The following is a 139,681-nucleotide window of genomic DNA, read 5'->3' as shown; positions in this document are numbered from 1 at the left end:
CCCTCCTAGGACTCGCTCTGGGAGAGGCAGGACAGAGGGCGAGAGCCTCCCTCCGTGCGCGGCCTGGACTCACAACTCACGGCCTGGAATCCCTTGTGCACAGAGAGAGATGCAGGCACGTTCCCAGAAAGGGCAGTGGAAACCCCAGTGATGTCCGTGCAGGGGATGGAGAGGACCCGGCATGAGGGAAAGGGCAGCGTCTCCCTCTCACGCCCCCTCCCTACCCCGCCCCTGTCTACTTTTCCCAGCGCTTCCTCTCTCTCTCTCTCTCTCTCTCTCTCTCTCACACACACCTACACACACACACACACCCATACACATATATATACAACTTCTGGCTCTAAAGACAGATGGTCACCCCAAAATAAAGAAGCGAAACAAAGAAACCAAAGTGTCCCCCATGCGGCTTTCAAACCGACACACCTTGTCCCTCACTGCCAACCTTCCGAGGTGATGTTGGTGCCATGGGTGCTCCCACGGGCCAGGCAAGGAGCAAGTGCTTCACATGCCTGTCTCGCTGGTCCTCCCCATACCCAGGTACCCATGGCCACTGCAGCCTGTGCTCCTGTTGGGGGGTGAATTTTAACGAGGTGCCCCCTTGGGCTAAGGGATTAGAACAAAGGTGCTGCTGGGAGGGCACAGTGAGCAGAGGCGTCTTTGTGACTCAAAAGAGACATCGCTGGGCTGCCCTGGTGGCGCAGTGGTTGCGAGTCCGCCTGCCGAGGCAGGGGACGCGGGTTTGTGCCCCGGTCCGGGAAGATCCCACATGCCGCGGAGCGGCTGGGCCCGTGAGCCTGCGCGTCTGGAGCCTGTGCTCCGCAACGGGAGAGGCCACAACAGTGAGAGGCCTGCGTGCCGCAAAAAAAAAAAAAAAAAAAAAAAAAGACATCTCATTCAGCCCATTGGCCAGAGCCTTAAGCAGCGGCCTGGCTTCGTGGAAGCTGTTACTCCCTCCACCTTCCCAGAGGGATGAGGTGGAAGGGGACCCTTGCTGAGGTCACAGCTAGTCACTTACCAGATGTGGGATTTGAACCAAGGTCTCCAAAGCCAAGGCCCACGCAAACTTTACTCTTCAGCTTCCAAACGTGCACGCACGCCTGTGTGCATAGAACCAGATGTGCGTTGACAGTGTGCGAGCTGGACGGTGCCTGGGGCATGCCGAGGGACACGTGACACTTTCTTGAGGGGTCTCCCCATCTCAGAAGAAACGTCTCTACCTTCAAGGGAGCTCCTGTCAGAGAAGGAGGCAGAGCTGTGCCCCCTGAACCTCTGGAATGAGGAGGGAGATGTAGCCCACCACAAAGAGTCCAGTCTGATGCAGAACACATGGGCTGTCCTCAGGGAGTCAAGTCGGAGGGGGGAGACATGGCCTGTCCTCAGGGAGTCCAGTCTGAGGTGGGAGACATGGCATGTCCTCAGGGAGTCCAGTCTGAAGGGAAACACATGGCATGTCCCCAGGGAGTCCAGTCTGATTGAGGAGACATGGCATGTCCTCAGGGAGTCAAGTCTGAGGGGGGACTCATGGCCTGTCCTCAGGGAGTCCAGTCTGAGGCAGGAGACATGGCATATCCTAATGGTGTCCAGTCTGAGGCGGGACTCACAGCCTGTCCTCGGGGAGTCCAGTCTGATTGAGGAGACATGGCCTGTCCTCAGAGAGTCCAGTCTGAAGGGAAGCACATGGCATGTCCCCAGGGAGTCCAGTCTGATTGAGGAAACATGGCCTGTCCTCAGGGAGTCCAGTCTGAGGGGGGACTCACGGCCTGTCCTCAGGGAGTCCAGTCTGAGGGGGGACTCACGGCCTGTCCTCAGGGAGTCCAGTCTGAAGGGGGACTCACGGCCTGTCCTCAGGGAGTCCAGTCTGAGGCAGAACACATGGCCTGTCCTCGGGGAGTCCAGTCTGAGGGCACAGCATGGGGTCTGGACATATTCTGGCCACATTCAACAGAGACATGGAGCCCTTTTCTGGGGCTCTCCATTCTGAAGAGGGAGACAAGAAAAACAGAGGCAAGAAGCTCTGGCAGATCAATTCTGCCCTTCACCCTCCAATCAGGCCGTGGACATGGGGCCCCCGGTCCTCCTGCCTGTGCGCCAGGATGAGCCCTGGGGCCGCAGGGGGAGAGCCAGGCGGGCAGGGAGGTGGGAGCAGGGACAGGCTTTCACTCAGCTGCCACAGCTCCCCGGGGAACACTTTACAACTTCACCTATTCCGAGTCGCTTGCTTGAAGGAGCGTTCAAAGCAATTCCAGGACTATATTTCATTGTCACATTTATTTGCTGGGGTGTCAGTCAGGCCCGGAAGAGGGCTGCCCTGCTGTTCCTCGTTCTTTGTTACACACACACAGAGGCACACACCTCCTGAGCACAAACTCACAGTCAGGTACACCTCGAGACACACAGAAGACACCCACAAACACACAATCAGTCACATGTCATGGTCACACAGACTTGGGGTCCACGGATCAGGGCTACACTGAACAATCCCAGGACACACCGTTCATGTCACTGTTGCTCATATGCGGTCATTTATACGCACACAGCAAGGCACACAGGTTAGTGTCCTTGGTGCACACTGGCCTGCGCGCACGCACACACACACACACACACACACACACACAAGCACACCCTCAGTCACACACAGACACCCAGAGAGCCAAAGAACTCAGGCCAAGGGTACCACAACCGGGCCCTTTCTAGGCAGGTGGACGGGAGACACACCACACTCCCCGTCTTCTGGAGCCCCCAGACCAGGAGACATGGAGGGGGAGAAGAGCCCGCCTCCTTTCCCCATGAGCTGTGAGAGCTGGGAAGGCCCTGCTACACACACACCACACCCCACCACCACCACCACACACACACACACACACACACACACGCACACGCACACACACGCACACGCACACGCACACGCACACAGCGGGAACCTCTTCAGCTGCCAGGTTGAAGCCCAACCATTATCACTAATTACCACACTTGAGGGGAAAGGGATTTAATTAACTCTCTGCTGGGGCTCGAAAGGGAGCCAGGGCCCAGGGCAGGCTTGCTGAGCCTAGGCCTCTCCCTCACGTGGCTTTTCAGGTGTAGGGAAGAGTCTCCGGTGAGGGAGTGGAGGGGGTCACATGTCTGGACACCTGAATATATACTGACATCTATCAGACACACTCAGATGTGCACATGTCTGGTATACACAGACATACTTGGAAGTATCCCGACATACGTGTGACCCCACACTTAGAAAGAGATGACAGATAGATAGACAGGTAGATAATGAATGGATGGCTGGCAGGATAGATAGTAGATGAAGAGAGAGACAATAGATGGATGGATGGTGGATGGATAGATAATAGATGGGTGGGTGGGGGAGGGGAAGGGGGAGGGAAAGAGATGAGTGGGTGGGTGGGTGGTGGAGGGATGGATGAATGAACAGGTACAGTTACACACAATCAGGTACACAAGGAACACACAGAGCCATGTCTAGACACTGTCCTACACCGGGACCATCACTCACATACTCACCAGGTACACGGTCTCTCCCTCTCCCTCTTCCCTTTCTCTTTCCAATGAAAGGAGGCTTTATAGCTCAGGGCTGAGAAGTGCATTTGGGTGGCTCTGCCATTTTCTAGGTACGTGCATGTGAACAAGTTTCTTCAGCTCTCTGGGCCTATTCTTCCTCATCTATCAGATGTGTCGGTGTGAGGAATAAAGAAGATGAAAAGTCCTTAGAATACACGAAAAGTGCTTGGAAGAGTACCTAGTACGTAGGAAAGGCTCAATACACCCTAGCTATTAGCGCTGAAGTGGGTATTTCTCCTGCAGGGAACAATCTGAGGGCTCCAGAAATATCCAGAACAGGCCCGTGTCCCCAGGGAAAGAAGTCGAGCGCCTTCCTCTCCCCTCCTTCCCCAGGAGGGCCCCCCACATACACACCCAGGAGACCAAGTCTTGGACGGAGTCCCAGGGGCAGGAGGGAGATCCCCTGCGGGTCCCGTGGGGCGGCCATCAGGCAGAGGATCCGCACGTGCCCAGATGGGCTGGACCAGGCCCGCGCGATCAGTCAAGGAGAACCAGCCTCCAGGGCCTCGGAGCCCCTGGCCCCAAACAATGATATATATTTCCAATTTTCTCGGAGATTATATTTTTCTTCCTTCAGATGTTCATCTTGTGCTTTTTGACCAGGATAAACTGAAACATAATAGAATCCAGATGGGAGAGAGGTAGTCATTCGTCCTGCCTGCACAGACCGCGGTGCCAACATCAGCCCCCGACCCCACCCCTGGGGGCCGCTAGGGACCGAGAGGTCAGGCCAGAGCAAGACGGGGGATCGGCTGGGGGCGGCTTGCAGGCCCAGGGACACTGCGGCCGCCGGTCGCCTCCTCACAGCCTGGGGCATGAAAGAGCCAGGGTATGGAACTGGGACACTATAGTGTGACCTTAACTAACTCACTCACCTCTTAGAGACTCATTTTCCTCATCTGCAAAATGGGGACAATAATTCCTCATTTGCTACCCAAAGAGAGGCTGGGACATTTAAATGAGTTGCACATGGAAGGGTTTCATGCTACCCCCACCCACATAGGTAGCATCTGCAACCCGAAGGACCCTGGTTTCTCCCACCCACACTCCCAGGGCTCTGGGCCCCAGGGCTGGGTCTAACAAATGGGCCCCCTTATCTCTTCTGCAATTTGCTCTGTCAAGTCTCCCCGATGCTGGCGCATCCCACCCCTGGGACCCTCAACCTCCACTGGACAGATTTCCATAACTCCGGCACCTTGTCTAGCTTAGACAGACTGCCAAGATGGTCCCTCTTTTTCTGAAAGAACATCAAGGAAGGCAAAACCACAGACTTGAGAGTCTCTGTTAGTGCCCGCTCCTTTGGGAAGTCCTTCCCAGTGTGTAACTTGAATCCACTTTGCTGCAGTATAATTGCTTACTCTTATCATGGTGTCAGTAGGATCAAAGCCTGGTTGACCAAGGTCTGTCATTTTCCGCCAAACAAAATCTTTCTTTTCCAAAGTTCCATTCATGGTAACGAGGTTGACTAATGAATAAAAAAGACACTGGAGTTGGGAGTTCAAGTACTAACTCTGACACTTACTGGCTGTGTGACCTTGGACAAGTTACCTAACTTCTCTGAGCCCTGATCTCCATAGGGCTCAGAATCGTGCCTTGCCTGCCTCCAAGGCTGCTGTAAGGAGATGTGGAAGCCCTGGGTAAACGAAAATAATCCCCATAAATGTGAGGGATGCTGGCTCCCGGGGACTTGGTCCCTCCTCCCCTACACCCCAACTCCATCCTCCCTGCCAAGGTTGAGACTTCATCTCCCCGGAGCAGGAGGGAGGTGATTTGAAGGAGAGAAGCAGAGCTGCTCCCTCTCTGCCCAGAGTAATTGGTGGTAATCCCGCAGCCAGCCTATCTCCTCACTTCCAGCTGCAGGGAAGCTGTGGCCTCATCATCCGTCATTAACCGAGGCGCTTCTGGCGGCTCAATTGTAGAACATGATTTTAATAACCCTGGCAGGAGAGGATCATTTTTCTCTTGTCACTTAACTCCAATTCTGTTGGAGAGAGACAGAGACACGAAAAGAGAGAAAGACAAGCTAACTGAGCAGCAGAGACAGAGTAAAAGGAAGAACTAAGAGCAGAAGGTCGGGAGGGAGAGGCATCCAGAGAGCTGAGAAGAGGAACGCAGTCGGGGAGAGGGAGAGGGACGGGCAGGGAGAAGCAAGTGGGGAAGCAGCACACTGGGAGAGCACCCTTTCTGCCCTGCGGTCCCCATGGCTGCTCCCTCGCCTGACCCCCACTCTTTGCACCCACAGAAGTCATGGGGTGGTCAGGATAAGACACCCCCAACCAGGCAGGCCCGGACTGCTCTCTTGGGCTCTCCCTTCGTGCTCAGCTTAGGGCTTCACGTGGATGGACAAAGTGCCCCAGGGTTGGGGTGGAGGAAGATGCAAGGAGGGTCCTAGATTTGGGCTTCTTTGCCTAAGATCAGTAATTCCTCCAGGACATGGCTACAGTCCAGTGCAAGAACACAGGATTGGGTCAGACAGATGCCAGGCTGCAGGCCCAGCTCAGCCACTTGCTAGTTGAGTGCCCTTTCCTGACCTTGATGTTCTCATCTATACAATGGGTACAGGCTTCACACAGCTGTGTGATGAATACATGAGCTGATGTGTGTGCCGCACCCCATGTAGTGCACAGCACATAGAAATAGGTGGGAAATGAAGCCCAGGTCACAGAGAACAGACAGCCTGGGCAACCAAGAGGCCTTTCAGGATAGCAAGGAGCTGGAGCAAGGGGCATGCCATGAACTTGTGTTCAGACTTCAAAGGGGCTGACTCTGCCAGCCCTAGGAGACGTTCCACTCCACCAGAAACCACCAGCAGAGGCAGGAAGAGAGCCACAAAGGGGCCTTGGCAGGATTCATGGGACCGTCCTGGGCTGCAGCCCTGCCCCCAGCAAAGAGGAGAATTACAAAGCCACATGAGGTGGGTAAAGCTGGGGATATGGTGCCACCTGCTGGCCATTATGGGAAAGACACAAGAGACGCACTGGAGAGAGGAGAGGGGCTTCTGCAGCCCTCCGGGGCACCAGCTTTGGAGGCCTGACACAGACTGGGTCCCTGGGTTCTTCTTCCTGCCTCGGGGCCCACCCAGATCTCCTGGCAGGCTGAGGAGAAGGTGATGACCAAGGCACAGCGCTCCAGGTTGGGCGCTACAGCAGAGGCAGCTCCGACGTCTAAATGGCACATTTCCCTCCAAGCCCCAGCAGCTGGGCCCAGCCCTAGGAAAGGAACATTCTTCAAGTTTGCAAGGCTTTGCTGTGGACTTGGATCTCAGGGAAGAGGGAATCCAGTTCCCGCCTTGGGGGAGCCACCGTCTCGTTGGTGTGAAGTGGCTGAAAGCAGAACCTGCAGTGGCGTGGGCTTGGGAGGCAGGCTAGACAGGGACGCACGAGCCAAGGTCTGCAGGTGAGGAAGATCCTGGGGAGCTTGGGGTGCAGCTGGGAGCTCTGGAAGTGAGGGGAACCCCATCACGACTCTCATTAACATGGTGAGACTCATTTCCTCCAAGGACCAGACCAGTGGACAGGCTTATTCCCAGCTCTGCCCAGCGACTGTAAATGTCATCCCCTCTCTGGGCCTCTGTTTCCCAATCTGTGAAATGGGACGAGGAGGGGGCATCCAGGTCTGTATCCTGAGCTTAGGGCTCACAGCCCAACGGTGCCACTTCTGATTTCTGCTTTCTCATGTCCAGGAGGAAGCCGTGCTGTTATGAGACCTGCTGGTAATTCCTCTTTCCCAGGAATGGCAGGCAAGCCCGGCAGTGAACTCCGAAGCTGGGCAGGAAGAGGGGGCACCAATGTCCATCAGACCAGTGTTTGAGCGAGGGCAGGAGGAAGTGACCAGCATATCCTCAGGCCAGGAAGCAGAGGCTCACAGCTGTCAGACCAGCAGGTCTGGTCTCTGTGACCGAGGAGCCTGGGTCAGGGTGTCCCAGGACCCTGGAGAGCTTCCAGGACCGGCCTGATGGACAGGCCTGTGGCCTGCTGAGGCCTCTGTCCTTGGGCTAGGACTTGAGTGGAAGACCTTGCCCTTAGCAAACTAGGGCCCCAGAGCTCCCAGGACTCCCTCCCACCCTCCCACCTGGTGTGGGGCTCCTCTGGGCACCCCAACATGCCCGCTGACTCCAGGGATCTGGCAGCCTGAAAGAGGGCAGGAGGCAGCCACCACGGCCCCACTGACCTCCGGCAGAGCCTGCTCTTTCCTTACCTCTCCCTGGATGCCTTCTCTGAACAAGGGCATGGTCTGCTATGTGGGGACTTGCCCTCAGAAAGCCCCCATAAGGTGTGGCCGGTCGCACCACGCTTGGGATCATCGTTATTTCCTCCACCCATTGGAAAGAAAATGTGTCCTGTGTCACATGTCCCTGGTCACATCCAATCAGTGTCCAAGCCCTCTTAATTCCCCTCCTTGGGGGACTCAGCCTATGGCACCTGACGCGTGCTCCTCCTGTGACTGCGTGTCTGGCCCAGTAAGATCGCCCAGTAGCTGCCCTCAAAGGCAATGACTATCTTTCCACCTTTCTACATACCTGCTCTCGCAGATCCATCCCCTTCACCCTCACCTCCACATATCTCGGAAACACCGCTGAACAAGCTGTTGGTGCGGCCACCAAAGACCAGACCCAGGACAAGATGAGGGGTGTGACTCTGGGTGGAACCTCCATCAGTAGGACTCCCCCCGCACAGAAAGAGAGAGAGAGACCCAGTCACAAAGTGCAGTTCACTCCCAGGGCCCACCCTCCCCTCTGCCCCACCCAGCAGGAGCTCTGGACTCTTCTCTTCCCCCTCCTCTCCCCTTCCTCCCCAACCCCAGAGGTCAGCCCCCTGACCTGGGATTCCTCTTCTCTTCCATGCCTGGAAACAGCCCTTGTCTTTATTCTCCTATGCTTGTCTTCAGAATTCTATGCACTTATTTTACAGATGTAATAGCTGAGGCCCAGAGAGAGCTACAACTAGTCGTGGACCCCCTGGTTCATTAGCTAAAGAGCTGGGGTCCCCCGGACACTTGCACAGCCCCAAAGGCTTTATCCACCAGGTGAGACAAGGTGACCGCCTCCTGTTCCTTCAAATTCCCTCCTCCCTTGCCCTCTGCTGGTCAGCTCTCCCTTGGTTTCCCCCACCTCCCCAGCTGCTACTGCTCTGTCTCCTTCACAGACTTTTCCCTGGGTCTTGCCCAGGGATCGTGGAGCCACACTCTGCTCCTCTCTCTCCCATTGATTCCATCCACTTCCTTCCCTTCAGCCCCTCCCTCTGGGCAAAGGGTCCCCAAAGCTCAACTCCAGTTCTTTACTCTCCCTGACCTTGGGTCGTTCCTGAAGTCACCTCTTCCTGACCTTGAGGTTGTTAGTAGTAACCAACACTAGCTTATGTCTGAGCTCAGTCCTCCCCGGGGCTCAGATGCATCTGAGGGTTCCCAAGGGGAGAGGGAGGGGGCAGCCACCCTGAGACACGTGCGTGGAGCAGAATGAACCTGGGCTGCAGGAGAGAGGGGCCTCTGGGGGGTGTCATGCTGAGCCTGCCAGTCCCCAGGTCTGTCCCAGGGACTCACATCGGAGCTGAGAGCAGCCGCAAGGGTTACTAACAGCGCAACTTTCTCCAGGATTTCTGTGATATGCGTGGACAGAAGCAGCCTGGCTTTAGCACCCATGCAACAAGGTGTGACCCAGACCCAGGGCGAGAGCCAGGCTCCTTACTTCTTCAAGGAGCTCAATATAACTTTGATGCCTTGAAGTCTGCAGGAAGGTTGATGCCACTCTGGCTTTGGGGAGTGTCCAGGGGAAGCACCCATGGCACGGCAGGCATAGGTGCCCCTCAGAGGGCCCTGGCAGCTGTGAGCAATGAGGCGGTCTCAGGCCACCTCACAGATGGTGGACATCGAGGGGGTGGGGAGCAGAAGCAGGATCCAGAGGACACAGTGGAGGCCACAAGGTAACTCGCGTTAGTTGGCTCTTTTATGAACACCATGCAAACTCCCCTGGAGGCTTCCAGAAATAACTGGACAAGAACTGCAGGCTTCCAGAAATCCCGGTGAACAGATGGGAATAGAAGTCAGCCAAGGACGGGTCGTGTCTATTCAAGTGACTCCACTGATACCTTCCCAGGCTGGTGAGGCCTTGAAGGAGACTCTACACAAAGTTCCCAGCCACCGCCAACATCATGAGTCCCTTAAAACCAAATCATTCTTTCCATGAGGCTCTTGTCTCTTTGTCCAGCCACCCAGGCTCAGTGCTATTTTCAAAACAGCTCACATGTGGATGGACCTAGAGACTGTCATACAGAGCGAAGTAAGTCAGGAAGAGAAAAACAAATACCGTATATTAACGCATATATGTGGAATCTGAAAAAAAAAACTGGTATAGATGATCTTATTTACAAAGCAGAAATAGAGACAGACGTAGAGAACAAAAGTATGGATACCAAAGGGGAAGTGGGGTGGTGAATTGGGAGATTGGGATTGACATATATACCCTATTGATACTATGTATGAAATAAATAAGTACAGAACCCGTGTGCTACAACTACTGAAGCCCGCACGCCTAGAGCCCATACTCTGCAACAAGAGAAGCCACCGCAATGATAAGCCCGCGCACTGCAACGAAGAGTAGCCCCCGCTCATCGCAACTAGAGAAAGCCCGCGTGCAGCAACGAAGACCCAATGCAGCCAGAAATAAAAATGAATTAAATAAATAAATTTATTTTTTTTTAAATAGATAACTAATGAGAACCTACTGTACAGCACAGGGAACTCTACTCCAATGCTCTGTGGTGACCTAAATGGGAAGGAAATCAAAAAAAGAGGGGATATATGTATACGTATAGCTGTTTCACTTTGCTGTACAGTAGACACTAACACAACATTGTAAAGCAACTATACTGCAATAAAAATTTTAAAAAAACACAGCTCACATGTATTGAACATTTACTCTGGGGCAGACCCCATGTTACGGAGTTTACAGGAATGGTGTTCATTAATCTTTATGGTGACCTTTTAAAGTAGATACAATGAAGATCCTTATTCACAGCTGAGGAAATTCAGAAAAGTTATGTAATTTGTACCAGAGTCCTGAGCAAGTGATAAGGAGAGCTAAGGTTTGTATGGAAGCAGTCTGGTTCCAGAACCCCCACTCCTCACCAGCATCCTACACGGCTCCATTGATGGCCAATTCTTCCCCTGCCCCCCCACATCCTCTTGCTGTTGTTGCTACTGCTGCTGTCATAGTTTTGAAACTCACGTGTGTCTCATCTTTTTCCCAAAAGGACATGAGATGGCTTTATAACAGGAAAGATTAATTCACTCAACAGATTCATATTCCTCAAGAAAGAAAAACAACAACAACAATAATGATCTTAAGGGTTGTCATAGGTGCTGTGATTGATCCTGAAATTTGGTTTTGAGCTTCCTGGCAGCCAGGGCAAAAAACGAAACACTGAGTTCCGACACTCTTATTATCGGAAAGGAGGAAGCAGATCAGTTCCTCCACAGGGACAGATATTTCCAGGAAGTAATTCGAAAGAGGCTTCTCATATGGGGCCTCATGTCAGGGACATGATGTGACATAATAAAAACGCAATCTTCTAAACCATGCAAGAGCAGACGGAGGACTTTTAGTATGAAGAGAGAGGGCATCATGCAATTTTGGAAACCACAGACTTAGGGGCTCCAGCATGTGGATTGACTGTAGGCTAGAGCTCAGAAAAGCTAGAATTTCCCCCCACGTGTCTCAGCTATTGTTGGGTTTTGTCTTTTGAGAACTGAAAGCTGCATTTGATTTTCTGAAAGGTCCCAAAGTACTATGGGGTGAGGGTGGGGCAGAGCCACAGGCTATGAAAACCAGAGATGCCCAAGAAGGGTAGTTCTTCTCTGAAAGTTGAGGCTTCAGGCACATATTCATTTATCAGATACTTATTGTGTCCTTTTTGTGCCAGGTTTTGCTCTTGGTGGAGTGAGAACCAGTGAAATAAATATGCAAGTTTCCTAACCTCAAGGAATTCAATCATTAACGGGAAAAAAAAATTTCCTTTTAATACCTACTATATGTCAAACACTGAGATGGGTGCTTTGCATATAGCATCTCATTTAATATTTCTAACAAACCTATACAATAAGTATTATTATTGCCAAGCCCAAAGTACTGGACTCCACACGGTGGCACATGCCCAAACAAGGAGGCCAAAGACCCATCAGCCTCTGCATGTCCAAAAGACCTCATCTGGTTAAAGGAACTTCCTTATTGCGAGCACTGATGGAGAGCGCCACATCAACAACATTAGATGATGTCTTCATATATAAAAATGCTCCAAATCAACAAGTAATTTCAGGCATGAGAAATTTCAGGATGGGAAAAAGGGCCTCTGTTCAATGAAACAAACATTTATGGACCAACTTCTCCAAGCCAGGACTTGTACCAAGCAGTGTGAATACCCAAACAGTGAGAAGCCATCCCTGACCTCCAGAAGCACCCCCAGTCTAGTGGAGAAGGAGATATACAAACAGTAACTTTCAACATGATCTGACGAATGCTAAGAGTGAGGTAAGCCCAGGGGTTTGGGGAAGACAGTGGAGTCTTCCCTGGAGGACAGAAGAGTCCTCCAACCTGGAACAGGATCAGGGAAGGCTTCTGGAAGAAGGCAGCACATGAGATGCATCTTATAGGATGAGTAAGGTGTATCCAGGTGGGAAAAAACAGTGGTGGGGAGAAAGGGAATTTCAGTCAGTAGAAAGAGCTTGAGCTAAGGCAAGAAAATAGGCAAATAACATGGAAAAGGGCTCAGAGTGAGAGGGTAGGAGCCACAGAGAAGTTAGTAGAGCATGCAGTTTGAGGCTAGAAGCCATGAAGATGAGATTGGAAAGACTTGAGGAGCTTGGTCTTTATCCTGAGGGCAGTGGGGATAGCTGGAAGGTTTTAACCAGGGAAGCGACTTGATCATATTTTTGCTCTGGGAACTACTCTCTAGCCTCAATACAGAGGAGGGTTTAATAACCTGGAGACAGGAAGAACATGCAAGTCATAGAGAGAGAGTAGGGAGTTGCACGAAAAGGAGAAAACCTCTTCCGGCACCATTGTGGATATTGGGTCCTCGCACTACATATAACCAGCTCCTTGAACGAAAGTGGCTTTTAAAGCATTGCTAGGCTGTTTACTGAATCACAGTGCTGTACACCTAAAACTAACACGACATTATAAATCAACTACACTTCAATAAAATGAAAAAAAAATTTTTTAAGCATTGCTAGGCGTGTGGGAACAAGGAACTGCTCTAAGCCCACCAGCGCCAACAGCAGAGAAATAGAAAAAAAACCTGAGTTTTTCCCATCTGGATGGGAAGGGAGCTGTAAGAAAACAAAGGAGTGAGAGCAAATTCTACTGTCAGGAGACCAAGACTGGGATAGATTCAAAACGGGGGCCATTGCCTCAACATTAGCCCAGGACCTTCAACAGAGGCTAAAGTGATCCCAGGTCAGCGGTGTCCCTTGACCCCAGAAAAAAGGAAAAATCCTCTCTGGAGGACAGCATCCTCAACTTAGATACTCAGAATTCCCAAGGAATATACATATAAACACACAATTAAAAAAAAATCAAATACACAAGGTGGGAGTGAGCAGAAAAGGCAAACCATAGATTTGGATCCCTAAGGATGTCAGAAATTGTCATTGTTATAGTGAAATAATATAGTGAAATATATGAAATAAGGGATTAAAATTTTCAGAGAAATAAAGATGAAATTATAAGAGTAATTAAGTAAGAAGAGACAATTTTTAAAAATGACGAGTCAGATCTGGAAAAGAACAAAATGGAACTTCTAGAAATATAAATGATAACTGTTGAAACAGAAAACTCAGCAAATGAGTTCAACAGCATATTAGACACGACCAAAGAGACAAAGAGTGAGCTAGAAGGTAGATCTGAAGAAATTACACAGATTTCAGCACAAAGACATGCAAATGGAAAATCTAAAAGAGACTGAAAAGTTATGGTGGATTGAGTGAAAGTCTCAGAGAGAAAAGGGGAGGTGAGGCAATATTTGAAGAGACGATGGCTGAGAAGTTTCCAGAACTGATGAAAGTCATGACTTCACAGATATGGAGAGCATAACATATATCTAACAAGCTCAATAAAAAGAAATCCACATCTAGGCACAGTGTGTTGAAACTGCATTAACGCCAAAGACAAAGATCTTAAAAGCAGCTATGTAGAAAAGACGTACCACCTACAAAGGAAGGATAATTAGGCAACACACCTCAACAGCAACCGTGAAAATCAGAAGACAGGGAATAGCTTCAAAGCACTGAGAGAAAATAACTGTCAACCTAGAATTGTGACCTTAGAAAAACTATCTTTCAAGGCTGAGGGTGAAATGGAGATTTTTTTTTACAGATAAGCAAAAAGAGTTTGCCATCAACAAGTTTTTACTAAAGGAACCTCTGAAGGATGTGCTATAAGAAAAAGAGAAATTATCCTAGAAGGAAACTCTGTGTGGAAGAAAGAATGGTGGGTAAAGAAACAGATAAACATGTAGATAAGTCTACAGAGACATGGTATAAAATAATGACAACATAAGGGAAAGGAGAGGAAAGAACCAAAATACTGCACAGAAATAGTATGTAAACCCTTCGCAGGAGATCAAAGTTGAGGGTTCAAAGCTCTTTGTAAGGTTTGGAAAGAGGTTTAGAAATACTAATAATCTTAGACTTCATTAGGTATGTGGGATAGAATTTCAAAAGCAACCACTAGAAATATGGTAGAGTGTATAAATTCCAAATCAATAAAGAGCGTAGAAAAGGATAGAATAAGACAATAAGCAAACTCAATCAATCCAAAGTGGGGAGAAGCAAGAAAGGAAGGGGAGAAAGCATAGGGGAAATAATAGGATAAGTAAGAAAACAAAAGTAAGTCCAAAGATATCAATAATCACAATAAACTTTAAAGGATTAAATGTGCCATTTAAAAGACAAAGTGTTAGACTGGATTTTAATTCAGCTCTTTGCTGTTTACGGTGACACATCTAAAACATAAGGAGATGGGTTGAAAGACCATACAAACACTAATCAAAAGAAAGCTGGGACAGCTCCACTAAAATCAGAAGAAGAAAACAAACTTAAGATGACAAACCTTATTAGGGATAGAAAAGGTCAGTACATAAAGATTAAAAGTTCACTCTTCCTGGAAGACACAGCAATTCTAAATCTGCATGTACCTAATAAAATACCCTCAAAAAATAGAAAGCAAAATTGACAGAACTGCAGGGCAAAATAGAAAACCCCACTATCATGGGGGTAGATTTGAATACTCACCTCTCCATTATTGGTAGGTCACATACATATTACTGGTAAGTCAAAGAGGATTTGAGCAATATAACAAGTGGGGTTTAATGGAAGTTTACGGAACTCTGCATCCAACTACACTTCTCAAGCACAAATTTTTAAAAATTATTTTAACTGGCCACGTACTAGGTTATAGAGCAAGTCTCAATTCCAAAGAATCAACAACACACAGATCACGTTTTCTAAGTGCAATGCCTTTAAATTAGAATTCAATAACTAACTAATCTGTGGGTTCATTCTTTGGCACACTGTGAAAATACTGTTTCCAAACAAATTACTTAGTAATTACAAAGGGGGGAATATATTTCAACATGGAGCAATCTGATCCTCGCTATTCTAACCAAGTGATCAAATTTGGCATCAGCAACGGTGAGACACACGGACCTTTTATGACCTTCTATTGACCCTTTAAGCCTTGTGTTGTTATCCAATATGAGGTAGCAAACAGCTCCTGTGACATAGTCTTGCTTCCAATGATTAAACCAAATTCAATCAGGCCTCTATATCTAATGTTGGGTTTACGGAAAAACAATACTGTATGTAAACAAATTAAAAGCTATCAAGAAGAACAAATCAGGGACTTCTCTGGTGGCACAGTGGATAAGACTCCGCGTTCCCAATGCAGTGGGCCCCGGGTTCGATCCCTGCTCAGGGAACGAGATCCCACATGCCTGCTGCAACTAAGAGTTCGCATGCCACAACTAAGGAGCCCGTGAGCCCCAACTAAGGAGGCTGCAAGCCGCAACTAAGGAGCCTGCCTCCTGCAACTAAGGAGCCTGCCTGCCACAACTAAGAGACCCAGCGCAACCAAATAAATAAATAAATAAATGAGAGAAACCTAGTTCTCAAAAAAAAGAACAAGTCAGACAAATCCCAAATGTGAGACACCTGTAACATACCTGGCCTGGATTCTTCAAAAAGATCAGTGTTAGAATAACAAAAAGGTGGGAGGGGCTGTTGTTTAATCGGTTAAAAGTGATTAAATGCCATAAAAAACACGTGGAATTCACTAACCTTGATAGGACCTTGGATCAGTAACAGAGACAGGAAGAGAGGGGGTGGGGAGAGAAGAGGGGAAGGAGGGGAAAATAGCCATAAAAGACATTCTTGGGACAATTGGGGATTTTTGTATATGGACTGAATATTAAATTATACATGGCTTAAAAAAAATTACACATACCTAAAAAAAAAGAATTCAATAAGAAACAAAAATTTTTAATCCCCATTAATTTGGAAATTTTAAAGTTTTCTTCTAAGTGTAATAATTCAAAAGTCAAAGAAGAAATCATAATGGAAATTTTAAAACACTTAGAACAGAATGTTAGTGAAAACAGTGCCTATCAAAATTGTGGGACAGAGCCAAAGAAATATTTCTAGTAAAATGGAGATTCTTGAAAGTTTCTGTTAGAAAAGATGAAAAGACAAAATATTAATGGACTAAACACCCAACTTAAGAAGTTATAAAAAGAATATAGAATAAACCCAAAGAAAACAAAACCCCCAAAAAAGTAATGATAAAGCTAAGAAGAAAAACTAATTAAATCAAAGTAAAGAAAATAGAATTAGTGCAAAGCAAAGCAAAAAAAATAAAAACTTGGTATCTTGAAAAGACTAATAAAGAGACAAATCTCGGGATTTCCCTGGTGGTGCAGTGGTTAAGAATCCGCCTGCTAATGCAGGGGATATGGGATCCATCCCTGGTCCGGGAAGATCCCACATGCCGTGGAACAACTAAGCCTGACAGCCACAACTACTGAGCCCGCATACCACAACTACTGAAGCCCGCGCCTAGAGCCCATGCTCCGGAACAGAGAAGCCACCGCAATAAGAAGCCCGTGCACCACAACGAAGAGTAGTCCCTGCTCGCCGGAGCTAGAGAGAGCCCGCGTGTAGCAATGAAGACCCAGTGCAGCCAAAAAATATAAAAAGAAAAAGAAATTTAAAAAGAAGAAGACAAATCTCTGGCAATATTGATCAATAATAAAAGACAGAGGCCACCAAAATTTTGTACTAAAAAAATTTTAAGGAACATATTACAAATCCAGAAGAGATTAGAAAGACAGAAAGTGAACATTATGAACAACTCTGTATCAGGAAACAGATCATTCCAACTTATACAAACTCTTACAGAGAACTGAAGAAGACAGAGCACTTCCCAGCTCATTCTATGGAGACAGTAGAGCCTTGAGTCCAAAACCTAACAAGGAGGGTATGGGAAAGGAATTCACTCAAGAGCACAGATGCAAAAAAATCCTTAAAAAGGGTATAACAACCTAAATCTAGCAGTGCATAAAAATCATAATATATTATAGCCAATTTGAGTTTACCCTAGAATTGCAAATATATTTAATATTATAAATCTATAAATGTTATTCATCACATTAACAAATTAATCAAGAAAAACTACATTATCTTTTCAATAGATGCAGTAGGAAACATTGGATATGATAAGTTATTCATGATTTTTAAAAACTCTTAAACTAGGGCTATAAGGGAGACTTCTTTTTTTCCAGTTTTATTAAAAAATAATTGACATACATCACTGTATAAGTTTAAGGCATACAGCATGACAGTTTAATTTACATATAATGTGAAATAATTACCACAATAGGTTCAGATAATTTTATCTTCTCATATAGATACAATAAAAAGAAAAGTAAGAGGGCCTTCCCTGGTGGCGCAGTAGTTGAGAGTCCGCCTGCCGATGCAGGGGATACGGGTTCGTACCCCGGTCCGCGAAGATCCCACATGCCGCGGAGCGGCTGGGTCCGTGAGCCATGGCCGCTGAGCCTGCGCGTCTGGAGCCTGTGCTCCGCAACGGGAGAGGCCACAACAGTGAGAGGCCCACGTAACACAAAGAAAAAAAGAAAATTTTTCTTCTTGTGATAAGAATTCTTAGTGTTTATTCTCAACAACTTTCCTATGTATTTCCTATATATATAGCTACAGTCATCATGTGTTGTACATTACACCCCTAGTACTTATTTACCTTATAACTAGAAGTTTGTACCTTTTGACTGTCTTCCTCCATTTCCCCTGGAAATTTTTTAAATAATAAAGGTTATCTACCCAAAACCTTTAGAAAACTTTATTCTTAATGGGAAACATTACTATTTCCTTTAAAATAACAAATAAGACAAAGACGCTCACTATCACTGCTTCTCTTCAAAGCCAAACTGGTAGTCCTAGCCAGTGTAGTAAGACAAGAAAATGAAATAAAACACATAAAGATCAGAAGGAAAGAAATGTGTATTATGCACATATTACATGTTTATTTACAAAGAAAACCCAAAAATCTACAAATGACGTGTTAGAAAAAGAGGTTTTTAGCAACACCGTTGCTAAATTTTTAAACAATGTATAACATTGTTTACTAAAGGCAGAATCTTTATGACCTCAGAACAAGACAGGCTTTCTTCAATAAGGTAAAAAGCAAGAACCACAATAGAAAATATTCATAAATTCAATTACATTAAAATTAAGAAATTTCATCCATCAAGACATCACAAAGAAAATGAAAAGACAAGCCACCAACTGGGGGAAATTATTTGCAGCACACACAGCTGACAACCCAGTTAAAAACATGAGCAAAAGACATGAACAGGCATTTCTCAGAAGTGTACCATGGAAGACTAATCAACGTATGAAAAGAAGATCAACCTTATTAATAATCAGTAAAATGCAAATTAAGACAACATGAACTACAATTTTACACCATGCTGGCAAAAATGAAGAAGTCTGACACCACCAAGCGCTGGTAAGGATCTGGATCAACAGGAACCTTTACACTCGGCTGGTGGGAACATAACTTAGTACAAGCACGTTGGAAAACAAGATTGTGCCAATTGTAAGTTTGAACATTTATATATCCTACTTGCCCAGCAATTCTTCTAAAGAAACTCATGAACTTATGCCACAAGAGAGATATATAAGAATATCCCTAGTAGGAAAAAAATGGAAACTACCTTAACATCTAATAAGAAATGGGTAAAACTAATTTTTGGTATAGCTACATAGTAAAAAAATGAAAACGCTTCAATCACCCATAGCAACATGGCAGAAACATAATGTTGAGAGAAAAAAATCAAGTTGCAGAAGACTGCATTCAGTATGATAGCATTGTTATAAAGTTCAAAAACAATCAAATCAAATAATATATTGTTTATAGAAACATACGTATGTGATAACTGTATTTTTAAATAGAAAGGAAATAATAGAAACAAAGCTCAAGATAATGGTTACCTCTGGGGGCTGAGGAGACAGGAAGGTAGAATAGGAAGAAATTTACAAGCGGATGAAAAGACATGGGTGATGTCCTAGATCTGTGCAGTAATATAGTAACCATATCCAATCTGTGCAGTAATACGGTAACCATAAACCACACGTGGTTATTTTGATTTGTATTTAAATTAATTAAAATTAAATAAAATTTAAAATTCAGTTCCTCCAGTCATGCCAGCCAAATGTCAAATGCTAAACAGCCACACGTGGCCAGTGGCTACTCTACTGGACAGCACAGATTTACAGAACATTTCCATCAACATAGAAAGTTCTACTGGACACCTCTGTTCTAGACCAGAGTTTGGCAGACTTTTTTGTAAAGGGCCAGATGGTAAACTTTTTGGCTTTGCAGAACATAGGGCTCTATCACAGCTACTCAACTCTGCCGTTGTACCTCAAAGGCAGCCACAGACTATATGTAAATAAGTGGATGTGACTGTGAGCCACTAAATCCTTATTTACCAAAACAGGCTGGACCAAATGGGGTTTGTTGCCCCCTGTTCTAGACCCCTGTTCTAGTTGGGTGATTGACTGGTGGATGATTATTTTATTATTACATAATTTTCAAGCATTCTTACATATCAAATATTACATGATATATTTTAAAGGACATATCTAGGGACAATTGGTGAAATCTGAATAAGAGCTGTAGATTAGATAATATTATTGTAACAATGTTATTTTCCTGATTTTCATCATCATACTGTGACCAGGCAAGAGAATATCCTTGTTTTTACGAAATACACAGTGGGACGTACTTATGGGTAATGCAGGATCATGTGCCATTTACTCTCAAATGGTTCAGGAAAAAAATCGCATGTGTATATGCATGTATATATCAAAATACCACAGATCAGGTAGCTGAAACAATAGAAATTTATTTTCTCATAGTTGTAGAGGCTGGAAGTCTAAGATCAAGGTTTTGGCAGAGTTGGTTCCTTCTGGGGCCTCTCCCCTAGTCTTGCAGATGGCCGCCTTCTCCCTGTGTCCTCACATGGTCGTTTCACTGTATGTGAGCATCCCTGGTGTCTCTTCTTCTTCTTATAAGGACGCCAGTCATATTGGTTTAGGGCCCTCTAATAGTGGCCTCATATTAACTCAATCACCTCTTTAAAGCCCCTAATCTCCAAATACAGTCACTCTCTGCTAGGGGTTGAAACTTCAAGACATGAATTTTGGGGGACACAATTCAGCCCATAATAGATAGCTAGATAGATGACAAATTTGGTAAAATGTTAAGGGGATGAAGGGGAGACAGAAGTTTTCTGTACTATTCTTGCAACTCTTCTACAAGCCTGAAATGATCTCAAAATTAAGAACTTAAAAACACATGCATATATAATTATATATACTACCAATAAGGCTAAAAGTTACAATTACAATTTTGCAATGATATATATGTTATTCTTCAATTAAAATTTTACTTTAAAAAATCCATTGGGGCTTCCCTGGCAGCGCAGTGGTTAAGAGTACGCCTGCCAATGCAGGAGACACGGGTTCGAGCCCTGGTCCGGGAAGATCCTACATGCCATGGAGCAACTAAGCCCGTGCGCCACAACTACTGAGCCTGCGCTCTAAAGCCCGCAGGCCGCAACTACTGAGCCCGTGTGCCACAACTACTGAAGCCTGTGCACCTAGAGCCCATGCTCCGCAACAAGAGAAGCCACCAGAGTGAGAAGCCTGCACACTGCAACGAAGAGTAGCCCCCGCTCGCCACAACTAGAGAAAGCCCACGCGCAGCAACAAAGACCCAACACAGCCAAAAATAATAAATAAATTTATGAAAACTTTAATTAATTAAAAATCCGTTAAGTCAAAAGGAATAGGAGGCTAATGTTGGCAAATCCAGCAGCGCAGCTGAGTCAGGAGAGGACTGGGAAGAATCTGGTGATCAGAAGGTTGTGGGTGATCTGGAGACAGGCGTTCCTATGGGGTGATGGGGTAGAAGCCGGGTTCAGCTGGGCAGTAAGGAAGTGGAAATAGCAAATGCTAACAACTCTTTACGATCATTTGGCTGTGAATGGCAGGAGAAAGATAGGGTAGTACCAAAAAGGAAATTATGTTGAAGGAATGGAAGAAACTGGATCATGGTGCAGTGCTGCTGGCAGAGCCATGCAGCAAGAAAAGCCCAGAAGCAGCATAGCGCAGACATAGTGGGCATGCGTACAGGATCTGGAGTCAAGCTTCCAGGGCTCAGAACCAGATCGTAGCTCTGTCATTTGCCAGCTGTCTCTCAGTTTTCCCATCTTTGGTATGGGTGATAGTGATAACAGACTCTACCCCATAGAACAGCCATAAAGATTGGATACGTTAATGAATGCAGTGTTTAAAGCAGAGCACAGCGCCCAGGAAGCACTCAGCAGAGGAAGTTACGGTAGTTATTATTAGTACAAAAGCAGGGGGAGAAATGGTGGTGATCGCTGCGGAAGTGAAAGGAACGTGGAAGAAGGGTGGAAGGAGAAGTTGGTTTTGGACCATGGGAGAGATTCCTCATTTTGGAAAAGGCCAGGATAGGCATGTTTGGGGGTCAGAAAATCAAAGTTAGACTCTCTTGGGCTTCCCTGGTGGCGCGGTGGTTGGGAGTCCGCCTGCCGATGCAGGGGACACGGGTTCGTGCCCCGGTCCGGGAGGATCCCACGTGCCGCGGAGCGGCTGGGCCCGTGAGCCATGGCCGCTGAGCCTCTGCGTCCGGAGCCTGTGCTCCGCAACGGGAGAGGCCACAACAGTGAGAGGCCCGCATACCGCAAAAAAAAAAAAAACAAACAAAGTTAGACTCTCTTACTGACCAGTTGAGAATTGGTGGGGGAAACTCTTGCAAAGGGACCAAAAGCATCGAAGGGAGAGTTTGGGGACAGAGGACAAGAACAGAGCTTGAGGGATGGTTGAGGGCCCAGGAGAAACTGGAGCCAGGACCAGGCTCCTGCCTGATCTTCCATGAGCGTCTTCCCAGGCCCGCCACCAGGACAGGGCAGGCTGGGGAGGGGGAGACAGCCAATGACAGCACGACCCATGAGGTTCTTCTGACCAGGGAGCAGGGAGGACAGGGCTGCAAAGGCACAGAGGGTACAGGTCGGAGAGTCATCAGTGAGTTATTGCTGGGCTGCTGAGAGAGAAGGAAAGGAAGAAAGGCGAGGAGGAGGCTGACGGATGAGGACACGGAGGAACCAAGACCTGGAGGTCTCTCTGTGCTCAGAGTGCAGGAGCTACGGGGGCGTGGTGAGAGCTAGATGGAGCGAGAGCTGTGGGTAAAGAGACAGGTGACGGAGTGTGAGGTTTTAGAGGTTGAGCAGTTCCAGGTGACACTGAGGTCCATGGTGTGACCACAGCATTGGTGGCTAAAAGGGAAAAGCCACGAGGTGACTGGTCAAGGAACTGAAGAACCCAGGTGTGGGTGCATCACCCATGTGGCTGATAAGGCGCCCCCAGGTGGTGGCAGGGTGGCCGTGGAGAGGAAGACCATGAGGCAGGCACCCAGGTCACGAGTGAGTGGAGGTCAGTAGAAGAGAGGAACGGGGAAAGGTAGAGGGTGAAACAGCTCCACGGGCAAGGGCTTCAAATGAGGGCCCAGGAGCCACATCTGGATGCAACCCTGGGATCAAGAGGAAATCCCACCATATTCCTGGCCCCTGTCGTACCTGGAGCTTGGGAGAAGGAGCTGCCTCCTTTCGTAAGTGTGGGAGGGATGGGAGGCGGGCAGAGGTTCTGTGAAGAGTCTAAGGGGGTGGAAGTTTTGCTTCTACAAAAAATATTTGCTGGATTGATGAGCGGGTGGGCAGATGGGTGAATGAATGGGTGGGTGTTATGGATAGACGGTGGGTGAATGGATGAGGGGGTGGATAAATGAGTGAGCGGATGGATAGATGGATGGATGGATGGATGGACCAGTGAGTGAGAGGATGAATGGAAAGGAGAGTGAGATGGTGGGACGTGCGTGGTGGTGGCAGGGGGATGTGAATAAATAAGTGAATGAATTGAATGACATGGACGTTCCAGGAAACATAGCAGAACAGCCTGGGAGGTCAGAGAGGTGACAGAGCTAATAGGCCAGGCCTTGCCCCAGGAGTCTACACCACTCATTAGAACAGCTATAACCACAGGAGGTTGCAAAAACCACCATCCCTCTACTCCCTGGGGGCCCCCAGCCCAAAGGCTCACCCGGGAACAAAAGCCCCTGAGTCTAGACTGGAGAGACAGAGGACACAGGACTAAGGGGACAGACTGGCTACATCTGATGACACCTCTTCCCTCTCAGGATCCAGGCCAGGTGCCTCAGGAAGCAGCAGAAGAATGCAGACCCTAGGTTCTCATCACAGAAGTTATAGACCTGCCTTCACCTCTCTCTTGCCTTAACCATGTTATTTGACTTCTCCTGGCTACTCCTCCTGGCAAGATTTTGAGGAAAAATGTCCCTGTCTTCTCCCTTCCACCTGCCCACCCCAATGCATGGGGACATGAACCAGCTGCCTGGATCCAGCTACCTCATTTAAGGAAGCCCACGATCAGGCAGAAGCTGGCCCTGTCTGGGGACTCTCTGCCAGCCACAGGGTTGCAGAACAGATAGGTTTCCTCCAAGCCAAGATAAGCATCTGAGCTTTATCTCACCTCAGCCTCTGATTCCACCACCACCACCAGGACCATACCCCCCACCCAGACACACCATGGCAGGCTAAGGCCGGGAGAGCAGAGATAAGGCCCTCCTGGCCAGCAGACCACAAGCGGCAGATGGGGCCGGGGAGGGAGGGGGGGGGTCTTCCCTTTTGCCCACCCGAAGCTAGAATTCTGCTTCCTTCCCTAGAAGCAGGCCCTCCAGGAGAGCATCTGGACAGCCATCCCAGCCTCGTGGCAGGTTGGGGCCCTGCATATGGCCCTCCGGCATTCAGCATTGATTATGTCCTAATTGATTTATCTCTCACTTGGGGCACCCATCAAAGGCAGAAAATCCTGCCAATCTGAACACCAGGGAAGCAGGAGCGTGCAGTATGGGCTGCCACTGGGTGGAAAAGCCTCTTCCAGATCCCTTGGCAGGTAAACTGATGGCCACTGGTGATCCCTCCGGCCTGAAGACCCAGTCCAACATCCAAACTGCTCAGCACCCTTTCACAGACACCTCCTCCATGCCAGGCCCATGCTGGATACTGGGGTCACAGATCCAGTCCTGGGCTTCACAGAGCACCTGGGAACCCGGATGAGCAGCACCTAACCCAGCCTGGGAAATCCAGGGAGGCTTCACAGAGGAGGTGACATTTCAGCTGGCTTTTAAAGGATGAAAGGGATTTCTTCAGACACAAAAGTAAGGGAGATGGGCATTCTGATCAGAGAGAAGAGTGTTGGAAAGCCCTGGAGCCTCAAAAAAGCAGCACATGACTGGACAGTGATGGTAAATGGAATGGCTGGGGTTTCAGGCCCCTAAGGGGAGGAGGAGGCTGGGAAAAGGAGTATGAAGAGATGAGGCTCCAGCATCGGGGAGGATTAGGGGCTGGCGACGAAGGGACTCAAAGGCCATGAGGATGACTTGGAACTTTATCCCATGGGCAGCGAGGAACCAATGGAGGGTTTTCAGTTGGTCGGTGACATGCTGGGACTTGTGTTTTGGAAGAAGCCCTCCAGATGAGTATAAAAAGGCAGGGAGACCGGGAGGAGGTCGTTGCCATCATTCTGAAGAGTAATGATGGTGGTCTGACTCCTGCCATGGCAGTGAGGTGGGAGAGAAGGGGCAGAACCCACAGGAAAGGGTGACAGGCCAGATGTGGGGCATAAGAAGCAGGGAGGAGTCCAGGCCAAGTCCAGGTTTCCGGATGCCTGGACAGAAAAGCAGGTTTTCAGGAGAAAAAGTGGAGGAGCTCATGTGGGGGCATGTTTAGTTGGGGCATCTGCGGAGTATCAGGGGGACATGGGGGTCTGAGAGGCAGGACCGTGAGATGCTGCCCGAGGTGGTGCAGAGTCAATGTCATCTCCGGGTCTAGGATGCAGCCCTAACCCCACCACCATCTCCCACCATTCCCAGGCGTGTGCTACCTCTTCCTACCTCTTTTTTTTTTTTTTTTTTTTTTTTGCGGTACACGGGCCTCTCACTGTTGTGGCCTCTCCCGTTGTGGAGCACAGGCTCCGGACACGCAGGCTCAGGGGCCATGGCTCACGGGCCCAGCCGCTCCGCGGCATGTGGGATCTTCCCGGACCAAGGCACAAACCCGTGTCCCCTGCAGCGGCAGGCAGACTCTCAACCACTGCGACACCAGGGAAGCCCTTCCTACATCTTTAACAGCCTTCAACACACTCTTCCCATTCCAGCCTCCATGCCTTTGTTCTTGCTGTTCCGCTGCCCTGAATACCCTTCCCTCCTCTGTACAAATCCCACTCATCCCTTAAGTTCCAGCTGGAGTTCCACTACAACCCAGGGGCTGGAGCAAAGATCCAGGGTCAGAGGTGGGGTGGGGGTCGAAAGAGAGGTAGTGAGTGTGGCAGAAAATGCAGAGACCTGATTTAGAGCCCAGCTCTGCAGAGAGCTGGCTGTGTGACATGGGGCTGGTCACTTTCCCTCTCTGGGCCTCAGCTTCCTAACCTTTCAGAGGAGAATAAGGAAAGGTCCTTGTCCTCAGGGAGCTCAGAGTCTAGAAAGGGCCATAAGGGAAAACATGACCTGTGAATTTTGAGGTCTATCAAATGCCCAGAGTATGCAAATGAGGGAAAAGTTTATGGAGAAAGACTTAGTGGCATTTTCTCTCAGCCTTGAAGCATGGGTAGAATTTCAACAAGCAGAGATGGAGGTGGAGGAGGGAACTCCAGGAAGGGAGGACAGCCCGAGCCAAGCCTGGGAGGCAGAGAGTTCAGGGTGTGTTCAAGAAAGAATGAGTGTCCAGATTCTGGTTCCTTCTGAGTCAACAGCTCAGGCGCTTTTTGTAAGCGGGCAGCCCAAGCTGGGCAGCCTCCAGTAAACACCTGTTTGCACAATCGAGGTCACACACGGGGGCGTGTTTGCACAATGACCTGTTTGCACAATCTCAGCCGACTGCTGTATTCCAGCCAAACCAGCCCCAGGCAGATGAGCAGAGCCTCCGCTTCTGGACACTCACCCTGGCTGGTCCACCTGGCCTCTGCCTGCAGAAACTGAAACCACCCAACCCGCAGTAGGGCTGCCGAGCATGGGGTTCCCCACCACTGCAGAACTCCCTGACTGGGGTTTCCAGCCCCCAGAGGCCACCCAGTCTGAGGGAGGAGGGGGCGGGGCAGGAGAGCTGGAGGAGGAAGTATCCACCAAGCAGACACTAGGTGAGAGGGAGGGGTTGACTTCACAGCTGTCTCGTGCTTTCCAGCTCACCAGAGTAAACATTTATTGAGCATTTACTGTGAGCCTGGCTCTGGTCCATGAGCCTCACACACATTAGTTCACTGATTTCTCTCAAGGATCCCCTGAAGTAAATACTAACATTATCCTCATTTTAAAGATGATGAAACGGAGGCTCAGAGAGGTCAAACAACTTGCCCAGGGCCACATGGCATTAAGTGGGAAGTCGAAGCAGTCTACTCCTCACCCTCTGCTCTTAGCCTCTCTATCTGCTAATGCTTCTTACCTAAGGAAAGTTTCTCCTTAAATCTAATTTTCATTTCAGCTGTGGCAGCTCCATTGCCTGGTGCAGGTCCTCAGTGGAGAATGGAGCAACAGTAGAGCCTTGCTCTGACATACTGAACTCTGCAGAGCAGAAAGAAAGTAAGGAATTTTCTTGAACACCTACCACGTGCTTGTTACCATGCTAGGCTCCGTACCTCCCATAGCTCATTTAAGCCTCACAAAACCCCTGGAAGGAGTTATTACCCCTGTGGCAGATAAGGAAACTGAGGCTTGGAGAGGGTAAACAGCTTCTCCAAAGTCCGCAGTCCAATAGATCTGCACTGAGAATTCTGGGTGCCCTGTGCTGAGGCTGCAGGCAGAGAAGAGAACGTGGTTTCTGCCCTCAAGGAGTGCACAGTCTAATGAAGGAAGCAGACAGCCAACAGCCGCTGTAGCATTACAGCATCACCAAGGAGGGAAGGCACCCGACCCAGCCCGGAGAGATGCTCAGGGCAGGCAAGGTGCCCAAGCAGCAGCAGAGCCAGAACTTGGCCAGCTGGAGGTGACGGGGGCTCAGCCCCGGAGGGAGGCAGCAATGTGTCCAGGTGAGGGCTGGGGACACCTGACCCAGAGATGAGATGAATTTCTGAGCTCTTGATAAGCCTGAGCTCCATCAAGGCAGAAGCTAGGGCTGCTTTTGCTCACCATCATGCCCCTGCCACCTACTTGAGGAACGAGTTTTCTGAATGATGAACAAAAGGCCCATTCTCCTTCATTAGGAACTGACTGGATGTGACAGTGGGGGGGAGGGGCGTGAAGAATGACTCCTGGGTCCCTGGGTTGGGGGACTTGGGGGTGACATAATTTACCAAGATGAGGTTTGCAGGGCTTCCCTGGTGGCGCAGTGGTTGAGAGTCCGCCTGCTGATGCAGGGGACACGGGTTCGTGTCCCAGTCTGGGAGGATCCCACATGCCGCGGAGCAGCTAGGCCCTTGAGCCATGGCCACTGAGCCTGCGCGTCCGGAGCCTGTGCTCCGCAACGGGAGAGGCCACAACAGTGAGAGCCCGCGTACCTCAAAAAAAAAAAAAAAAAAAAAGATGAGGTTTGCAGGGATTGGGGACAGGTTTGGTGACGTGGGGGGAAGATGCATCCATTCAATCGTTCACTCAACGAATATTATGTATTGAGGGCTCCCTATGTGACAGTGTTGAAGACCCTGGAGATAAAATTGGTTTTGTTTTTGTTTTTTAATTTTATTTATTTATTTATTTATTGGCTGCATTGGGTCTTCGTTGCTGCGCGCGGGCTTTCTCTAGTTGCGGTGAGCGGGAGCTACTCTTCTTTGCGGTGTGCGGGCTTCCCATTGCAGTGGCTTCTCTTGTTGTGGAGCATGGGTTCTAGGCACACAGGCTCAGTAGTTGTGGCACATGGGCTTAGTTGCTCCGTGGCATGTGGGATCTTCCTGGACCAGGGCTCGAACCCGTGTCCCCTGCATTAGCAGGCGGATTCTTAACCACTGCGCCACCAGGGAAGTCCCTGGAGATAAAGTTCTAAACAAAACAGACTAAAACACTTGCCCTCATGGAGTTTCCATTCTAGTGGGAGGTGGGGCTGGGGGCAGCCAGTGTCAGATGGTGAAAAGGGTAATATTAGGGGGGAAGAGAGCTAGAGAGTGAGGGGTGGATGCAATTTTTTTAAAGGGTGGTCAGAGAAGGCCTCAATGAGAAAGTGACACTTGAGCAAAAAACCCAAAGAAGGGGAGGGAGTGACCCATAGAGTGATTTGGGGGAAAAGAGTCCGGGCAGAAGAAACAGCAAGTGCAAAGGCCCAGAGGCAGGAGGGAGCCTAACAAGTCCAAGAAATAACAAGGACAACAGAGTGGCTAGAGCAGAGCAGCAAGGGGGAGAATAATCACAGGAGAGGGGCCAGGGAGGGAACGGGCCCCGGGTTCAGTAGGGCTTTGTAGGTCATTGAAAGGGCTTTGACTTTGAGTGAGATGAGAGCCCTTGGGAGTTTGGGGCAGAGGATGACATGAATTGACTTCTGTTTGATCAGTACCACACTGGCTGCTGAAGGAACAACAGACAGGTCGGGGGGATGAGGATGAATGGAAGTGGGAGACCAGGGAGGGGGCCACTGCAACGAATCAGGTAAGAGAAAGGATGGCTTAGAGCTGGCTGGTACTGGTTTAAGTGATATTTATATTCTCCAATTTTTCATCAGGAAAATATCCAAACATATGGCCAAGTTGAACTTTACAGTGAATACCTATCTACCCAGGATTCTAGTTATATTTTGAAAGAAGAGTCAGTGGGATTTGTTGAGCATGTGAGCCTTCTGGGACACCTCCGGGAGGTTGCTACAGACAGTTGGATATTTCGTACTGGAACGAGAAGTGGAGCCCAGGTCTGCCCCATCACAACAGACTCAGAAACCCACTTTTTCTAAAAAGGATCATATGTTATAGACACTCTGCTAGTCTGTTGGTACCTAATCTTTATTGCATCATAAACCCAATAAACTGTGAACAGTCTGAACCCTCTTTAGGAAAATGCACAGAAAATTATTTGTAAACAATTGCAGAGGAATTGTGAAAGACATAAAATGTAGTCTGTTTCACTCAATGAAAAAATATTCAGTTTGGCAGAATCACTGTGAGTTAACGTTACTAATCTCTAGTGAGCTGTGAAGACCAGAGCCTCACAGGCAATCCCCTGCCTTGTCCCCAGAGTCCGCATTCCTCTGTCTGTGTGGCCTTTGGGCAACAGTAAGGAACATGCCATGCAGAGGGAGTGGGGAGGAAGGTACTGTGTTACAGAATTCCCTGTAACCTGGAGGACGCCCCTCTGAATATTGGGAGGATCAGGGCCCCAAGGCTAGTGCTAAAAAGAGGCTTAGGGCCGAGCGAGCCTTCGAACCAGGGTCTGTCTCCAAGTGATGCTCCCCCAGGGCAGGGGGGTGCGGGGGCATGGGAATGGCACCCAAGCGGGTTGGAGCCTGGGCCCTGCCAGCTTCAGAGCTTTGAGGTCAGGAAATCCGGAGGCAGAGGAGGGGGACAACGTTGCCACATCCCTCTGCCCCTTTAAGACCCCCGAGGCAGGAAGGCTGCCCGGGCCCCACCAGCTTCCCTCCTAGGCTCCTTCCTGGGAGGAAGGGGCTGCCCATGCCAGCTTCAACAATGCAAGGGCGGGAAGGAGGCTGGGCAGGTGTTGCAATCCGCAGCCCCTGCGCCTGTCAGAGGCCGAGCCATTAACGACAGGGCTGGGGAGAACAGCCGGGCTGTGGCTGTTTTCAGGAACTTGCCTTGAAGAGGAGAGCAGAGACCAGGGAGGCCAGGCGGGCGCCCAGCCGCAGGCTCCAACGTGAGTAGGGGAGCCCCAGGGAGGGCTGGGTCTTGGGCTCGAGGGGACCCTGGAGTCCCAGTTATGCTCCCCCCACCTCTGTCAAGGGCGTGCATATGCAGGGGGCCTGGGAGCAGAGCTCCTGCCTTTAGGATTTGTCCCTTGGTATCAAGAGCCCTGGACACTGAGTTACTTTTCCCAGGGTGCCCCTACTTTTATTTGCATTGGGGAAGTCACAGACAAATATCTCTTTGAGGACACTGTTCTGGGCTCAGGAAAGGGCTGGACTCAGCGAAGGGCATACTCATTGTCCCTCTCCCCGTCTCTCTCTCAGAACCTGTGTCTTACCTGCTCCCGGTCTCCATCCCTGTCTATTTCACTCTCCATCTCTCTTTCCTCCTCAGCCCCTCTCTGGCTTGCCATGCCTCTGAGCTTCTGTCTGTCTCAGAGTCTCTCTGTGCTTCTGTTTTTGTCTCTCACGGTTCCCTTTGTCTCTTGAATCTTAAAATCTCGAGTATCTCTTGCTTCTCGGCCTCTGAGTGCCTCGGTCTCTGTGTATCAGCATTCTTGTCTCCGGCTCTTTTCTCTCTCCTGCCTCAGTCTTTATCTCTGTGAGTCTCTCTCCATCGTTTTGGTCTGTGTATCTCACTTTCCTACTTTTTCCGCCCGTCTCCCTCTGTCTGAACCACATCTGGGAAGTCCTCTCCCTTTGTTCATTGCCAGCCTCCTCCTCCCCCCAACCCTCTTCCCATGGAAAGAATCCACGTGAAGGGGAGTAGAAAGGACAGGCGAGAGAGGGGTGTGAACTGGAGAAGGCTGAATGTGATGGGAGGGAAAGGAGAGGAAAGCAGAAAGGAGTGGGGGGTGATGCAGTGACCCCAGGGGCCAGCGTGGTGTGCTGGGACTCAGAGAGAGGCCAGAGAGTGAGCCAAGATGGCTGGAGCAAGAGGGGAGACTGGGGGGCCAAGGAGCAGGGGACTCAGAAATGGGGCTTTGGAACGTGCAGTGTGACACGGACAAAAGCAAGGTGGCAGTCCTAGGAGGCTGTGACCACGCAGCCTGTAAGCAGGGCAGGGAGGCACTAAACCATGCTGATTCCACAAGGCGGTGTCCCGCTTTATGGCATGTGAAAATAACATGGTTATTAAGTGCTTCCTCTTTGCAGGCTCCATATTAAGTGCTTTTATCAGGGACCATCTCATTTCATCCTCACCACAACCCTGAGAAGTGAGTGCTATTGTTATCCCTCTTTCACAGATGGGGTTACTGAGGCTCAGAAAAGTGAAGTAACTTGTCCAAGGTCACCAAGCTGGTAAGTGGCAGAGCCGGGGTTCAGACCAGGTGGTCTGACTCAGTGCTGGGCCCCCAGAGAGTGAGACCATGCTCTACCTGGCCCCAGATCCCCCTCAGCTGGGTAGGGAGCACCCAGGGCTGCCGTGGGGGACCAGGGACCGATGCCAAATGTGCCAACCCTTGGCAACCCTGGGAGAGGATGCCTGGGCCCCTGGGGGTTTGAGGTTGCATTGCCCACTCTGGACAGGAGCCAATGGAGAGGGATGAAGTGGTAATTCGCTGGGCAGGAGGGCTGGGATATGATCAAAAATACATGGAGATGGGCACCAGTGTCCCAAAATCTGGGCCAAGGAGGCTAAATCTTCCCCAACAAGTGTGCATGGTGGATAATCATACTGGCATGCTGTAAGAAGAAAGTTGCCAACCACTGATTGGTAGACTGGGGTGCTCTGAACAGTTGTGCAGGTTTCTCACTGCACAAAGCTGCCCAGCAAGCGGAGGTTGAAATTCAGCCTGTTCTCTAGTTGCCAGGTCCTAGTGTGGGGCTGCATTCATCCAGAGGAAGGGGCGCTTTTTTCTTGATTTGCAAAAAGGTGACTTATGGGCTAGCATTCACCTGGTGTCCTGATACTGCAACACATAAGGACAGACCAGGGGTTTAAGTAAGACCCAGGCAGGCAGGAATAGCCTTGGGTATCTGGGCATTTCTTATTCCCACCTCTGTCTTGGAGGGAGAGAAAAGGGAGAGGAGTTTAATTCTTTCTGAGCACAGGGGATCAGCTGAGACACCACGTACATGTATGTGTTCATGTATGTACAGGCTGGTGATTCCCACTGACCTGCCACCAAGAGCATCAATTAGTGCTGGAGGATCAGGTGTCTGGCCCCGAGACCCCAGTGGGAGCAGAGTGGAAAGGCTGGAAGCCCACCCCAGCGGTAGAAACCCATGCATACTTCCTGAGACTAATGAACTAATTAGAGGGAACTAATGCTCCCTCCATCTGGGCACTGTCGCCATGACCACAGGATGCCTGGCCCCAGAAGGCCTCCAGAGGTCTGTGCCCAGAATTGGGGGTATCCTCCAGCCCACCTTCCCTTTAGCCATCTCTGCGGCAGCCAGCTTCCCAAGGTGTAACCTGTCCTCAGCTACTCTGTGGAGTTGTCCCTTTCTGCCAGGGAGCGTCTCTGATATTCACCAGCGTCAGAGGAAAGGACTTTGAGCATGGCTCACCCAGGAGAACCTGCCTGGTACTCATGCATGTGCAACATGGACATGCCAGAGAATTAATACACCAAGGGACAGCCCTTGACCAACGGGGGGCAGGAACTGGTGAATAAATGTTCCCATTCTCTCAGCCAGCCAAGGGATGAATTGTCCCTTGGGTGGACAGTTCTTGAGGCGTGTTCTACATGGCTCCTTGGAAGGTTCCAGCAGGACTGAGCCCCAGTTGTCCATAAATGTGACGGCTTGATGACGAACCCTTGTGTTGGCTTTCCCTCCTTACCCATTTCATTCTCCCCACTCCCTCACTCTGCTCCTGGAACCTTCCCAAAAGAAACTCCCTGCATGCAAGCCTTCATCTCAGCCTCTGCTTTGTGGGGGAAACCCAGCTAAGACAGAACGGAAGTGGAGAAGAATACTGTTCCCTGCGGCTCCTTTCCCTGCTCTCTCCTGGAAGGCAAATAGAATAATCACAGTGGCTGTCACTTACAGAGTCGTCTCCTATGTGCCAGGCCCTGCGTGAAGCCCTTGACTTGTATCATTTTGGGTCCTCCCCCCAAAACCCTATGCAGTATAGGCTGTTGTTACCTCAATTTTGCAATGAAACTAGGCTCGGAGAGATCAAGTAACCTGGCCGAAGCCACACTGTGGCAGAGCAAGGACTAAGCTCAGCTCTGACTCCGAAGCCCATGACTTTAACCATCCCCCTCTGCCTCCAGGTGAGCACCAAGCCGGCACTATGGCGGGGCTGGGAGCCTGGAACCTAGCGAGAGCCGCTCTGATCATCCTGCTGCTCCCCAGAAGTGAGTGTGGCCAGGAGCGAGGGTGCTGAGGGGAGGGGGGAGCACAGGGAGAGATGCTGGGGGTGGAGGAGGGAGGCATTTCCCAGCACTGCCACAGTGCTCCTGGGACTCCCAGAGAATCCCAAAAGAATCAACTGGGCCACAGATGTGGGGTAGCCAGGCTCCCATGCATAGACCTCTGTAGGCAAACCACCACCTCTGAGGAAAAGTGAGAGGACCTGGGCTGGCCAGCCCGGAGAAGGTGGGGTAGACCAAGGTCTTGCCTGCAAATCTGTGCCGTGTTGTCAGAAGGAACCCCTGAGTCCTGTGCAGCCTTCACGGGCAGCAAAGGGATCAGGGTGGAAGACGTAAGGAGGCAGCTTTAATCCTGAAATATAGAATCCCAGGGAATTCCCTGCCGGTCCAGTGGTTAGGACTCTACGCTTCCACTGCAGGGGGCATGGGTTTGATCCCTCCTCATGAAACTAAGATCCCGCATGCCACATGGCACGGCCAAAAAATAAATAAATAAAATAAAATAAAAAGAATCCCAGGTAGAGCTCTCCAGACTATGGAAACTCTATCTTGAGAGGTGGAGAGCCTCCCATCTCTGGGGGTATGCAAGCCAAGGCACAGCAGGGGTCGGCAAACTTTGATGTAATGTTCAGCTTTGCAGGCCACATACAGTCTCTGTTGCATGTTCTTGTTTGGTTTTTGTTTGGTTTGGTTTTCAACCCTTTAGACATATAAAAAATGTTCTTAGCTGGCAGGCCATACAAAACTAGGCCATCCTAGCCCTGCTGTGGAGGACTCAGTATCATGTGGAGTTTTGAAGTGAACAGTTGGCAAGTTTCCTTCTAGTCTGAAATTCTGAGTCTGTGGAGTAGTACAAGCCTCCATGAACTTGCTCTGTGACCCTAAACAAATTGCTCCTCCTCTTAAGGGCTCAGCATCCCCATCAGCAAAATGGGCTGAAGAACACCTGGGAGAGGAGAGAAGGCATCGTGGGCAAAGTGCAGTGCTTACTCATTTATTCCACATGTATCCACCAAGGGCCTGCTCTGGGCTAGGTGCTGGGAATGCAGCAATGAGTGAAACACCCAAGGTCTCTGGCCTCACAAAACCCATGGTCTAGTTTGGGGGACAAACAAGCAAATAATCACATGACTACATAATTATGAAGGACAATAAGAGCTTTGGGAAAGTTCAAGGGGCTTGGCCTGGTCTGGTTGGTCAGAACCTGACCAGGTTCAGGTCTGGTTCCCCGCAAGACGCCTAAATGTTAACCAGGTGAAGGAGGGGTGGGAGAGAAGCAAAGGAGCACCTCCAAAAGGATCAGCAGGTACAAAGATCCGGAGATTGGAGGGAGCATGGCGCTTTCAAGAAATAGCAAGAAGGCCAGAGTGATGGGAGCTGGAAAAGGATGGTCTGAGCTGGAACAAGGAGGGCTAGGCAGGGCCCAGGCCACAAGGGCTGTGAGAAGGATCTGAGTCTTTATCCTAATCACGGCAGCAAATATTTACATGACAGGCACTATTCTAAGTGCCTTACATGTGTTCTCACATCTAATCCTTCCAGCAAAACTGAGGTAGGGACTTTTTTATCCCCATTTTACAGATGAGAAAACTGAGGCACAGAAAGTCTCAGTGACACATCAAGGTCACATAATTAATAAGCAATAGAACCAGGCTCTAAACCTAGGCAGTCTAGTTCCAACATCCATGCTCTTACCCACATACCATACTGCCTTTCAGAGGAATAACGTACCATTGAAGTGCTATAATCAAGATGGGGTAACAGATTTGAAATCTGAAAAGATTGCTGTGGCTGTGGGGTTCTTATCATTCTAACCATTGTTTCACCACTGCTGGGGAGGGGAGTAATCTCCCATCTGGTGGCGTGCTGGGGTTGGCTTGCAAGCGCTGACTGTGTACATCTCTTCCCGGGTTCACATTCAGTGATGTCACACTGGTAGCTTGCAATCAGCCACGGTGGGAATATTTACACCAGGGAAAGCAGCCCAGGCTACAAACCAGGATCTGTCTCTCTCTGTATAGCCAGCTGATAAACATTTACCCACACACCACTATCTTGATCTCACCCCCAGAGCCTCTCACGGTCCCCATACACATCCTCCCCATTCCAGTGACACATCTTGGGAGGTAAAGCATGAAGGTAACGGCACAGAGTCTAGGGGTACTGAGTCTAGGAGCCCAGCTCTGCCAGGCAGAGGAGTCACTTACGGCCCCTTCTCTTCCACCCCAGGCATGGAGCAGTGCGGGCACATCAGCCTCTCAGCCCCCATCGTCCGCCTGGGGGATCCAATCACAGCCTCCTGCACCATCAGCCAGAACTGCAGCCGCCTGGACTCGGAATCGCACATTGTATGGAAGTTGGAAGCAGAGCTTCAGCCCGGGGAGAGGCAGCAGTACCTGCCAAATGGGACCCTGCAGTCCACCATCACCTTGCCCCACCTCAACCGCTCTCGGGCCCTTCTCTCCTGCTGCCTGCACTGGGGCAACAGCCTGCAGATCCTGGACCAGGCTGAGCTACAGGCAGGCTGTGAGTCCCTGCAGCCATCCACCCACTCTGCCTCCAACGCCCTCCTGCCAATACTAATAAGAACTATTCTTTCTTAAGCTCTTGCTCAAGAAGCACTTTAAAGGCACAATATCATGTCATCTTCCCTACCAGTGGGTAGTGTTATTTAGCCCCATTTTGCAGATGGGGAAACCGAGGCTCGGGGAGGGTAAGTGACATGCTAAAGGTCACAAACCAATAAGGATGGAGCCAAGATTTATAACAGGCAGTGGGGCTCGAAAGCCAGTATAGTAACCACTACTCCATATGGCTGCCGAGTAAGCCCAAGCCCTCAGCCATAGGAGAGTGTCTCCAGGGAGGATATTCTCTATGAGCTGGGCTTGCTCCCAGCTTCTCCCCTACCCCAGTCTCAGCCTTCTGTTCAAACTGAGAAGGATGGATTTGGGCCAAGCCAATGCATAACTAAAAACAAAGAAAGACCAAGGTTCTCATTTAAGAATCAACAACAGTGAAAGCTAACACCACAGAGCACTCACTATATGCCAGGCACTGCTCCGAGCACTGTATACATAGTAAGTCACTCAGCCCTCACAAGAACCCTAGGGGGTAGGTACATTACCATTACCCCCATTTTCCAGATGAGGAGACTGAGGCACAGAGCCGTTAGGTGACTTCAAGATCACACAGCTAATGAATGGCAGAACCAGGATGAAAACCAGATGCTACACTGTTACTGTCAAAGGGGACAGAGTTGAGAGGGTTGGAGACTCTGTGGTACTTATCCCTGTATGTGCCTGTAACTTAGCTTCCCCCAGGGCTGCCCCTCTGGGGTCACCCTGCATGGAGACAAGGGAATGACCCAGGGCAAGGAAACGAGGCCAGTTTCCCAGTAGGAGTTTTCTGAGTGGTCTTACCTGAAGCCCTCACTCTCCCCACCCCATACACAGACCCTCCCGCCACACCCCACAACCTGTCCTGCCTCATGAACCTCACAACCAACAGCCTCACCTGCCAGTGGGAGCCAGGCCCTAACACCCACCTGTCCACCAACTTCACCCTGAAGAGCTTCAAGTGAGTAGGGCTCTCTACGCCAGCCCCCATTCCTTTGGGTCCTGGGACAGAGCATGGGTAGGACTGTAGGGGTGGGGAGCGAGAGCCAGAGACGGGAGGGAGAAGGGAGCCTCTCTTTCTTCCCCCGCCTGACACCCAAGCCTGGTCCGTTGGCAGGAGCCGGGGCAACTGTCAGAGCCGGGAGGACTCCATCCCGGACTGTGTGCCTGAGGACAGGCAGAGCCACTGCTCCATCCCCCGCAAACACCTACAGCTGTACCAGAACATGGGCATCTGGGTGCAGGCCAAGAACGCGCTGGGAACCAGCGTGTCCCCGAAGCTGTGCCTTGTCCCCATGGACGTCGGTGGGTGACACTGAGTGTGGGGGAGGGGAGCGGCCCCCACCATGGGCGGACACAGAGAGGCACGGGGAGGGAAACACAGACCCAGCGACAGGCAATGAGACGCTGCAAGATCTAGAGGTAGAGGAGGAGGAGAGAGAAAAACAAAGTGGATGCAGTCGTAGACAGAGCTGTGGAGACCCAGACAAGGAGGCGGAAGAAACACAGAGGCAAAGAGATACACTCATTAATTCTTTCTGCAAATTTCTTGAAGTGCCCACTCTGCACTAGGCACTGTTCTAGGTGCTGGGGATATGGCAGTAAACAAAAAGGCAAAACCCTTGCCCCTGAAATGTTACATTCTAGTGGGCAAAATAGACAAAATAGAATGTCGGGTAATGGCAAGCATGAGGAGGAAATTGAGCAGGGGGACGCGACGGGGAGAGGGGGCTATTACTATTTCAGGAAGGTGGTCAGGGAAGGCCTCACTGAGAAGGTGACATTTGAGAAGATCCTTGGAGGAAATGAGGGAGCAAGCCGCTGGATATCCAGAAGGTAAGTGCTCCAGGCAGAGAGAACAACCAGTGCAAAGGCCCTGGGGCAAGAGTATGAAACAGAGAGAGAAACAGACACATATACAGAGACAGACCTGCAGAAACAGGATGACACAGAGATGAAGAGACACAGAGAGAAACAGAAAGACACAGAGATCCCATAAATGGAGACCCAGAGAAGAAATGGAACCACAGACAGGGAGACAAGTGGAAGCTAGGATAGAGCCCAATAGGACTGATCAGAGAAGGGGTCTGACTACACCTCTCTTTGCAGTGAAACTGGAGCCCCCCACACTGTGGGCCCTGGGGCCCAGCCCTGAGGTGGCCCCGCCCCAGCCAGGCTGCCTGAGGTTGCGCTGGGAGACCTGGAAGCCAAGCCTACACATAGATCAGAAGTGTGAGCTGCGCCATCAGCCTCTGCTTGGAGAAGCCAGCTGGGACCTGGTGAGGCGGAGGGCAACCTCAGGAGACTGGGGTGGGGCTGGCTGAGGGCAGGGTAAGTTGAGCTGGCATCGAAGGGCACAGAGATCCAGGCTCAGAGCCACACACACCCCCCACCAGGTGGGCGCCCTGCCCTCCAGGACCCTCCAGTATGAGCTATGCGGGCTCCTCCCATCCACAGCCTACGCCCTGCAGATGCGCTGCACCCGCTGGCGCCTGCCTGGCCACTGGAGCAACTGGAGCCCCAGCCTGGAGCTGACCACCACACAACGGGGTAAGTGGGTGGTGACAGGCTGGGAGCGACCATCAGGACCCAGTCTGGCCTCCAGGGCCCTCCCTGACCCTCTCTTCCTGCTCCACCCACAGCCCCCACTGTCAGAATGGACACATGGTGGCGGCAGAGGCAGCTGGACCCCAGGACGGTGAACGTGCAGCTGTTCTGGCAGGTAACCCCCTCTGAACGCCATCCCTCCACCTCTTTCAACCCAAACAGACCCCTGCAAGCTGGGGCTCAGGACCCCAACAGGTTTCCGAGGCTTGGATGCATTTGTAGGTGATTTGCACTCACTTTGCATGTGCCTGGGTAGGAAGCTGGGTAGGGCCCTTCTGGAGAGACTACAGTGGAGGACTCATCTAGTTTGCTGCCTGCTGCATACACCGACTTGCTTTTTCCTTCCCTCCTTCCTAGGACCTGGCACAGAGGGAGGAGGGCTGGCTCCCAGCCTGGGGGGCTTAGTCCTTGGGACATGGCCACCCCATCTAGAAGCTCTTCCCCACTCCAGATGAGTTGGGCATCCCCTTATCTTTTTCCCCCATGCCCACTGCAGCCAGTGCCCCTGGAGGAAGACAGCGGGCAGATCCAAGGGTACCTGGTCTCCTTGAGACCCTCAGACCAGGCTGGGGCAGATCCAATGCTCTGCAACACCACGGAGCTAAACTGTACCTTCCAACTGCCTTCAGAAGCCCGGGAGGTGATTCTTGAGGCCTATAACACAGCTGGGACCTCTCATCCCACCCCAGTGGTCTTCTTGGAGAGCGGAGGTAAAGGGGGCCAGCAGCTAGCAGAGCATGATGGTTACACATGTAAATTCGGAGGCTAGACTGCCTGGGTTCAAATCTAGCCCTGTCACTTGCTAGCAATGTGATCTGGGCAAGTTACTTACCCTCTCTGGCCTCAGTTTACTCATTTAGCAAATGGGAATGATACAGTATCTAACTCAAAGCATCGCTGTGAAGATTACGAGTTAAGACATGTGCCTGGCACAAAGTAACTGCTCCGTATGTGTTAGCTATTATTATTATCATTAGCCAGAACCAGGCTAAGCCGGTGGTGGTGCCTACACACACACCGTCTATTCTGCCAAGGAAATGGGAAAGAAAGCCCGAAGTTTTTCCAGCTCGAACACAGTCCCTGAGTGAAATGCTCATTCTCAGGGGATCAGCCACTACCAACCCCAGGTGCCCCTGAACATGGGTCCTCATGAAGTGAGACTCACAATAACAATAGCTAATATTCCCATTTCCCAGCCATGTGACCCTAGGCAAGTCACTTAACCTCCCTGTCTCAGTTTTCCCATTGCTAAGATGGGGACCGTAGCTGTGCCCCACAATGGGACTGTTGGCAGACTCCGTGAATTAATACATACCGAGAACCACACAGGGTTAGCTTTCATCATCACCGAGCACTACTCCATGCCAGGCCTGTTTCATGTACCACCTCATTTAATCTGCACCATGACCCTACGAGGTAGAAACTTTTATCATCGTTTCCACTTACAGATGAGGAAACTGAGGCTCAGATGTTGACTTACCCAAGGTCACCCAGCTTGTAAGTAGCAAAGGCCAGATTGAACCCAGGCATCTGGCTCCAGGGCCTGCATTCTTTTCATCTTCATGTCATCGTCTCCTACTCTGTCTCCAGGCCCACCCCTGGGCAGACTCCACACCGTGGCTCGAGACCCTCACAGCCTCTGGGTGGGCTGGGAGCCCCCCAGCCCTCAGCCTCGGGGCTATGTCATTGAGTGGGGCCTCGGTCCCCCCAGCCCCAGCGGCAGCCCTAAGATGTGGCGGATGGAGCATAATGGAAGCATTGCAGGGACCCTGCTGCAGGGTGAGGCAGGCCTGGGGGGCTGGGCAGGTGGGCAGGGCCCGGGAGAGGAGGGAGACATTTTACCTGCCTGACAGTAGGCAAGGGGCGAGCTGAACCACCCTAAAGACGCAGATTCCCCAGTCTTTCCTGTTCTTTCACTGTTCTCATCTCACATCCTCAGAATCAGGAAGTCCCTCCTGCAGTCTAACTGGATCCTCTGTTTCCAGCCCTGACTCTGCCACCTTCCTAGCTCTCTCTTCTACTCTTTGCCCCTTACCCGCACCAAATGGTCTGAAGAAGAGACTGCAGAGGCCAGCCCTGCAGAATGAGGCCCAGGTTACCCCTGAAGTCTGAGGTTAGCCCCCGACCATCATCAGAGGCTAGCCCCTAACCAGGGTGCCCCTATTTTCTCTCTACAGAGAACATCAGGCCCTTTCAGCTCTACGAGATCACTGTGACCCCCCTGTACCAGGACACCAAAGGACCCTCCCAGCACATCTATGCTTACTCCCAAGAGATGGGTTTGTCAGCCACCAAGCCTTTTCTCAGAATCCTCTCCTCTCTCTCAAGGCCTGTCTAGGCCCCCAAAATCAGGAATACGAGGGAACATTTTCTTCCTCCCCTACCTCTGGCTCAGAAGAGGGTCTCTCCCAATCCTAAGATTACCTCTGGCTTACACTGGACCCCTGCAGCTGGAAAGAAGTCAGGTGGTGGGGTAACAGAAATTGGGCAGTGAGCACGGCAGAATTCAGGGAGCCAGTCTGGCAAAAACTGATCCGGTGTCACATGTGATAGAAATTCAACTGAGGGCCTGGCATAAACTTAGAGAGTCAGTGGCAGAAATAATGAACCAGACAAAATCAGGCCTGGCAGAAATCAGGTAGCAAGGCTTTGGAGTCAAAGAGGAGCAGGTTCAAATCCCAGCTCAACCACTTATTAGCAGTCGGTGGGATTCAGGGAAAGTTCCTGGGATAATGAGGCTTGGACATGAGTCCCCCTGGACTCTCTCCTATCACCCACCCCCACAAAGTGTCCCAGTTCTTGGGTCTGGGGAGCCACAAGAAGTCCAACTGGGCTCTCCCCGCCGCCCCGCTCCCTGTCAGCCCCTGTACCTCTCTCTTCCGGCAGCCCCCTCCCATGGCCCAGAGCTGCATCTAAGGCACATTGGCAAGACTTGGGCCCAGCTGGAGTGGGCGCCCGAGGCCCCTGAGCTGGGGAGGAGCCCCCTTACCCACTACACTATCTTCTGGACCAATGCTCAGGACCGGTCCTTCTGTGAGTCTATCTTCAGTGCCCCACAGCCCCAGAAGGCCAGGGCGGGCGGGTTCAGAAGCCTTGGGGCAGCCCAGCAGCCAACCCAGACTCACCATTCTCCTCTCCTCCCAGCCACTGTCCTGAACGCCTCCTCCCATAGCTTTGTCCTCCGCGGCCTGGAGCCTTCCAGCTTGTACCATGTCCACCTCATGGCTGCCAGCCAGGCGTGGGCCACCAACAGTACAAGCCTCACCCTGATGACCTTGGCCCTAGGTGAGGGGAGAAGGGGGCTGGCAGGACAAGGCTGGTGGGAGGGTGCCTCACCCAAAGGATCTCCATTTTGCAAGTAGATAAGCCTTGCGTGGATCCCCTGATTTGAGAGAGGAGACCCAGCCCTGCCCTTGGACCCCAGTCTGAGGCAGGAGACCCAGCCCTGCCCTTGGACCCCAGTCTGAGGCAGGAGACCCAGCCCTGCCCTTGGACCCCAGTCTGAGGGAGGAAGCCCAGCCTTACCTACGTGCACTCTTGCCTCTTCTGGCTTTCCCCTCACTCTAGAGGAGTCTGAGCTGCACATCCTCCTGGGCCTCTTCGGCCTCCTGGTCTTGCTCATCTGCCTCTGTGGGGCTGCCCAGCTCTGCTGCAGACCCAGGTGAGTCCTTCTGAGAGGGCTGACACCCAACTAACCCTGCCTGCAGGGAAGTGCAGGCCTGAGTGAGCCGGTCTAGGCTCGTCTCAGCCTTGCCAGGCCTCAGGACCCAGGTCTGGGGGTCGGGCCCTCCACCTTCTCCTCTCTACATGAAGGGGTCGTCCCTTCAGCTGCTGTGAGTAGGTGGGAGAAAGGATGGAAAGATGGGAGGGCATGCCTGACCTAGCCTTCACCTGCCCCCTTCTCCAGCAGGAAGAATCCCCTCTGGCCAAGTGTTCCAGACCCAGCCCACAGCAGCCTGGGTTCCTGGGTGCCTACCATCACAACAGAGGTGAGAACACTGGAGGGAGAGGGAAATGGGGCTGGGGGTTAGGCTCCCAGCCCAGGCTCAAAGTGAAGGGATACCCCTCTGAGGATGAGTACTCAGGCCTTCCCATCTTCCCACTTCACCTCTTTGGAGCAAAGCAGACCTAAGTGCGAATCCCTGCTCTACCCATTCAAACCCTCAGTCACCTCACTGTGAAATGGGACTAATCCCATGCAGAAGCGTTGGGGAGATTCACCAGGCCAAGTCTAAACAGCACATAACACGTGTCAGGAACATATGAGATGCTTTGCATCCTTTGAGTAACCCTTTGAGTTTCAGCAAAGAGCAGCAGGAAGTGTCTGGGGCAGATATCTGAAATGAACCAGGCCCTCACCCCACATCCTTATGTCCAGGATACCTTCCAGCTGCCCAGCCTTCGGGACTCCAGCATGCCACCCATCACCAAGATCACAGTGCTGGAGGAGGAAGAGAAGAAGCCAGGACCCTGGGAGTCCAATGACAGCTCAGGGACCTGTGGCCTCCCCAGCCTGGTCCAGGCCTATGTGCTCCAGGGGGACCCAAGAGTACCTCGTATCCAGCCCCAGCCCCAGTCTGGCACCAGTGACCAGGTCCTTTACGTGCAGGTGCTGGGCAGCCCCACAGGCCCACGGCCTGGGCACTACCTCCGCTGCGACTCCACTCAGCCCCTCTTGGGGGGCCTCACCCCCAGCCCCAAGTCCTATGAGAACCTCTGGTTCCAGACCAGCCCCCTGGGGACCCCAGAGCCCCTAGTCCCAAACCCGGAGGATGACTGTATCTTTGAGCCACTGCTTGACTTCCCTCTCCTGCAGGGGCTCCGGGTCAGTGGGGTGGAGGGTCTCGGGGGCTTCTAGGGCTTCCTAGAACTCCCCACCTGGGCCTGCTTCTTGATAAGCCTGGGCTATCCAGAGAAGAGGAGGTCAGTAAGCCCTTCACTAAAAAAACCCCAGCCCCAGGAAAGGCAGAAAGTCTCCCAGTGTCCCCCTATCTCTGGCGCCTAGCATCCCTCCCCCATCCCCCCAATTTCCATGGGCTGGGCCTCCCACTTCAAAGGCCAGAGAATGTTTTTCCAAGCCCTGCCCACTAGCTTTTTGTACTTGTTTCCTATAATTTCAGTCTCTTAAACTGGTTTATGGTCTGATTTGGTTTGGCTTGGTTTTGAGAAACTCTTGAGTGTGCTTGAATCTCTGTTCTTTTTCTTTTCAGAACCCTAGAAATCGGGGCGGGGGGGGGGTTACTCCTTAGAATCATTCATTTATTTATCCTTTCCTTAATTCCTTCATTCAGCCAGCCCTCACCTAGCATCTAGGCCCTGTGCTGGCAGCGGGGGTTCCAAAATGACTAGGCTCAGTCCATCCTCAAAGAGTTCCCATTCTAGGGACTTCCCTGGCGGTCCAGTGGTTGGGACACCGCGCTTCCACTGCAGGGGGCATAGGTTCAATCCCTGGTGGGGGAACTAAGATCCCACATGCTGCACGGCGAGGCCAGGAAAAAAAAAGAGTTCCCATTCTAGTGATGGAGACTTGAGAAATGACCATTAGGGCACGGTGGCCAGGGTTACCGAGGGAGTCACAGAGAACTGTGGGACATGGGGAACAGACCTCAGAAAAGAGTAGCCCCTGTTGCAGAAATGTAATTAAAAACAAAATCTCCTGCCAACCTAGAAAACCTCTCCACAAGGGTAGAAGAGGAAGAAAACTTTTTTTTAATTGGATGAGAATTAAACCAGAATGTCACAGGCAATCAGCTCAAGAGTTTGGAAAGATGAAGAGAAATTGTATCTGTTTACACAGCCAAGTGGATACAACTCATTGCATACATTTTCTCAAGATAATCACTAGTCCTCAAGCAAGAGGACTTGACAGCACTACTTGTCACACAGGGGTCATCCTAAATTCAGCTGGGAAATAGGGTAGCCACCTGGGTTTGCTAATTGCCATTAACCAAAGGAAAAATAAATTTCTCATATCTTTATGAGCGGAGGGAGGTTTGCAACTTGGAGCTGGGCACCTGCTGAAGTTAGGCTCCTACCCTCCAGCAGAAACTGGGAGACAGGGGCTCTATCTTTCTTAATGATTATATTTCAAAGAGCCGGCTCCCAGGTCCTTGAAAAACACATTCCTGGGTTGTAAAACTGGCAAGAGCCTTATTTAGCTTTTAAAAAGATTTACATAGATCTCAAAAGGGCAGAGAAAGAACTCACAGTTACAGGTATTCTAAAGTAAATGCTCTAAGAAAAGCAAGGGGCAGAAGAGTCTTTCCCTTTTTTGCACCAGAGACAATTAAGATTTATTTTTCCTACTTTTAATTGGCATTTGTCCTTACACCCCTCATTTCACAAATATCAAAGCTAGTATTTCTTGAATACTTAACTATATTCCGGGTGCTTTGCACACAACTGCCTCCGTTAATCCTCTAACAACCTAAAAGATAAGACACGGTTATTACCACTCCCATTTCATGGTTGAGTAAGCACACTGTGGCCCAGAAAGGTCGAGCGACTTGCACACAGAATCACACAGCCAGTAAACGGCTGAGCTAGGCTTCCAGCCCAGGGCTGTCCAAAATCAGCGACCTTAATCACCACGCTGCAACACTGCCAGAGAAGAGGCTGAAACCTAGTATTTCTTACAGGGGTCCATCCTGCACTCTGGAGGGAGAGGGGGTGGAAATGCTAGGTTGGGGGAAGAAGACACGACAGGCCCCAGGGAAGCCCCCAAGATAATCGGGGCCCAAGGTCAGGAACATGGAGTAGGATTAAGGGCGGGAGGCATGCTCAAGAAAACGTGGCATCTTAAGAGTTTATACAGCACCGCACGCCACTAACGATGTCAGGCGACGACCAAGCTCCCTCAATCTCGCGCTACAGCTAACCAGACCTCTCCCCTCGACCCAACTTCGCGTCATCACTGAGTCCGGCCTGCCAATCCATCATCTCGGTCCTCATCTGCTCATCCGGTCTCGCAACTGCACTCGATTGGTCGAGCCTGAGCCAATATGGCGGCGCCCTAAACCAAGTCCGTACCGCGAAGGCGACGGCGGCCGTGGGGCGGGCCCCTCGGGGGTGAGAAGCTACCATGCTGAGGGCGGCGTGGAGGGCGCTGAGTTCGATTCGGACCCAGGCAGTGACCCAGGCCCCAGTCCTCGGGCTGCCGGGCGGAGGGTGCGCCAAGCTTCTCTCCGTCCAGCGGGACCTTCCCTCACGTCCTGGAGGTAAGGAGCTGAGAAGCCGGACAGCGGAAGTAGGGAAATGGGGTTCGGCGGAGATAGAGGGTACGCGGGAAGAGGTTAGGGGGGAGGGGGGGCGGAGTGTAGCGGCAGGAGAAAGAGTGGTGGGTGGAGAACAAGTAAGGCGCGGTGGGAGAGACATGGGGTATTCGGGGTGCGGAAAAAATGGGACTGTGGTCCTCGCAGAGAGGCCAAGACCTTGGAAGAAGGGTAACGCAAGGGCCGTAGACGAGAATCGAGGCTGGACTGTTGAAGGAGAATGTCCTCAGCCCCCACCCTTTTTTGTGTAGGTTTCATCCTCCGGGCCGCCCGCGGATATGCCACCCAGAAACCAGGTAGGAGCTCTTGGGTGGGATTTGGGGCGGAAGAGAGATTAGATTGCCTGGAAAGTTTGGGGTGGCCAAGGGGACAGAGGTGTCTACGTGGAGCCACTGGGGGGGACGGGGATGCGGGGGACGGGGGGGGGCCGGAGGTCCTGCGAAGAAGCCCACGCCCACCTTATGACAAAGCCGTGGGCCTGGAGCCTGCATGAAGGGCAAGAGGAGGGGAGGTGGAGGGTGGGATATAGCGCTTCGTGTCCGCCCTTCCGAGGGGGAGGGCCCGGTTTCCCACTCCCAGGCAGTCTGCATAGTTGTTCAGATCTCTTACTAAATCTTAGTGTTATTTAGTTAGTACTATTTGCATAGCGGCAGAGCAGGGGCTGGCTGGAGAAGACAAATTTCCGTCTCCTATGCCTCTCCCTCATCTACAAGCACACTCCAAGCCTGAGGGTTTCCTTTGATCTCTATTTGGTGTCTACAATTCAGGCATCTTAAAGTTCAGGGTCCCTTCTCAAGCCCCTTATTTCATTCATGCAGTTAGCCAGCGAGCATTAGTTGGGCGTCTATGCTGTGCTGGGCCGCAGACCAGACATGGGGGATTCAAAGGGAGTCGACCTCAGTCCGTCCACAGGAGCACCCATCCTAGCGGGACGTCTGATAACTGTAGAGCCAGACAGGTGTGTGAGAAGTGCAGGCACAGTACAGGGTCTTGGGAAAGGCCACCTACTCCCAGCATGAAATATCAAGGCAGAGGCCCACAGGATTTGCAGAGGAGAAACTGAGCCCGGGGTTACCCAGTGCCTTGCTTGAGACCGTGGATGTCTCTGACAGAGTTGGTGAGAAGAGCCAAGTCTGGGAGGATGGGCAGTGAGAGTTGACTCTGGGTGTTTTCCATCCCTCCACTTGACAGTCCAGCCCAGCCATGAAGATGACCCACCCCCTTCTATGCTGCTCAAGGACTACCAGGACATCCCCGGAATTGAGAAGTAAGCAGAAGAAATCTCTTTGATGAGGCAGGGGGCCCTGGGAGGATTGGCAAGGAGGGGGCTTCGAGGTAGATGCTTGATGTATCTGCAGCTTGACTATGGAACAGGGCAGAGAACTATAGAAGCCCAGGAATGGTGAGGATGAGTGGGCAGCAGGGGCACATGGAGCACACCTGCTTGCCGTTTTTGTGCTCTGGGTAAAGACCCTCTACCATGAGATACCAAGGAGGCACCGTGCCTCACGGGTGTTTGTAGAAATCTTTCATCTCTTGATCCTGTGAGGGAAGAAATAGTGTCCCCATTTTGTAGATTGTCAGACTGCCCAGTGTCATACAGCTCCTAAGGGGCAGAGCTGGAGTTTGAATCCAGGGCTGAAAGATACCAAAACCAGGATCCTCTGCTCAGCCCCTGTCCTGTGCAGTGGGAGCTGGGCAGTCCCTCCAGTCCCTCCCACTGTGCAGTGTGACATGAGAAAAAAACAATGATTGTAGAATTGAAGTGTCTCAAGAGAGATTGAACCATATTCCAGCTAAAATGGAAATCCTCTTTTTGCTCTCCCTGTGACAAACCTGAAACACTTGAGCTGACAGCCCCAATTTTCTGTAGTTATCACATCATTCCGTGTTCACAGCCCAGCAAATCAGATCTATGCTGACTTTGAATCCCTGAGAAATGGCACCCCGCTTCCAGAGAGACTCATGTTGTAAAAGAAATTTTCACTCATCCTTGGTTTTCAAACTAAAATGAAAACAGCATTGCTCCCCTTCCTTCTTCCCACCCACCACCCCTGCCGACACCTGTCTCTCATTGCTGTGGTTTTTCCACAGGGTTGATGATGTCGTGAAAAAACTCTTATCTTTGGAAATGGCCAACCAGGTGAGTGGCCTTTGCCAAGGCTTGGCCTCTCTCAGTCCTCTCCTCTGAGATTCTCTCCTACCCTGGTAACACCTCCCAGCCCATGCTTCTCAAGTCACAGCACTTATCCCACTCTCATTCTATATCCACTTGTCAATACCCCCAGACTGAGCACCTCCAAGGCCAGGACTGTCTTGTTTCCCATTGTACCCTTAGCACCTGACAAACAGTAGGTACTCGATAAAGATCTAATGCCTGAATGAGTGAGCACGGTTTGGGGACATTCATCCAACATTCTTCTGTCAGTGGCATTGGCCTTGGGCTCACCTAGATGTGAACAACCATGTGGTTGGCCAGAGGCCACACCCTGATGAGCAGAGTAAAGTCACGCCCTGAGCCTTATGGCCTAGTTGCTATGACTGTGGCCCTGGCCCTGGAGGTATGAGGGCAAGTTCTTACAGGGGGCAGACCTCACAGATTCTCGGTCTCTGTCTTCAACAGAAAGAGAAGCTAAAAGTCAAGAAAGAGCAGCTGATGAACAAGGTCGTGGAAAACCCTAAGGACGCCGGCTCCCTGGAGGCTCGAAGTTGGTCGGGGGGCCCTGGGGGGGTCGGGGTGCAGGGGAGTCTGCTAGCTGGTACTTAATCCAGGCCCCTCACCTGCAGATACGCTGGTATTAGATGTGGCTTGGTAAAGGGAGAGACGGGAAGGACCAAGGACAGTGAAAACTGGACTCTATCCTTGATGCTGTAGTCAGCGCCCAGGTCCTGCCTCGTACCTACCTCTGTATGAGCTCAGGCCAAGCTCCTCAGGAACCAGAGCTTGTCTCTGTCTCCACTCTGCAGCTGAGGTGGTGTGAAAGGGCATGGGGTCAGGGCCAGCGTTCCCACTGCACTCTCTGCAGTGTTCCCAGAGCTCAGTGTGTGTACGGCAAGGGCCTGCTGTAGTGACAGCCTCTCCTTGGGGCCACCTTCTGCTTTTGCCTTTGCAATATAGGTTTGAGCTAAATAAGAGGATAGCTGAGGGAAGAATATTCTGGGGCTTTAGGAGATGAGTGGGAGCTGATAATTCTGAAAACTCATTAATGAAAACACAGAGATAAGGATGGCAGCTGGAAGGGAAGAGGCAAGGAGGAGACCCTTGACAGTCTTGGGATCTTAAATTATTACATTGGTGAGGACCTCCAGGGCAGTATTGAATCATAAACCGTGACAGCAGCCATCCCAGACTAATTCCTGAATTTAACAGGAATGTTCTAAAGTTTTACCATTAAGAATGCTGATTTGGGATTTGGGGTTTGGGGATGATACCTTCATAAGATTAAGGAACTTCCCTTCCTTATACTTTGCTTTCTAAAGGAAAGATAATCCAAAGGCTTTTGAGATCTTGAAGTTCAGAGTGCTCTGGGAGTGATAGAGAGGTGTACAAGAGCTTTGGTGATTGTTATTCCTTGAGGTCTTCTTTTTTTTAATTTATTTTATTTTATTCTTGGCTGCGTTGGGTCTTCGTTGCTGCACGTGGGCTTTTCTCTGGTTGTGGTGAGCGGGGGCTACTCTTCGTTGCGGTGCACGGGCTTCTCATTGTGGTGGCTTCCCTCTTTTGCAGAGCGTGGGCTCTAGGCACGGGGGCTTCAGTAGTTGTGGCACACAGGCTCAGTAGTTGTGGCGCTCGGGCTTAGTTGGTCCGCGGCATGTGGGATCTTCCCGGACCAGGGCTCGAACCCGTGTCCCCTGCATTGGCAGGCAGATTCTCAACCACTGTGCCACCAGGGAAGCCCTTCCTTGAGGTCTTAAAACATAACCAGGGTCTGGCTCTTCCTTCCTGTGTGCCCGGCTCTCATCCTCTGTGGTTTGTGGTTTCAGTTGTTGCCTTGACTGTCAAGATCCACAGTTATGAAGCACACATGCAGAAACATCGAAAGGTAACCCTTGGGCCTCACTCACGGCTAGCTGGGGGAGAGGAGCCTGAGCACTGATGGGCTCTGGGTCCAGAGAAACAGCTTGAGAAGCCAGGTGGCTAGAGCAGCAGAGCACCCACCCCTCAGCTGCGGTGGGAAACACACTTCCCTTCCACCTCCAGGGGTGAAATGGGAGCCTTACAGGACAGTGCTGAGTGTCACTAATGGTCAAGAACACAAACTTCAAAGCAAGGGCACAGCGTGTGGCACATAGTGGGCGCTCAATAAATAGTTGTTGAATGCGTGCATGGAGTCAGATTGCCCCAAGTTCAAATCCCAGCTCTGCCACTGCCACTTAACTGGCTGTGTGGCCCTGGGGAAGTTACATGTCCAAGCCTCAATTCTCCTGTCTGTCAAACGGGGATCATAATAGTACCCACCGACAGGATTGCAAGGACTGTATGAAGTAATGGCAGCCAACATGACGCATATAAAGTATTTAGGCCTCATGCTAAATACTTCACATGCATCAGTTCATTTAACCTTTATACTTGTCTTTGTATCCCATTGTACAGAAGAATGAGCTAGGCTGGCATAATGAAGTTATCCCTCCAGGCACAGGCACACCACTAGGAAATGATGTGCTAGGACTTGAAACTTGGTGATCTTGCTCCAGGGCCCACACTCCTAACCATTCTGCTGGATCTCAGCACAGTGTCGGACACAGAGCTGCTATAATTAGGCAATTGCTGGTATTTTTAATAAACACACAGTTGTGAACACAGACTGGCCCAGCTCCACACCTAGCACCTCAGTGTTCCCTGAAGCTAGTTGAGCTGTTCCTTGGAGATCAGAGTTGGAGTATGGAATGCCAGCCCCACTGAGGGAGCAGTGCCTGGCTGAGGGCAGGGGTTTTCCTAAGCCTTCCCTCCTCTCCACCCCAGCTGATAGTTTGCTGAGCTGTGCAGAGGCTGAGTGGGTGGTACAGGGGAAAGAGCATGAGATGTGGAGTCAGACCACTAGACCTGGATTCAGGGTCTAACACAAGGTCCCGACCCAGCAGTTCTAGAACCTTTAATGAATCAGTTAACATCTATGAGCCTTTATTTTCCCATCTGTAAAATGGGAATAACAGTAACACTGCCTACCTCAGAGTTGCACTAATATTTGCCTAAGATTGTGGGGAAGTTTCATTGCCAGGGTAAAATGACCATCCTTTGCTACTGTGAAGTGGCACAGCACTTATTTACATAATACTCAAAGTAATACCAACTCTCGTACAGGACAAAGCCCACAAGCGCTATCTACTGATGAGCATTGACCAGAGGAAAAAGATGCTCAAAAACCTCCGCAAGACCAACTATGCTGTCTTTGAGAAGACGTGCAGGGAGCTGGGGATTGAGTACACCTTTCCCCCTCTGTACTACCGGAAAGCCCACCGCCGCTGGGTGACCAAGAAGGCCCTGTGCATTCGGGTACGAGTTGGGACTGCTGCTTTGGTTGCCCCACTCCAGGACCGTGGTGGGGAGAGCATAAGGGAGGGGTCGTCTGTTTCTGAGCAAGGCGTGGAGCTGGCCCCGAGGCTTTGAGGTGGCTCCCAGGGCACGAAGCCCATAGAGAAAGGCTAGGGTGACCATCGGGGGGAGTCACTTCCCACCCCAGATGCTCGAAGTCTGAGGTTTTGCATAGCATTACAAAGTTTTTTCCTGCCCTCTCTCATCCCCAGGTTTTCCAAGAGGCTCAAAAGCTGAAGAAGCAAAAAAGGGCCTTAAAAGCTGCAGCTGCAGCAGCCAGAAACAGCGCCAGAAGAACCCAGAGAGGCCTTCCAAAACTGGACCAGAGGCAATCAAAGGAAACCAATAAATGTTAAAATTATGTCTTGCTGCCTTAAAGAATAACAGTAGACAAGGTGGGGCTCTTAGTGGCCTGAGGACGAGGAAGAATTCATTCCATCATGGAACTCTGGGGTCCCGGGGATATCTGAGGCAGAGTCCCTGCCCTCACATGCCACGGGATGCATTCTCATAACGCACCTCACACACACTCACAGAAACAACCCCCTGTCCTCCAGGGGCCATTCAGTGGAGGCAAGACTGAGCACACAGCAGCACAGAGGAAGCGTGAGGAGGCCAGCATACGAACTCCCTTCTAGATGGGGCCGTATAGGATGAGTGGAAGTTCACTGGGCAGAAATGGGAGCGAGGGCATCCCGGGCAGAAGGAATTGCAGGTGCAGAGGCAAAGAAGTGTACAGGTGCATGCTGCATTCAGAGAGCAGCAGAACTGGACATACAGCTTGACGGGTAAGCTGAAGCTGGGATATGAGAGGTTTCCTATGCTGGCTGAGGAGACTGTACACGGTCCCCTACGGAGAGGGGAGACAGTTATGGTTTGAAAACCAAAGGCGTGATGATGGTAACAAGGCTGTTTGATAGTTAAGCAGCATCAGTGTGGAGGTGGATGGGAGGGAGAGAGATCAGAGCGATTGATTGATTGGGGGGCAGTGGTTTTGGTGTTCAGATTGAGAATGGTAAAAGCTACAGGTCCTGTCCCTAAAACTGCACATGTACATAACATTGCTTATAAATTCTGGGGTGTCATGGATAAGCCCTTCCCCACAAAGCCCACCCACTTACACCAAGTTAAGTGCCAAGGCCTTGAAGCCTGAGTATGCTTAGCATGTTTGAAGAACCCAAAGAAGACAGTGTGTCCAAAACTGAGTGAGCAAAGAGAAGAGTAGGAGGTCCGAGAAGCAAGCAGAAACCAGGTAATATGAAGCTTGTGGGGTGTATTAGTCTGTTCAGGCTGCCGTTTTTAAATACCATAAACTGGGACTCCCCTGGTGGTCCAGTGGTTAAGACTCTGCACTCCCCATGCAGGGGACCTGGGTTCAATCCCTGGTCAGGGAACTAGATCCTGCATGCTACAACTAAGAGCCTGCATGCCACAACTAAAAGATCCAGTGTGCCACAACTAAGATACAGTGCAGTCAAATAAATAAAATACCATAAACCAAGCGGCTTGTACAACAAATTTATTTTCCCACAGTTCTGGAGGCTAGGAATTCCAAGATCAAGGTGCTGGTCTGTTTGGTTTCTGATGAGGAATCTCTTCCTGGCTTGCAGATGGCTGCCTCCTGACTATGTCCTCACATGTGGAAGGAGGGAGAGACGGGGAGAGAGAGTGAATCTCTTCCTCTTATAAGGGCATTAATCCCATGATGAGGGCTGTAACCTCGCGACCTAATTCTCATGATCTCCTAAAGACCCCCAAATACCATCACATTGAGGGTTAGGGCTTCAACATTTGAATTTGGGAAGGACAAATATTCAGTCCATATCACTGTGGGGAAGACCTTAGACTTCATTCTGAGTAAGAAAGGAAGCCAGAATTCATAAGCAATGTTTTTTTGTACGTGTGCAATTTTAGGGACAGGACTTGTAGCTTTTATCTGATTCTCAATCTGAACACCAGTACCCCTGCCATTGAGGAAAGCCGGAAAGGAAGGAAGGTGTGTTAAAGTGATGTCCAAAGAGCAGCTGGAGACAGGTTTGGGAGTTACGTTTAGAGTGACCCAAGCCATGGGTGTGAGTGAAATTGCCCAGGGAGGGAATGTAAACAAAGAAGAAAGGACCATGTCTGGATGGGAAGAATGATCTCTGAGGGCATAGCCTGAGTCAGGAGGAGTAGTCGAGGTTAAGGGGAAGGTGAAATGAGGGTGGAACAGAGGACCTGGGATCCTGCAGAATCAGAAATGAGATGAGAGGGTCAGAACTGAAGATGAGCTGCTCAAATACCACCTCAAGAACAAGAGGGAAGGCCTTTTATGGGGCAGGACTCACAGCTACCTAAGAGGTATTGTGTGGAGGGCCAGGTGCTGACATGTAAGGGGGCTAGTGGAAAGAAGGCAAGAAAAGGAACACATTCGCACATTCGTGGAACAGGCCCTTCGGGAAAGGCATTGTTTTAAGTGCTGTGTTAGGCACATTAACTCATTTCATCTTTAAAGCCGCCTTTACCTATTTGCCCCCCCTCACCATATTGGCATAATTATCCTCATTTTACCGTGAGAGAATTAAGGCTCAGAGAGGTTAGGTAATTTGTCCAAATTCACACAGCTGGTTAGCGGCAGGCAAGGATTCAAACCCACATCTGTCTTGACTCCAAAGCCCGTGTTCTGTTCATTATCACACAGCCTAGGGCAAAAAGTGGTCTGAGAAGCTCTGGTAATTACACTGTAGCAAACTCAAAAGCCTTTAGCAATCAGGCAGACAGCATAATGCATGAAGGCCAGGTGTAAGATGATGACGCTAAGCTGCTTGTTACATTTCTATCCTAGTTATATTCCCTTTTGTGCACAGACCAGGCAAGATCAAATCAAAGCCTTGGGCTGCAGGCTTTCAATTACTGTATAGTATCCAATGCTGAGATGTCAGTTAAGGACCAAAAAGTCTTCATGGTGAAGCAGTTTCAGTAGAGTGGAGGGAGCTGAATCCAGTGGTAGTGAGGTGGGGAATGAGGATGTTATGGAAATTCAGGTTGTGAGTGTAGACTACTCTTTTTTTTTTTTATTTTTTTTATTTTTTGGCTGCATTGGGTCTTCATTGTTGCGTGCGTGCAGGCTTTCTCTAGTTGTGGGGAGTGGGGCCTACTCTGCGTTGCGGTGCACGGGCTTCTCATTGCAGTGGCTTCTCGTTGCGGAGCACGGGCTCTAGGCACACGGGCTTCAGTAGTTGCGGCATGCAGGCTCAGTAGTTGCAGCACGTGGGCTCTAGAGCGCAGGCTCAGTAGTTGTGGCGCACGGGCTTAGTTGCTCCGTGGCATATGGGATCTTCCCAGACCAGGGCTCGAACCCTTGTCTCCTGCATTGACAGGTGGATTCTTAACCACTGCGCCACCAGGGAAGTCCCTAGACTACTCTTTTTAAAACTCGGCTTTGGGCTTCCCTGGTTTCTCCATATTAATTGCTCTCTTTTCTTCTCCACGGGCCTGGCTGCTAGGCTAAATTTCAGAAGACACCACTTTTAGTATGACATCCCTTCAGTGGCTCTCTACTGTTTGGCAGATCACAGGTGAAATGCCTTTGTATGGCATTCAAGGCTGTCCACTCTGGCCAGTAGGCAGTAGAGAGCCACTGAAGGGATGTCATACTAAAAGTGGTGTCTTCTGAAATTTAGCCTAGCAGCCAGGCCCGTGGAGAAGAAAAGAGAGCAATTAATATGGAGAAACAGTAATGCAGATAGAAAGAAATGAAGAGGTAAATTTGAGAAAGATTTTGGTGGAAAAAGCAGAATTGGTGACATAAGAGGACCAGGGGGAGGGAGTTGGAAACCAAGGCTAAGGTTTCAAGTCTGATTGGCTGGAGGGGAAGATGATGAGTAGGTCATAGAAGTATTGAAATTTACAGAAATGGTTGCTCATCAAAGTAAAAATGTGCAACAGGTGATGAAAATGTGATCCTGGAGCTCAAGATGGGGGTGAAGTATGTGGTCACTGCCCTCAAAGCAGAGAATTGGATGCCAGGCCTGCTCTACAGCGTGGGGGGTAGCTTCGGAGAGCCCCCAGCACGCGTCTTCCGACAGCGGGACAGACGTGAACAGGCCTGGTTTGCTTCCCGGTGTGTGAAACAGGAGGGGGCTACACTCCAAGTAGCTTTTAGGGAGGAAATGCAAATAGGTCCTTCCCCCACCTAAAAGTCAGTTACCATTTTATTGAGTGCTTTCGTGGCATTTTGTGATCGCAGTAACTCCTCTCTGCAACCCTGGGAGGTGGGTGTCCCCTCCATTTTCCTATGAGGAAGCCCAGGCTCGAAACACCTGCCCCAAGTCAAACAGCGAGGAAACTGCAGAGCTGGGATTCAAACCCAGGTCTGTCTGCCCGGAGTCTGCTCTAAAGTTTTGCTTGGGTTTCCCTGGTTCAGGGGCACGTGGGCACGTGAGCACGCGGGCCGGCGGGGTGAGGGTGACCGCGTGAAAGAAGCCGGGCCGCCAGCCCTGCCGGGTTCTCACCCATCCGTCGGGGCTCAAGAAACTCAAAACAGGCGCTGCGTGCCTAAGGCCCAAGCCGCACCCACCTCCGGCTCGGACCAATCTACCCTGTAGGTCTTCGCCGCCCCGCCCAATACGCGTCCGCCCCCTGGCTCCTCCCAACAAGCGGCCTGTTGATTGGCTCTTCTTTGCCGTCCGCCGTGTTGCCTAGCAACCGGGCTTCGAGGATGCGTCTGACGGGCCTCCAGGCCTCTGGCTACCAAACCTCCGGGCTCTGTACCAGCTGCGTTCGCTTCCGACACCATGTCGGTGCGGACGCTACCGCTGCTCTTCTTGAACCTGGGTGGGGAGATGCTTTACATCCTGGATCAGCGGCTGCGAGCCCAGAACATCCCGGGAGACAAGGCCCGAAAAGGTGAGAGGGACCAGGCCCGCACAGCCAGCCCCCGCCCCCGCTCTCGCAGCTAGAGCTCCCCAGCCAGGCCCCTTTACAGACTGACCAACACCCCTGCACCCTGCTCTCTCGTAGCCATGGACCTCTTTCACAACCCACAGCTCCATCCAGGCAGAGCTCTCATGAGCAAAGTCCCCAAAAGATAGTTTCACCGCGGAGGGATTTAATACCCCCGTTGGATATTATTAGGGAACCTGACCCCCCCCCCGCCATTTACTCATCCCCTTAAATTGGAGATGATTTCCCAATCTCTCTTGACAACCGGTCCCTCCCAAATGTGGGAGTCCCAGTGGCCCACCACCTGGCGACACACTCTGCTAGTCCGAGCATCTTCTTTCCCCCCAGGGAAGCTTCTGAGCCTCCATTCCTCTGTGTGGTATCCTCCTTCATAAACTGGAGGCCAGTCTTGCTAAGTTCAGAAGCTATTTCTCGAAAGGTGAGGTTCTGAAGTAACATAGATAAATAAGAAAATAGAAGACAAGTTGTAAATCTTTTCCCTTCACAATTGTTTGGAGAGAATGCAATTGTGGAAGTAATGATATGAGAGCTTCTAAAGTGCAAAATGTGCCTCCCGTGCACAGCACATCTAACCCCAGAGGAATGTCCACTCAGAACTCTCTGCCACCCCTTTTCTCTCCCTTTTTCCCCCTCTTCCCAACCAACAACTGTTTTCACCAAGTTTCCTGGATTAACTATGAAGGAGATATTATATTTCAAGGTAGAGGAAGAAAAGTTGGTACAAAGGTAACTGACATAGCCGCTGGTTAAAACATTTATTCTATCCAACAGTTTCTGTATGCTCTATTGATGTTAAACATACAAATTCAGATGTTAAGCATATATATTCAGATATTCACTACTGTATCTGTGCAACTGAGTCCAAGTCCATGCATAAAGAGATAAAAGAACTCCCTATAGCATACCTCCTCCATTCATTCTGTACGCTGCTGCCAGTGAGCTTTCTAAACTGCAAATCCTTCCACACTTCCTGCTACTTGAAACCCTTTGTCAGCTTTCCCCTGCTCTCTGGATGGAAGCCAAGTCCTTGGCAGGACATTTCAGGGCCCTTCCTGATCTGACCTCTGTCCACCTCTGCAGTCCCACCTTTCACCACTGCCTGCCTCCTACTGTGTATCTTAATACCAAACTGCTTGTAGGTCTCCATTTAAAGCATGTTCATTCGTGTTTGCATGCTAGTAATTCCCATTCTACCCCACACCTCCCATTTCCATGCTAGTTATCCCCTTGCATCTTGCATTATTCAGCTTAAGAACCATCTCCCTCTCATCTCCGCATGGGAAAGGGCCTGTGCATACTCCCATAGCACCCCAGTGTGTCCCTCTCTACCTTATCGCTGGCCACATTATACTGAAATGGTCTGTATATGCGTCTGTCTCCCCCATGTGATTGTCTTATTCATCTTTGTATTCCAGCACCTAGCATAATGCCTGCAACAGAATAAATCAGTGCTTGGTAAATGTTTGTTGAACTGCTGTTTTGTATGACATTGCCATTTCTTCCTCAAAAGGGTTCTGTTTTCCTTGGCACTATGTTATGTGATTTCATCTGGGCTATTGGCACTAGTGAGCTGACAGGTAGTTCTTGGACTGGTAGTCTACATCTTGGAAGGCAGTGTAAATTAGCAATTAAGAGCATGCTCTCTGGAGTCATACAGATATGGGTCCCAATTCCAATTTTGCCATTTAACTAGTTGTGCGACCTTGGAGTGTAACCTCTATAAGCCTGTTTCTTTCTCCATAAAAGGGGAATAATAATATGCACTTTACAATGAATTTGTAATGATCGAATGAGGTCATGTATTTAACACGTTTAACCCAATGAGTAGCAGGTGCAGTCTTTCAGGAGGCAGTCTGGGCAAGACCCTGTGAATACTAGGGGACTGGCTTCCTTTGTGTTCAGGAGCTGCAGTCCTTCTGGGTTTGCTAGATACAGCTTCAGGGAGTTTCAGCCACCTTTCATAATTCACCTTCACTCATTCCTTCCACTCATTCCTTCCACAGTTGGGTTGAGTGTCAGATGCCATGTGAGATGCTGGGTGGAGCCTGATGCAGCCCTTCTGCACATTCACTGGAGGTAGGGCTTTTGATCAGTCTGTCCAGTAACTGATTCTAAACCTGGGGGATATGTCTTCCTAATACAACAACAACAAACATTTTTTTTAATTTATTTATTTTATTTTTTTGACTGCATTGGGGCTTCGTTGCTGCACGCGGGCTTTCTCTAGTTGCGGCGAGCGGGGGCTACTCTTCATTGCAGTGCGCGGGCTTCTAATTGCGGTGGCTTCTCGTTGCAGAGCACGGGCTCTAGGTGCATGGGCTCAGTAGTTGTGGCACACGGGCTCTAGAGCGCAGGCTCAGTAGTTGTGGCACACAGGCTTAGTTGCTCCACGGCATGTGGGATCTTCCCGGACCAGGGCTCGAACCGGTGTCCCCTGCATTGGCAGGCGGATTCTTAACGACTGCGCCACGAGGGAAGCCCCAAAAAACATTTATTAAGCACTTACCATGTACCATAGACGTCTCTGAACACCTTAATCCCCACAACTATCTTATCATATAGGTAATAGTCCTGTCCCCATTTTACAGATGGAGAAAGTAGGCTAATTTGCCCAAGGTTACATAGCTGGTAAGAGGAAGAGTAAAGGATTTAAACCCAGGTCATCGGACTCCAGAGCTCATACTCTTCACCCGTATCCTTAACTGCTGCCCTGTACTTCCATACCCGAGGGGACTGTGTCAGAATCTTTGAGGGGGGAGTGGGGTAGGGAGGGGACTGGAAGATTGGGAGGAGACAGAGAGGTTTGAAAAAAAAATACAGTATAACCACTGATTTTGTAAAAGAAATGACAGAAAGTAGTTAGTTGATGAGGACCTGCAGAAGACAGAGCGAGAAAGCAGGGCAGAGAGTGCGGGATTCAAAACATCGAGAAACACTCATCTCTTCCACCACTTAGAGTTGGCGTAGCTGCAGGAGCAGGGGCCTCTGTGACAAATGCCCCTGCACAGAGGCCTATAAAACACCAGACACGGTAAACTAGTCCTCATTGAAGCTTTGAATGGAAATCGTATTTCTTCTAGATGTTTTCACTGCCTTATACAACTAATTGGTCTCCTGGAGGCCATCCTGCTCCCACAAGGCCAGTGCAGATCTTGCAGTTCTTCCCCACAGTGCAGCCTCTAGTTTAGAATTCAACAGAAAGGAAGTGCTCTCTCTGTGGGGCAACTTTTGAGTGTTGCATATTGAATGCGGTCCCATGTTTAAGCAATTGCGAGAATAATAAAAGCTGCCTTCGCCTCACTCCCACCCTCTTAAAGATACTCATCAGTAAGACCCTCTTACGTTTTGTCTACGTTCCTCAGCTGACAAGGGGAAACTGAGGCATGGGGCCATGAAGTGATTTTCCCAAGATGCGCAGATCACAGCGTAGTACTGAGCAACCGAATGCCGTGAGGTTCTGTTTTTATTTTTCTAGTTCCAGTTTAACAGGCAGCTCTGGATATCCTTGGGCCTACCTCCCACTCCAAATATAAGTAAAGTGGAATTGTCACAAACAAGTCGTCTGGAGAAATAATAGAAAAACAGGGCATCCTTTACCTTCCCCGATCCTCAGGAGGAAGTGGGCCAGGAGCACACAGCACTACAGAGACCTCTGCTGGAGCTGATTGTCACTGCCTGCGGGAGTGCCTGGTAGCCCTGGGCATGTGTTAGCCAGTTCTGTTTTGTCAGCAGCAGGTAATCACTGTCCCTTAGGGTAGGTGAGCCCCTGGCAGCCCCTCTGTTCCCAAACACACCTTCAGGAGGGTTGCAGCTCTATCTCTCTGAATTCCCACAAGCCTATCAGGCAAGACCGCCTGTAAAATAAATGCCACGAAATGATAGAAGATGCGGACATTGTGCCAAAGAAGCCAGCATCTGCTTTAAGAAGGCCAGACTCTTGGTGCTGCTTCCCCAGTGTTTTCTCTCCTAAACCCTGTGACTCTTGTGGGAGAAAGATGATGAATTTTCCCAGCGGAGTCTGACATTGCAATGGGAACCCTTTGCAGTTAGTTAGGACATGGCACTGGCTGTGCTTTCAGGCCAATCTCTTCGAAGCTGTTAGTATTGTGTACTGAAGGCACATATATGCTTTGCTTATAACCTCAGAAATCACCTCTCAAACAATCTAGTGCAAATGTTTCCAAACTACACCAAAATACAAAATGTTTTTGAAATGTGGATGTGTGTGGAGCTCTGTTTATCTGTGGGTGGTTTCTCTAGATTGTAATCTCTCCCAAAAAATTAAGGAAAAAAAAAATCACCATCCTTTATGGGTGGTGTCCAAAGTTCTGCAGTAGAGAAAGCAGAATTAGGAGAGAAGCCAGCTAAGTGCCTGATGTGTCTGTTTCATCCCCACAACAACCCTACAAGGTAGGTGCAGTTATCATCCCCCTTTCACAGATGAAGAAACTGAGGTTAAACAAGCTGTTTGAAGTTATCTAGCTAGTAAGTGGTAGGGCCAGGTCTCAACCCATAAAGGGTCTTGATTCTCACAGGTTTCTCTAGCCAAGTACATTTCTCCTTATTTGGTCTCTTCTTGGCATCTCCCTGACTACCTTTGTCCTCAGGAGCTTTCTGTACATCGTTATTTCCCTCTTTTTACATGGAAGTCACGCCTCTCTCTATAAAAAGTAAATCAGAAACAAATAGACTTTTTTCCCTATTAATTCACATTTCAAGTTTTTTTAATTTGAGCAGTTCTGTCTGTACTCTAGAAAGCAAAATCTTACAGTAATAAGAAAATCTGGTTGTGAAGAAAGAAGATCCTTTCTCTCCCTGTTCTTGGGGTTATTCTTCCTTGTGGAAGTTAGTGTTTTTAAAAGCCTTGTATTGAATGATGTGTATTTTCAGAGTGTTAGAGGGGATGACTTCTTGAGCCTTTCAAGATAAACCCCAGGGTAGCTAGTCCTCCTGAGCTTCCTCTCCTCCTAAGCCACCCTCTGTAAGATAACAGCCCCCCTAGGGCTTTTTTGGAACTTGTTGTTTAACCATCATCCTTTTTAAGAGTTTCAAATGGAAGGCAGAGCATTTGCATTAAACGTTAATGCAAACATGAAAACTAAAGTTTCATAAGCCAGGTAACTGGAATTGGTATTTTTAAAGCCTCATTGAAAATAACGTTCTTGCTTCATGAACTGGTGTTTTCTTTTTATATGCTTCATGTAGATGAATGGACAGAGGTGGACAGAAAACGAGGTATGCTATTTCGGGGCTGCATGTATTCAGTCTGCATCCACAGGTTCACCCAGTCCTTCATCAGCGGGGCTTAAAGTGGGACCACTCTAAATATTTCCAAATAAAAGAATAGGTATGAGTTTCTCTTTAGCTGAGACATCGGTTATACATTTGAATCTTTTACTTAACTAAATACAGAGTGGAAGATGAAAACCAAGGAAACATTGGCCAAAGGACCGTATTGCACCTGAGGTATTTGTCCCTTTTCATCAGTTCCAAGCTTTGCAAGGATAGCTGGAGCAGTAGCTATATTTCTGGATAGACTGTCCTATTTAGTCATCCTTAAAACAATTCTGTGATAGCATCGTGTAGCCTAAGAGCTGTTCTGCTTAGCACACGGAGATATCTGTTGAACAACCGAGAAAAATGGAAGCCTATTGCTGCATGGCCGCTGGGATTGCGTGCAGAAGGCATGACACGCACGCACTATGGCCTTATCATGCCAAATCTTCAGTTTCCTCTTCACCTACAACTAGCAGCAAACCTGAAAAAGCTGTCTATTCCTCAGAATAAAACCTTAGCCTTTCTCACCTTTAACTGTCACAAATATCTTCCATCATTTGACATTTGGGTATAGTTTATGCACGTCATAGCCAACGTCCTCGATATTTTAAGTGCTCTCCCCGCACCAAGTATGCTGAGGAGATAATGTATATAATATTTAAGAGCACAAGCATTAAAATCAAACAACCCCATTCTAATTTCAAGTCCACCGTCTGCTGTGTCATCTTGGACTTTAATCTTTCTAAGACTCAGTTTTCCCCCTTGACAGAATTGGATAATAATTCAGAGCTGTCCTGGGGTTTAAATGAGATAATGCATGGAAAGTTCTAAGCCCAGTACTTGGAACATAATAAGGCTTCAAAACATCGTAATCATCCAGAAGTAGTAGCTTCTCTGTTTCACCCTTGGTTCCAAGTTGTATGTTCCCATAAACAATAAAATTTACAGCAGAGGTAGCTGATAAAAACTCAGTTGCTTTCATCAAGAGAATTATTTCATCAGGCCAGGCTCGAAGAAAAGCCCAATCGAAGTGGTTGACACTCTTTTATGATATTTCACAACCATCTTTCACCACTTCTCTTGAGCAATTTTTGGCCCACCTCTTGATAGACGGCAGAAGCATGGATTTTGAAGACTCTTCATGTAAGTAATTGAATCACTGGAATTTATCTTAACTTAAGCGTCCAAAAATAATAAGCAGAACCTGACTTCATAATCTGACCCCGGTATTAGAAGCCTGTTATGTGAAGAACTCAGTTGTTGACCCTTCCAGTGCACCTGTGAAAAACCACCCCACTCCCTGGCTTTAGTCTCCTGATGAAATCTGGCTGCTAGCACATTCCTGCCTCATGAAAGTATGCAGAGCTCGTGAGAGTGCCAGAAACCAACACCGGCACCAACTGACAGATCGGGTTAAAACTATTTCTCAGGTTTAACTTGAATACGGTGCGGGCTGCTACTCTTGGGCAAGGACAAAGTTTACTTCCTCTTTGTGCCCTGCTGTTCATCTCAGTGTCTGGTACTCAGCAGGCCCACGTCAACCAAGTGCCAGGTGAAGCACACTGTGAGATATAAGCATGTTAATTTGTGCCCCCAAAGAATTAAGTGAAAGGTGGGCACTCTGGGTGCCCGGGCCCAACAGTAAAACTGCCATTTCCTCTTGGGGACATTTGTGTTCAGTGCTCTGCCCACAGGGACAGGGCCTGTTGTGCTCTCTTTCCAGCAGGAGAACTTTCTGGAAGTTCTCTTGCAAGGAGCCATGGTGATACATAGCTTGTTCACTTCCCCCCGGGGGAAAGGCTTCATTTTGCTTTTTACTTTGCCAGAGTGGCTAACAATCACCTTGGGATTGTCTTTCCTTTAGAGCTGATTTATTTGAGTCTAAGCTAATTTCCTAGGTTCTGCTAAAGGCTCAAAGACCCTAGGGACATATTTCAGCCCCTAGGGGAATGGGAGCTCTTTGTAAGCGTGAACATAATCAGAGCTGGTGTGATTCTTTAACTTGAATTCTTCCTCTTTGGCACTCCTCCCTGGCCTACATACACCTATGGAAAATTCTTCAGATTCTCTCCTCTGAGGCTTTATACGTGTCTTTCCATTTGTAGCTATTTCCTTGCAAATTCTACATGTTATATAGGCTGTGGTAAGAAAAATGTCAGAAAGCCCAATTTATTGCAGGTCCTTGCTTGGTTAGGTCAAAGGCAAAAGGCTGTGCTTGAGGCAAACCCAGAAGAGTTCATCTGTCTCTAGGGAGACAATGGGGAAATGTTAGTGCACACCGAGGGTAAGCTGCCCCGGGTTGGAACTGTCCAGTGTGAGGGATGCCCTGTGTTGGTAATGGATGTGATTCTTCCTCACTAATGGGATGGAGTATAGAGTAAAATCCAAAGGTCAAGTGTGAGTTCAACACTTCTGGATGGAGTCAGAGTCAGTTCGTTCTTTTGTGTCTTGTGGGGGGAGTGGGGAGGGAGGTGTTTCCCTTCCCCCTCTCCCCTCTCTCTGTAGCCCTTCCATTTAAGATTTAAGTACGACTAGCCCTCAGCTCCCCGCTTCTCCCCAAAACTGCCCTTTGAGATACTTTAAAATGCTGGCCTGAGCCCTCAGTGTACGTCTATCAGTTACTTACAGGTTGAGAGGGTGCCCGAAATCATGACCTTGCCTTCACTCTCTAAGATACAAGGCCACAGCCAGTCACCTGGTGTGTCCTCTGTGTGGCAAGAGAAAGAGGCATCTGTATCTTTCAGCAATAATCACCCATGTTTGATAATTGATTTTGTATAATTATGTTAAGTAACAAGTTTTCTTTCAAATTTTAATTACTATGAATGTATAGTCTCAGCATCCATATACCCTCACCTTTAGGCAGGAATATATCTGGCTTAATTAAGAATAATCTGTGTTCAACCATACCCATTCTTATTTCTTGCACCAAAGGGTTTTCCTAGCCCTCAACTAATGTTATTTGAGTAGCACAAAATATCTAAATGAATGAGTGAATGAAAAACTAGAATTGTAGAAACTTTGGTGTGCACATGCCTTAGGACCTTTTATTCTCACCGTATGGACATTTTCCATCTGAACAACAGTATGAGACATATCACTACAGTATAATATCAATATTATAAATCATATATAGAAATTAAGGCATCCTAAAATGTTTATCTGAAGTACACATCTTATAGAAACATTAGAAAAGTTTTAATCTCTAACCAGTGTGTAGACTTGTCTATTTTTGTAAACTGTTTTGCAAAACAAAAAAGAGTCAATTACCATTAGAGGTCCCATTTTTATAAAATTTAATTTTAAGTAAAAATGTTATAAACTTGCTAAACAAACAAAACAGCATGATGCTGTTTATCATTTTAAGGTAGAGCTCTCATCGAAAAGAATCTTTTTTAAAGATTCTAATAGGAATCTATTTTAAAGAAAGAAGAAACTTATCCCCTATCACCAAGTGAGATAATGTATGTAAAAGTGGTTTGTAACCGTTGAAGCACAGCGTATTTGTACATTGTCACATGTGTGTTTGCCCTGAGATGTTCTCATAAAGCACTCCTGACCCTGCTTTCTACTGGGACACCTGTGTGGTTTCTCCCCAGGGAGCAGATCTCACCAAACACATCCACATCCCCACCCTACATAGGCCCGGCTCCTCCATTCCATTCATACACAGGGAGCATTTCCTGAATAAAGCTTCCGCCAGTACCTTGTTCAGCTGCATCTTCTCTTGTCTCTACAGTTCTGAATGACATCATCTCAACCATGTTCAATCGAAAGTTTATGGAGGAATTGTTCAAACCCCAAGAGCTCTACTCCAAAAAGGCCCTGAGGACAGTCTACGACCGCCTGGCTCACGCCTCCATCATGAGACTAAACCAGGCCAGCATGGATAAGGTGAGCAGACAGCTGCCTCTGTCCCCTGGGCTGCATTTCTTGTGGACGATCACAGACTGGAATCAAATGAGATGACGTATGCAGTGGTGCCTGGCAAAAGACAGGCACATGTAAACATGGGTTGTTCTTGAGTTTCAAGTGGGGAAGGACCTCAGAAGTCATCTGCACCAACCCCTGTGTTGTTTATTCCATTGTGTCACCCAAAGAGTGTGCTGATTTGCATGTCCATGTTTAGGAACACCTTAACCCAATACAAGCACCCAACCCTAAAAGCTTTAATTCTGCTTCTTCCTTAACAAAGCTCAGCTCTGCAAACCAGGCATTTTTTTTTAAAGCAAATTCAAAACTGCTCAGTCTTTATGGGGTTGGTCAGAAAGTTCGTTGGGGTTTTTCCCAAAGATGTTATGGAAGATGTAAAGATGTAAGATGTTACGGAAAAACCCAAACGAACTTTTTGGCCAACCCAATATTTATAATATATACATATCTGTTTCTTTGCGAAACCAATTTTTGGGTACTCTGATTTTAAAAGGAATAGTTCCAAATAAATAATGGCAGAGAATAGATAAATCTCCTGTTCATAAGAATTCCAAACACTTATATAGATACTCTGCCCTCAGGAATAGAGAGCATAACTCCCCACTGCTTGAATGTGGCTGCACTTGGTGACTTCCTTCCAAAGAAGACAGTATGGAAAGGAGGGGGAAAACAGCTAACTTCTCAGTGGAAAAACATGGCAAATATTACCTCAACCAGGTGATAACATCAACAGTGATAAGCCATGTGGTGGTACCCTGATATGATGTGATGAGGATAACACTTTGACTCTGTGATCTTCCTCCCAAAAACCCACAACCCCAGGCTGATCATGAAAAAAACATCAGACAAATACCATTCGGGGGTCATGTTACAAAATACCTGACCAGTCGTCAAAGCTGTCAAGGCCACCAAAAACAAGGAGAGCCAGAGAAACTGCCACAGCCAAAAGGAGCCTAAGGAGACATGATGACTAAATATAATGTGTGATCCTGGAACAGAAATAAGACACTAGGGTAAACTAATAAAATCTGAATAATACATGGACTTCAGTTAGTTTTTAAAATAATGATAATAGTAATTCCTTTTCAAGTCCCTTCATTATGTGAATTTTTATAAATCATGAGGACTGACAGTGGGTGCTAGGTGTGCAAAAATCAGCACTGTCTCATTGCTGGTACCTGGAAACCTCAGAGAGACAGACTGCCTTTAACTATGCCCTCTTACCTTCTGCCACTTACCTTTAGAAAGTTACTTGCTTTCCCTGAGCCTCCGTTTTCTCATCTATAAAATGGGGATAATAATAGCTACTTCATCAGTTAGTGGGAAGATTAAGTGAGAAACGTAGATAATAATGACACAAGAAGGCCTGGCACATAGATGTTCGATAAATGTTCGGTATCTTCTCTTCTCTGCTTGTTCCTCTCCCTCTGCCTTTAAGAAAGTTTAGGTTTCCACTGAGAAAGGACACAGAACTTGGAATAAAAAACCCTGGGGTCAAGTCTTCTTTCTACCAATAGCTTTGAGACGCAATTGACTGAATAACTCATCTGAACTTTCACTTCTTCATCCTATACCTGTTTTTATCCTTTATTCCTAGCACAGTGCCCTGTACACAACAGGTATTTAATGTTTTTTGGTTTTTATAAATTTATTTATTTGTTTATTTATGGGTGCGCTGGGTCTTCGTTGCTGCGTGCGGGCTTTCTCTAGATGCTGCGTGTGGCCTTTCTCTAGATGCGGCGAGCAGGGGCTCCTCTTCGTTGCGGTGTGCAGGCTTCTCACTGCGGTGGCTTCTCTTGTTGCAGAGCACAGGCTCTAGGCGCACAGGCTCAGTAGTTGTGGCTCACGGGCTTAGTTGGTCCGCGGCATGTGGGATCTTCCTGGACCAGGGATCGAACCCATGTCCCCTGCATTGGCAGGTGGATTCTTAACCAGTGCACCACCAGGGACGTCCCAGGTACTTAATGTTTGATGATGATGATGGAGAGTCTTAAATCTACATCTCCAGTATCAGACACACCTGCGTGTGTGCGCACGCGCGCGCGCGCGCACACACACACACGCACGCACGCACGCACGCACACGCACGCACACACGCACGCACACACACACGCACACACACATGCACGCGCACACGCACACACACACACAAACGCACACACCAGGCTGCTCCTGCCGTATGCCACCTTCTGAGCGAGATGTTCATCTGCATGTTGGAGAAAGGGGATCGTGTAGAGGGTTCTAGCACGTGCTTCAGGATCTGACCGTCTTTAGTTTCAAATCTCACCCTACTACTAAGTACCAGCTATGTGAAATTAGCAAGCTTCTTCATTTTTAAACTTGGGATAATACGTACCTCATAGAGTTCTTGTGAAATTAAAGGGGATCAGTTGAGGCCATGCATATCCACGTGCTCGCACAGCACCCAGGTGGCTGTAGTTTAATTCCCAAGCCCACCTCAGATGTGTCCATACCTTCTCTCCCAAACTCCCCTGCCTCTGTCGTAGCATCATGTATCTCCCAGGCACTAAGTTGGAAATGCTGTGGTCCTTTTGGACAGCGCTCAGATCGTCTCCTGAATCCAGTCAGGCGAGCACCATGTACTGACAGCTTTCCTCCTGAGGGTCACATGCTCTTCTTTTCCCTTCCTTATCCATCCCCACCATCTTTATTCCAGGCCTTCCATCTGGGTCACTCCAACAAAATTTTTTTCATTCATACAATCAGTAGATGTTATTGCCACCCTCTTAGGAGCCAGGCACCAGCTAATCCTCCCCACTCCAGTCTCTCCCTTCTCTCGCATCTCATCATGGCCAGAGTCACCAATCTCACTTAATTACTACTTTTATCACATCAGCACAGAGCATTTCAGTAGCCCCCTAATTCCTACCACATCTAGTCTAAATTATCTTGTCCATCTTTCTAAAACCTCTAATACTCCAACCTTGCCGTACCCACCTTTATTTCCCACCACCCCGAACACAAACCATCCCCTCCAGTCAGGCTGCTCTACTCTTTCTCCCAGGAAAATAGCATGGCTATGGCTGCCTCCAGACCCTCACGCATGCTGTTCCCCTCCACTAGAGTGCCTTTCCCCTCCCTCAGCCAGCTGGAACCTTGCCTTGAGTCTGTAGCAGGCCCAGTTCTTCCACAAAGCCTACGTGACCACTTTGGTCCTCACCAGTGTCTCACCTCTGATCTTCACGGGTGGTCATACCATACTTGGGGCTTGTTGATCTCTTACTAAGTTTCATTTTTCATCTCATACAGTCGTGGAACTTCATTCTTGCCACTTTCACATGTGTTTTCTCATTTACTCCTCTCAGCTGTTCTGTTGGGAAATTAGGGAGTATTTTTTTTAATATTTATTTATTTATTTGGCTGTATTGGGTCTTAGTTGCGGCATGTAGGATCTTCGTTGCAGCACGCGGGCTTCTCTCTAGTTGTGGCTCTAGAGCGCACGAGCTCAGCAGTTGCGGTGCACGGGCTCCAGAGCGTGCGGGCTCAGTAGTTGCAGTGTCTGGGCTCTCTGGTTGTGGCGTGCAGGCTCCAGAGCACACGGGCTCGGTAGTTGCAGCACATGGGCTCTCTAGTTGTGACGCACAGGCTCCAGAGCGCACGGGCTCAGTAGTTGTGGCACACAGGCTCAGTAGTTGTGGCGCACGGGCTCTCTAGTTGTGGCACATGGGCTCTAGAGTGCACGGACTCAGTAGATCTGGCGTGCAGGCTTAGTTGCCCCGTGGCATGTGGGATCTTAGTTCCCCAACCAGGGATCAAACCCGTGTCCCCTGCATTGGACTCCAGGGGAGTCCCAGGAATATTTTTTACGCATGAGAAAACTCAGGCTTAGAGAGGCGAAGAGACTTGGCCGGGGCCATCCAACAAGTCAGCAGCAAGGAGGGCTTGAATTTGGGTTTTCATTCTCCACGTCCAGCACCTTGTCCAGGGCCCCCCAGCTGCCCGTACTGTTTCACGTGTGGTCCATCAACAATACATGTAAGCTGACCAGAAATCCTGGTTTGCCCAGGAATATCCTGGTTTACTCCTGTTGTCCCAGCTTAATTATTACTATCACCCCTTTTTACTCTCAACAGTGTCTTGGTTTGAGTGATGACTAGATATGGTCACTGAGCTGCATGATAAGCCCAGAATTGGTTTCCGGTAAGTGCCGCCTGAATCATCGTTTGAGGTTCTGATGTCTGCCTTTATGGTCCTATTTCTTTTATTCATGTATGGGTTGGCAGCTCTATGACCTGATGACAATGGCTTTCAAATATCAAGTATTGCTGTGTCCTCGTCCCAAGGATGTGTTGCTGGTCACTTTCAATCATTTAGATGCCATCAAGGGATTCATCCGAGACTCCCCAACCATCCTGCATCAAGTGGATGAGACTTTCCAGCAGCTGACTGAAGTAAGCGTATCGTCAGTTTATCACCTCTCAGCCCCAATACTCGTTCTCATTCCTCTGTTAAGGACAGGCAGATTCTATGACAAAGAGAACAGGGTGAGGAATGACAAAACCTGCCTCTCCCAGAAAACTCTCAAAATCTACAGGTATCCGTTTTGGAAACACAAGAGACATTATCATCTTATACCCTCTCACTGTTGCCTTCATAATTGGGGAAGCAATGATACAGAGCATAGCTGTTCTCCCCTAACTTTTCTGAAGGGGAGTTGGTGGTGGATGTTCTATAGAATCTTGGGGAACGGGGGAGGTAAAGTGCACGCTGCTCGGTGTGCCACCGTGGGGCTTGTCCCTCAGGCGAGGGTGCAGTGCTGGCCCTCCTGCCCCGCCTGCCCAGCAGCTGAGTCCTCTCCTTGCTCTCTGGCTCCCATCCCTGGGCACCCACCCACCCCCGCCTGTCCGCACTTTCCATCTCACTTCTGAAAGTGGAATGCCTCTATCTGCTTTGCCTCCGCAGATATACGGGGGTCTCTCTGCGGGGGAGTTCCAGCTGATCCGGCAGACGCTCCTTATCTTCTTCCAGGACCTGCACATCAGGGTGAGTGAGTCGGCGGCCTGGGAGCACCCTGCCGCTGCTGTCCTGGGGAGACAGGGTGCAAGTCTTCAGGGCAGATAAGGCTGGGATTCTGCCCAGTTAGCAACATCCTCGGTGTTTGGCTCCATGCTCATAGCAAATCTCAGCAGTTTTTCAATGGACCAAGGAAGACAGTGATGCCACCATTCCCTCCCAGTTACCTTATGTGTTTCTTTAAAATGTGGCTTCTTCCCTTGCTTTCCCAGGCCACCAGCCTGATCTCAATTCCAAAACCTTTTCTCAAGCCTTTATCATCTTGACTTCTCCAGTGTCTGAGCTGTCAGGAGGCTGCCCTCCTGCTGCATGAAACTGTCGCCTTTCATGGAGTTTCCTGGCACCATACCGTCCTGGCCTTCCCTTACCTCTCCCATCTCTCTGTCTTTCACTCTTTCCTCCCCCTCCTGCTGTCTCCAAACCTTCCCCCTTCTGCCTCTACCCACCCCCTGCTCGTGAGGAATCGCTTTCCTCCCCACTTTGGCTGCCGACTGACCCTTCCACCTATGACTCCTACATCTAACCTCTACCCAACCCTTGCCCCAGCCCTGCCGTCCAGACCCACATCTCCACCCGCTTGGGGAGACACTCCCCCATGCCCACAACCTAATGTCTGTAGCTAAACTAGTCTCCACAATTCAAGTCCTGCCCAACTTCCGGTTTCTTTTCAGGGCGCCACCATTCCCTCACTCGCTCGGCTCAGAACCAGAGCATCACACCTTTGATTTCCCTTCTCTGATCTTCTAATTGCTTCTATGGCCCATCGAGTCTGCCTTTTCACTCTCCACGCCCTCCTTTCCATTCCTGTCGCCACCAGCCCAGCTCAGGCCTTCATACTTCTTGTTGGCTCTCGCCTCCCAGTTGACCCTGCCTCCTCCAGACAGTTCCACACCCTAACTTTGAAAAACACATTTCTGAGCTTCTGAATTTGGGGCCTGTCTCTCTGGCACAGGACTTTGTTCCTTCCCAGAATTTAACACGCTGGTATGGGAGGGTGGGTGATACAGCAAAATGAGCCCAGGCTCGGGAGTCAGGCACTCCTGTGCTTGAGTCCCACCTACAGCGCAGCTCCATGACCTTGGGCAAGTTACTTCCCTGGCGCCTTAGTTTCGTCATCTGAAAAGTGGAAATGATAGTACCTAATTTAGGGTTTTTCAGGAGGATTAAGTGAACCATCACATGTAATATATATGTATTTGCTTGTATATATATGTATACACTATAGAATGCTTCTGGAAGGATGTACAGGAAACTGGTCACAGTGGTTGGCTCCTGGGAGTGGGGAACTGCATGGAGAACAGGGATACAAGAGAGACTGACTTTCCCTCGTGTACCCTTTGAACCTTTTTTCTTTTTTTTTTTTTTTGGCCGTGCCACACGGCTTGTGGGATCTTAGTTCCCCGGCCAGGGATCGAACCTGTGCCCCCTGCATTGGAAGCACAGAGTTCTAACCACTGGACCGCCAGGGAATTCCCACCCTTTGAACCTGTTAAATTTTGTATATGTGCATGTGTAACATATTCACAAAATAAAATTCAAAAAAAGAAGAAATAGAATATGCTTAGAACCTGATTGTTATTTCCCTCCTGTGGACAGGGAAAGACAAATAGATTTCAACGCTGAGGCCAATTTTATTTTTAACCCCCATGAATAATTTCATTTGCTATGGATGGAGCAATAATAACATCAATATAAATTAAGATCTGTAATAGTCACCAATTAAAATTAAAAATATGAAAGTACAAATAAGATTAAGTTTCGCATTGCTTTAAATATTAAAAACTCTGCATCATATGGTTGTCAAGACTGCATATTTGGACATTAGTTTATGGACTGTAGTAATATAAGCAGCCTATTGATTTCTCGGTTCTGGCAAGATAAAATTCGTTATGATAAAAAGACTTTCCTAATAATAAGCCTATAACAAAATCATTAAAATATATTAAACCACAAAATACATTAAGCTTTAATTGCTAAATGGGCAGGCAATGAAACATCAGAATATTCATCAAGAGAAATCGGAATCACATATCCTGACGTTACTCAGCCACTGGTCTGTAACATCCGGCTGCTTTTCCAAATCTGGTCTTTAATGGTATTTCTGCTCAGCTGCAAGTTATGATTGCCTATACAGATTCTCTCTGTGCTCAAAACAACCTTCATAGCTTTTAGATTTTGTTAGCAAAACTAATTAAATCAAGAAAACACAGCTCCGAAAACTCCCTTGCTCATTGTTTAACCAAAGCAAATGCAAGACTCCTCACCCTCATGTCCAAAGCTTTCTGTGATATCACAAAACAACGTGAAGTGGGCTGACCTGTGCCCCAGGCCCCAGAGGCTGCACGAAGACCGATTCCATTTGGAGTCGTGAGCAGTTATGTACAACCATCTCCAGTCCCAACCCCCTTCAGCTCTCCAGAGCCCTTCCAGAGTTGCCTCCTAAAAGGTGGGCCCTCAGGTCACCCACCCCGTTCCGAATGCTCCTTCCCACACGTGCGTCTTCTATCATGGACTTTCTTCCTGCACTCCCCCTCTTCCAGTTGTTGGAAAACAACTCCATCTTCGCCTCTTCATAGCATGGTCCTTACACCTCCACTCCATTATCCACTCCACTTGGAAACAGTTCATCCCTGGAAAACTAGGCCGTCTAACAAATACACCAGGCAGTTTTCAGTCCTGAGATACAGAAGTGAACGAGGCAGAGGCCCTGCCCTGAGGAGGTTCCGTGCTAGTAGGTAGAGACAAGGGGGACACGTAAATCGTGTTATGGCTCTGATAACTCTTAGGAAGGTGGCCATATACAGTAAAGTTATAGAAGGCAACTGGGACAGGATGTTGCCTTAGACCAGCACTGTCCAACAGAGCTTCCTGTCGGTGATGGAAATGTTCTGTATCTGTGCTATCCAATATGAGAGCCACTAGCCACATGTGGTTGTTGAGTACTTGAAATATAGCTAGTTCAACAGAGAAACTGAATTACTGATTTAATTTAAATTTAAATAGTCATGCTTAACTGGTAGCTACCATTACTGGACGGTACATCCGTAGACGATAGAGGCAAGGACAGCCTTTCTGAGGACAGATATTTCAGTTGAGAGTGTAATAACAAAGATCTCAGGGGAGAGCATCTAACCTGAAGGGACAGCTGGTTCAAACGCCATTAGGTAGGAAAAAGCATGATATGCTCCTTGGACAGAGCGAAAGCCAATGAGGATGGAGCATATCTAGGCAGGGGTGATATTTAAAATAAAGTTAACCACCTGTGCAGCATGGGCACTAACTAATCAGAAGAGATGCCAGTCATGAATAAACTGGTACCTACCTACCAGTTGACTTAGCTTTAGACCCTAGTAAAGGAGTTTATTATAAGAGTAAAACAGAGGTCTGGAGCATCTTAAGGTGAGTGGTAACATGACTTGTGTCTGGAAGATGAATTAAATGGGACAAGGGTACAGGTAGGACAGCGGTTACAAAATCTAGGTAAAAATGAAAGCACTGGGATTAGGTGCCAGCAGTGGAGACACATATGGAATATACCTTCGGGGCAGGGCCAGTAAGATTTACTAAGAGATTAGATGTGGGGAATGAGGGGAAGAAGAAGAAAGAGAAACTCCTAAGTGGCTGGTGCCGTTTTTCTGAGTGGGGGAAGGGCTGAAGGGAAGTGTATTTGAGTAGAAAAAATAATCAATTCTATTTAAATTGGATTTGCTCTCCCAGTAGCAGAGTCAAGTAGGTAGTTGAATACCTAATCCTGGAGCTCAGAGGAGAGCGCCAAGCTGGAGACATAAATGTGGGAATCCTCAGCGTACAGCAGAGAGACGGTGTGCGAAGTCTTCTGGCCACCTGAAGGAGGCCGGTCATTCTCCCTCATCCACAGGCAGGATGTGAGAAGCAGAGTCAGTCATTCTGCCAGCTTCTCCCCCTCACCTTCCGATCATTATTTTCCTGCCCTCACAAACTTAGCCCTCCTCTTGTAAGGCCAGTCCAGCAACCATTACACCATCCAAAGCCCTGCACTCATCCCTCACTGCTGAAACCGGCTGCCAAGCCACTCACCCACATTCACCAAGCATTTACACCCCTGGCTCACTTCCTCTTGGCCACCTGACTCCTACCATCGTCCTGTGGAATGTGGGTGCTCATGGAGATGTCTCATCCAGCACTCCAGCCCCACAGCTCCGTGACCTTCATTCCCTCTTTCCATAGGAAACGTGGGTCCTGGCTTCAGGACCTCATCAGAGAAGGGCAAGGGCACTAAGTACCTTGGGTATGTTTGGTTCTGACCCAGAAGAGTGTGAAGAGAGAGGACACAACGTGGGCCATGGCCACCTCTACCCAAGAGCATCAGGGAGTCTTCATAGAGGATCCAATAGCTTTTAAAAGAAATAGGTTTGGGGGCCCTGGCAGTCCAATGGTTAGGACTCCATGCTTCCACTGCAGTGGGCTCGGATTTGATCCCTGGTCGGGGAACTAAGATCCCACAAGCCATGTGGTGTGGCCACAAAAAGAAAGAACAAAAGAAAAGAAATAGGTTTGCACCAGGACCATGGGAAAACAGGAGGAGGGGTTAAGAGGACACCATCTCAGTAAAGGCACAGGCATGTAACCACCTGGTGTAATTGGCACGGGGGACCGGCTGCAAGCAATCGAGTATGGCGAGAACACAGGGTTCAGGGAGGAGCGTGGCTGCGGAGAGGAGCAAGGGTCAACTGGACATTATCTGCCAGGCAGCAGAGAGCCAGCGAAGCAGGAGAGGGACACGGTCAGATAGGAGTTTAGAAGAGTCTCTCTAACAGCAAAGTGGAGGATGGATGAAACACAGAGGAGAGCGGAGGCAGGGAGACCAGTGTGGAGGCCAGGCTGGAGGTGATGAAGGTCTGCACTAGGGAGCAGGGTAGAGAGGAGGGGCCAGACACAGAAGTGATCACCAGGTGGGCAGGGCTTGGCGACTGAAGGGCCATGGGAAGGTGGTGGGCAGGGAACTCAGACTGCTGACTTGGTGACCTGATGGTGTCATTCACTGGGATCAGGTTAGGGAAGACAGCTTGAGCCCTGTTCTGAGCAGGGTGAATTGGAGGTGCATCCCATGGAACCCATAGGTGGACACGTTTAATAGGCAATGGGGTAGATGGGTCAGATGCCCGGGGGGGAAGACGGAGTGGAAGCTCCAGATCTGGGAGCCATCAGCGCAGAGGTGAATACTGGCACGTGGGTGTAGATGAGATCACCTCGGAATAAAAAGGGTGGAGTGAGAGGAACAGGGCACGGGAGAGTCACCCCTACAGCTGAGGGTCAGCAGAGGGGCTGGGCAAGCAGGCAGACCCCAAAGTCCCATCCAGCCAAGGACAGATTCTCAGGTCAACACACTTAAATTTGTACATTTCAGATCTATGATATAGTCAACCCTGTTAGAATTAGCTAACAGAGAGTCCAGTACCTACATATGGTCTCACTTCTCTCTCAAAATTTTCCTTCTCCATGCTTATATTCATATCCCTTGGTCACAGAATCTCAAGGTTAAGAATTCCTTAAAGCCAAACCTTCCAACCAACCCAGTGTACACATTTTCCCCAAAACATGCCTTGTGCCTGCCCATCTCTGCTTCTGAAGTGTCTTCACACCCACCTTCCTCCTCCAGGCCCGGCTCCAAACCCGCAGTTGCACCTACCCACCCCCTCTGCCTGTGGTCATTCTCCTCAGTGGGCTCATCTGCATATTCCATTCAGCATATCGTGTTTTATAGTGTCGTCGTTTTTCCATTCTATGCTGTGCCCTGTGCCCAATTAGACTGTGATACTGAGAATATTAGTTAGCTCTTATTGAGCACTTACTATGTGTCAGGCTCTGTGATGAGTGCTTTTTGTTCATCATCTGACATAGTGGTCAACTAACCCATTGAATAGGTTCTGTTATTATCCCCAGTTTACCAAAGAGAAAGGTGGTGTAACTTACCAAAAAACCCCGAGCCAAGGAGAGGCCCAGCTGAGCTGTGAGCCTGGGCAGTCTAACGTCGGCAGGCCCGACCGCCAGCATACAAATCCTTACCACTTGGCGCTTTCACTGCCTTGCATGCAACAGATGTTTATTCTTGATGATATTACTAATGTAATCTTGTAGAATTTTAGAGTTTCAAGGGACCTTCAAATGTATCTCACTTTACAGATGAGGAAGCTAAGCTCCAATAAAACTGATTTATTTATTTATTCATTTATTTTTTGGCGGTGCTGCACAGCTTGCGGGATCTTAGTTCCCCGACCAGGGATTGAACCCAGACCACAGCAGTGAAAGCACCGAGTCCTAACCACTGGACAGCCAGGGAAGTCCCCAATAAAATTGATTAACTGCTACAATCTTGATGGGATTTAACCTGCCCAAGACCTGAATACAGAGCGCACAAAGCAAGGGGTAGAAGTAAGCATCACGTGGGGTTTTCAGGCACAGAGGAGACCTTCAGACTCTAATGCCAGCTGGATCCACCGGTCCAGCACATAGCTGAGAGCTTGGCGTCAGAAACACCAGGGCTTGAATCCTCAGCCCTGCCCCTTATGAGCTGGCTGGCCTAGAGGAAGTGTCTTAACCTCTGAGCCACCAATTCCTCATCTGTAAAACGGAGATAATGAGGTTCTTATAGCTCAAGCCTCAAAGCTGTATGGAAAGTTTGCAAGGAACCAAGGAATGGGTGTGGAATTTGGAGTCAACCTTGGTTTTGGATCCTGGTCCTGTCTCTTTTTGTTCTCTTTGGGCGAGTCATTTCACTCTGTGAACCTCAGCCTCCTCATTAAGGCAGGGGGGTAGCACTACTCACCTGGAAGATTTGATGTGTGGCGCCAAAGAAGTTCTGTGTAAAAACACTACACCTCTGCAGGTGTTAGTTACGGTGAGTTTTTCTCTCTCAGGTAGCATTCTTAAGCCATTACACACTTTCCATCCTCAGAATGCATATGTCTATGGAAATATACCAAGAAAAATGACAATAAGTATTTTTTTTCCAGGTGTCCATATTTCTAAAGGACAAAGTTCAGAATTCCAACGGTCGCTTTGTGTTGCCAGTGTCTGGGCCTCTTCCCTGGGGAACCAAAGTTCCCGGACTCATCAGGTAAATTCTCAACAGTAATTGTCAGACCAATGTTTGGGGTGCTGGGAAACCAGTATCTGGGCCACCACGTAGAATGTAGCCCTGCTGGGGCCCCTCCTTTTCTTCAGTTGAGCACAGCAGTGAGGAGGTGAGGTTTAATCCCAGCTTGTCACCTCGCAGACACTTGAAACAAACCACCCAGTTCTCCAGGATTTATTTCTTCATCTATTGAACGTTTACTGTGAGGATGAATAAGATAATACTGTAATGCTCCAAAGTGCTACACAGCACCCGGCACATAACATGTACTCAATAAATATTATTATTATTAGTATATTACTATCATTATATCAACCAGCATGTTTTTCTTGAAGCAGTGCGTGAATTCCCTTTGGTCCCATAGTACCAAGATTAAAGAAGCCTCCGGGACTCTCCAAGCTTGGAGAACACGTCATCACGTCCTATTTTGTATTGTAGGACGTTCAACAACAAAGGCGAAGAAGTGAGGAAGGTAGAATTCAAGCACGGCGGGAGCTATGTCGCTGCCCCCAAAGAAGGGTCTTTTGAACTCTATGGAGACCGAGTCCTGAAACTGGGAACTAATATGTAAGCAAATTCCTCCTTCCCCAAATGAATTCAAGTCCAACGGAGGCCCCTTCACTTAAAAAACCAGCTTGACTTCTGCTGTGAAAAATCCCTGCTGACAATTGGAGGAATTTCCCCTTAGATATACAGCATGCAGAGCCCCGATGTTTCCAAAGGCCACCTCAGATTTCCCAACGTAAGGTAACTTAACAAGTTGAAAAGATAAATACTGTTAAATAGCCATGCAAGAGAGCTAGCCAAAACCTTTGTTGCAGTGGCCATCCAAAAGGGCCTGGCCTTCACGTACCGATCATGTTTTTTCAGTGATACACATTATTTTGCCAGAGAAAAAATTTCCACACAGCTTCCCAGATATTTTGTTTGGGGAAGAAGCAAAATTTGAGTGGTTGACACCCACTTAGTTGTATTCTGTATTCCCAGCACCTTTCTGGACACTTTTTAATGCCTCAAAATAAAAACTATGCACTATATTTACGAGTTAGAAGGAAGTCAGGGTAAAAGGGCTGGACAATGTTTTTGTGGTTTTCTGTTGCCACCAGGTACAGTGTGAACCGGCCCGTGGAAACCCATATGTCTGGAGCATCAGAGAACTTAGCTGCACAGACACAGGTAAGCTTCTGCCTCCCTTGTTTACCTTCATAGCTTATTTCTAGATACAAGGGTCTGGACGGGGAGAGAGAGGGATCTCTAGATTTCAGAGCTGGCCAACATTTCCCTCATTGTTTGCAATCTTCTCCATTCCGCCTTACCAGTACACAGGTTTTTTGTTTTTAAATTGTATTTGTTTATTTATTTATTTATGGCTGCGTTGGGTCTTCATTGCTGTGCACGGGCTTTCTCTAGTTGCAGCGAGCGGGGGCTACTCTTCATTGAGGCGCATGGGCTTCTCATTGCGGTGGCTTCTCTTGTTGTGGAGCACGGGCTCTAGGCACATGGACTTCAGTAGCTGCGGCACGTGGGCTCAGTAGTTGTGGCTCACGGGCTCTAGAGCGCAGGCTCAGTAGTTGTGGCGCACGGGCTTAGTTGCTCCGCAGCATGTGGGATCTTCCTGGACCAGGGCTCAAACCCGTGTCCCCTGCATTGGCAGGCGGATTCTTAACCACTGTACCACCAGGGAAGTCCCCATCACACAGGTTTTTAATTACAGTTTCTCATGGAGACTTCCAGTGATCTGACTAATTAGGTAATTTTAAACTTGGCTCCCACCATAATTAAGCAGGAACCACACACCAGGACATGTGAAATAGCATTGTACCGGTGTCACGAGGTCTGTGGTTGCTGAGTTTAGCACTTGTGTGTATTCTGATCCTTAAAACATCCCTTTTCAGTGCTTTCCTGTGTAATGATGTGGAAGCTAAGTTGAAAATGGGGTTTTTGCTTCTCTGAATTCTGTTGTACAAATTTTCACTGAACTAGCTACCAGCTAGCTATAGGACAAATCATGGAATATTCAGTCATTCTGTAAACATTTACTGAACTACGTCTATGGGCTGGGTTCCCAGGACACAGAGCTGGCTTAGGTGTGGTCCCATCCTGAAGGGGCTTATAAAGACGGTGATGGAACAAATAACTACAACACGGCGGAAGACGAAAGACGCTCGCTGAGCATTCTGAGTAAAGAGCTGTGTCAGAACACATGTCCTGTGGAGGGGGGGCGGGGAGCGGGGGACAGGGAACAAGAAGGCTTTTCAGCGGAGGAGACATTCAAGCGAGGCTGTAGAGTGAAGAAGATACTAAATAGCCCAGAGGGAGAAACAGGCATACAAACCCAGGTGACAGCATGAGCAAAGGTACCCAGAGGCACAGTGCTGGGGGAAGCGGGGAGGCAGCGTCTCTCCCACATGGCTAGATCATAACGTGATAGCAGCAGTGGTCAGAGATTCGCCTGGGCAGGGACATGGGGCCTGATTCAAGAGGCAAAGCAGCGAAAGGCTGGGTTAGAGAGAGCCGGTTAGGAGGAGGGGGGAAGGCTGCAGTGGGACCAGGCAGTGTGAGTGGAAGCCACAGGACGGAAGGGATTCGGTGGGGGGACGGGGGGAGGGACTGTGCACGGGCACCACCTGAGCGCAGTGTGGTCACTCCCGTGGAATGAGTGCCCTTGGACCTGGAGCCTCCTACTTGTAAAGGCTGGGGGAACTAGATTGCCTGAAGGAGAAGCAACGTTCTCCTTCAAGGAAGAAGGTAATTTGAGGAGAATGGGGGTCCCTGGGGCCTTCCCCTCATCTTGAGATTCTCTGGTTTGTGCCTTGTTAGAGTGCCTCTGCCTCTGACAGAGGTTATTTCTCTCTTGGTTAAGCCTGTTTTCTATGTTTCATTTGGACCCAGTCCTTCCCAGAAGTAATTTAAACTGTTATCGTTTTGCCTTGTTATATAATACCACCCCAGGGCTCTGGGGTCTCAGCAGAAAATGTGATCTCCTTCATGTGGCTAAAAATCATGAAATTGTTCCTGCAGGAAAGCATTGCTCCAAACCCTCTTGCTAAAGAAGAGCTGAATCTCTTGGCCAGGCTGATAGGAGGCATGGAGATTAAGAAACCCAGTGGCCCTGAGCCAGGATTCCGGTTGAATCTCTTCACCACTGACGAAGAGGAAGAGTATGTTTTCAGCCTGTTTCTTTAAAGACCTATATAAAAATCCTAAGTGTGATAAGAACCGAAAAATGACTGTTATAAACCAATGACACTTATAAACACAGATGTAAAGACCACAAATGAAATCCCAGCAAACTCAATAACCTAGTTAAAGAAGAATCCACCAGTATTAAATAGCCTGAACTTTGTGGATTCATTCAAAAAACAGTTCTAATGTTTCATTTAGCAAAGTACAACTCAATGAGAGAATTGGAAGTCAAGATAATCACGTTAACAAAAGACTGGTAAACCGGAAGGAGGTCGGAGCATGATATCTTTGGGATCAGTCTCCCCCAGAACCAATAGTGGTGGCAATTCACTGAGACTGACACAGCGCTTTACAGTTTACAGAGCACCTCTGCCTTCGTGATCTCATGTGATGCTCCTCACAACCAAATATTTGGGATGGGGGTTGCCTTCTATTTCCCTCTCCCCTGAAGTGGCAGGTGCTGTGGTACGTGTGGGGACCCGCAGATGGAGCGGAAGACCTGGGACCTGTCCTCAGGCACCCCCAGTGTCGTAGGAGCACGAACACGTGCACAAGTCACTCGAGCGCCATGTCATAAACACTCCAGTGGGGGACACGGCGACTGACTTTGCGCCCGCGGATTGAAGGAGTTGGCAACCGAGCTGGGTCTTGGAGTTTGCCAAGCAGAGGAAGGGGAAAAACGTTCTTGGCAGTAGTACGTGCAAAGGCACAGAGACATAAAAGGACTTCTTGGAGTGTAGGGTGCACTGGTTGGGGACAGGGTAGAAAGTGGAATGGAAAGGGCAGAAGCTGAGGCAGAAAAAATAGGTTGCCAAATTATCAAGGGCCAGTTTGCCACACTAGCAGGGAGAAAACCCTAACCTTTGACCCATTTCTCTACCATCTTGTGCAGACAGGCAGCGCTAACCAGGCCAGAAGAGTTATTCTATGAAGTTATCAACATCCAAGCTACTCAGGTGTGTGCAGGAGATTACACAAGTCAAATCTTATTCCCCTCCTCATCTTATAATAACATTGAACTTCAAAGGCCCTCCCTTCTCCTCTCTAATCCGCACGTAATGTAGTCCCTATTCTGACAAACAGGTGAGGAACTGAAATGCGTCACAGTGGTGGGAAAATTAACTACCAACTGCACAAAGAGGCCATGGTGCCCACACATCCTCCTCATTCCCTTCCACCTCTCATTTCTCTCACAGGACCAGCAGACGAACGAAGAGCTGGCTCGGATCATGGGGGAGTTTGAGATCTTGGACCAGCCAAGGCGGAGCGCCAGCAAGGGCGATGACCTGCTTGCCATGATGGATGAGTTATAGCTGTGCTGACCAGGCACGACCCTCCCCCTGCGGAGAGGCTGCTTGATGAGGACCCTGGGGGATGTCCCCAGGGAGCCAAATGATGCTGCTAGTTTTCTACTAAGTGAAGCCCTTCCTTACCTCTTGTTCCTGTTTATGTCCTAATGAACTGTGCGGGTCTCCCTCAGGGAGCACAGTCTCTGGAAGGCACACACACATTCATATTTTCAGCAAAATATATTCTGGCTTTTAAACTGGACCTTTCCCATGTTCTTGCTAGTCTTATGGCAATCAAAGCATCCGGAGCCACAGGGTCACGCCTGAGAGTCAGGAAGAGGGCGCTCCTGTTGCCGTTTTCATTACAGCTTTGCCCGGGGGACCTACCGCTCACAGATGCCTGTGAATCATCACAAAACTTCGGAGCTTTCCCGGATGTATTCTGCCTTGTGAGTTTGACGTAAGTGGAAAAGGCAGTTGCCTCAAGCAGTCGGGGCCCAGTTTATACAGCCCTCCTCTCCCTGGCACACTGCGAACTGTCACCTCAGAGGCAGAGGAAGCAAGGCCGTGACGGGGAAGCCTCAGGCAGGCCCCGCGCAGAGCGTGTGGGTGTCTGTGGTTCTCCGCACGTCTCTCTATCCATATGTAGTGTGGACTTATCCCATATGGAAATGTGTACCAAGGAAACAGTTGGCTTTTTAAGAATGATACGTCCTCCTTACCCCCAGAGTCTTCCTCTGCCACTTAGTGTTCTTGCCTTCTAAAGACACCCAGCATGATGTGTCATGACATGTGTCTCCTCTGCTTCGCCATTAGCGGCCAAGCAGAGCCTTAAGTTTGATGTACGGGAGGTGCACACGGTGCACCACTTTCCCATCCGTGCACCAGATGAGTGACTTAATTGGGCTCCATGAGAACTGTCTCAGGCCAGGGCTGCCCCGATTGCTTCAGGAAGGAGGGTCAGCCCTCCACCTCGTATTCATCCTGAATTGAGTAACTAACTGGCGGGCTCGGGATCAGCCGATATCCAGAGGCCAAGGTACATTCAGTCCCGTGGAAGCAAATATCCAGGACGGCAGACGGTAGGAGAGAAACTGAGCTGAGCTGCCCATTGCCTGAGATTGAGCCAGAGCCACCAGGACCACTCGGGACCCTGGCACCTCAGCGAGAGTTGAGGCGAACGTATTTCTGGAATGCAAGGGTGCCTGTGCTTTAGCTTACCCAAGGCATAGGGTTTGGGTACAGAAGGGTAACTCGCCCAATAAAGTTGCTTCCTACCCATGAAAGTGACTCTTTCTTACCCACCAAAGCCCCCAAAAGGTCCGCTGAGGAGGAGAAGCACACCGTGCTGGGTAAGCTACTTCTTACAGGCTTACCAGGTGCCTTCAAACTGTTTTAGTCTCTTTTAAGCAATCTGGCCACCGGTTGGGGTGGCCTGACTGGATGACAAGTGAAGGGGAAGGCTCTGTCTTAGGTCTGGCTGCCACCGCACTGCCACAAACCTGAACTTCACTGTCTGCTCCAAGCTTGTCCTGGGGCCTTGGAGGTGGGCCACGGGCTGCTGAGAAGCAGCCTCCTGCCTCCACCTATCCCAGAGCCGTGCTGATGATTTCAAACCTATCTGTTCTCTCAGTGAATAAACAAGATACAGGTCTCTGGTAAGGCAGCCTGGTGATGAGGCAGTCTTTGGGTTTCATGTCTCTAGACTTGCACAAATGTTGAGAAAAACAAGTTTATTTGCATGGTGATTCAGGGTACCCAGAGAAAGCAGGGGAGTCGGGAGGGAGCAAAGGAAAGAGAAGGCAAGGATTACCCGGGCAAGAATGTGGCCTGAGTACTGACAAGGCATCATTGTTCATTTAACACCAGGCCACGGGGTCTGAGGGTGTCACACAACAGTGCCCAGTGCGCTCCGAGGGAAGGCACACCGTGGTCCCCTTCCCTTCCCCGAATTCACCGCGGCGTCTTAGGCAGTTACCCTCACCGAGGCTCAGTTCTCTCATCTGTAAGAAAGGAAAAGAACTAGTTCATTGACTCAAAGCCAGCTTGCCCCAGCTAAGTTGCTGAGTTTACAGATTCTTAGCCCCTGCCCCAGGTGGGGTCTGAGGACTGGAATTTTACCCACACCGCACTCCCCCACCCCACTCCATGCTTTGGGAGTATATCTGCTCTCTTTCAGCAATTCTGTGACTTAACCTCTTCTCAACTAAGTTTTAAACTGTCCTGCTCTTGTCCTTATCATAGTGTTGGAAGGCCCCGTAGAACATGCAAGGCATGTTCTAGAAAAGCCTTCTGAACAAAAGTACTTTAATGGCTCCCAGAAGAAAGGTGTAATAAAAATTGAGAGTGAAGGGGAAGAAAAAAAGGAGGAAATGTATTTAGCCCTTAGTTCTAGGATGAAAGTCATCCCATGCAGTCCACATACGTATGTAACAATTTTAAAAGATAAACTCACTTTTTTCCTTTGATCCAGATCCTGGTAGGCGAGAAACAAATTCAAACATCATAACCAGATCCTGGAGATCCCCAAGTCTGAACGGGATCAGATTCCCTCATCCTCTTCCACCTGTTTTGTCACTCTGGTTTACATCCATGGAGACCAACTCAAGCCTCAGGAAACCACAGAAAGACAAATGCAAATCGTAGGGGGAAAAAATATATATATTAGCATAATACCGAATCGTAAAGACCCAAATTAAAATCCAAAAACTGATACACTGTTTACCTCCCCCTTCCTCCCTTTGAATTATGCCCTGGAAAACTCCTCGTCAGCTGCCACATTCCTGGACAGCTGGCAGCAGAGGGAGTGAAAAGAAGTGTTTTCAAGGGACTGGGCTGGAGAACCCTCTTCACAGTTGAATCTTCCCTGCCCAGTTTCATGATTCAACCTGAAGCAAATTCTCAGATCATAGCCACCTCTTTCCAGATGAGAAGGTCAAGATGCGTTCCAAGGGCCGATGGAGATTATTCTGAATTACTTGATCCCCTTAACACCCCCCACCACCCCACATACACAACACTGTGTTCTTTTTGTTTCCGGCCAGTCGCTCCTCTGATGTCAAAAATAACATTACCTTCTCTGTTAGTTCCCAGAACCACAGGAAACCCCAGCTGCCTGAGGCCTAGCGAGGCCACACCACTAGGTGTGGCCTTTTTTTTTTTTTTTTTAATTTCATTATGAAGGTGAAGGACCTGCCAGGTGGGTCATTGACACTAGTCCCAGTATCCTGGGAGAAAAATAAGAGGAAGAAAAGAAAAGTGACTTCTTGAAAGTCACAGAGACAGCTGAAATTACAATAAAGGAAGTTGTTTAAATTCCCATCTCTTACATAATTCATCCAAAACCACTGTCTATAAACTTCAAATATTGTTTCTTTATTTTAGGGTTACTTGATACATACAACTTTAAAACACACAAAGGATAAAATAAGTATTATAAACAAAGCTTTATAGAGCTCGGGGCAGACCCAAGACTCCTAAATCCTAGATGTGCACATTGGCTTCAGATCACTCCACCCTCCTGCTCTTTATAAAATTCCCCAGGGGCTGACTTTTTTTTCAAGTATTCAAGGGGAAGGTCAAGGATGCTTGACTTGGGTTTTCTGGATATCCAGAAGGCCTCTCAGCTTCAGTTACAACTGAGAAGATAATACCTGTGTCAGATGCCCTCCCTCGCCTCTCCTCTCTACCTCACCACATCTTTTATCTCTTTTTCCCTACCCAGACCCCTTTCTGCACCTCAGAAGTTCACCAGGGACTTCCCTGGTGGTGCAGTGGTTAAGAATCCGCCTGCCACTGCAGGGGATACAGGTTCCATCCCTGGTCCGGGAAGATCCCGCATGCCTCAGACCAGCTAAGCCTGTGCACCACAATTACTGAGCCTGCGCTCTAGAGCCCACGAGCCACAACTACTGAGCCCGCGAGCCAAAACTACTGAAGCCCCCGTGCCCAGAGCCCGTGCCCCGCAACAAGAGAAACCACCGCCATAAGAAGCCTGCACACAGCAACGAAGAGTAGCCCCCACTCGCCGCGACTGGAGAAAGCCCGTGTGCAGCAATGAAGACCCAATGCAGTCAAAAATTAATTAATTAATTGTTTTTAAAAGTTCACCAAATGGCAGCCGGGGAGCTCCTCGGTCCCAGCCGCTCCCATGCAGCACGGCCTCTGCTCCTCCAGGGCCTCCTCAGCTCACTCACCAGCTCTACAGTCTTCCGAGCTGCCTCGCCTTCCTCCCTCCTGCCCCCCATAGCTCCTGCCACTACACAGGTAGGTCCCTTCTCAAGTCTCCAGGCCTCAACTTTGCTGGACCCCCCACCACCTTCTCTGCTCCCCATTCTCCTTGGCCCTGCTCAAGACCCTTTTCTTCCTAAAACTCTCTCACCCTTGCCTCGGGGGCTCCAATCTTACTAATTCTTTTCTTTCCCCCACCCCACCAGCCACGCCAGGCCCACTTGCAGGATCTTAGTTCTCCGACCAGGGATCGAACCCGTGCCCCCTGCAGTGGAAGTGCGGAGTCTTAATCACTGGACCACCAGGAAAGTCCCAGATCCTAGTGATTTCTGACCACACTTCTCCTCTCTCCCCCGGTGGCTTCTGATTGAGGATGGCCCGTCTTTGATGCAGGCATTAACGTAGCTGTTTCTAAGTCTGTCAGAACAGCCAGGGCAACTGCTGGAGGATCCTTATTTCATCCCTGGCGTTTTCCCCCACCCCCATCCTCACTCTCACCTCATCTGTCTCGCACACTCCATTTCTCACCTTCACCCTGTCCCTTACCCTCACCCCAGTGCTCTTGCCCCGTGCTGACCAAATGTTTCATGTGCCCTGCAGTGCTCAGTCTGTGCTCTTCTGCAAATTGTTTTGCATCCCTTTTTTCAGAGAGGCCATTATTTTCAACCAGTACTATTAACTCACAAATCTCTGTATCCCCCACCTCACCTTGACTGCAGACTCACTTTCCCTGAGACGCTCCATCACCCTAAGCTTAGTGTCTAACACTGACGTCATTTTTATTTATTCAGGACATTTATTTCACTTTTGAAAGGCATGAAGAAACTTCTTAAATATAATACGAAATAAGACAGTTCTCCATAGAAAAGAACCAGAAGTGATGGGTAGAAGTTACCCAAAACTTCTCAACAATGGAGTAAAACAGCTGGCACAGGAGCGAGCTGCTGGTCACTGGAGTCTCGGGCAGTGGTTACAGGGGGATCTGTGGGGGGGTGGAGTGGGAATTTGGACTCTGGGTGGTAAGTTGGAGCAGGTGACCAGGGAATCGCCCTAACTCTCAGGATTCTGTGATCCTCTGACAAAGGGATACAGAACCACAACAGAGCTCATCTAAAGGGAACAGGGAAATTCAAGGCTCTTGAACTCAATTCAAGTGGACCCTTGTCTGGGTTTGAGGTTGCAAAAAACATTGGAAGTAATTCTGGCTACTTAGGTAGAGAAGGAATCTACTGAAAGTGCCTTCAGGCAACTCACAGTTGTCAGGAAGACTGAAGGACCATGGGAAATGGCCAGGAACCGAGGAAGGGCAGGCAGCATAGGAAAGCACTGCAGCACCAGCAGCACCCCCAGGAATGAGGCACTGGATGACGCAGACACCAGGACGGAGGCTAAACAGTTCCTGCGGGTTCATGTCACTTGCTCCAGATTTAGAATCTGATAATGCCTGAGTTTATGTCACAAGCCCATGCCATACCTGACAAGGCCTTTAAATCATCTGGAGTGGGAAGCAGAACCTCACCTCCCACTGAAATTCACAGAATGTCAGATTTCCCCGAATGGGAAAGGAGTTCGGTGGCTGAGTAGCCAAAAACTGAGATACCCTCCACAGGCATGACCCCCCAACCCTCTTATTCCTATCAGTGGACCACCACCTCTCTGGATACACAGTGTTAAAATTTAAATCATTGATTCCCCCTCTGCAAACCACGCTCCAGATTTCATCAGCCCCCAAGGATTCTGATTAGCTCCCTTCAGAGTCTGTAACACTCATCCCTTCTTTCCACCCCACTGCCACCAATTCATTCAGATCCCCATCACCTTCTCACCACATTCATAAAACCAGTCCCTCCCGCAACTGCTATTTGTAGGGTGAAGCATTTGTGCCTCTTAGGACCTTCTCCCTGTCTCAACACCCAAGAGATGAGCAGGAGAAACAAGATTTACGTAAATAACTATGGTGAAACTGCATGCAACCAGCAAACATATACCAAGCAATACGATATCAGCGTCACTCCCAATTGGGGTAATCAGGGAAGACTTCAGAAAGGTACAGCAATGGAGACAGCCTTTGAAGGAGGGATTGGACTTAACATCTATAGAGAAAAAGAGAAGATCCCAGGCAGATGGAGCAGGATAGCAAAGGCAGAGACAAGAGTGCAGGGCTTGTCTGGGGGTTGCTGAGTCTGACTAGAAAGGAGGGCAGCACGTCTCCAATTGTAGTGTACACTGTTAGATGTGCAGATCCCCGAGCTCCACTCCTGAGTCTGTAGGTATGGGGTTGGGTTTAACAAGCATTCCAGATAACTTTAAGGCAACTGGTTCCCAGACCACACTTTAAGAAACACTGGTTCGAGAGTTTGGGTAGAGAACCTGAAGGAGATTCAGCTGGAAGGTAAGTTGGAATCAAATCAATGTCAGCACTGGAAACTTTATTCTGCTAGTGAATTGATTTTTTTCTTAGCAGGTAAGTAAGATCATAACTGTACTTTGAATCTGTTCGCAAAGGATCATGGGACACAAAGACCAGTAAGATGGCTTTTATAATGAATTAAATGAGAAAAAGAGGGTCTCAACTAGAATGGTGGCAGTCAGAATAAAAAGGCAAGTGAAGGCTGGGAGACAAATTCCAAAGAATCTTCAGAGTTCAGTGACTGTGACAGATGTGGGTGAATCCGGAAATGATAGAAGTTGTCAAGCTTATTCAAGGTGCCCAACTTGGGTAGTTGAAAAATGGTGGTAGCAACCACAGAAATAGAAAAATTCAGAGTAGCAATTCATTTGGGAAGGACTTGATGAACTTGTCCTATAGACACGCTGAGTTCCATGTACCAGTGACACATGTGAGAATAAGCGACAGCTGGGAAATGGAGGTCTTCTGTGGAGCACTCTGGGCTAGAGATGTAGACAGAAATTCAGCATATAGTAGTAGGTGGCAAAGAGATTCTCGACCAAGAAGAGAGCTGGGCCAGGAATACAGCCCCAGAAAAAGCACACATGTTTAGGGAGCAGAATGAAGTGGGGTTAAAAAAAGAGAGATGGAGAAGAAACAATCAGAGAAATGGGTGAAACCAAGTGATACAAAGCCCCAGGGGGGGAAAAAATTACCAAGGAGGACGATGGTCAGTATGGTCAATCACTGAGAAGGATCATGGAAGTAAGGACTAAGAAAGAGATAGAGGTTCTCTTAAGAACAAGGAAATCATTAGTAACCTTCTTCAGAGAAGTTAATGGGAGTAGAACTCAAAATACTCGAGAAGAAGCCAGATTACAGTGAGGTGAGTGAGTAGGTGAAAGCCTTCAGGATAGAGCAGCAGTTCTCAAACTTTCAGTCTCCGGACACTTTTGTACTCTTAAAAATTATTGAAGGGACTTCCCTGGTGGTGCAGTGGTTCAGAATCCACCTGCAAATGCAGGGGACACGGGTTCGAGCCCTGTTCCAGGAAGATCCCACATGCCGCGGAGCAGCTAGGCCCGTGTGCCACAACTTCTGAGGCTGTGCTCTAGAGCCCGTGAGCCACAACTACTGAGCCCATGTGCCACAACTACTGAAGCCCGTGCGCCTAGAGTCCGTGCTCTGCAACAAGCGAAGCCTGCAATGAGAAACCCACGCACCACAACGAAGAGTAGCCCCCGCTCGCTGCAACTAGAGAAAGCCCACACTCAGCAACGGAGACCCAATGCAACCAAAAATAAATAAATAAATTTATTTTTAAAAAAAATTATTGAAAACCCCCAAAAGTGTTTGTTTATGTGGGGGATATATATATATATATGTGTGTGTATGTGTGTGTGTGTGTGTGTGTGTATGTGTGTGTGTGTATATATATATATATATATATGGTAATCACATATCTATGAAATTAAAATTTTAATATTAATTCTCTTTTAAATAACAACAGACCCATTAACATATTTTTATTTTAAAATAACTATATTTTCCAAAAGAAAAAATATGGTGAGAAGAGTGACACTGCTTCATAGTTTTGCAAATCTCTTTAATGTCTATCACAATAGAAGACAGTTGGATTCCCATATCTGCTTCTGCATTCAGCCCATTGTGCTATGTTGTTTCGGCTGAAGTACATGAAGAAAATCCAGTCTCACACAGAAGTAAGGTTGGAAAAGGGACTGCAACTGGAGAACCACTGATATAGAGGACTCTCCTGAGAAGTTCTACTGTGGAAGGTAGGAAAACAAGAGTAGCACGCATGGAGGAGAAAGACAATTTCAATTTTTAGGATAAGGAGAGGTCTCTGTGATGACTGGAGATGACTGGTAAAAAGAGAAGGCTCCTGGGGAAGGTGGAAACCAGTGAATGAGAGGATAAAGGAATGACACAAACCTAACTCTTATTGAGCTCCTGTGTGCCAGGTGCTTTCACACATTAATGAAGGTCACTCAAACCTTAAAACAATTCTCTGAGTTAGTCATTATGTTTTGTTTTTTTCTAATGAAATTGAGGCTGCAGAAAGATAAGGAGCTTTTCCAAGGCTATACAGAATGACCTTTTAAAATGTAAATTAGATCCTGTCACTCTCCTTTGATGGCCTATCGTTGCACTTCCAGTAACAGATGAGGAAACCTGAGGCACAAAGAGGATAATTAACTTGTCTAAAGTCACACAGTTAACAAGGGGCAGATTTAAACCCAGGCACAGCCTCCAGAGCCTGCACTCCTCATCCAGAAATCCAAACGCCTTACCTTGTCTTGCAAAATCCTACATACCCTGGCTGTTGCCTTCCTCTCCGACTTCTTGTCACACTACTCTTCCCAGTCTTACTGGCCTTTCCGCTTTTCCAAATTGTCAAGCTCATTTGCACCAGGTCCTTTGCACAAACTGTTCCCTCTAACTGCAATGCTCTTCTCCTAGCGTTCACAAGCTTGGCTTCATGTAATTCATCTCAACTCAGATGTCAAATGTCACCTTCTCAGGACACCCCTGACCGTCCAATAAAAAGTCACCCAGTCACTATAACATTGACCCGTTTTAATTCTCTGAAGAAATTTTATCATAATTTTCTTTTTCTCATAGGCGACTCCCCCGCCTCCCCCGCCTCCCCCCGCCTCAGTAGATTTAAGGGTCGGGTCATCAGATCACGGAGCTTGTCTCCTTGGTCACCCCTACGACCAGAGCCCGGGAAAGTGTCCGACACACGGTGAAGGTTCAATGAATACAGTTGGCCCTCCGTATCCGCGAATGCGGAACCCTCCTATACGACGCCACTTCATAGAAGTGACTTGAGCATCCCTGGTTTCGGTATTCGCGGGGGTTCGGGAACTAACTGCCGAGGAGGGCCGACCGGATTCGCTGAACGGAAGAATGACTCCAAAATAGGAGAGACTCCAATGACGTAGGCCGCGGCTGCAGGAGCACGAGTCACGCGCCCGCGAGGCCTTCTGGGGATTGTAGTTCCGGGCCCACCGCGGGGTCGCGGGCCCTGCGCGCAGCCGCGCTCTCGATGCTCCGGGAGGGCAGAGCGGCCCCTCGGTTGCCATGGCTTCTGAGTTCGGCCGCGGGAGAGGAGCAGCCCGGCTAGGCGCTCGCTAGTTTCGGCGGCGACGCGCAGCGGGACAGCGGAAGGAACGCGCGCGGTGGGTCCGGGAGCCAGGGGCGGAACGCTGGGGAACCAGGAGCCGCGGAGGCGGCGGGAGCGGGGCCAGCGTTTTCCTCCCGGTTGCTGAGCGTAGCTCCTCACCCAAGCCCACTCCCACGCTCTGTGAGTAAAGGGTGATCACCATCCCCCTTTTAGGGATTGGCTAACAGGCTTGAAGAAGCCAAGTGGCTTGCTCGAGGTCGCCCTCCTAGGAAGTGGCCGTCCTCAAGACCAGACCTGCCTCTTTGCAGTCACTGTGCTGCCCCAAACCCTTGCTTGGACACGTACTCCTGGTGAAGCCTGGGTGGGGTCGTTAGAGTCGGCCGGCCCAGCTCCTAGCCTCTCGTCAGTGGTATGGGTAGCTTGCCACACTTAATGCCACCCTGCACAGCCCTTTCGGTATCCTGAGTGAGGTCTTAAGGAAAGAAAAGAAAGTTCCACCAACTTGCACTCAGGGTCTGAAAATGGAGGATAGATACGACAAAGTTACATTAATACAGCATCAGGGCATAATCGAAAGCAAAGGAAAATACATTCAGTGTGGTGAGAGCTTGTTAGCCTCATTTAGCCTATGGTTCAATAGACGTGGAAACAGGTTCAGAGACATTAAGTAACTGTCTTACGTTTACAGAGTGTGGGTGGAGTGGGGAGTCGAACCTCCGTTTCTCTACCTTCAAAACATATGTGCTGTATATGCTACCGTTTCTTGTTTTCAATCAATTATCTAAATTTCTGGTTACATGTTGGCAGCATCCTGTAGACCAGTCGTTCTCAGTGCGCCCCAGGCCAATAACATCAGCATCAACTGAGAATATTTTAGAAATGCCCATTCTTGGGCCCCACCTCAGACCGACTGAGTCAGAAACTGAAAGGTGGGCCCAGCAATCTGTTTTAACACGTTCTCCAGGTGATTCTGATGCAGGCGATTGAGAACTGGTGGTTCACCTGGGGTCACGTTAAAATGCAGATTCTCTAAGTAGGTCTGGGGAAAGCCTGGAGATTCTGTATTTCTAACAAGTGCCTGGGTAGCAAGGGTGTAAACTACACTTGAGAGCAGTGGTTCTCAAACTCAGATGCACGTTAGAATTACCTGGGGAGCTTTTAAAAAATAGGATACCTGGGACCCACCCCTGACCAAATGAATCAGAACCTCTGGGGTGTGGCAGCCAGGTAAAAACTCAGCGGATGATTCTAACATACAGTGAGGGTTCAGAACCACTGGTGTGGGGTTTAGAGCCAGGCAGAGATGGGTTTGAATCCCAGCACCTCCGCTTATCACCTGTGTGACCTTGGGCAAGTGACTTAACCTCTCCCGGCCATATTTTCCTCATTTATAAAGTGAGTATAAGTGATCCTTGGCTTGCAAGGTGTTGTGAGGATTCTATGAGGTGTGTACATGAAGCACCTAAGGGTGCTCCATAGACACAGAAATTGGGGAGGTGGGCAGACTTGGGAATGTCTGGGCTGGGGATTTCGTGCTAACACCTGGTGGAGGTGAGTTAGCACCTGCACCCGCTAGCCTGCCACAGCTCCCCTCTGTGTGCCCCTCCCAGAGCGAGCAGCTGCAGTGTGGAAGAATGGCAGTGAGCCACTCAGTGAAGGAGCGGACCATCTCCGAGAACAGCCTGATCATCCTGCTGCAGGGCCTCCAGGGCCAGGTCACCACCGTGGACCTGCGGGATGAGAGCATGGCCCGCGGACGCATAGACAACGTCGATGCTTTCATGAACATCCGCCTGGCCCAGGTCACCTACACGGACCGTTGGGGGCATCAGGTCGAGCTGGATGACCTGTTTGTGACAGGCCGCAATGTCCGTTACGTCCACATCCCCGATGATGTGAACATCACCGCGACCATTGAGCAGCAGCTGCAGGTCATCCATCGGGTGCGCAACTTCGGCGGCAAGGGGAAAGGCCGGCGGGAATTTCCCTCCAAGAGCTATAAGTGAGCCTGTCCCCTCAGCCAGCCCTGGTCCCCACTCAGGTTCCTCCAGAGTTCTACTGAGCCAAAGCCTGCTCTCCCTCCCCGCCCAGAACCTGGGAAGGGAGGAGGGCCAGTCCAGAAGGTGGTGTCTGACAGACATCACCTGTCACAGCTGCCTTTCACAGGGTCCCACTCCCAGACTCACCCTGGGACCCAGAATTCTAGTTATCTGTCTGTGGCCTTGGGGTAGATGACAGTCCCCCCTTTGGATCATTATTTATCTGAATCTCTGATTTACTGGTTTAGGGAATGTGTCAGATAGCTTTCAGCCCTCTCCCAGTGAAGATTGTTAAATGTGCTCGGCCTGAGCATCCCCACTTCTCTTGTAATTGCGGTTTTTTTCTCACAAAACTAAATGGGATGCAAACAAGTCTGTGCCTCATGCTTTTCCCTCTGCGCTGGGCTCCCTGTTGGTCCTGTGTCGTAGGGTGCTGGGTCGCAAGCATGACTGCACATTGGAATCACCTATCTCACCCTCACCTATTTGGATTTACTTGGTATGAGGTGTGGCCTGGGCAGTGGGATTTTTTTTTAAGTTTCCCAGGTGATACGAATATGCAGCAAAGCTTGAGAATGTAGGAGAGGCCTTCAGTCTGGTCAGGGGGAAAGCGGCTCTTCTGTTCCGATTCCCTGTTGAAGAGGTTGTTAGTCTCATTGGCCTTTCCTGAGGTGGAGAGGCTGGAGTAATCCTGGGCCCTCCCCTCAAGTGTGGGAGCTCATCCCACAGCAAGAAATCAGGCTCCGATTCTGAGAGTCATTGGGTCTTCAGGGAAGAAGGCGTTCTCGGGGTTAGAACCCCAGCCTTCGTTGTAGCTGCCTTGCAGCCGTCCCAGCCCTGCCACCATCTCGGTAGAAGTGGCTCTGTCCTCTGGAACCAGAGAGTTTGTCTTCATCAAACAAACGTCCACAGCAGCTTTCATGTGCCAGGCCTTCTGCTGAGCACACATTGTCCAATAAGCTTTGGTCCCTTCTGGAGAGGGGCTTAGAATCTAGCAGAGGAGGTAATCATTTCCTGAGGGAGATTGGAGAGGAGTGTTCATTTGGGCGCTGGCAGCCCACGGTCACTGCATTCACATTCTAGCCCAGTCTGTCCAAGTGTTGTCCCTGGACCACCTCATCAGAACCAACTGAGATGTGTCTAGAAGAGCCACCTTCCTGGCTCCCCAGATTTGAAACAGAACCTGGAACCCGAGAATCTGCATTATCACACCCACCCACCCACCATGAATCTTCTGCCTATTGTATTTACTTCATTTCCCAGAGGCCCCAGAAGGCACTTAGACTCTGCCCTTTGCCTTCCGGAGAGAACACTGGGTCCTAGCAGGGAGAAAAACCACTTCTCTGAGTTTCCAGGCCCCTTTGACAGCTAGAGTTAAGGGGAGCAGCACAAGAAGAAGACTGCTGGTAAGAGAAACCAGAGGGCAGGCACAGAAAGGGCTTCCTCACTGTGGAAACGTCCATGTTCTCAAAGCCAGTGGGGAGAGAGCCACCCCTTCCGGTAAATGATGAACCGGAGGGAAGTCCGCACACAGCCTCCCTTGCAGACATTTCCCACGTGTCTGCAGATGCCCCCAAACTTGAAGAGGTCTCATGCTGGGAGTTTGGCCTAAGGATGGAGGAGAGGTCTAGGTCTGAGGCTTTCACATCGGGAGCAGAGCAAGGAAGAGCCCCCAGGCCAGAGAGCCAAGTGGTAGGGCTAGCACGGGTTGCTGGGAAGAGGGGCTCTGGACATGTTCCATAAGCGTTGTGTACAGATGCCAGTGGGTCTGTATGGTTCTGAGGCAAGGCACTGGGAGGACAGGTGGGAGGGAGGGAACCAGGGTCCACTGAGACATACTCATGACGAGTCCCTGGGGTAGAGCACAGCTAAGTGTTCAAGCCCCAAGGTTATGGGTCTTGGCATCTGGTCCTGGATTGCTGGGAAAGGCTGGCAGGAGCCCAGGTGTAGGGGTGGAGGGAGCTCGGTGCCCGCCAAGCTATGGCAAGCCACGGGTCATTCATTCCACAAGTAATTTGAGTCACAGTGCTAGCTACTGAGGGAACATCAAGACAGAGGTCCTGCTCTCAGGGAGCTGATGTTCTGGAGGGGGAGACTAACAAAAGTAAACATATAGGCATCATGAAGGAAATAAACAGGGCCCTTTGAGAGAAAACAGGCGGTTTTATTTCAGAAAGTATGGACTGAAGAAGTTAAACTGAGAAGGGGGGTGGGATGAATTGGGAGATTGGGATTGACATATATACACTACTATGTATAAAATAGATAACTAATGAGAACCTACTGTATAGCACAGGGAACTCTACTCAGTGCTCTGTGGTGACCTAAATAGGAAGGAAATCCAAAAAAGAGGGGATATATGTATACATATAGCTGATTGACTTTGGTATACAGCAGAAACTAACATAACATTGTAAAGCAACTATACTCTAATAAAAATTAATAGAGAAAGAAAGAAAGAAAAAAAAAACTGAGACGGAGCGTACCATTTAAACAGCCAAGGGAAGGCAGAGGAAATCGCCTGTGCAAAGGTCCTGAGGTGAGAAAGCTTGGGGGTTGGGGGCAATAACAGAATACCCTTGTGACTGTTGACAGAGGGGAGGGAGGCAGGAGAAATGGGAAGGGGGTGAGGCAAATGATACAGGGCCTTGTGGTTAAGGAGTATAGCTGGTTCCAATTTCAGGTGTGTAAGAAATATAAATTGAATTTTCTCTAACTCAACTGAATTCATATTTGGCTTCACTCAGCCAGAGTGGCAGAAACTTAATTGCAGTCAATTCAGAGTTCCCCATCACTTTCCTCAGAATTGGTTGAATTCTAGGGCACTTCCTTTGAAGATGCCAAAGCTTGGGCAGGGTAGTCTGATCTGATGGTGTCCGGTCCAGTCACACTAGCGTCCCCTGAGATGTCCTAGTTTTGTACTGGTTTTCTGTCTTCAGCCTGCTCGGGATGCTGCTGAGTTGCTCCTTCCTGACCCATCCCCCTCTCAGTATTCAGATTCTTACTCTACTTTTTCCAGGCCACTCAGGCCCAGGAAATTCCTAGGGTCTTGGGTTAGTTAGGCCCCGCCGTTTGCCCCAGTGCAGCGCACAGCTGTTTCTTCAGAGGGTTTTATTACTTCTTGGTGCTCCACCAGGAAAAGGAGCACAACTCTTCCTGCTTCCCGGGCCCTGATGCCCTCTAGCTCAGAGGCTGAGGAGAAGCTTCTCTATTCTCAGGGACCACCCCCTAAAGTCTCAGTCTCCCAGATCCCCCTTGTTACAGTTTTCTAAATTTGGATCTGCACAGATAATTCTTTCCGTTCCTCCCTGAAGGCAAGCCTCTTGGAATTCAGAAGCAAAAAATGAACTCTGCATTCTGTCGTATCATTTGTTTCCTGGCGTAATGTATGCAGAGTGTCCTAACTACCTGTGCAAGGGAAGGGTGGAGGGACACCAAGGAAAAGATGAAAAACATATTTCAAAATGTCATCGTCCCATCGGAGTTTGGGTTTTGTGCTCATTGCTGCAGCCTTTGTGCAAGCCCGCACATACACCGATGTGGGGATCCCAGTTGCTGACTGAGCCCCCCGGAATTCTGAGTGCTCAGGTGGGATGGCATGCCCCCTCCTCTCCCTCCCCTCCAGGCCTTGGAGAAAAGAGTACAGGATGCTCTCTCATTTGGGAGGAGACTCCTGGGAGGAGACTCCCAGGGCTCTGAAGAGAGCTGGGTGGCCTATGGCTTGAAGTTCAGATCTCCTCGGGGGCCACACGAGTGATGTGACATCTCCAGCTCTCAGCTGGATGGGACTTGCAGGAGAGCATCCAGTTCAGTGAGTTCCAGTCTGGCATCCCCAACTGAAGGGTCCCTGAGGGCAGCAGGAGTCCCTTGAGTTCTTATCAGTGTTCCAGAGGGACCCAGAGAAACAGCACATAGTACGTGAAGGTTACCCAAGCTAGCTTGGTCTCCGCTTCGGGCTGGAGTTATACCAACTGCGTGGTGGTCACACTGGCTTGCTCCTTCTGACCACAAGCTCTTATGGCAGTAATGCGAGGCTGTAATGAATAAAAAGGAAGAAATGACGATGCAGGTTGTACGGGAGACAAAATCTTATCGGATACAAGGCTCATGTGGATGGAAAATACTAAAAGAAGCTTTCAAGGTGAGAAGGTTGGGAATCACTGATCCAATCCAACTCTGTCATTTTACAGTTGAGGAAACTGAGGTCCACTTTCCTCAGGGGGAAGGTGGAGGCATCTGCCAGGTCCTGTGATTAAGGTAATGGCAGAATGCCAAGATGGTCATCACAGATAGCGACTGCTTGTTGAATCTCACTGTGTGCCAGGCCCTGTGCCAGGGGCTCTACGTGCTCCAGGAGGGCAGAACTGTGGTCTGTTTGGTCCCACTGGATCTCTAGCATCCAGCTCAGTGCTCTGCACATAGCAGGCACTCCATAAATCTTTGTGGAATGAATGAATCATCTCATTTCATCATTACAACAACCCTGGAGGTTTATATTAGTAGCCCCATTTTACAGATGAACAAACAGGCCCAGAGAGGTGAGGTGACTTGCTCAAGGTCGAAGAGCCAGTGAAGAGGAGGGTGGGGATTTGAACTCAGGTCTGTATGCCTGAAACTCCATGATCTTTACTACTGCACTACACTATTCTGCCTCCCAGCCCTCCCGATGCTGGCAACCGGGTAAGATAAGCGGTGCCTCTGCTCACAGTGGTGGTGCCCAGCCTCCAGGTGTGGGCCTGGCACTCGGAACTTGCCATACCTTGGGTCTAGGGGCTTGGCCACAAAGAGAAGTCAGAAGTCAGCCAGTAGGAAGGGTTCGCTGGGTTCCAGGAGCCTGAGGAAGCTCCCCAGGGTTGAAGGTCTCCTCCTCTCCTTCTGTAATAGGCAGATCTGCTGGTACATCCTCAAGCAACCATCTCATGCTGTTGTGACAGGCGTCACTTTGTTATGGCAGCACCGTCTGCCAGCATGCCCAGAGTTGGAGAGCTAGCAGGAGAGTATGTCACCGTGTGTGTGTGTGTGTGTGCGCGCACATGTGCACACACACGTGTGTGATGCAGCGGTCTCCTCCTGTTGGTGTCCTGGTGACAGTTTTTCATTTCCTCTGGCTGGCACCTTTCCTTTCTATTCATTACCTCTCCTGCTCCTCTCTTTCTCTTCCTCCTCCTCCTCTTTGTTAAAATTCTGTATTTTGAATTGGCTGAGAGCCTCCTGAGGGTGGGGATGGTGGTGTCAGCTCTAAGTGATTCATCTAGCTGATAATTAGAGCTCTGGAAAACCCAACACTCATTCCTGTCAGTCAGGGCTTCCGGAATCCCTAGGCTTTTCACTTTGTCAGAGAGAGGAGCTTGGGGGGCTGGGGCCCGCTTCTTTGTGCCTGACTTTCTGTCCCCCACTGCACTGAAGCTCGATAACGGAGAGAAGTATGAGCACTCTTATTCGCCAGGTCCCGTGAAAAGCCCTTTCCACACTCACTGGATCCTCACAGTGATCCCACAAAGTGTTATCCCTATGTTGACAGATGGGGATAACTTGCACATAGTCACTCAGCTTGTAAGGGACACAGCAAGTACTCAAATCCAGCCTTTTTGGAATCTGCCAGACTTGGTTCAAATCACAGCCCTGCCATTATTAGCTGTATGTGTCTTTGGACGGTTTACTTCCCCTCTCAGAGCTCTAGCTGCTTCATCTGTGAACAGACTCCTTAACGTTGATGTCTCTAAAGTGCTTAACACAGTGTGTGACATAATACTGGAGCTGTTTCGATTACTACTGTTATTCAGTCCCATCAGCTCAGTGTGCACTAGACATTCAGAGACAAAGAGATGGACACAGGAGGAAGCAGCAAGACTCACACCAACTCTCACGTCCTGGCACTGCCTGTGTGGAGATGACAAATGCGTGCATACACGTAAGTGCCTGGCCACACACCCTAGGAAATCCAGCAGTGTGCACACAGGCTTGGACACATGTGCCCACATGGATACAGAATGACACAGCTGGAAAGACACCCGGGGGTTAGACAGTCATATGCAGCAAGCACCCTGGCTCACACCTGGGAGACAAAGGAGTGGGTCCATGGTGGCTGTGCTGCCACCACGGAGCCCTTCTAGCTGCTCCTGCATGCCAGCGGAGGGAAGCCAGGCTCTCAGAGGGCCCCAGTGAGTCACCAGCCTGATGCAATCCCTTTAAAGGGCTCATCTGCTGGTGCAAGAAGCTGATTCATGGAGGGCGTGGTTGCTGGAGGAGGAGGAGAAAGGGACCGAAACTGCAGCAGGAGGGGCTGAGGTTAGGTGGCTGGAATCGCTAACAGGAACTCTTCACTGTTAACCTCCCTGGTCGAGACTCTAGGGATCTTCAGACTGAAGCGTGGTTTCTACAAAAGCGAGGGCCCCAGAGGGAAATGAATTGTGAGGGCTATGACAGGAATTCCTATCATTGATTGAGCCTCACGGCAGCGCTCGCCGCACAAAGCTCCAGAAAGAGAGAAATGGGGGTCAAGGAAGAGCCACTTTTCTGAGAAATATACTACAACTGGCCGACCTTTCAACTGCTGCAGACATCTCCAGACCCGGGAGGGCGAGGGTAGGGCACGCGAGGCTCAGTGGAGTAGGGGCGGGGGCGGTGCCTCCGGCCCCACCTCACCGCAGACATAGCTAAGCAGTAAGTACCGCCCCTTAAATTCTCTTTGTCCAATAGTTTCCCAGATATCGGCTCGGACCCTACCCTGAACCAATCCTCAATCGGATTCTGGCCTCTTGCCTGAAGGCTTCCGCCCATTGTCAAGATGGCTCCCAATCCCTGCGCCGTGGGCTGTAGATACGAGCAAGGGGCGGGGATGCAGCTCGTCCGGGAGGAGGGGGCGGTGCGTCACTTCCGTTGTCAGGTGGCGGCGCCGCAGCCATGGAGGGAGGCGGCGGCAGCGGCGGCGGAGGCTCGGGCGGCTGCACCGGGAGGCGACGGTGAGCGGCTCCCACGCCCCTGGACCGGCCCCGGCCCCCCGGGACGGAGCGCTGAGCAGCCCCGGCTCCGGGCTACGGACTATGGGCGAGCAGCGCTGAGCACCGGGGGAAGGTGAGGGCAGGGGTCCGGGAGCGGGGAGCCGGGCCGGGGGTGCGGGTTGGTGGGGTGGGCCTCAGCGGCTGTAGCGCGGGGACCGGGGTGACAGCCTGAGGCCGTCCGGCTGCGACAGAAATGGCAACAGCGACTGTGCCGTCCTCCGCTGTGGTCTGCCCTTCTCGGGCGGCGGGGGCGGGGGCTCCTGCGCGCCGGGTACCCGGTGGCTGCGGGGAGTCTCGGTCCCGCCGCAGCCCTGGGAGGTGGCACTGCCAGCCTTGCCAGGAGTCACTCGGCCAGTCAGTGAAGGCGCCGGATTTGAACCAGCCAGGTTTTTCCCAAGAGACACCCTCTGCCTCTCCACGCTGCCCTCCTGATCCCGAGAGTGACATGAAAGTTGAAACGAGTCTCCAGATAGGACCAGCCCGGGCTTCCTCCAGGAGCCCTCACCCGTTGGCACGGGCACCATCGCTGCTGGGGAATTTTCGAATCCCGGGAGGTGTTCAGGTGCGGGTCAGAGCTCTCTGCTTGCCGGTGCTACGTTTGGCCGGCCTTTTCCAAGGAGAGAGCCTGCTGCTATGGTCACTGTTTCACCTGCTGTGCCCTCTCAGGCCCTCCCATTCCCACGCCGCTTGGCACCACCTTCCAGCCAGTAGATGGGGGCATCGGGATTCCCGACGCCGAGTACTCAGCCACCCCCGCTTCCTAGGTTTGATCCCCGTTTGTTGGCGGAAGGAAGAGATGACAGCCGCCTTCGCTGTCAAGATAGACTTTGCTCTGTATTAAGTCACTGGAGGAAACCGGTTGGCTTTGCTTGGTTTTGAGAGCAGTGAAGAAGAGGGTAGTCACTCTGGGCTGGGCGCCTTCCCTCTTGACTTAGCTTTGCATGAGATAAGGAAGAGCAGGATATGTAGTTGTCAGGCCCAAAGAACCCCTGTTTGTAAACAGTGCTTGTGAGCTGGGCCAGTGCTTGGTGGCCCTGCTGTGCCAGTTGTTTGTCCCTTAGATCTAGACAGAGTGGAGATAGCCCTCGTTCGTTCATTCATTCATTCCCCACGTGACAGCAGCAATGTCCTTGCCTGGAGAGGCAAGTACCCTATATTATAGAGGTTAAGAGTGGGCTTTGGAGCCAGAATTCCTGAGTTCAAATTCTAGCTCTGCAGCTTTGTAGCTGTGTGACCTTGGGCACATTGTTTAACCTCTCTGTGCCTCAGTGTTCTCAGCTATAAAACAGGGGTGATAACATAGAGTTGTTGTGAAGATTTAAAAAGTTAACACATGTAAAACACATAGAACCACGTCTGCCACGTAATAAGAGTTCAGTAAATGTTAGCTATTCTTATTCTTATTTCAAGGAGCTCACAGTCTGGTTAAGGGAGACTGACCTGTGAATGAATAGTTGAAACGTAGTCTTGAAAAACTAGTAACAGCAAGAACAGAGGGCTGTGGGAGCCCAGGGAAGGAAGCTTCTAGCTCAGCCTGAGTTGGGCGGGGTGGGGGGAGGTTTTGGGGAGGCTTGGAAGCAGTGATGATGCTGGAGCTGTGTCTAGAAGGATGGGAAGGCTCAGCCAGGTGAGAACAAAGGGGCAAGGTACTCCACTTAGACATGTCAACTCAGAGTTTTTCCAGAAACCTCACATTGTTCAGTATGGTGGTATGAAAGGCAACCTGGTGCCAGGTAAAGCAGCACAGGTTGACAGGGGAATGCCACATTAACAATTTGGGGCTTTGTACCAAGGGCAGTGGGGAGCAAGTGAAGAGGTTTTAAGCAGAGGAGTGTCGTGATTAGACTTGTGTTTTAGAATGCTCTCTCTGGAGCCTCAGCAGGAGGGAAGGGAGAAGAGAGGAGAGATTAAAGCACTGGAGACCTCTTCAGAGGCTACTGCAGGCCTCTGAGAGAAGAGAGATGGCGTGGGGTGGGGGATCTTTGCCGAGACAGCACTGCATGCAACTGGTGGCAGGTGACAAGCTCCCTGCATTGCCCTGGGCAGCTCTGCTTGCCCCAGAAGTGCCTGGCACATGTGCCCCTCTCTTCCTGAGATTGCAGGTCACTTGAGCAGCTGGGCTGGTGAGGCTGTCCTCTCAGGTCAGTTGTAAGGTCAGTTGCTCCCTGGGGCTTTTAATTTGGCCTTTTGGGAAAAGGCAGCAGATTGTAGTGGCTAAGAGCCTATTTGGTTCTGCTGTCAGACAGAATCTCAGTTCAGATCCCAGCCCTGCCAGTCAGTAGAGGTTACTTATTCTTCGGTTCCCAGCTTTCTCGTCTGAGGGCAGTTGTGAGGATTCAGTAGGATGTTGCAGGTTGGGCGTTTAGCACACACTGAGTAAGAAATGCTTGGTAAATGTTAGCTGCTGCTGCAGGCTGCAGGAAAGCACTTCTAAGAATTAGTTGAAGCAGTTAATGGCAACTAAAACTGTGTCCCATTGAGCTGTCAGAAATGTCCTGAGGGATCACAAGACCACAGAATTTTATTGTATTCTCTCCAAAAAAGAAATCTGTGGGGAATTTACCGAGTCTGTATGGGAGCCATGCAGATGATTCAGCTCAGCTCTTTAAAAGAACAATTTTTTAAAATAGAAGTAGGACTGCTGAGGAAAAAAAAAAAATCATGTTTTAAAGTATACTAGGAGAAAAAGTATTTCGAGTTTGTTCCATGTGTGTCCCTGTTAGTGACCCTAGTCTGTTATTTGAATTAGTACCATCAGGAAGCACACATTGATGTGTGTGGTGACTTAAAATCCGGAACCCCTGTTCCACACACATGAGCTCCCAAGCGTGGCTGAGGATGTGCTGGGTGCCAGGTGCAGAATGAGAATGGCGAGGCACGCCCTGCCCTGGCGGAGCTTGTGGTCTAACAGGGACCAGGCAGGCTTCTAACCAACTGACATTTGCATAGAGTTTGGTGAGTGTCTCATAGGAGTCTGTGCAGCATGTAATGGAGTGAGATGAAGGAGTGATTCTCCTGGGGGATGGGGAGGTGACTGGGGAGAACTTTGGAGAGCCCTTAGAACCTGAGCTGGATCTTGATGAAAATTGAATCTTGAAGCATGAATAGAGCTTTCTGAGGGTTCATGAAGCACTCCAGGCAGGGGAGCAGCAAGGCACAGGCATGGACGCAGGCTGGTGTGTGTGCACACTGTAGGAACCACAAGAGGTTCTGGCGCAGGGCGTGAAGGGACCTGGCTTTAGGACGTGCTGGAGAGGCAAGCATCAGTGCTAAGATGCTTGAACTTCCTATTCTGTTGGTGATGGGATGCTTTGGTTTAAGGGAGGAAACACCGTTAGACCTGCATCTTGCCAGGAGCCCTCTGGCTGGCGGTGGGGGATGGACTGGGGATGGAACAAGTCTGGAGTCTCTGTAGGAGGCTTTTGCAGTAATCAAAGTAAGGGCTGGTGGGGGCCTGGATCAGGGTAGAGGCAGTTGGGATGCGGAGGAAGGGCATAGATCAGAGCTGTTTGGGGGGAAATCAACTGGACTCCGGGAGTGTTTGGCAGTGATGATTGAGGGAGGAACAATGATGGCAGGTGACCTCGAGCTTCCCGATTTGGCTGACAGAGTGAACGATAGTGCAGATATAGAGACGGCAGAAGATAATGGCCAGTGAAATCCGCCACCTCCATTCAGTAAGCCCTCTCATGGGAGAGGGTCAGTTGCAAAGTCTGTGACACTCTGTCCAGCTTCGGGCCAGGCTTCTCTCTGGTTTTGCCTGCGTCAGCGCCTGGGAAAAGGGCAGCTTCCCTTCCTTCATCTTCCCCCTGCCCAGATTTGCCCAGGAAGGTGAACTTATTCAGTATTTCAGAAACTCAAGTGGCTGAGTCTGCAAAACTTCTGTGACTTCCGCAGCCCTCAGATGGCCCTAAAGGGCAGCCCGTCAGTCAGGTGCCGTCCACACTGAATCAGCAAGTGATGGGCCCTGGACAGCAGCATGCCCTCAGGGGAGAGATGGCCGTTCCCAGTGCTCCTGGGGAGATCTTATCTAGAAAGAGACCTTGAGGTTGGATTTACTCCAGAGGCTGGGTCAGCCAACTCAGTCCCTCTTCTCCGGAAGGAGAGATGTCTGCCCCAGGCCACCTGGGACTCACTCAGAACCATCAGGGAAGTGAGAGGGAGCTGCCTGTGTGCCCTTATCCCCGTGAGCTCTACGGGAGTGCAGAGCTAGGCCTGAAGCAGACTGGGCTGCAGAGAGGGCTGTGCTGGTAGATGGGGCTTCAAACAGGCCCTTTGGAATTGGGGAGATTTTTGCAGGATTTGTCCCTGCATGTGTGGTGTAAAGAAGGTAGAAGAGAAAGTGGCCTGAGACAAGGGCATTTCTTCCTCCTCCACCTGCTCAGGTGAGACCGTGGCCTTGAAGGTGGCCCCGGGCCCATGGCAGCCCTGCATCTCCTCTCGGGATCTGTAATCAAGATCCGAGAAGGGAAAGGGTGGTGTTGCTTGCTTTGATCTACTTACCGTCTTAGAGATGTTTCCACTTTGTCTCATGCACGTCTGGGTCATTTTTGGCAATGTTGTGTCATTGTTTGTGTAATTTATTCAACAGACTCTCTGCTGATGAACTTAGGTTATTTTCGGCCTTTTGCTCTCCAAACAAAGCTGAAGTGACTATCTGCGTATGTGTGGTTTTTCCCACCTTAGGTATCTGCAGGATAAATTCCAAGAGGAGTTGCTGCTTCAAAGAGTATCCTTCATGTTCATTATTTTTAAAGTAATTTCTTGGCCCCCTTTTAATGAACTGGAGAAGCCTGATTTTCCCTCAGCAAGCAAAGATACACTTTTGGGTTGACATCCCTCTTCCCAAGGGACACTGAGAACCCCAGTGGCGGTCACCCTTTTCTGGCTCTTGGCAGTCTGTCTTGGTGTGAGTTGGGGTTCCCTAGAGCTTACGCAGTCCAGCAGTCTACAGGTCTGATGGTTTCAAAGAAACTCTAGTTGTTGGAAAGCACCAGAGAAACTGAGAAGGGCCCTTGTCATTTAGGATGAAGCTGCCCCCTCTACATCTGTTTACAGACCATCACCTCCTTGGCAAAAGAGACCAAGGATCTTGTGGCTTTAGGGAGTCCGTGACCCAAGGGTCCAGACGGAAGAGAAAGTAGCCTGGACATGGCAGAGGGAACCGGCAAGAGCAGGACTGGTGTGCCTGGCGCCTGTCTTTGGGTTTAGGGCAGAGCTGGTTTGGGGTGTGATCAGGGGATAGCAGGTGCCTCTGGGGAGAGGCTTGGTTAAGCCTCTTGGGAGACCTTGGGACTGGCATAGCCCAAAATCCTGTGGGACTTTTGGAGCCCCACTGCTGGCATTGTCACCTTTGGAAGAGCAGGAATCCTGCCCCTTTTTGTAGTAGACATAGAGCCCCTGGCATTACCACGTTTGTGTGACTTCCATGGCTGTGTTCTCCTCCAACTCTGCTCCCAAGGTGGTCCCTCCTGAAGGAACAGGAAGGAAACCAGCCACAAAAGAAGGATCCCCACCACCTTCCAGGTCCTTTGCTAAGTACTCTGCTATATGTATTGAGGCCTTCTCACAATCTAAGGAAGGAGGGCTTGACTCTGTTTTACAGAGAACCATCGGACACTGAGGGGTTAAGGAACCCTCAGCCAGCAAGGGCAGAGCCGGATTTCCAGCCCACACTCGCGTGACCCTAGAGCCCATGCCATCCCATTCCCCCATCCTGGCCAGGCTCTGGCCCCAGGAAGCCCAGGCCACATGGAATAAAGCCGTAGAGCTGGAAGGGACCTTGACAAAGCTGAAGCAGTCCCTTCTTTTTTCCTAGAAGAATGGAAACTGCCACTGCCTGGAGACAAGTCCTTCCCCTCCTGCCCCGTGAGTAGTAGGTAAGGAGACCTTCAGCCATGTCGCCCAGCACTTAAGGCTCAGATCGGACCTGGCTTCAGAAGCCAGTTCTGCCACTTGCTAGCTGAGTGACCTTGAAGAAATCACTTCCTATCTCCAAACCCAGTTTCCTCCAAAGTAGTAATGAGGATTAAACACAAGGTGTTATTGTCTGTGGCAGGTTCGGCCTGGTGCCTGGCCCGCAGTCAGGACCCAGGGGCTGGCTCCGGTGAGGCCTAGGTGAGCTCTTTGCTGGTGGGCCTGAGTGTCCCGGAAGAGGTGTTATGAACCAGCTTCCAGGTCTCCAGTTTGAACAGTTTGATGGTCTTCCCAGCCTTTATAGAAACCGGGTGGTGAACAGGAAGTTCCTTACAGGCAAGTTTACAAGTTACCTGAGAGAGTTTCAGTGTACCTGGAGTGGCGGTTTGTCCCTTCTGTCCCCCACTCTCCTGATGCAGCCTTGCATCAACATGCAGGCCCACACGTTCGGGGCATTCGCATGCCATACTCCCTCAAGTGTGCCTTCCCTAAGACCAGCCTCCCCTGATTCCATTACCACTCTTAATAATTCTAATGGGCTCAGAAACTTTTTTAGATTTTTCAAAATTATTATAGTAGCCTACAATGAAACAGGTAAACAATATAGAAGAATATAAAATAAAACTCTCCATCTCCTTTGGGCCCCTAGTTCTATTACCTGGAGGTATCCACTGTTAAGTTTCTTCTAGAAATTTCCTATGCATATTCAAGGGTGTGTATAATCATCTTTTTTTTTTTTACCCAAATGGGATCATCTTATACAAATAGTACTGCAGTTTGCTTTTGCTTTTTCATAAATTTATTTATTTATTTATGGCTGCGTTGGGTCTTCATTGCTGCGCGCAGGCTTTCTCTAGTTGTAGCGAGCGGGGGCTACTCTTCATTGCAGTGCATGGGCTTCTCATTGTGGTGGCTTCTCTTGTGGAGCACGGGCTCTAGGAGCGCGGGCTTTAGTAGTTGTAGCATGTGGGCTCAGTGGTGGTTTTGGCTTGTGGGCCCTAGAGCACAGGCTCAGTAGTTGTGGTGCACAGGCTCAGTTGCTCTGCGGCTTGTGGGATCTTCCCAGACCAGGGCTCGAACCCGTGTCCCCTGCATTGGCAGCCGGTTTCTTAACTACTGCGCCACCAGGGAAGTCCCCTGCAGTTTGCTTTTTTTAATGTAACGTATCCTAGACATCTTCATCTACCAGCAGGTGTGGGCCTAGTCTTCAAGGCTGCGTAGTAGTCCCCCGTCTGGACGTACCATGATGGAGTGAACCAGTCCTCTCTTGGCGGACATTTAGATTGTTTCCTGTCGGGGGGAGATGTGTGTGCGTTTTGATATTTGTGGTCTTGTCTTTGTGTTTTTTCCTGCTACCCAGGGCTCTCCAGGGACCCTTGTTGAGCACATTCATCTTGGTGAACTTGTGTGAGTGAACCTGGAGGATAAATCCCCAGAACTGGATGTGCTGGGCCCGGGGCAAAGGCATTTTCTTCTGCTTTGCTGGCTGTGGTTTCCCCTTGTCTTCTGCACACCTGTGGGGCCTGGGCAGGGGATTCTGAAGCGGTCAAGGCCCCAGGCCCTGCCCCCAGGAGCTCACCCTCTGGAGAGACACAGGCAAGCATGCTCTCACCCACCCAGGGGTGGCTCGTGGCTGGCCTCAGCACCTCGGAGCAGGTGAGGCCCTCGTGTGGGTCCACTTGTCTGAACGGCCCACTGAGGGCCACTCAGGGGCAAAGCCTGCTGTCTGCCTCTGTAATCTTGCCCACCAAGCAGCCACAGCCCGCAGCATTCAGTAAAAGTGCAGAAAGTGAACTGTATTGTTCACTCGCAAGGCTGTGAAATTTGATTGAATTTCATTTTTGATAGAGGCAGTTAAAGAAGGGTAGTTTGCTGGCCCCAATCCAAATTACCTTTCTCACGGGATGATTGTAGTGACTTTGGCTGTTAAAAACCATATAAAGAAGGAGAATCACATGAACCTGGCCCTGGCCCAGGCTTTCCCCTCTGTCGCTCTGGAAATCTGAGGCGGAAGGAAGGAAACGTAACATTTACCTAGTGCCTCCCACACGCTGGCTCCCCGCAGTCCTCAGGGAACCCTGGGCAGGTACAACACTGTCCCTCTCCTCTGGGTGAGGACCCCGTGGAGCAGAGAGACACATGTGTAGGACACGAAGGTGCTCTCAGGCTCAGCCAGCCCTTCTTTAGTCACTTGCTGCTTTCTCCTTGCCTGACTTGGGCCATCTTGGGTGTCAAGAACCTGAATTCGGGACTTCCCTGGTGGTCCAGTGGCTAACGCTCCATGCTCCCAGTGCAGGGGGCCCAGCTTCGATCCCTGATCAGGGAACTAGATCCCACAAGCCGCAACTAAAGTTCTCGCATACCACAACTTAAAAAAAAAAAAAAAGATCCCGAGTGCCGCAACTAAGACCCGGTGCAGCCAAATAAATAAGGAAATGTTAAAAACAAAAAGAACCTGAATTCCACGAGGGACCTGTGGCGGGCCTTGTTCCCACTGAGCAAAGCAATAACAGAGCAATAACTGATGGTTTGAGCTGAGGAGGGGTCCCCTTTGTTGCAGGGCAGGCTGGCACGACAGGGGAGGGCTGTCAGTGACTCAGTCTCCCATCATTGCACATGGCAGGAGGCCCCCCCCACAGAGCTGAGGGACCACCGGGAAGGTCTCCCAGCCAGGGTATTGGCCGCTTCCCCTGGCTACTTCTCTAAATAGGAGATACCAGGGCAGCACAGCCTGAGAAAGAGCTATTAAGTCTGTCCCTTCCTCTTCCAACACCCACACACAGTGACGGATTATGTGTTGTCACATCAGCTGCTTCCGGAGGCCCTTGGGAGGGGTGAGCTAGTGGCAGGGCTGGCGATGCTGCCCTGGATTCTCTCTGCGGGCTCTCAGAAAAGCTGCTGCTGAAGCCCTTTACCCCGTCCCAGGGACTGGTTTCTTACTCTGTTTATCTTTTCCCCAGAGGGGCCTCCAGGTCCACCTCTGTGTGCATAGCCCTGGAGCCTCTTCTCCCAGGACCACTCCGGGATACATCCTCCCAGCCCGGGGTCTTCAGGCCCACTCCCCTCCCCGTCTCTCCCCTCAGCCTTCATGGAGGCCACGGAGGAGCCCAGTGGGGCTTGCTCAGGGCAGGGGGTGAAGAGGGACACCACTGATTATGTAATCTCCTTGTGTGTGAATCTTGCCTTCTGAAGGAGACTAGAGTTGGACCTCCGAGCTCTAGATGGGTCTGGTGCAGATGTGCTGAGGGGGAGCAGGCTGGCCACTGGGCCCTCAGTCTGGCCGCCCCTCCCACTTCCCACTGGGCTGAGTCACTTCCTCTCTGGCGCTGCAGGTACTCTCCCACACACCCAGCACAGCAGCCTTCCGGGGGTGAGGTTCATCCCGGGCAAGAGAGGAGCTCCGGTTAGTAGCAGCCAGTTCACCTGTCACCCCCAAGGCAAGCGTTTAGAGAAGGATGTGATGGTATGTATTCCTGACAGATTGGAGCTATACATATCCTGCATTTTAAAATGAACAAAATCATCACTCTGTTTTGGAACAGTGGAGATGACAGCACATGCATGAATCTTTGTCATCAGGGAGTCCTGGCTAAAGCTGAGGGTTTACGAATCCACCTCCCCATCCCCCCAGCATCCATCCTGAGCACGGAAGCACATGGCTTCCAGTGGGTTCCTAGGGAGATTGCTTGCGGCCTTCAGGCTCCCAGGGAGAGGGTCCATGCCTGCTTCAGGGATGGCTGTCATTCAAACTCAAAGGAAAAGCCCTTAAACAGAGCCGCCTTCTAGCCAGCCAGCAGGAGTAGAAGAGAACAGGCCACAGGCAGCCTCCTCTGGCCCAGTCAGCTGGGCCAGGGCCTCTAGGCTTTGGCTTGTCAGCAGACCAAAAAAAGGGGGAAATCTTTACTTTATAAAGTTGTGAGAATTAAAGAAAATCTAGGAAACACTAAGAATGAACGGTTCCTGGCAAGCAGTAGGTGTCCATCAAATGCTAGTTTAAAAGGTATACACCTGGAGAGACTTGTCACCAGGGAGGTTACCTCAGCAAGGAGTGGGGAACGCTCGCCTTTCATCCAGCAGAGACCTCGAGACACCCCTCTTTTACAGATGATGAAACTGAGGCCCACGGAGAGTAAACGACTCTCACAGAGGGTAGGTGACCAGTTCTGGGTCGTAAAGCTAGTGAGTGATGGAAGCTGAAGTTTGAACCCAGGCCTACCTGACCCCAGAATCCATCTTGCGCTCCCAACTGGCATTTGGGTAGCTGGTCCATGGTTTGAAACGCCTGGTTCCATGGGCTGCGAATTTCTCTTGGTTCCCTGGGTTGACTTTGTGGATGAAGAGCAAGCCTGTAGGGAAGCTGAGCCACTAGTAGCAGCACATACATGTGAGTATTGAGGTGCAGTGAGGGTGGCTCCCCAAGTGCTTGGGTCAGGGAGGGGTGGGGTACACTGCCTTGTGGTCTGGTGGGAGGGGTCTCAGTAACCCAGCCTCTGCGGCACCACAGATCGTCTTGGCTGCATCGTGTGTTGAGATTTCACACCCCCAGTCCCGTTGTCTCTTTCCAGGTGTAGTCAGCTAGATGCATAGCTGGGCCAGAAGGTCTGAGGGAAACGAGTGGCAGGAATTTTTCTGACCGGCAGAAGGACCTTCACACTACAAACCTAGAGTGGCCCAGAGGACCTGTCCCTGGTGTGAGGGGCAGGCCAGGCTGTCACTCCCACACTCCCACACTTTGCTGCAGGAAAGCAGATTTTTTTGCTGGACTCAGCAGAAAGGGGGCTGGTCTGTCCCCTCGCCAGTGAGTGAGGGGTTGGTCCGAGGCTGCAGGCATGCTGCGAATGGGTTTCATTCCTCGGGGAGGTTGCCCTCCCGCAGCCAACACTGTCTAAGCACAACCCCTGGCTATCAGCCCAGAACCGCCCCGCCCCGGGCATCCAGGCATTTCTGACCTGGGACTTTTCCTGGACAGACTATTCCCAGCACCACTGCAGCCCAGTTACCTACAGCTGTGACCCCCTGTCTCTCTGGTCTTGGAGTCTGGCTCCTGTCACAGGCTGGTGGACCATCCGTACTTTCTTCTAGGTCCCGATCCAGCGCCTGGCTTCTCGTTGGGTCCTCTGTGTCCCCTGCCCCATTGTGGGCTTTAGTGCCTTCTGGGTGCAGAACAGACAGTTCTACACTCTCTGTTTTCTCATTCAGCAGTTTGCCAGGCACTGGGTGGGTGCAGGGAAGCAGAGATGAACTGGGGTTGCTCAGCCTGGAGAGTGGTGGGGACAGGGGAGTCAGACAATGGCTATGGCACGGTAGGAGTGGACAGAATGTGCTCTGGGAGCCGGAGGAGAAAAGGACCTGCTGCAGAAGGTGACACCAGTGAGGACTGAGGGAGAAGGACCAGCCAACCAGGGAGAGGAGGTCAGGGCAAGCGTGTTTATGGCGCACTCAGGGAACTGTGAGTCGTTTGGTGTGGCTGGATTTATGGGGCATATAAGGGCAGTGAAGCTGGATAGGTAGCCTGGGTCTGGCCAGGCTCACTGAGGAGTTTGGGTTTCTTCTTAAAGACCACAGGAAGCAGTGGAGGACCCCCACAGCAGAGACAGATGGAGGTACTGCAGGCCCAGGTCCCCGAGCAGAGGAGAAAGAGTAGCCTGCTGGCATGTTTGTCCAGCCCCAGTTCCACAGGCAGCTGAGGTGGGGGTCTTCTGATGGAGTTGCTCCTGCATCCTTCCTGACCAGCCTAGTGAAGAGCAGTGCCCCACCATCTTGCAGCGCGTGCAGAGAGAAACCCTGTGAAGAAGATGCGCTATAGAAAGACGCCACCAGGTGGCAGACCTGGAGATTGCACAAAGACCTCATTTCTTTTTCCCCCCATTCCTTTAGCGCAGTGTTCGGCCTGGAGAAAGGGGGGCGTTCAAAACTGAACTCCTGTTCGCGCCAGGCTGGCTCCGCCCAACAAGTATGAGATTCCAAATTTTGCCACTGTGAGCTGTGTACCCACAAGAAATCCCTATGAACCTGTAAATCCGGACAACAGATTCCTCCAGGGTCTTGGGAGTGGTTCCAGCAGGTTGCACTTTCTCTTCTGTCTCCAGGCACCTGAGAGTAAATTGCAAACATCATGACCCTTCACCTTCTAAGCACTTTAGCATCTGTCACCTAAGAACAAGGACATTCTTCTGTATAACCACAATGCAGTTTTCAAATTCAGGAAATTTAAGATCGTATTATCTAATATACAGTCCATATTCAGATTCTGCCAATTGTCCAGGCATGTTCTGTATAACTTCTTCCTCCCAGGATCACCCATTTCATTTACTCGTCCCGTCTTCAATCTCCGTTAAGTGAGACTAGTTTTTCAGCCTTTCTTTAACTATCTGACATTGATGTTTTTGAAGCATACAGGCCTGTTCTGTTGAATGTCCCTCAATTTTAGTTTGTCTCATGATCAGATTGAGGTTATGCATTTTTGGCAAAAAACAAATAAATAACTTAACTCAGGTTGCATCATATCAGGAGTGACATGATGTCAGTTTGTTCTGTTATTAGTGATATAACTTTGATCATTTGGTTAAGGTTGCAGCTTGTTTTTTTTTTTTAATTGAGGTATATTTACACATGGTGAATTTCACAGGTCCTTTAACAGTTCAGTCATTTTGACAAATGCACATACCCAGAGTTGTATCCTTTGATAGTAGAAGTTTTACAGCCCGGTATGTGTGCTCTGTCCCCCTCCCACAATCCTCTGCAAGAGATCCTGGACTAGAGGCACTAGGTCTTAGTTGCAGACTCCTCGCTGCCCCCCAACTTGATCATGATGAAGGACCCTTTTGGTCTGGCCCCATCATCCTGGACCGTCCCTTACTGCGCCTTGAGTTGATAGTTGCCAGCTGGTGCTCCAGCCTCTGCTCCCCCATAAACCAGTGAACAGAACAAGAGGATGAGATGCTGCGTGCCTCTGCCTGAAAGAACAGGCCCTCCCCTTGACCCGCAAAACAACTGTACTCTGCCCTCCACTACAGAATTATACCTGGTACTGCCCAGCACCCCTCTTCCTCCTCAGCAGCTCAGCCAACCCCCAGGCCTCCTGTCCTCCCCACACCCAGTTGAACATGTTACTCAGGCTGGCCATCAGGCCACCCACCCCCACCCCCACCCCGCCTGTAGTCTCAGGCCAGCAGACAGATGGCAGGTTCAAGGTCTCTTAAGCCTTTAGTCTGGTTACCGTCCTCCTTCTGCCCCCCACCCCGAGTCAGTGCCTAACTATCCCTTTCTCCTTGGGCAGGAAGAAAAATTCAGAGCTACTGTGTTTAGGCTAATAAAAGCACAATTTATCAAATTGTGGCCTATGATATGCCAGTAGGTACTCTTGCTAGCTCTTTCGCATGGGTTATCTCACTTATCCTTAGACCAGCCTTGTAAGGTGGATGCTGTACTCTGGGTTGTGTAGGTACAGAATAAGTATCTCATCTGAGATCTCATCATTGTTAAGTGATGGCATGGTGCTGGGCTTGCAACCAGGTTTGGCTTACTCCAGAGCCCTTGCTCTGACTCCGAGCTTCCCAGCCAGTATGGGTTATGCAGGTCAAGATGGTGATCCCTTTAGCCCAAGAGTGACTGGGCTAAGCAGAGGACAGCTGGTGTCCCCAGGCCTTTCACCCCCAAGTGCTGTACAGATGTTTCTGTCTGTACTGTGGCATGGGAAAGACCGAGACGCATTGTTCTGACCACATCGTTCTGCTGCCTGAGTGTCCTATGGACAGAGACCCCTTTCTACCTCCCTCCTGGGGCCTGGTGCGGGTCTGGCCACACAGACCCTTAACTCCTGTGTGGCAGATAGGACTGAGGCCAGGGATGGGTGGGAGCATCTGTGCTCATTTCCGCGTGCCGGGTGGGCTGGACAGAGGGGCGAGGTCCCTGCCTTCGGTAGACACTACCAGAGATAAAGTCCAGAAGACAGAGGCCTACACAGCTCAGGACCTTTTTACTTGTTTTGTTTTCACAGAGCCAGGAAACATGGGGGTGGGGATAGGGACTGCTGACAGGGACAGCTTGAATCCTGACACCATCAGCTCAGCCTGACCCTGCAGTGTGGACAAGTCCTTAGGCTCCTAGCAGGCATTGGAAGCTGCTGACAAATCGTGGCTACCAGCTGTGGTGTCATCACACACATACACAGACGTAGCGCACCGGGCCAGGGTCTGCTGCTTGCTCCTTGCGGGGACCGCCCTTGCACTCTGCCTGCACTTGTTCGGTTTGCAAGGTCACCCATCTCTCTAGGAACCCCGAGGTTGCAGCAAGAAGCCTACAGCAAGAATGAGTGCAGAACTCTGCGCGTGTGTGCAGGCCCCATGCTGCCCCTCGTGTTTGGGGGCTGGGGGCTCACGCTGGCTCTGCGCTTGTGAGTGTCTGCCGCCTGGGCCCGCGCGTCTCCTCCTGTGTGGAGGCCTGTGGGCATGCTTCTGGGTGCGAGTAGTGGGCCCCTCCTTGCCTTGACCAGGCTTCAGACTGAGCCTTCAGTCAGGCTACAGCCAGGCTTTCAGACTAAGCCGGGAATGCCTCAGTACCCTCTCTCTTTGCAGCCCACCTCCTTTGGGGATTGGTGATATGTCTACCGTGTTGAACCATACCCTGCTATAGGGTGCCCTGCCTAGCTCTGCCCTGCCCAACTGTCCTGTACCCTGTCACACTACAGCACCGGACTGGGCACGATGGGCCTTAGAACCTTATGTGGTGCTGATGGCCCCGCCTTCGTTTCCTTCTGGGAGAGCTGGGCTCACATCGCCCAGCCGCTTTGGGGCAGGATGACCTTAACAGCAAACTGACAGGGTAGGGCCGGCATCCTCTCCTCTGGGCATGCTGTGATGGCGGACACAGAGCAGAGGCCCACGACTTGCTCCCCAGGTTGGGCCAAGCAAAGGGAATCTCCTGCTTGCAGGGTGGAGGAGCGCAGCCTGCGGGCGGGGATGCCTCCCTCCTGGCCTCACCCCTCACACCCACTGTTGCCTCACTGAGCCTCCTGTTGAATCCAGGTTCTAAAGAAACTGGCGTTGACTTGGGAGGACAGCACGTGGAATAGTAGCCAGATTTAAAGTTCCAGAGACTTCTAAACCAGGCTTGCTGAGTTCCTGGCAAGCTGAGCTGTGGGCCCAGGAGACACCAGGCAGATGGCTTCCCCTTAGCCAGGCTGGGCCAGTGCCCTTCACCCCAGCCTGAGGACCAGCATCTCTGGAGGAGCCTGGCCCCAAGCCCTTCTGAAACCAGGGTAGCCAGAGCTTCCGCATCACAGATCTCACTGGGAAGCCAGGATGCCTCAGAGCAGCCTCCCCGTGGGAGCATCTATGGGCCATTTGAAGGTGTGTCTCTGGAGGGGGACACATCAGGATGATTTGGGGGGACGGGAGGGGCTGGTCTTTGCTCATCCCACCCGCGAGCCCGCAGCAGCTTCCAGTTGCCCGGAGCTGCCTCCTCGCACTGCTTGCATCGCCTTCACCAGCTCTGGCGGCGTGAAGGGATGTTCAGGAAGGGAAGCAGCCTTGCTGCCACTTCGCCTGCCAGCATCTTTTCCCTCTCCCTGCCCATCTGCTCTCATCCTTCTGTCTGCCTACATTTTAGAGCAACTCCCATGCCATTTGCTTGAGTTGAATCCTCAGTGGGGTGGGTGGGGTCAGGCTGAGCCCCCTCACTGTCTGTGCTGCAGCTGCTCCCGGCAAACTGCTGTCTAGACCATGCCTGTGCGTGGGCACCTAGGCAGCGTCTACACAGGTACGGTGACACCACGTGGTGCTCTCCTAGGAACTGGGAAGAGAGAGGAGTCTTAGCGCTCCAGGGAAGGCAGAGAACACCACCAGAATGGTAATGAAATCAACCCATCTACCAGGGCAGGGCAGCTGCAGCACAGGGCTGCTGACCCAATAGGAACCATCAGCAACTGGAGGGAAGGCGTCCAGCCATTCATAGAGTATCTGCTGGGCCAGGCACTGGGGGTAATGGTTTTATGTAATTTTTTTTCTTTTTTTCTAGTTCTGAGGGATTTTTAGTCTACTAGTGGGGAAAGGACATTAAGCATATAAGCACACAAATAAATACATAATCACAAAATATGGAAAGTGCTATGAATGAAAATTACAGGATACCGAGTGAGACTATGACCCATTGGTGTTGGGAATGTCAAGAAGGCTTCTCTGAGGAAGTGACGTTCACATTGAGAAGGATGCGTAGAAGTTAGCCAGGCAAAGAGTGGAAACACTGTTCTAGACACATTACTGCTGAGCTTTTTAGGATTTTTCTAGAAACAGTTGTTTTTAGGATTTTTCTAGAAACAGATTTTTCTAGAATCAGCAGCTTTTAAAAATACTCATTCCTGGTGCAGGTTCTGGGACTTACTCTCTCACACTGCTGATGGTATCAATATATAAATTGGCACAGCCTTCCTGAGAGCAACCTGGCAGTGTATGTCACACACCTTTAAAAATGTGTGCCCCATTTGACCCTGTAGTTCCATTTCTTGGAGTTTATCCTGAGGGAGAGAGGCAAGTGTGCCAAGATGTGTGTGCATAACTGCTAATAAAAAATATAAGAAGTGGGAAGAATCTCGATGTCCATGAATAGGGGTGTGGTCTGATAAATCATGCTATCTTCTTACCAAGGAGACTGTAGCTATTTCAAGTGACGCTACAAAAGAATATTGTCGTGCAAGGACATTAATAATGTTTTTTTGTTTTGTTTTTTTACGGCTTTATTGAGATATGTTTCACATACCATAAAATTCACCCTCATAATATATTTTAGGTGGGAGGAAAGGAGGCTTGGAAATGGTATCATAGCGTGGTCTGAATTTTTGTAACAACGAGAACTAAGCGCACACACACACACACACACACACACACAGGAAAGTCTGCTTGAATATTAAGATTATGGGTACCTTATTTGCTTACTTTTGCATGTCTGTATTTTCTAATGTTTTTGCAGGAAATGCCAATTACTTTTATAAAAAGAAAAAATTATAGAAGCTTAGGGTTCAGTGTTCGCAAGCCCCCTGTGCAAGGGTAAAGTCTACACTCCTGACGTGGCCATCAGGTCCCCTAGATCTGGCCTTTGCTTCCCTCTGTGGGTCACCTATCACCACTCCCTGTACACTCCAGCGACACAGACTACTTGGAGTTAGTTGCTTACGTGCCGTTTCTTACTATGTACGTTTGCTCACCCAGGCCCCTCTGCCTGGAATGACCTTGCCTGTTGCCTGGCCCACTCCAGTATCACCTCCTCAGGGAAGTTTTCCCTGAGCCCCTGCACCCACTGTGGGCCAGAGGCCTTGGGATTGGGCAGCTGGCCTTCCCCGGGCATCCCTATGACCCTCTGCCCTCCGTGTGTGGCGCTCCTCTGTGTACGTGTCTTTCCTCGCCCCACCTCCAGCACACTGCCTTCCCGAGGTGTGAACTGTAGAGAGATGAAAGGAGCAACTCCTTTTTGTTTTGTTTAAATCCAGGTCTAGAAGTTAACGTCTTCTAGAAGCTGGCTCCTGTGTCCCCTTTCCTTTTAGGGGAAAGGGGTATTTGGGGAGAAGGCCTTACTTTGGGAACAGTCGCTCCAGGGCCAGCTGTCTGTCTCAGGGGACCCCAGTTGGCACCTGCACAAAACTCTGTGTCCTTCTGTCTGCATTTGACTGGTCCCTTTGAGGTGGGCCAGCTGCCCACCTCTAGCCAGTGCATCCAGCTTGAGCCCCTAATTAATCCCCAGTAAAGGAGCCGTGGTCCTTTGTTATCGAGAACCTTCCACGCTCTTCTGGGAGGGGGAGGAGGTGGCAGCGGCAGCTGTGTGATGCGTCCTCAAGTCAGACTCGCAGGCTGGGTTAGCGTAAGGAAACTCGCTGACTTGCTCAGTGAGAAGGCTCTTTTCTGTCTCGTCTAGAGCTGAGAATGAAGCGGAGAGCATCAGACAGAGGAGCTGGGGAAACGTCGGCCAGGGCGAAGGCTCTAGGAAGTGGGATTTCTGGAAATAATGCAAAGAGAGCTGGACCATTCATCCTGGGTAAGCCTCTGACGGCCGGGTGAGTGGGGTGCCGGGGCAGCACAGTGTGACCTGCAGACACGCAGGGTGCAGCACCTCGAACACTCCAGCGTGGGAGCCTGACCAACCCTCGGCCACTTTAAATGGAGTCTGTTGATGAGAGGGGAAGGTCGCTCTGCACCAAGAGTTGTTTCTGTTGTAGCCGCACCAGCCTTAGATTAATGTCAGCTGAGAGATAGACTGCCTCTTCCCCCAGAGAATCCTATGTGTGGCCCCAGGACATCACCCACAGGAAGCAGACAAGCTGCCGTAGAACCCAGGGTACATCGTCCAGGGCACTTCTTGGACCATTCTTGGAGGGCACAGCTAAGTTCACAAAGTGCTTGGTACAGCTGCAAACTTCTTACAGATTTGGCCCCGAAATCCTGTAGAACTGGGTGTTCCCAGTGGTTTGGAGGAGCAGCGGGGCCTTTCTGCATGAAGTTCGAAGCCCAGCAAGTCTAGACTGCACGTGTAGGGTTGCAGGTGATTTGGGCTCTGAGGACCCCAGCTCTCCTAGCAGCCAGAGACTGGGTGTGACTTTTGCTTTGGGACAGCATCTTGGACTTACGAGTACAGGATAGCTCCAGTTCCAGTCACTCAGCAAACAGTTCATGGAGCCTGCTACCTGCTGGGCCTGTGCTATTTGTCAGGGACGCAGCAGTGATTAAGACAGACAAGTTCCTGGGGAGTTTCGTGGCGGTCCAGTGGTTGGGGCTCCACGCTTCCACTTCAGGGGGCGCGGGTTTGATCCCTGGTTGAGGAACTACTAAAACCCTGCATGCTGCAGGGTGCGGCCAAAAAAAAGAATTGGGCATTGGGCAGGACAGTTGGTTGGAGACACAGAGAAACACACTCTAAAGCTAAAAATAAAGACCATTAAGTTAAAAAAAAAAAAAAAAGACAAGTTCCTGCCCTCACAGAACTTAACATTCTAGTTAGAAAAAGAAACCGAGAGTAAACAACATATGAGATCATCCTGGGGGTGGGGGGGAGGGGTAAGGGCCTTGAAGGAAGTAAACAAGATGGTGTGAGAGGAAGAAGGGTCTAGAGAGAGTGTAGACAAGGAAGGTTCTGTATGAGGAAGTGACAGTTGCTCTGATAGCCAAGGATAAGAAGGAGCAGCCATGTGAAAAGCAGGGGAAAAGCATTCCAGACAGAAGGAACAGCAGGTGCAAAGGCCCAGAAGCAGGGAAGGGCTTAACATCTCAGGAATGAAGAGTCCAGCATAGCTGGAGTATGGTGAGGAGGGGTGAGGAAACGTGATCAGTTGAAAGCTGGACAGGAACCAAATCATGCAAGACCTTGGAGGCCAAAAAGAGGAATTTTGATTGCACATGAAAAGCAGTGGAGTGCTGTTAAGGGTTTTTAGCAGTGCATTGACACCGTGACATTACCTGATTTATGCTCTGAAAGCTCTGGGTGCTGTCACAGGACATCAAGCCGTGTACATCTCTAAGAGTACAGAAGTTCCCCAAAGCTGATACGTGGCTGTATCAGACCGCCAGGGGAACCTGTTAAAGAGACAGTTTCCTGGCTCCTCACCCTGGAGTTGCTGATTCAGAGGGCCCAGGTTGCAGCTGGGATCTCTGCTTTAACACATACTCCTCGGAGATTCCAGCATGCACCCCGTGTTGAGAGCCCCTCTTGAGAAATGTGCCTGTAAAAGCCAGGTGTACTCAGGCAGATGCACACACAGTGCTCCAGTTTTGGAGGGGAGACCCTGAGTTCGGTGCCCTCCAGGAGAGAAGATCCAGCCAAAAGCCCACGTGGTGGCACAGCGCCCCACGGTGCCATGGTAGACAAGGCTACTGAGAAGTAAGCCAGCGGCTGTCTGTGCCATAGGTCCCCGTCTGGGCAACTCACCAGTGCCAAGCATCGTGCAGTGTTTGGCGAGGAAAGATGGCACGGATGACTTCTATCAGCTGAAGGTAAGTGAGGCACCAGGCGTGAGGGGCTGGGGACACCCGGGACATTCTACCAGCCCGGCTTCTCCCTCCTCCCACCTTCTTCTGCACCACTTGTGAACAAGAGCAGTGCACTTCTTCCCGGGGAGCTCTGTCTGTGCTTATGTCATTTTGCTGTCACGTTGGGAAAGACCGTTTCACTTCGTCCACGCACGTGTGGGTGTGCGCATGCCAGGGTTGCGTGGGAGGATGTGAAACCCTGCTCCTCCTGTTCTAGTCAGTCTGCTTGGAAAAGTAAGGGTTGTGGGGTTTTGTTTTTGTGTGTGTGCCTTCCTAAAGATCCTTACACTTGAGGAGAGGGGCGACCAAGGAATAGAAAGCCAAGAGGAGAGGCAAGGCAAGATGCTGTTGCACACCGAGTACTCCCTGCTCTCCCTCCTCCACACGCAGGATGGGGTTGTTCACCACCACGGGCTCTTCCAGGTGAGTGGCACCTCTCCCGTCCCCACCCCGGCTGGCACTGCTGGGGCCACATCACAGGACCCCCCAGTCTTCCTGCATGCGGAGCAGCGGGACTTCCTGGCGGGTGGCCTGGAGGTCTGGCTGGGCCAGCGAGCTCCTGCTCTGATGGTGGCAGCCTAGCGGGAATGCACCCGGTTTGCAGCTTGCAGGCTTTCTCTGAAGAGCCGCTTTTCCAAGAAAAGAGGAAAGTATGAAGTTATTTAAAGACACGGGCTCTTTCTAGCTGTGTTGTCAGGAATCAGCCAGGCCAGGGTGGAAGGGAGGGCAATGAGGAAGGATGGGCGCCGGGGCACTGTGGATCTCCACAGTTGCCTTTGGTACCAGTCCTTCTGCCTGCCCAGGCATTTCAGCTTCTCTGGCAAGGGTCCCTGAACCCCATACTCAGATGTTCCAGGTCCGTTAGGAAAGGTGCTGATTGGCGACTGGTACTCTGAAAAGAGCCATGCCCGGGACAGAACTGAAATTGCGTCTCCAGAAATGAAGAACCAGGTTCAGAATGCTGGAGGGTGGGGGAGGGTTCCTGCTGAGGCCCCCGTGGAGCTTCTGCACCGCCCTCAGCCAGATGCGCTGGCCAGGTCCACTCATGCTTGGATGGACCTGGTACGCTAGAGGCAGCCTGGTGTCAGGGAGGGCACACAGATTTTGGAGCGGGCAGTCCTGGATTCAGGTGGTGTGACCTCGAACAAGTCAATTCCTAAGCCTCAGATTCCTCATGTGCAAAATGAGAGCAATGATAACCGTGCCTACCATGTATGGTGGTGGGAAGATGAATGAGAGGGTATAAAGCACCGAGCTGTCCCGGGACACACGTGCTCATCACCGTTGTTATATCAGGCAATAAGAACTCCTTGTCAGCTTGGTTTCTTGAGGGAAAATAAGGGGAAAATGCCTCCCAGCCCCACACACAGATCCCACCGAGGTCTTTATTCTTAGATGTGCAATGAGAGGCACCTCTGAAATTTAGAGTGTCCCTTAAACATGAAATCAAATCTGGGGTGATTATGATTTCTTAGTATTTCATCTCTGGTAGCATCCAGAGCTTGGCCCTGGTGTATATCATTTTGGATAAGAGAACCGGAGCGATTAGAGGTGTTTCTAGAGTCCTCTGTGTGCCAGACACTGTGCTGGGCCTCTGGGGAAGAGAGGATGAGAGGTCTGACCCTGCTCTTGAGGAGAAATGTGGCGTTCAGTCCCCAGGAGTCCCCCAGTCTGCTGGGGCTGGCACCAAGGGCCCCCTCAAGCTGGGAGGATCAAAGTCCTCATGTTGCACCTGTGTTTTCTCTTACTCGAAATACCTTTTCAGCAAGGAAAATGGGTCCGGAACTGCCAACCTTGGGGTTGGTAGTGGTGCCCGCTTACCGAGCCCTGGCTTACCGATACCGAGTCCAGGTGCTTACTAAGCATTGGCATGGTTGTCTTTTCTCTCAGCAACCGGTGAGGTAGGGGTTGCTGGCTCCCTTTCACACACAAGGAACCCGGGTTGGAGGGCTTAGGTGAGCCGCCCCAGGTCCCGCAGCTAGGACAAGGTGGAGCCAGGGCCTGAACTCAGCCGTCAGGGGCCAGAGCCGTGCTCTTAACCACCGTTACACAGCTGCCCAGAAGTCCTGCGTGCACGGGACGCAGCAGTTGTCTTGGACGCGCACAACACTTAGCTTCCCCCATCTTGGACACTGGAAGGAAGTTTACATCGGTCATTGCCAGAATCCCTGGGAGTGCCAGGAGGGGAGGAGGCCCCAGAGCCCTGAGCGTGCTGCCTGCACACTGAGCTCAGGGGGCCCTTTGCTTTCAGTGCCCAGCCCTGATCCACACGCTTTGCAGTAGGATCAGAGCATGAAGTCTGAACCTGAGCTGCTTCAACCTGAGCCACTGGCTGGGCCTGGCACGGGGGAAGCAGGGCAGTGCTGAGCGGCCCATGGGCCATGCTCCCCAGATCTCAGGCCTCCGCCGCTCTCACACATGCAGTCTTGTTCCAGGCTCCAGAAGAGAGCCCCAAGCCCCTGGCCCTGGCGGGCCCCCAGCCAAGCCCTGGTCTGCCCCCTTCCTCCCAGGACCGCACCTGTGAAATCGTTGAGGACGCAGAATCCAGCCGAATGGTTAAGAAAATGAAGAAGCGCATCTGCCTCGTCCTCGACTGCCTCTGCGCACACGACTTCAGCGACAAGACCGCTGACCTGATCAACCTGCAGCACTACGTCATCAAGGAGAAGAGGCTCAGCGAGCGGGAGACCGTGGTCATCTTCTACGACGTGGTGCGCGTGGTGGAGGCCCTGCACCAGGTGAGGCTCCGCCCCTGCGGCTCCCACCTTCTCTCCATGGAAAGCCGCCCTTCTTGCTGCTGCTCAGCGGGAGCAGCTCTGTCCCACCCTCACCCAGGTGTGCTTTGCAGCTGGGAACATCCAGAAGGAAAGTGGCCGGATGACACGCACACCTGAGGACACGGTGCTGCAGACCTCAGCCCACGGCCCTGGGGAGGTGCGGGCAGCCCAGCAGAGCCCCGCGCAGAAATGCCCCAGCAGTCGAGAGGCTAAGTGGGAGCTACCCACTGGGTGCAGCCACAGCCTGTCTCTGAGCTCTTCCTAGCGCTGGGGGTGTCGGGAACCCCGAGGCACAGGTTAGGAGAGCCTGGGCCTCCTCCAGACACACAGCGTCTGTGGGCCGAGCCTGCAGTACTTGGTCATCAGAACCATGAGAATTCACCTCTGACCCCAGATCTAGGCAGGTGCTTGGGATTTTTTGGTTGCTTTTTTGGTTCTTGGTTTTTTGGTGGGATGTTTGGTAGAGGCAGAGAGAGGAGTGGTTTTCTCCATTGGCTGCTGCCCTAAGGGGAGAAAGAGCTGGGGTAAACACCCTGTGTGGGGCAGAGACTGCCTGGGCTCGCACGTTACCCAGTTCATCCGCGTGGTTAACGAGGCCCTAAGTGGTCCGGATCTGTCTGTGGCTTGCAAGTCAAGGCCCAAGCCCTAGAGACATGTCTTCCCCAACACCTGGAGAGCCCACCTCTTACAGGCTGGGCCGACCCTGGCTCTCATCTTCACAGTGCAGACCATGTGCCTGTTGTTTTCCAGAAAAACATTGTGCACAGAGACCTGAAGCTTGGGAACATGGTGCTCAATAAGAGGTAAGCTTCGCTTTTCTTCTTTCATGATGTAACCTCGGGGTTGGGACAGGCTACGTGCTGCAGCTGCCCAGAGCCCTGCAGCGTCCCCATGGTGATTCTGACTCATGGGGCCAGGGGACGGGGTGCTTGCTTCTCTCTTAATATGGTGATTGCTAAGAAGGGGAGCCTTAAAGGCCACAGAAAGGGAGCTCTGGGAAGGACTTCAGCAGTCCCCCTGGTCCATTCATTTGTCATACCCAGTGGGTGCACAGTAAATGACTGTAAAAAATAGACCAATAGGGCTTCCCTGGTGGTGCAGTGGTTGAGAGTCCGCCTGCCGATGCAGGGGACACGGGTTCGTGCCCCGGTCCGGGAAGATCCCACATGCCGCGGGGCGGCTGGGCCCGTGAGCCATGGCCGCTGAGCCTGCGCGTCTGGAGCCTGTGCTCCGCAACGGGAGAGGCCACAACAGTGAGAGGCCCGCATACAGCAAAAAAAAAAAAAAAAAAAATAGACCAATAGGTGACAGAATGGCAGATGAGCAAAACAGGCTTTGTTGTGGGTCAGGTTCCCAGGAAATGGACTCTGAGATGTGCGTGCAGGAAGTTTACTGAGGCGCGCCCTCAGGGAGAAGGGGGCAGGATTGGGCTGAGGGAGAAGCTAAACTCTGGGCAGTCACGACGGGGCCTCAGCCTGGAAAGCCAGGTGGCCCTTCAGATGCCCCAAATCAAGTCCGTGTGGCCCTGTATCCCGACTGTGACCAGCCACTGAATGCAGGCTGCTCCCGGGGGCATAGCTTTGGGCAAGGCAGCTTCCTTTGGCTGAGAGGACTTCCTGGAAAAGGACACAGCTGTGAGTGGTCAGAAGCCAACATTCCCAGCAGCAGGGAGAGAGCACCTCGATATTGGAGGGGATCTGGGCGGCTCACCCCAGCATCCTCGGTGAGCCAGTGGCAGAGGGAGATCACATGAGGCTCCTGCCTCAGGCTGTCACCCCACTCAGGCAGAGGGTCTGGGCCCCTTCTGAGTGATCTGGGGCAGTGGTAGAGGGACACCAACCATGCAGGGTCCCAGGACCGATGGGAGGAGAGCCCACCCTGTGTGTCACCAAGATCCTAGCAATGCAGGGCCGGGGAGGGCACACCTCCCACCCGCTGTCCCTGGGCCTCTTACCCTCACCTCTCTCACCTCCCGGTGTGAAAGTGGGTCGGAGGGCTTGCAAATGGCAGTCAGCACACGCCTCGTGGCAGGAGTGGTGTGGTGGGGATTTGTTCCATAACGCGGTTGCCGCCCTGGAGGGGCCTGGGCCCACCATCCCTGAGAAGGAGCTCTGGGGAGGGGCATGGGGCACCCGACCCTGCAGTGCCAGCCCAAGATGCCACTGGGAAGATGCTGCAGACAGTCTCCCAGAGCTTGCCACCTGGGGGCGACTGGAGGGCAGCTATCACTGTATGAGGGCCAATGTGCAGAGGACGGAGGGGGCAGAGACTCTGGCCATCTCAGTCAGTTCGTGAAGGGTGAGTAAAGATTTGCCTGCTTGGGGCTTCCCTGGTGGCGCAGTGGTTGGGAGTTCACCTACCGATGCGGGGGGCGTGGGTTCGTGCCCCGGTCCAGGAGGATCCCACGTGCCGCGGAGCCGCTGGGCCCGTGAGCCGTGGCCGCTGGGCCTGCGCGTCCGGAGCCTGTGCTCTGCGGCGGGAGGGGCTGCAGTGGTGAGAGGCCCACGTACCGCAAAAAAAAAGAAAAAAAAAAAAAAAGATTTGCCTGCTTGAGAAAAGTGAAGTGGTTAAAACCTGGTCCTGTCGTGCTGCATGGGGAGGAGGGAAAGAAACAGGAGTTCCAGGGCTGCTTGAACCCTTGACCAGCCGAGAGAGAGTTAAGAAAGCCAGGGAAGAGTGGGCCCTGGGGGTCAGACCTGGCTCACAGCACAGCACTGCCTCTTAATTACCCTTGAGACCGTGAGCACTCGTTCCTTTGATTATTCACCTGTTGATTAAGCCATTCATGTGTTGAGAAGCTGCCGTGGTACCAAGCACTCCTCTGAGCTTCCGTGTCCTCATCTGTGAAAGCAGAGATGATTATGCCTTCCTGCAGAGACTGCCCCTCATAAGCGCACCCTGTGCTAGCCAGCCGGGCCTGCAGGGCCTGTATGCTCGCTCCCTCGGGAGATGAGGCCTGCTGTGTGGTGAGTGGCCGACGAGGATGCCAGTGGCCAGGTCCCGAGGCACCCCGGCCCCAGCTCTGAACTGCACAAGGAGAGGAGGTGTCGGAAAGTGCAGACCATCCTGGCCCTGAGAGCGTATTGTCTTCATGTCGGGAGACTCAGGTCCTGGCCTTCCGTGGGATGTTGGGCCAGTCACCATCCCACTCTGGGCTGCAGGCTCACGGTTCACAAAGTCCGTCTGGCTGCAGAGCCCATGGTCTCCCGGGCTTCCATGCAGCCGTTCACTGGCCCTGAGCGAGCATCCCGAGGGTGCTTGTGGGCATGCACCATCAGGGGCTCCTGCGCTGCTACCCAGGCCAGCACCCCAGGCCTCCTTGTCTCTGTGGCGGCTTAGCTTCTGGCTCCCACTTCCCCAGGCCCCCCTAGATTCTGGGAATGTAGTCCGAGGATGACACGTCTCTTGAGTAACGCCAGTGTAGCTATAGCAGCTCTTCCGTGAGTGTCCGTGCGTGTGTGTGTCTGTGTCTGTGTGCATGCGTGTGCACGCATGGGTGTGTTTCCCTGGGATCGCAGAGCACCCACACCTCATTCAGACCCTGGGTCTTGGCTGCACATCCTTTAACCATATCATCCCCTGTCTGTCTCGGGCAGACAGAGGTTCTGGCCGCCTCTCACTTGAGTCACAGGTGCTAGGAAGGCGCCGGGTGTGCTGCAGGGACCCACGCTGGCCACCCAGTGCCTGCTCCCATGTGTCCACGTACGCACCCCTCCCCTCTTGGGGCCTCGCTTTCATCCTTGCGAAGTCAAGGGTGGACCTGGAGGAACTCCAGCCCCTTCCTGCCCATCAGGCCAGGCCCTGAGTCCAGCTGGAGAGGCAGCAGATGAGCTGGAGGCTCCCAGCAGGACAGAGCGCTCCCAGGGAGGGAAACAGGGAGAAGGGTTTGCAAGGCAGCTGCTACAGCAAGTCCCCCTGCTGTGGATAAAGAGCAAGGGTTGCCATCTGAAATCCCCTTTTGAGGTTGGCTGTGGGTTCTTTCTCCGTCCTCCTTTCTTTCCGCCTGGGCACGTTGCATGCCCAGTTCCTAGAAAAGCAGACACACTGTGGTAGCCCAGAGGGCCATAGCTGAAGAGTGACTCACTGAGCGGGCCCTCCAGACGCGGAGCTCTCTCCTTGCACCCCTGCTGCCCTTGCCCCTCCTGCCAGGACCAGCTTGGGGGGTCTGGACTCCCGGGGATCTGTGCACCGCGCCGACTGGGGCAATGGTGGTGGGCAGGGAGCATCGCCAGGCTTCGGGAGGGCTGGCAGCTGACCGTGCGGTTTCCTGTGGGAGAGGCTCCAACCCGGTCCTGCCGCCCACCCTGCAGAGTCTCGGCCGAGCTTTTCTCGAGCCCCACGGGCAGAGGGCTGGCAGGTCCTGCTGGCAGAGTGGAGTGGAAGGCCAGCGCGCGGGCACGTGTGCTCCAGGGCCTGTCGTCACAGGGTGGCTCCTCTCACCCGCGACCTCAGCACGCTGTCTTCCCTGGGGTGTCCACTGGTAACCCCCACCAGCTGTGCCCACCGTCTGAGGAGGAGATATAATCCGAGCTGGCCCGTAGTAATCAGTCACTGCTTGCCAAGCCCTGGATTCAGTGCTTTCCCTGGGATTATCTTCTTATCTTGTTAAATCCTAACACAGCCCTGGGAGTTAGGTGCTAATGTTTTCCGTTTTACAGATGAGGAAATTGAGGTTTAACAGAGATTAAATAACATGACCAAGATCACACACACAGCCAGGAAGTGACAGAGCCAGGACTAGAACCCGGGGATCTGACTCCCAAGCCCACCAGACTCTCCCCTGAGCGGTCCTCCTCCCAGCGTCTCAGGCCTCCAGCTGCCGTGGCCAGCTCTGACCAGGCGAGAAAATGCAGTGCGTCTGCTCTGTGGGGCCCTCGTGGACAGGAGGCCTGAGCAGGCCGTATTCAGCGACATGGGCGGTTCTGAGTGGGAGCAGCCCACTTCTTGACGTGATCCTTGCCCGAGACCCTTCGCCTGCCCTCTCAGACTCTAACTGCCCTGGGGGCCACCAGGCAGGTTTCCGTGGCATCTGCCAGGGCAGGCCTGTACGGAAGGCAAGGGCCAGCGTTTCCATTTGGAACGCCGGGGACAGACTGGCCTTTGTTTTGCACCAAGCCCTTGCCCGCAGAATTCCCCAAGAAAGCTGAAGGGCTCTCGGCGCCTCGTGAGCGCAGCCGCACACACCTGTGCCTCTGAGCCAACCTCTTCTCCCCCTGGAGGCCCTTCTACGGAGAGGCCGTCCGAGGCCCCTCGTGGCGCTTCCCTTCCTGCCGTCCTCCCAGGCTTCTCCGCCCAGCCAGCCGGCTGACACGGCAGAGGGGCCCTTCCTCCCTGTGCCCCCCAGCACAGGCCGAGGAGGCTCTGCACCCTCACCCCACGTCCCCAGGGGTGGCATACGGCGTCCTCTCTGGGCCGGTTTTTGTTCTCATTGTGAGCCTCCTAGAAAGGACTGGAGCCCAAAGCTGCTCTCACCACGGCTTTCTCAGATGGGGGGTCTGTGGTTTTCTAGCCAGTGCAGAGTCTGCTGTACAAGACAAGGGGGGAGTCAGCTTGGGTGGAACGGAAGGGAAAGCCAGGTGCTGGGCATTGTCCCGGGACCCAGTGGGCACCCCACTGGTGTCACTCAGAGTGCGGAGTCCAAGGTCAGACAGACCTGGGTGGGATCCTGCTCCACTCCTCACTAGCTGTGTGACCCTGGGCAAGTCTGTCCACTTCTCTGTGTCCTAATTGCATCATCTGTGAAGTGGGCCATGAGAAAGTCTCCCTTGTAGGCCGTTGTGAGGGGTGAATGAAAACAGTCCCCGTCGGGCACTGAAGCCAGGGTCTGCACTTACTAAGCATTAGGTTTTTCGGGTTTTTTTTTTTTTTTTGCGGTACGCGGGCCTCTCACTACCGTGGCCTCTCTCGTTGCGGAGCACAGGCTCCGGATGCGCAGGCCCAGCCACTCCGTGGCATGTGGGATCTTCCCGGACCGTGGCACGAACCCGTGTCCCCTGCATCGGCAGGCGGACTCTCAACCACTGCGCCACCAGGGAAGCCCCTCGGGGTGTTTTTAAACTTTCTTTCCTTTTCCTTCTTTTTTTTTAATTTATTTTTATTTTATTTATTTTTTTGGCTTCATTGGGTCTTCGTTGCTGCACGTAGGCTTTCTCTAGTTGCGGCGAGTGGGGACTACTCTTCACTGTGGTGCACGGGCTTCTCACTGCAGTGGCTTCTCTTGGTGCGGAGCATGGGCTCTAAGCACGCGGGCTTCAGTAGTGGTGGCTCGCGGGCTCTAGAGCGCAGGCTCAGTAGTTGGGCGCAGGCTCCATAGTTGTGGTTCGCGGGCTCTAGAGTTCAGGCTCAGTAGTTGTGGTGCACGGGCTTAGTTGCCGCACGGCATGTGGGATCTTCCCAGACCAGGGCTCGAACCCGTGTCCCCTGCATTGGCAGGTGGATTCTTAACCACTGCGCCACCAGGGAAGACCCAGCATTAGTTTTTAGTACTGTTGGTGCTGCTGCGATAGTAATAAAAGTGATGACCAAAGGCATCAGCACTGGGGGACTGAAGGGAGGCACTCAAGGAAGGCCTCCAAGACTCTGCTGGGCTTCCTCTTCCTCCTGTGTAAATGAGGGAACCAGACTTGGTCTCCAGGTCCTTCCAGTCTACTGGTAGATACTGTGTGTGTGGAGATTGAGGAAATCTCTGCAGTTCTTCCAAGCCCTAAGCTGTGGCCCCAAGACTCAGCCAGGGCGCAGGGTCAGGGGAGCACCCTGGGGCCCCCTGGTCAGAGTGACTCAGATCCCTGCGGGGACAGCTCAGCAGGTGGCAACTAAGGGTGACTGGCCTGTGTCAGCACCCCCAGTGGCACTCCCCACGCGGCTGTGGGGAGGCCGGGAGGGCCAATGGAGAAGAAAAGGACGTGGGTGTGATTCCTCTGCTCCTTGGAAGAGAGGTGGGGACAGCTGGGGCGCCCGTGGGTACAGACGCCGAGGTTTGTTCACTCTCTGCCCCCCGCCCCCAGAACTCATCGGATAACCATTACCAACTTCTGCCTCGGGAAGCATCTCGTGAGCGAGGGGGACCTGCTGAAGGACCAGAGGGGGAGCCCCGCCTACATCAGTCCAGACGTGCTCAGCGGTATGTGCAGGCCGCCAGGCAGCAGGCCCTGGGGCCTCACACAGCCGGGCTCTGCAGCCGTTCATTCCGTCAACAAACTATCGATGGGTGTGCCCCGGGCTAGGTGCTGGGGCTTCAGTGGTGGCCCAAACCAGTACTGTCCCTCCAGGTACAAAATGTGGGGTCCCGTGGAGGAAGAAGATGGTAATCATTACACTCGTTACTCTCTGAGATTAGTGCTTGGAAGGAAAGAAACGTGATTTTTGTGAGCATGAAGAATGGGCGCTTGAAGCCCCTCCCCAGGGAAGCGGCGTCCGAGCTGAGGTGGTGAGAATAGATAGGAGCCCACGAGGGGTGTGACTGGGCGACGGTGGCGCCACACAGCTGAGGAACCACAGAAGGGCCCTGAGGCTGCCGCTCAGAGAGTTCAGGGGAGGCCAGAGAGGTGGGTGGGAGTCCAGCCGCGCAAGGCCTAATGGAGGCCCTGTTGAGAAACGCCATCCTTTAATTCAAGCGCGAGAGGACGCCGCTGAAAAGGTCTTCACTGGGGCTACCGTGATGAGACTTGCATTTCAAAGATATCACTCCCTTCGTTTGTTCATTCCTTCATTCATTCTGCTGGTATTTACCGAGGGCCTGCCACGTACGGGGCTCTGTTCTAGACACTTCGGATACAGCAGTGAACAGTCAGACAAACATCCTGCCTCCATGGATGGTGAGCTGACTTTCTAGTGGGGCTGAGACAGGTAATACACAAATAAGTCAATTATGCAGCTCTCACCTTCTGATGAGCTGTTAGTGCTGGGTGCTGTACTGAGCATGTGACAGGCATCATCTGTATAAAACCACAGAGCTGCCCTGTGAGGGAAAATTTTTACAGATGGGAAAATTGAGGCTCGGAGAGATCAGACCCCTTGTTCAACGTCACAGCTGATAGTAAACAGAAAAGCAGGAGGCTCGATCCCAGGGCTGCCTCCGGCCCGAGCCCACGCTTCTGTCTCACCATAGGCTTTCTTTCCTTTCTTGCTTGTCCTTTGCCACACTGGGGTCCGTCTCTCTGTCCTGATCCCTCCAGGGACCAAGGGCTCCCATCCGCTCCCATCCCTGCGATGCGAAGGTTTCAGGGTTGTCTACAGGGCCCATTACCCCAGCACTCACACATGTGCCTCCCTGCTCACAGGGGCAGAAGCAGCCTCTTCCCGAGTTGTCACGTGTCTTCCTGTGGAGCAGGCTGCTCTAACTTGCCACGAGCATTTGCGATCTCCTTGGAGGCCTTCTCCCAGCTGAGGGTTCTGCTGGAGCATCAGGCCTCTCCCAGGGCTACCTCTGCAGAGGGCAGTGGTGCCACTCTCCAGGCCTGGGGATTTGGGGTGGAGTCCCTGTGGCCTCCGCTAGAAGGATCTGGGTGCCAGGGGTGCATCCCAACTCCCTGAGCACCCCTCCCCCACCAGCCCAGCCCAGCCTGGATACCCTCCCTGAGAGTCCCGAAAGCATCCCTGTAGTTGACAGAGCCAGAGCTGTGTCAGAGGTGCGGTCTGTGACTGTATGCAGGCCTGGGGGTGGATGGGCTGCCTCTGGTCAGGCCTTCTCAGCAGTACCAGGCTGGGGTGGCCTCCACGTGCAGTCACTCCCACCTGCTGTGACCTGCTGCGGCCTCTCTCTCTGGCTCGTCCAGACTCATGCCAGTCTTGAAGGATGAAACAGAGGAACCCTCTGCATCAGAAAGAGACCTGGACTGGGAGACCAGAGACCCGGGCTCTGGGACTGGCCTTGTTAATACCCAGCTGTGTGACTTTGGCCCTCACCCCCCCTCTCTGAGCCTCAGTCTCCTTGTGGGTTAAAAGCTGAAAACAGTCCTGCCTCCCTGCATTGCTAAGAGGATGACGTGGGGTGGCTCAAGCGGGTTTGGATCCCAGGTCTGCCTTTCATTGACTGTGTGCCAAGCACAGGCCTCAGCAGCGGGCATGGAGCTGTGAAACGGCAGCCATGGCCTTGCCCTCACAGTTCATAGTCTGTTAATACCTGTGTGACCTCGGGAGAGGCACTGACCTCTCTGGGCCTCTATTTTCTCATCTATAAAATCGGGATGATAATAGCCCCTACTTCACTAGGTCCCTGTGGGATTAAATAAGGCCATAACCCAGTGTCTGGCTCAATAAACCGTAGCTGGCATTGTCATTACCAAAAGGAAAGCTTGAAGTTCACTGTCCCCTCAAAAGTCAAAGCTCAGGGAAAGCTCCTGGGAGAGTTAGAGCTCCTGGGAGAGCTCGTCTGCCGCAGAGGCCGGACCAGCGCCCGAGAGCTGGCAGTCAGTAGAGCAGGGCTGTGAGGAGGAGGCGTGAAATGTGCCCAGGAGGGTGGGCTGCACAAGGCCAGGTGTGACCCCTTCCCCTCAGGGGTCACGCCAAGGCGGGGCATCCCCCTGTGGAGCCGGGTCTCCAGAGCACGAGCGGGAACCAGCCTGAGGAGCGGAGGAGGAACGAGCATGGCGGAAGCTCAAGGACTGGGCCCGTGCGGCTTTGCTCTGGGAGGAAGCATGGGGCGGGGGTTGACTGGAAGTGAGGGTGCCAAGGCGGAGGGGTCCTGTGGGTGGGACTTCAGGCGCGAAGCCAGTAAGCCAAGGGAGTGCCAGGGCCGTTCTCCACCAGCCCTGGGCTGAGTGTGCGTGTGTCCGTGTGCCCTGCAGGCCGGCCGTACCGGGGCAAGCCGAGCGACATGTGGGCCCTGGGCGTGGTGCTCTTCACCATGCTCTACGGCCAGTTCCCCTTCTACGACAGCATCCCGCAGGAGCTCTTCCGCAAGATCAAGGCCGCCGAGTACACCATCCCCGAGTGAGTCCTCCCTCCCTGGAGTCCAGCCCTTCAGGCTTGAGGGCTGGAAACAACACAGTGAGGCTTAGAGTCCTGGGTCCAAGACCCAGCACCAGCCCACCCCGCCTGAGCCTCTCCCTCTTTCTCTCCTGCATCAGGGACGGACGGGTTTCTGAGAACACCGTGTGTCTCATCCGGAAACTGCTGGTCCTCGACCCCCAGCAGCGCCTGGCTGCTGCTGATGTCCTGGAGGCCCTCAGTGCCATCATTGCGTCGTGGTGAGTGGGCAGGGGCAAGGCCGGGTGCTGCCCCCCTGTAGGCACTGTCCTGCCGCCCCAGAGAAGTAGCCTGAGGTTGGGCCCGTTTCTCCTCCAGTCAGAGTCAGATCTCCAGATTCTCCTGATAGGCAGGGTTGGGAGGGTGCAGGCAGAACTCAGCGTTGAGCATCTCCTGCGTGCCAGTCCATGCCAAATATGGGATGGGTGTTATCTCACTGAGTTCTCACCACAGCCTGCGAGGTGGAAATTGTCCCCCATTTATTGGGTGAGGGAATTCCCAGGCAGTCCAGTGGTTAGGACTCTGCGCTTTCACTGCCAAGGGCCTGGGTTCAATCCCTCGTCAGGGAACTAATATCCCACAAGCCTCATGGCCAGTGTGTGTGTGTGTGTGTGTGTGTGTGTGTGTGTGTGTGTGTGTGTGTGTGTGTGTGTGTGTGTGTGTGTGTGTGTGTGTGTGTGTGTGTGTGTGTGTGTGTGTGTGTGTGTGTGTGTGTGTGTGTGTGTGTGTGTGTGTGTGTGTGTGTGTGTGTCTATATACCTGGAGCCAGCCTGACTTACCTGCCTCCCCTGCAGGCAGTCCCTGTCCTCTCTGAGCGGGCCTTTGCAGGTGGTTCCTGACATCGATGACCAAATGAGCAACGCAGACAGCTCCCAGGAGGTGAGTTGGGGAGGGCAGGGCTGCAGGGCCCCCTCGGCCCCTTTCCCAGCCAGGGCCTCCTTGGCCTCTCCCCAGCCCTTGGAGCTGGGAAAGACAGGCCTAAGTCCTCAGCCTGAGCTGCCTGGGGCCTGCCTTGGGTCTGGCTCAGCTGGCAGTTCCGTGGCCTGAGAGAAGGGCTGTGAGGCGGTCGAGGAGGAGGCCCCACGGTGGGGAGGCCTCACGGCAGCTCAGCCTGGCCCTCCCTCGGCTTCCTCTTCCTGCCCAGGCCCTGGGTCTGCCATATGCCGGCCCTTTAAACGGTCACACTGGTCTGCCCATCTGACTCACAGCGTTCTCTCTTGCCCTTCCTGCTTTTAGTTTTTCAGATGATTCATTTTCTCCCAGTTTTCTCTCCTCCCCTGTTGCCTGCACTGGAGAAAGTGCTGGGCCCGGGGTCAGGGCGGAGACCAGGGTGCAAGGCAGCAGCTAGCGGGTGATCTTAGGGTGCGTCCTGGAGGGCAGGGCTTGGCCGAGCCTGGGGAGGGCAACTGTAAGGACCCTCCCTCTCTGGGCCACCCTGGAGTCCCACAGCAAGCACTGGGCAGGGAGGACCGGACGGAGCCAGCCTGGGACTACAGCAGAGCCTCTTGGCCCTCGAAGAGAGAGTTCCAGGCCCTGCCCCCCAGCTCCCACCCCCTCCCACGGCTCTTCAGCAGCTAAAAATAATCATCACTAGCATGTAGTGAGTGCCCCCCCAGTACGCCTCATTCAATCCACACTACAGGCCTATGTGTCCTGTGTTCTTATCTCATTTCACTAAAGAGGAAACGGGTTCAGAGAGGTAATTGTCCCCAAGTCGCACAGCTTGGAAGCAGTGGCTGAGCCTTGAACCCAAGTCTGATTCCACAGCCCTGCTCTCCCCCCTGATGATGAGCACAGGCACCGCCCACTTCAGTCTGTGACTGTGCCTGGGCTGTCCCAGGGAGCTCAGCCTGGGACAAGACGGAGAAACAGGGCTGCCCAGGTGCTAGCACCCCAGTCCCAGGCCGCTCTCTTAACACTATACCTGCCCCGGTCCCTCGAGAGCCTCTGTGAGGGGAGACTACTGCCCCATTTCACGGAGGTGGGTGGGACACTAAGCCTTCTGAGGGACCTCTTCCAAGGTCAGTGAGTTACGGGAGATCACAGGTCTGAGTGACGCCCAGGGTGGCCAGCAAGGCGAGGTCCAGGTTGGCTGGAGGGCTTCCGGGACCCACACTCTGGGCCACTAGATCCGGCCCAAGGGTGTGGTGCCTAGGGAGGGAGGCCCTCGAGGCGGCCAGCTGACACTGCCCCGCTCTTCCCTCTTGCACTTCCTCCTCTCTCGCTCGCTCGCTCTCTCTGCCGGGCTCTGTGGGTCTCTCTCTGCCGCGCAGGCGAAGGTGACAGAGGAGTGCTCCCAGTACGAGTTTGAGAACTACATGCGGCAGCAGCTGCTGCTGGCCGAGGAGAAGAGCTCCGTGCACGAGGCCCGCAGCTGGGGGCCCAGGCGGCAGCTGGGCAGCGTGCCGCCCGTGCGACGGCTGGGCCACGACGCGCAGCCCGTGAACCCCTTGGACGCAGCCATCCTGGCGCAGCGCTACCTGCGGAAATAGCAGCCTCGGGCAGGGGCACCGGCACCACCCACCACCTCTTCCCGGCCCCCAGCCGACAGCCTGGCTGCCCGGCTGGGCCCCGTAGTGCTGAACTCTCTCCTGGACCGCACCGGGGACGGGGCAGGGACAGCCCAGGTCACACATGGGGTCAGCAGAGGTACCACGAAGCTACCTTTTGGAATGATTGCTTGATTGGTTGGTTTTTTAATCTGAGAAGCCTAGATAACTAATCTGCTTTTAATCATGACGTTTTAATCTACCTCTGTCTCTTTAACCATGCTGTCTCCGGACTGAGTGAGAGGGAGGAGGAGGGAGCCCGCCCGCCCGGGGCCCGACCGACCCACTGACCCCCGGGGGCAGCTGCCCCCCACAGTCCACATAAGCTGAAAGTGCAGCTCGCTGCTGGCTCCCAACATGAATGCCCGCTCCCCACCGCCCTCCCAGGCCCCTCGCAGTCTGTTTTCCTCCCTCCCCTTCTGACCCCAGGCCCCTCGGTCCAAGTTTTGGAAAACTGTCACCTCATCTTAAGCGGAATTCAAATGTATTTATTTTTGTACTGAAACCAACTTCTCTCCCATCTCTAGGTGGCTCGGCCCATGCCACTCCCTGCCCCCAGCCTGGCTGGACAGCAGGGAGTCCACAGCCCCCGATGGGCCCCCTCCTCGCCCCCAGGCTCAGAAGCCCCTTCTGGCCGGTCCCCTTCCACCTCCAGCCCACCAGTCCCTCCTTGTTTCTTGTGATGCGGAGGCCTTTCTACACTTGGTTCTTTCTCTCCCATCTCAGCTTCTCTGAGGTGCTGTGCACCCGCATCAGCCCTGGTTTCCTCTTCCACCCCTCACCGTGGTACTGAGGTGATGCCGACATGGATGGGAAGGGTGGCTGGTGAGGGGTGCTCTGGTCCAGCTGTGAACAGGCGGCCCTGTTTGCACGCCATCTCGCTCCCCTCACTCCTCTGTGTTCAGAGAACCGTGGGGGCATCTCCTCTCCCGCCCCTGCCTCGTAATAGAGGTGGTGTCTCTCCCAGCAGACCACCAGGGGCGCCAGGGTCCTTCCTGGGGGCTGCAGGGCTCGTGGGGAGAATCGTAGGGACTGGGGGGCCCAGCCTGGCTTGAGAACAGCCCTGCTGCCCTTTTTGAGCTGAGATTTTGAAGTGGATGCCCGTCTTGCCAGAAACGCTGTTCTCACCAGAATGCCCTCCTTCCTGCTCTCCCACACTGGACTTGGCCCTGCCCAGTGCCAAGCAAAGACCTTCCCCTGGCCTGCCCTCCCCAGACCCCTCAGAGCAGCTGAGCGTTCCCCTTCAGGCAGCCCTGGGCCCTCGGGCCCTTCCTGCCTGCCTTCTCCCCAGTGGGGAGGTGACAGAGGCCTGTGTGACCTTGTTTCCCAGGGTGTGAGCTGCCCCCTCCCCAAAAGCTGACTCACTGTGAGTGGCTTGGGCAAGGTCCCAAACCTCCTTGTGCCTCAGTTTCCCCATCTGGAAAAAATGGGGCCACCTCTTGCCAGCAGTAGCAGGGCCGCCCACGCCCCTTCCTCCCCATGCCCCCATCCCAGCACGTGGGCGCCTCGCGCCTCTGCCTCAGTGGGTCCGTGGGAGCCCGCCTGAGCCCAGCACTTACTCCCCTGAGCACCGGCTCAGCCTGCCTCAGCCGTCCAGCTGCTGAGAGCCAGGGTCTCGTGTTGGGGTGGGGAGGGGCGGGGGCGGGGGCGGGGGGCGGGATGCCCTCTTTTCTATATTTATTTCAAAAAGAAGTCTCCTGAAGGAGTAGAAATGCAGTCCGGCCCAGGGCTCCCAGCCCCTGTGACTGTCCTCCCGTGAGGGCCTCACCCGAGCCCCTTGTCCGGCAGCCTGCCCAGACCCTCCGGGCCTGCTTGCCTGGTGGTCTTTCTCCTTTTCAAAGCAATATCCTCCAGGTCTGCAAAGCCTGTCAGACAGACTGGTCCCTTTCAAGGTCAGCCCACGTGTCTGGTTAATTTCTGGCAAAGCAAATGAGAGGAGTTTGGGTCTGCCCTCACTGGGGGTCACACGCTGAGAGAAGTCCTATTGTAAAAAAGCAAAACGGGAAAAGTCACAAAAAAGTTTGTATAAAGTCATATTTTTGTACTACATGGGGACTCTTCCTGCATGTCAGCAATAAAACTTCCTGATCTGGAGCCAGCGTGGCCTGTGTCGTCTCTTACCCTCCTCGCCGCGTCTCCATCTCTCCCACCCAGCCAGGCCACGCAGGATTCCTGTAGCTCTTGGCTCTGCCACCAGCTGCCCTGGACGGGCGCTCCCTCACCCTGGCAGCCGTCACTGGCTTGAATGGGGGAGGGGGCCGGAACCTCCCAGCAGTCTCCCGGCCCCATTGGTCCAGCCTCCCGCCAAGTGCCCAAGGGGGACTCCCCGCTTGCTTGGCTCAGCCCAGACCTGCAGACTTGTGCAGGAAGGAGGCGTCCCAGAGCAGCTGCCACTATCAGGGTATGGATCCTCTCTCCCCTCCAAACAGCCATCTGGGATGGGGGAACCCTAGCCAGACAGACTGCCCGTGTGCCCACGTGCCCATCCAGGGCAGCTGGGGTAAGAAGCGCCAGCCCAGGCCCTTTCCTGCACCGCCCTCCTCTCCAGAGGAAACCAAGGGGGCTTCCTTCCTTCCTTTCTTCTTTCCTTCCTTCCTTCGCCTAAATTTAGACTTTGCAGATAGAGCACTGGAGCAGTGAAGCTAGAGGTGGGCTGGCCCTGTCCGCAGCACACCACGGCACACAGGCAGACCCACTTTTGTGCTGGAACCCACACAGGCCCAGGTCACGAAAGGAGCAGAGATCCGTGCCAGAGAACCCCCTTCCCTGGCAGGTGTCCACACAGCACGAGGGGGTGGCGCCTCCCCAAGGTGTGGGAAGGCCCTGATTCTTTGCAAATTCTTCAGGGCGGGCCCCGGGGCCACCATCCCTCCCTGTTCCCACAGCTACCCCAGCAGCCAGGTGGCCCCTATCTTCCTGGCCACTCCCGAGCCTGTACAAATGTTGCCTGTTACCTTATCTGTGGCACTGCCCCACTCCCAGCCCACCCGGGCCACACTCTGCTCCACCAGCCATGCCCCCTGGGCCTCATCTCCATCTCGGCCTCTCTCTTGTGCCCCCGACCCAATCAGCCTCTGTTCTGCACACAGGTATCACCTGGGCACCTACGTGTCGGGCTTAACTTCAGCAACACCCAAGACAGCAAGTCGCATGCGGCCAGGGACTTCGTTTTGCTCATTGTGTCCTCAGCACCTAGAACTGGCTGGATGCGCAGCTGTCGCGCCAGAACTGTTGCTTCATTGATCTAAACTTCTCAGATTGCCCTTTACCAGCTTTTCTCATGAGCCCTGGAAGCAAAGCAAGGGGAAAGTACCAGAAAGGCGGTGTGAGCAACAGCCTCCTTTGGTCCTGAGGAGTCAAACAAGAACCGAGATGTTTCCACCCGTGTTAGCCACCGCCTTGTCCCCAGTGTCCTCAGGCAGAACAGCTTCAGAGAGAAGCCAGCCTGGAGCTGTGGCGCTGTCTCACG

At 51.2% G+C, this 139,681-nt stretch overlaps 5 protein-coding genes across 25 annotated transcripts; all 5 read left to right on the top strand.

Annotated features, from left to right (window-relative positions):
- Positions 1-29,834: 29,834 nt before the first annotated feature.
- Positions 29,835-43,752, top strand: CSF3R (colony stimulating factor 3 receptor). Of its 5 annotated transcripts, none has more exons than XM_067711957.1 (17): positions 29,835-30,073; positions 31,310-31,364; positions 33,287-33,370; positions 35,615-35,911; positions 36,838-36,961; positions 37,118-37,305; positions 38,110-38,279; positions 38,397-38,550; positions 38,643-38,722; positions 39,104-39,317; positions 40,198-40,386; positions 40,785-40,886; positions 41,494-41,640; positions 41,752-41,892; positions 42,175-42,268; positions 42,518-42,596; positions 42,986-43,752. In XM_067711957.1, the coding sequence occupies exons 3-17, from the start codon at positions 33,307-33,309 to the stop codon at positions 43,463-43,465; spliced, it is 2,523 nt and encodes an 840-aa protein (XP_067568058.1). In that variant the 5' UTR covers positions 29,835-30,073; positions 31,310-31,364; positions 33,287-33,306; the 3' UTR covers positions 43,466-43,752. The 5 variants fall into 5 exon arrangements, with proteins under 5 accessions (XP_067568058.1, XP_067568041.1, XP_067568049.1 ...); XM_067711940.1 differs by having other exon boundaries at positions 42,959-43,752; XM_067711948.1 differs by having other exon boundaries at positions 42,515-42,596.
- Positions 43,753-45,582: 1,830 nt separating this feature from the next.
- Positions 45,583-51,772, top strand: MRPS15 (mitochondrial ribosomal protein S15). Its single transcript, XM_067725527.1, is given in 9 exon segments — positions 45,583-45,824; positions 46,130-46,174; positions 47,070-47,145; positions 47,973-48,021; positions 48,502-48,586; positions 49,863-49,921; positions 51,181-51,372; positions 51,624-51,686; positions 51,689-51,772. Coding segments are annotated over 9 exon segments (777 nt in total). The 5' UTR covers positions 45,583-45,688; the 3' UTR covers positions 51,761-51,772.
- Positions 51,773-56,075: 4,303 nt separating this feature from the next.
- On the top strand, positions 56,076-82,450 carry OSCP1 (organic solute carrier partner 1). Of its 6 annotated transcripts, XM_067725524.1 has the most exons (12): positions 56,144-56,298; positions 58,359-58,431; positions 61,561-61,590; positions 65,372-65,526; positions 69,810-69,977; positions 70,489-70,569; positions 77,592-77,695; positions 78,152-78,280; positions 78,820-78,889; positions 80,735-80,874; positions 81,792-81,855; positions 82,096-82,450. In XM_067725524.1, exons 2-12 carry the CDS (start codon positions 58,404-58,406, stop codon positions 82,210-82,212), a joined length of 1,086 nt encoding a protein of 361 aa, XP_067581625.1. In that variant the 5' UTR covers positions 56,144-56,298; positions 58,359-58,403; the 3' UTR covers positions 82,213-82,450. The 6 variants fall into 6 exon arrangements, with proteins under 6 accessions (XP_067581627.1, XP_067581624.1, XP_067581622.1 ...); XM_067725521.1 differs by lacking the exon at positions 58,359-58,431 and having other exon boundaries at positions 56,078-56,298; XM_067725525.1 differs by lacking the exon at positions 61,561-61,590 and having other exon boundaries at positions 56,145-56,298.
- A 9,369-nt stretch (positions 82,451-91,819) lies between these two features.
- LSM10 (LSM10, U7 small nuclear RNA associated) lies at positions 91,820-94,366 on the top strand. 2 transcript variants are annotated; one of them, XM_067725520.1, is made up of 2 exons: positions 91,820-92,010; positions 93,566-94,366. In XM_067725520.1, the coding sequence occupies exon 2, from the start codon at positions 93,590-93,592 to the stop codon at positions 93,959-93,961; it is 372 nt and encodes a 123-aa protein (XP_067581621.1). In that variant the 5' UTR covers positions 91,820-92,010; positions 93,566-93,589; the 3' UTR covers positions 93,962-94,366. The 2 variants fall into 2 exon arrangements, with proteins under 2 accessions (XP_067581621.1, XP_067581620.1); XM_067725519.1 differs by having other exon boundaries at positions 91,823-92,135.
- Positions 94,367-100,249: 5,883 nt separating this feature from the next.
- On the top strand, positions 100,250-138,306 carry STK40 (serine/threonine kinase 40). Of its 11 annotated transcripts, none has more exons than XM_067725513.1 (13): positions 100,872-101,068; positions 106,817-106,874; positions 110,244-110,374; positions 118,816-118,935; positions 120,799-120,884; positions 121,200-121,343; positions 123,431-123,658; positions 124,448-124,500; positions 130,702-130,817; positions 133,483-133,627; positions 133,765-133,884; positions 134,458-134,542; positions 135,937-138,306. In XM_067725513.1, exons 4-13 carry the CDS (start codon positions 118,824-118,826, stop codon positions 136,153-136,155), a joined length of 1,308 nt encoding a protein of 435 aa, XP_067581614.1. In that variant the 5' UTR covers positions 100,872-101,068; positions 106,817-106,874; positions 110,244-110,374; positions 118,816-118,823; the 3' UTR covers positions 136,156-138,306. The 11 variants fall into 11 exon arrangements, 10 of the variants coding, with proteins under 10 accessions (XP_067581618.1, XP_067581614.1, XP_067581612.1 ...); XM_067725511.1 differs by having other exon boundaries at positions 106,814-106,874; XM_067725512.1 differs by lacking the exon at positions 106,817-106,874.
- The last annotated feature ends 1,375 nt before the right edge of the window (positions 138,307-139,681 follow it).

Source organism: Pseudorca crassidens, chromosome 2, assembly GCF_039906515.1.
Source record: "Pseudorca crassidens isolate mPseCra1 chromosome 2, mPseCra1.hap1, whole genome shotgun sequence".
Lineage (NCBI taxonomy): Eukaryota > Metazoa > Chordata > Mammalia > Artiodactyla > Delphinidae > Pseudorca > Pseudorca crassidens.
Note: the sequence above shows the minus strand (reverse complement) of the source record. Positions and strands in the feature narration are given on the sequence as shown.

Excerpts from the sequence above, each read along its gene's own strand:
- CSF3R (XM_067711934.1), top strand. The coding sequence starts at position 33,307 with ATGGCGGGGCTGGGAGCCTGGAACCTAGCGAGAGCCGCTCTGATCATC. Across the intron at positions 38,723-39,103 it reads ACGTGCAGCTGTTCTGGCAG|CCAGTGCCCCTGGAGGAAGA; the intron begins GTAACCCCCTCT and ends TGCCCACTGCAG. Across the intron at positions 42,269-42,514 it reads CAGCTCTGCTGCAGACCCAG|CAGGAAGAATCCCCTCTGGC; the intron begins GTGAGTCCTTCT and ends CCCCTTCTCCAG.
- OSCP1 (XM_067725521.1), top strand. The coding sequence starts at position 56,187 with ATGTCGGTGCGGACGCTACCGCTGCTCTTCTTGAACCTGGGTGGGGAG. Across the intron at positions 77,696-78,151 it reads AAAGTTCCCGGACTCATCAG|GACGTTCAACAACAAAGGCG; the intron begins GTAAATTCTCAA and ends TTTGTATTGTAG. Across the intron at positions 80,875-81,791 it reads ACCACTGACGAAGAGGAAGA|ACAGGCAGCGCTAACCAGGC; the intron begins GTATGTTTTCAG and ends CATCTTGTGCAG.
- LSM10 (XM_067725520.1), top strand. The coding sequence starts at position 93,590 with ATGGCAGTGAGCCACTCAGTGAAGGAGCGGACCATCTCCGAGAACAGC.
- STK40 (XM_067725517.1), top strand. The coding sequence starts at position 118,824 with ATGAAGCGGAGAGCATCAGACAGAGGAGCTGGGGAAACGTCGGCCAGG. Across the intron at positions 123,659-124,447 it reads TGGTGGAGGCCCTGCACCAG|AAAAACATTGTGCACAGAGA; the intron begins GTGAGGCTCCGC and ends GTTGTTTTCCAG. Across the intron at positions 133,885-134,457 it reads AGTGCCATCATTGCGTCGTG|GCAGTCCCTGTCCTCTCTGA; the intron begins GTGAGTGGGCAG and ends CCTCCCCTGCAG.